The sequence below is a fragment of the Eulemur rufifrons genome, chromosome 4 (assembly GCF_041146395.1).
Source record: "Eulemur rufifrons isolate Redbay chromosome 4, OSU_ERuf_1, whole genome shotgun sequence".
NCBI classification, from domain to species: Eukaryota; Metazoa; Chordata; class Mammalia; order Primates; family Lemuridae; genus Eulemur; species Eulemur rufifrons.
The window spans coordinates 81,130,328-81,251,356 of NC_090986.1; the positions used below are offsets into that span (position 1 = coordinate 81,130,328).

The following is a 121,029-nucleotide window of genomic DNA, read 5'->3' on the forward strand; positions in this document are numbered from 1 at the left end:
GCTGGTGGGGAAGACGGGAATGGGAAGTTATTGCATAATGGGTACAGAGTTTCTTCTGTTTGAGATGATGAAAAATTGTGGATATGGATCCTGGCGATGGTTGCACAACATTGTGAATATAGTTAATGCTACTGAATTGTACACCTAAAAATGGTTAATACTATATCATAAATTTTATATACATTCATCACAATTTTAAAAATTAAAAAAGTGAACATCTGAAGTCTTAAAATGTCATCAAACTTTCTCCACTCTTTCTACTCCCTCTCACTTGTCCCAGCATTTTATTTTTTATTATTTTTTTTTTGAGACGGTCTAGCTCTGTCACCCATTCTATACTGCAGTGGCATCATCATAGCTCACAGCAACCTCAAACTCTTGGGCTCAAGTCATCCTCCTGCCTCAGTCCTCGCAAGTAGCAGGAACTACAGGCGTGCGCTACCATGCCCAGCTATTTTCTATTTTTTGTAGAGACAGGGTCTCGCTCTTGCTCAGGCTGGAGATAGAGTGTTTTTAAAGGCCCAATTCCCTAATCAAAAACCTTAAAAGCATCCCATTGCAATTTAGAATAAAAACCAACTTCTGTACTAAGGTTCTGCTGACCCCTCGGCCCTGCTCTCCTTCTGTCCTCCTAATTCACTGCTCTACAGCCACATGGGCCTTCCCTGCCAGCGCAGGACATTCACACTTGCTGCTTTCTGTACCTGAAACAGTCTTCCCCCATCCTCAGTTCTCATTCACTTTGTGATTACAGTCATCTCAGAAGGTTGTTCTCAGCTTCTCTAGGGTAGAGCTCTTCCTCCCTCCCTCCTCCACTCACCAGTCGCCAGTTTCTCATAGCATGTCTCCATTCTGATTTGTCTGACTTATTGTCAGTCTCCCTTTCTAGAATGTAAGTTCCCCAAGGGCAGAGGTTCTGCCTGCCTTCTGCATCCTCAGCTCCTAGCCCAGTCCACAGAGCCTAGCACATAGTACTCAGTACGTGTCTATTGAATGATACAGAGGAACAGTTGGAGACGTTACTAGGCTGCTCCCACTAAAATAGACCATGAGGTATAGTATTTGGAAACCCACTTTTTAACCAGCTTCTCGGGTTGTTCCGAGAGCCTTCTCATTTACACTATATTGTAAGCTGATGGAACAGAATGAGAGTTCATTTTAAGCATTGGAATGATTAGATTGAAAATGGTTTTTAAACAGGGCATCCATGTCCTCAAGAGACTGCAGAGTGTCAACAACATTTATCAGAAGCAAGTTGTAGAGGGCAATTACAGAAGTTTAATCAATGTTTAAAAGCTTAGACTTTGAAGTCAGACAGAACTTAAGTTTAAATTTCAGCTCAGTTACTTTCTGGCTAATTTTGAGTCACTTAACTACTCAGAGTTATAGATTCTTTATCTGTAAATTAGGAATAGTAATATATTAATAAAGATATTAAAAATAATAGTATAGTCCTAACATTTCTGTTATGAGACATTACTGCATCTAACATAGTCGGTACTGTGTCTGCTGTATACTAAGCAATCAACAAATGTGAGCCATTATAATCACTATCATCATATAGATTCTATCTCGTTTTGAAATACGGTAAGAGGGTCAAATTAAGTGGCTAATTTCCTCTAATGCCCAAGAATAACTGATTCCATGAAATCTTCATGCAAAAAATAGCATTGCTGTCATAATTACTTATAAATCTTTGCCAGTTCCTTATCATGCATGTTGAAATAAAGATTTCCTAACTGTCAATCATTGCAAAATACTTAGAGCATGTTTATTCAGTTGAAGAAAAAAAGTTCATTAAAGGCAGATATAGTATTATACATTAAAATCATGTAGTCAAACACACTAAATTTCTGTGTGATTTCCTTTTCCCAGTTTTCCAGTTTCCCAACAAACCAAGAATTCCAAAATTATAAAATTAAGAATTGTTGGAAGAATTTGAAACTGGAATTCGTTAACATGGATTGTCATTGTTCTATAAAAATACATCTGCTTGAGAGTTGTAGATATTTTTAGGTACTGTATAGACTAATAAAATTATTTTATAACAGGAAAATTCTGCTGATTTAGTACTATTTCCCCCCTCACTTTTAGCATTGAATTACATAGGTTTTGTTTTTTGTTTTTTTTTTTTTTTTGAGACAGAGTCTCACTTTGTTGCCCGGGCTAGAGTGCCATGGAGTCAGCCTAGCTCACAGCAACCTCAAACTCCTGGGCTTAAGCGATCCTCCTGCCTCAGCCTCCCGAGTAGCTGGGACTACAGGCATGTGCCACCATGCCTGGCTAATTTTTTCTATATATATTTTTAGATATCCATATAATTTCTTTCTATTTTTAGTAGAGACAGGGTCTTGCTCTTGCTCAGGCTGGTCTCGAACTCCTGAGCTCAAGCCGCCCGCCTCGGCCTCCCAGAGTGTTAGGATTACAGGCGTGAGCCACCGCACCTGGCCATGAATTACATAGTTTTGATGATTATATTATGTACCCTTAGTAACTCTGTAGGGTAATATGGTTAACAATTTAGTGTCTATTTTCAAAAAGCTAGAAGAGAGGATTTTGAGTGTCCACAACACAAAGAAATGATAAATGTTCAAGGTGATACATATGCTAGCTATCCTAGTTTAATCATTACACATGTGTATATGTATTGAAATATCAGTCTGTAGCCCATAAATACATACAATTATTATATATGACAGTAAAACAGAAAAATTCCCTCTAACAAATGAGAAATTATAAGTTGTAAAAGAATGATTCCTTATAATTCTTTAGGCAATGGGCAAAATACTTTTTTAAGAAATGTCAAATTTTTTATAAAGATTATAAAAAATACTGAAATAGAAATTGCCCTTTTTATACCTTTACCAGCAGTTTCAATTTAATGAGGGGTAAGAAATCATAAAAATAATTCAGATTATTCACCTGTATTCATTTGCTGAATCGAATTTCTTTACTAAATTTTATGTGAAGTACAATGTATATTATGAATTTCATTAAATAATTGTGAAATTAGCTCCAGTACTTAGCATAATTCCATTTTTGGTCTTCAGATAACAGTACAATAGGAAAATAAGTATGTTTACTGTGATTCATATGTAGTTTTACAATTTTATAAATATCTCAAATTTATTTTCTCTCCCATATAATCAAAATGCCAGTATCTGCATTTTTTTAAACAACATAATTTAAAATAAGGTCAATACTAGTACCACTATTAAAAATCTGAGATTATCAGACTAATATTCTCTTGCCATAATATGAAACTTCCATTTATCTGCTTTTGCAGTTGAGCATTCAGTGTGAGATCTCGCCTACATTGCAAATACTAGGAGCAGAAAGGCAGAGCTGAGAGTTTTGATGGTCTCTACAAAGTATTTCTTTCATAAAAAATCAAAAACAAACAAAAACAGGAGTAGGCCAACCAATGATTCATAGCAAAGTCCCAAATTACCGTAAAGGAACAAGCAGACACAGGGAGTAGCCTGGATGCCCCTCTCTCTGTCCCTCTGTATCCAACTTGCAAGCCACCTGATCCTGCCACTCATTTCCAAATCCAGTCACTTCTTTCCATATGCATCTCATCATTTTTATCGTATGAATGGGCAGGTCCCCAAACGTATGCTTCCTACAGTGTGCATTGTTTGTATAGACAATGTGATTAGTGGATTTGGAGCTTAGTTATTTCGCTAAGTTTTCACTTTGAAGGAAAAAGCAAGATCTTTTACTTTTTAAAAAAAATATCTAGAAGATGTGGTTTGTGGTATGACAGAAAGAATATCAGATTTCTTTCCATAAGTATATTAAAAAATGATGAAATAGAAACTAATTTGAGCCTGGCCCTTCTCCCCTTTAGTTGCTGGCTGTAGGCAAGTCTCAAGTCCCCCCTGAAGAATGGAAAGGATAACAAAAGATACACATCTACCTCACAGGGCTATTGTGCAGGTCAAATAAAAGTAGTGACACAGTAAACCAATTCACTCTTCTAAACAAATGTTTTCTGAGCACCTACTACATAACATACCTAGCACTATTGTAGGTACTGTGCTTACAGTGGGTGAAGAAAAGGTCAAATTCCCTGCCCTCATGGACTGGACAGGATATTTGAATAGGAGAGACAAAGAAACAACAAAGACACAAAACACATATACCTGTATATACGTCCGTGTGTAGTATTTATGTGCAATTTCAAATCATGGGACCTGCTATGGGAAAGAAATCGGGCACCGTGCCCTGAGCAGTGCTGACTGAGAAGAGGGCAGCCAGGGGAGATCTGGGCAATGGAGCTGCAGGCGGAAGGCGAGCTCTGGGCAGGGCAGGGATAGCCATGGTGAGTGCAGGGAGGATGGAAAGAAGGAGAGGAGGAGCAGCTAGGACAAGGGAGAGAAAGGAATCAGGTGAGGCCAGACAGGTGGGCAGGGCCAGGTCACCTGTCAGAGACCGTGTCAGGAGTCTGAATTTTATTTTAATTCGAATAGGTGCTATGGTGGTTGGGATTCTTACTGCAAACAAGGGAAGATTCTAGCCATTTTAAGAAGAAGATTTGATGGGAAGGAAGTTGAAAAGCTCACAGAACCGCCAAGAAGCCTGGTGAATCAGGCTTGGAAAATGAGCGATCATCAGGTGAGGCTGGGCATTCGGCAGAACAGGCAGAATCGTCTCCAGAAAGAAGCAGGGCTGAGGGGCGTGGCTGCTGCCACCAGCATGGACTCCAGTGTGTTGCTCCCAGCCCACCTGCAGCCCACACTGGGGCTCAAGGCAGTGCCTCCAACCCTCCCGACAGCCTTCCTTGGGTAAAGGAAGAAGAGTCTGTGACACTGAGCTGCCAAACTTTAGGTGTCTGTGCCCATAAGGTGCCCCTGGGGCATTTTAATCATAACTGAACTACAGCTGCACTCGGCCGGGCCTTCTTCACTGACCACTTGAATCATTTTTCCACTTGCAGACAACGAACTGAAGAAGAAGAAAGAAAATAGCTATGGGTGCCTCGTTCATACCCATAGCACAAATAACACACTGATGGTCTTAACATTTTCTTGTTCTAAGACTAAACGTTATGACAAAGCTGTATTTAAAAATATTGGATATTGTAGAATTAATACATAGCTTATTCAAAACAGAAGCATTTGCTTACCTATTGCAGAGGTACCCTGTTCTGTTAAAGGAAGTCCAAGGACTCGTGGTGAGGAAGCACGTTTGTCACAGCTGGGTGTCTTCCTCCCTGGGGTGTGACTCACTCACATTCTTGGCAACCAGGTTCAAGTTCAGAAGAATATTTATTTTAATCAATTTCTTTCACAACTCTAAGCCCTGATAAAGGAGAAGAGAGAAAAAGCAAACAAGTAGGCATGTGTTGAATGTGGAAGACATTTGAAAATGTCCAGCAATGGGGAAGACGGTTACACCAGCGTACACACAGCTCTGCCCAGGGAGAGCAACAGCCCGCCAGCATCCCAGGCCACAGTTACAGGCCAGGGGAAAAGTAACTGGCATCAATTCAGGACAATTACATTGCGGGAGACCAGATATAGTTACCAAATAACTTCTGGGAGTGGTACAAGTAGTGGAGTAGTAATATAACAATTGAGATGTACGTATTATTTAAACAATGGTGATTGGCATTTTAACCTGGAAACCAGAGGTTTTCAATCCTGGCTGCACATTAGAATCACCTGGGAAATTAAAACAACAGTAACAGCAACAACCACGGAAACAAAAACCTGCAGGGAAGGCCTTGGGCAGCAGCTTCAGGAGCTCTCCAGGCTACATGCAGCCAGGCCTGGGGTCACCCCCCAAGCCTCTTGCTCACTGACAGTCAAGCTCTGAAACTCAGAAGCCGGGCAATTCTGTGTAGAGCTCGTTATTGACACAGTTTTGAGTTCAAAGAATTTTTAAGACACAGTACCAGATCCAAGTTTTGCTTGATCTATTCTGGTGCTTAGCCTCTAATTTTTTTTTTCCCCCCCACAAATTTAACACATTGACTGCCACACTAGAAAAAAAATTTTTTTCCTTGGGGCTACAGTGTTTTTATTATGAAAATAGAATAAAAACTTCGAAAACAAAATGATCTTTTCTAATTTAATGAAAAATTTGTTATTTTTTTCTTGTTTTCTGTGGTTGAGTTATATGCAACTTGAAAAATAGTTCACTCAGCCCCCAAGGTGAAGAGACGTGGGAGTTACATATGCTTCACGAGGCCCCGGGCTCAAAACTAGCGAGAGTTAAATGCAACTCACGTGGCAGTTAATGTGTTAAATTTTAATTGCCTGTCCTTAAAAAAATTAAGCCTTGAGAATTTGTAAAAGATATATTTCTCTTCATATCCATAATCTTTAGGTTTCTAATAACATCTGGCTTGTAACTCTGCTTAATTTTTTTCTCTGCTAAGGTATATAACTGTGAATTTGTAATTTATGCTGAGGGTGTGAATTGGGAGTGATTGGGCAGCAGCTGGACTACAGTGGACTGTTTGTCATTCTTCAGGACAAAGGGAAGGACAGCAGCCAGCGCTTCCTGCTTTGCACTCACACATGTGCTGGGGCTTACGGAGGAAGCTGGTGGGGTCCCAGATGCCTCCAGTGGGTGGACCGTGCCCTGCCTGCTCCCGACTACACAAGCTGCCACTCTGGGCAGAGCCAGAGGGGTGGGCAGACACATGCTCAGCAAGTTCTGTGGGCTCTGCAACAATCACAAACTTCTGAAACCTTAGCTTCACAGCTAGAGGAAAAGGAAAGCCTCCCAGAGGGAGCAGGGACTACAACTAGTTTGGGTAGTAAATGTACTTAAGGGTCCCAATAAGGTCACCTCCAGCGAGTGTATTTTGGTAGGTCTGGGGTGGGACGCAGGCAGTCCGTGGACAGGCGCAGAGAAACTGGCCTGTGGGCAGGGCAGGGGCTTTCCACAGGAAGAGGGAGTATAATTCAGAGAGCTGAATTCCTGATTATAAAGAAGGTTTTTTATAGAGTGTGCTAGACATTTGAGGCTTTGTCTCCTTTTTAAAAAAAAATCTTAAATCACCATTTATCTCCATTACCTTCCTCGGAAGCCTGGGAACCATATTTCACAGACCCTCTTGCCTCCTGGGTTCTAGGATTTTCATTCTGCCAAGGACAGGTACTCGCACATTATTTGAAAGGCAAAGGAACACAGAAGCCACCAGCAGTGGTCAATGCGAGGGCTCAGCACACCTGAGGCTTTGGAGCCGCCTCCAGGCGGGCCGTGTGAGGCTTTCTCTCCCTGCTGCTGCGTGTTTGATCATCGTGGGGGTTTCTGATCAGGGAACAAGTGGCAGCAATTTCCTGAGTCCCTCTCCCACAGCTGCCTTGATGAAGCTGGAACCTAATCCCTGCTTCCCTTCACTTTTGCTCCTGTCGACCTTCCAAGGAGTTTTTTTAAGTATCTGATTCTGTAAATTAAATCCCTTTCTGCTTAAAATATGTAGAATTTTTTTCCAATTCAACACTGACTGATAAAAGTATTTGGTGCCAGAAGTAGCCTCAGGAAACAATACTCAAAGATAGGTGTCTTAGTCTGTGTGGGCTGCTATAACAGAATACCTTAGACTGTATAACTTAGAGACAGCAGAATTTATTGCTCACAGTTCTGGAGGCTGGGAAGTCCAACAGCAAAAGGCCAGATAATTCAGTGTCTAGTGAGCGCCTGTTCCCCACAAATGGCACCTTCTGTGTGTCTTACTTGGCAGAAGAGCAAAAAAGGGCAAACAAGCTCCCATGGGCCTCTTTTATAGGAACACTAATCCCATTCATGAGGGCTTCACCCTCCTGACCTTGTCACCTCCCAAAGGCCCTACCTCTTAATATCAACACATTGGGGATTTGATTTCAACATGAATTTTGGGGGACACTAACCTTCAGACCATAGCAGTGGGGTTCTGGGGGTTTGAAGGCAGTGAAAAGCTCATCTTTGTGGGAGTAGGATCTGGAGGTGCAGAGTGTGCAGTGACCACACAATGACTCCAGTCTGTGTGTCTGCCGGAAATAAAGGCAGCACTTTGTGAATACAGGTGGCCACTGGAAGAGACTCCGTGATGGAAAATGGTGCCCACAAGGATTGGAGAGTGAGCTTCCCTACTCAGGCTGCATGGAAAGCTTATATAAAGCAGACTTCCTCATTAGTATAGTGATAAGTTAAAAAAAAAAAAAAAAAAAAGAAGAAGAAGAAGAAAAAGAAAACTTCATGCTCAGGGCTCATAGTTTTCAATTCAAGGCATAGTCACAACCAGAGATCGTCAATAACTGCCCTGAAAGAACCTCTTGTTTCTTGTGGCTGCAGAGCCAATACCACCCGCCCTCAGAAAGACCCAAAGATTGAACCTATGTATTGCAGAACTACAACATACATTGAATTCACAGCCTTGCCAGGTATCGTGTAAATTTTGGGTGCTTGATGGAGAAAGAGAGGGACTCTGGGAATCGGAATGGAGGTATTTAGGTGCATTTGGATGAGTGTTACTACTCTGAGCCTCTCAGCCCGCTGGTTATTTCTTGCCAGCAAAAGCAGCCTTTCCTGTCTTGTCTGAGGATATGCACTCCCCCTTGCTTGAAGACCCTGAGTAATCTCTTCACAGGCTGATGCATTTGAAGGAAATGTTGGTTTTCTTCGAGATCTAAGCCCATCTCCTCACTTTTTTAGACTGTAGTCACACTCAGCCACCCCCAGGGGCCAGGTTCAAATCTGATCCATGGAGGACAAGAGATCTACACCCTGAGGGGACTGTGAGATGCTGGTGGGAAACTGGAAAAATTCACAATCCCCCAAATCCTTCCTGGGAAGCCCCGATATTCTCATGAACAGGTCTGTTTGGCCAAGCACCAGCAATGCCCCTGGACGCCTGTTGGCCAAGCTGTAGGAAGGTCCAAGGCAAAGGGGCGAGCATGCCTTGGCCATGGCGCTTCGTGCTCTAGCTAGCATAAAGGACTCCAGTATCTCTTGTGCCCTAATTGTTTCCTAGTACTTGGTAGAACAGCTCTTTCATCTGTACTTTTTAGACCCTCCTGCTCTCCGTAGAATCAAAAATGAGTCCAGAGAAACTATCGAGGAGCCTGATGGGAGGGATGGACAGTGTCAATCACTACTCCCTCAGGTGACCAAGACTTCCTTCTGTATTTCCTCAAATCTAAGACCCACCATTGTGAGATACATTGTTATTCCATGTACCACTAAAGAGGGAAAATGTTGCCAACTGTATTGTAAGATGTCATCAATTATAAGACAGTCCTTATCCAGAAGTGTTAAAATGGGAAGGAAGACAAACAAACAAACATGTCTTCGAATCAGCGGAAAATAGTAAATCAAACTCCCGGGGCCTGGCTCCTCCTCCCCTCAGAATTCCTTGGTTCCCAGGCGGTAGCTTCTTTCTCAGACAAATAATCTGGCACATTCCGCCAGCTCACAAGTCATGCCCAGGCAGCAGATTCCTGCCTCTTCAACCAGGGAGCCCTGATTTCAAAAGATTTTTTTCCCAAAGATATAGGGAAAAGTCTATAATATGGTATATAAAATATATTATCAATAATGTAAGAAAATGCATAGAAAAAACTGGAGACATATTCCAAGAAAAATATTTACAACATATTGAGAAAGGGTTAATATCTTTAATATGTAAAGAATTCATAAGAAAAAAGGTAACTCCAATAGAAAAAGAATAGAAAAAAATAGAAAAAATTACTGAATTCATCCATTCAACAAATACGTATTAAACATTTACTGTGTTCCAGGCTCTGTATAGGCTCTCGGGGTGTTCAGCAAACAAATCAGAAAAGAAAATCTCTGTCCCAGTGAACTTTGCAGTGTTATGAAGAAGACAGGCAATGAAAAGATAATCAGTAAGTGAGTAATAGATTGTTAGAAGGTGATCACTGCTGTGGAAAGAGTAAAGCAGGGTAGGGGACTGCAGTGCTTGGGTAGGTGCGGGTGCTGCAGTTTCAAACGGGGACATTTGAGTAAAGATGTGAGCAGGGTGCGGACTGAGCCATGCGCACATCCGGGAGGACCTTTCAGGAGAGGAAAGGCATGTAGGTGGAAGAACAGTCTCCAGAGATGTTTGTGTCCTGATCCCTGGATCCTGTGATGTTATGGTACATGGCAGAAGAGACTCTGCACATGTAATTAAGGTTAGCGGCCTTGAAATAAGGAGACTAGCCTGGGTTACGCAGGCATGCCCAATCGAATCCCAGGCACCCTTAAAGCAGAGAACTTTCTCCAGCTGGAGTGAGGGGGGGTGCGGCAGGAGAAGCCAGAGAAATGCTGAGTACGAGGAGGGCTGGACACACTGTTGCTGGCCTGAGAGGGACGGGGCCACATGCAAGGACCAGAGAGAGGCCTCCAGGAGCCAAGAGCACCCCCATCCGCTCCCAGCTGGCAGCTAGCAAAAAAGCAGGGACATCAGTCCTACCACCACGAGAAGCTGATTTGGCCAATAGCTGAATGAGGTTGGAAGCAGATTCCTTCCAGCGCCTTTGCTGAGTCCAGTTGACCTACACCTTGATTTCAGCGCAGTGAACCCTGGAGCGAGGAGCCATCAGCACGCCTGGGCTTCTGAGTGGGGTAATGTATCTGTGTTGTTCAAACTGTTAAGTTAGTGGCAATTTGTACTGCAGCAATATGCAACTAAGAGAGGAGGAGTGGGGCCGGTGCGAAGACCCCCAGCAGAGTGAGTACGCACCTGGTGGGTCCCAGGACCCCCTGGGAGGCCAGTGGGGCTGGGGGGAAGCGAGCGAGGAATTGGGCTGTTGGGAGACAAGACACGAGGAAGCCAGGGCATGGGCAGGTCACCAGCCTGTGGGTGCCACAAGGACTTTGGCTTTTACTATGAAAGAAACTAGAAGCCATCTCAGTGCTTTGAAAGGAGGAATGACTGATCTGATTTACATTTTAGAAGGCTCACTTGGGCTGTGTGTTTAGATCACAGGGAAGCAAGTGTGGAAACAGGAAACCAGTTAGTGGGGACTATTGCAACAATTCAGAAAAACCCAACACTCTTTATATTTAAAACTCTGTGTGGATGGAATGACGATGTCTGATTTACTCCAAGGGGTTCTATAGGAGAAATAGGCTGGCCTTGTATCGACACGTCGAAGCTGGGTGATGGGAACACTGGCTTTATTGTGCTCTTCTTCCTGCTTTTGGATATGTTTGAAAATTTCCACAATTAAAAATAATGCTGCACCAGACGCTACAACCCACACCCTATAACTTAACAACGTATAGCCGATCATTAATCAACGTTATCCCTGTAAACCAATGAGAGTTCCTGACAAACAACTTCCTACGAGCCCACTGCCTGTCCCCTGGTTTTGCCTTTAAAAACCTGCTTGTAACAAAGGCCAAACACAGTCATATCCAAGTTTACTTTGGTCTGAGTCTTCTAGGCAGGTGTCCTCCCTTTGGCTCCAGTAAACTCTTTAAACTATATTTTGTGCCTCAGCCTCTTCCTTTTAGGTCAGCAAAGCACAGGTGGTTATTTTAAGTATGTCTTGAAATAGACTTCTAAGAGCAAGATAGAAAATTCCCAGAACTCGGTCCACATTACAGAACAGAACCTGTACTTTCTTCCCTGTACTTTTTGCTATGGTCTGAATGTTTGTGTTCTCCACCCTTCTCCTCTAATTCATACATTGAAACTCTTACCCTCAGTGTGATGGTGGTAGGAGGCAGGGCCTTTGGGAGGTGCTTAGATCATTGGGATGGAGCCCTCATGAATGGGATTAGTGCCCTTATAAAAAGGCCGCAGAGCCCCCTCCCCGCTTCTGCCCCGAGAGTTCACAGTGAGAAGGCAGCCATCTGTGAACCAGGAAGTGAGCCCTCACCAGGCGCTGAATCTGTGGTGCCTGGGTCTTAGACTTCCCAGCCTCCAGTACTGTGAGAAATAAATCTCTGTTGTTTATAAGTTACCCAGTCTATGGTATTTTGTTACAGCAGCCGAATGAACAAACGTACACTTTTCTTCATTTTCTGAAATGTTTTTACAATGAACATATATTACCATTATAATAATTTTCTTTCAGAAAGAATCAAGATTGTATTAGTTTGCCAGGGCTTCAGGAAGAAAGTACCACCACAGACTGGGTGCCTTAGACATTTTTTCTCTCGCAGTTCTGGAGGCTGAAAGTCCAAGATCAAAATGTTAGCAGGGTTTGTTCCTTCTGAGGCTGTGAAGAGACTCTGTTCCAGGCCTCTGCCCCGGCTTCTGGCAGTTTGCTGGTAATCTTCAGTGTTCCTTGGCTTGTGCATACATCACCCTGATCTCTGTCTTCGTCTTCACGTGGCACTGCCCGGGTGTGCCCATCTCTGTCCAAATTTCCCCTCCTTATAAGGACACGAGTTATGTTGGATTAGGGCCCACCCTAATGACCTCATTTTACCTTGATTACCTATGTAAAGACCCCATTTCCAAATGAGGTCACATTCTAAGGTTACTTGGATGTTAGGACTCCAACCATTTAGGGGACACAGTTGGACCCATAACAAAGATATTTCCTTAAAACAAGAAAAAATGATAGACTTCTAAAATTTAAATGTCAGAAACTTGTAGAATTTTAACCCTGTGCATGAAGAGAAGGCATTTCCCTGGAAACATAAACTCTTCCATACATTTTCTTAAGGTTAATGCTTTTACTAACGTCTAAAGCTGTTTGAGAAGATTTGGGGCACAAATGCAGGACAGCATGACAGTAGAGCACATCTTGCTGGAAGATGCTTTTTCATTTGCTTTAATTCTCTACCACTTAAGCTTCCTGGGCCTAACGTATTGGCTCCTCCTTCTCTGAGAAGAGCCTGGTTAGGTCACCTCCCAGAAGGGACTCTCTGTCGTGGGAGCACCTAGGTGTCCCAGAAGCTGAAAATCCTCCCCGGCCACCACACATTGTCCCTGCACCACAGGGAAGAAAGACTATCTTTGGAAGAGTTATTTGACCTCATTAATGCTTTGGGGTGTTCTTTTTTGAGGCAGAGTCTCACTCTCTTGCCTGGGCTAGAGTACCGTGGCATCAGCCTGGCTCACAGCAACCTCAAACTCCTGGGCTCAACCAATCCTCCTGCCTCAGCCTCCCAGGTAGCTGGGACTATAGGCACACGGCACCATGCCTGGCTAATTTTTTTTTCTAATTTTTGGTAGAGACTGGGGTCTCGCTCTTGCTTAGGCTGGTCTTGAACTCCTGTCCTTGAGTAATCTCCTGCCTCGGCCTCCCAGAGTGCTAGGATTACAGGCATGAGCCACTGCACCCGGCCAGGGTGTGTGTGTGTTTTTTTTTTAAGCTTATTTTTGTATCCTGTTGTTAAATGAAATGTAACCTCCCTCTGTGCAGAATGGAAGAAGTAATTACTTTGTTTTTTTAATCAGAAAACCTAGAATTTTTCTGGCAATTATGCAGTCATTGACATGGCTTAGTGACTTTTACACAATCCTTTCCTATTCTTTGTATGCTCGCTTTGTCCTAAAGTAATTCCAGTACTTGGGTTTCCGTGGCGCTGGTAGATTGGCATATGTGTGGCCTGTTCGCTCACTGCGGGAGGGTAGTGGGGTTCCTATTCTTCTCCTCCCAGGCTTTGTTGGCCATTCACACACCACCAACTTTTCCACATTGCCCGCCAGGTGGATGCCTGATGCCACCTGGAAGGAAACCTTTTCTAATAATCTCTGATCCTAACCTACAGGCAAAGCCTGCCCAGAAAGTGGGGAATAACACCACATATATAGAAAAGAGAGAAAAGCTAAAATTAGAAGAGATGCTACAAACTGCCAGTAAGCTTTGCAAAATAAACAATTAGGTTTTGTTGGGAGGCAAGTGAGAGCAGACAGAGGCTGGGACATCGCGTGGACATCCAGGGGACACCCTCAGTGGGTGTGGGCTGCAGCCACTCCTGTGCTTCACCTTCCCCTACTCTCTTACGTGGCAGCAGTTAGGCAACTGAAGGTCCCACACATTCTTTCAAACCAACGTGTCCCAATTCATGGTCCGTAGAACTTCCTGTATCAAGACCACTTGTAGCAGGATCAGCCGAGGCTCTAAACCTGAAGACTCTTGGGTTCCCACCTCAGCGTTACTAAATAGAAATGTCAGGGATTGGAGCACCCAAATTTTCATTTTAAACAGATACATCTGGGAAATTCTTATGAGCGTTAAAGTTTGAGAACCACCAGCCTTTTCTCATTTTCATATATGCATTCCTCCTTGGGTTGTCATCATTCAGAACGAGAGAGGTGGTAACCCCACTTGCTTTCCTGTTCCTCAGTGACGCCTAGATTGTAAGGTCTGTCTAGTGGGTGGCCATGTGGGGAGAGAAGCCAGGTGGTATCACTGCTCAGTATCCTTGGGCCAGTGGCCACTTTCACTCCGCAGAGCCTTAATCTTCTCACTGCAAAACCATGATGGTGACAATAATTATCTCACAGCAATGCTACCGACGCTACATAAAATCATGTCTACCAAAGTCTCTGCAAACCAAAACCTGCTCTAATACGTTATCATTGTTATCCACAGCTTAACCCTCTTCCCTCTCCACTGAGGCGGTCCTGGTTCATGGTTACTTCTAGATTGGTGATGTCCAATATGGTAGCCACTAGTCACATGTGGCCTTTGAACACTTCCTATGTGGCTACTCTGAATTTTATTATAGATGTGCTGTAAGTTAAAATAGTCACCATATTTTGAGGACTTAGTCCAAACAACAGAAAGTGAAATATTTCATTAATAAATTTTGTTATTTTTTTGAGAAAAGGTTTTGCTCTGTCACCCTGGTTGGGGTGCAGTGGCCTCATCATAGCTCACTACAGCCTCAAATTCCTGGGCTCAAGCAATCCTCTTGCCTCGGCCTCCGAAAGTGCTGGGATTACGGGTGTGAGCCACCACACCTGGCCTCATTAATAAATTTTTAATATTGATTACATGTTGCTGGATGCGGTGGCTCACACCTGTAATCCTAGCACTCTGGGAGGCCGAGGCAGGAGGATCGCTCGAGGTCAGGAGTTCGAGACCAGCCTGAGCAAGAGCAAGATCCCGTCTCTACTAAAAACAGAAAGAAATTATATGGATAACTAAGAATATATACAGAAAAAATTAGCCGGGCATGGTGGCACATGCCTATAGTACCAGCTACTTGGGAGGCTGAGGCAGAAGGATTGCTTGAGCCCAGGAGTTTAAGGTTGCTGTGAGCTAGGCTGATGCCATGGCACTCTAGCCTGGGCAACAGAGTGAGACTCTGTCTCAAAAAATAAAAAATAAATAAATAAATATTGATTACATTTTGAAATAATAGTTTGGTTTAAGTAAAATATGTGATTAAAATTAATCTCACCCTTTTTTCTCCATTTTAAAAATATGGTTAACTGGAAAAATTTTAATTACATGTGTGATTTATGTTATATTTCTGTTGGATAGTGCTATTTTAGAAATCTTTTTGATAAAATACTTGCATAAAAATTCACAAATTAAAAGGAACAATGTGTCGTCCTGAAGGAGAAATTAGTCCAAGAGAAGGGTAACGTTATAATTATGTGGGGAGCTTATCCAAATTTTAGGTAGCCAGCAGCACGGGCCACCCATGGAATCATGGAACATACTTGTTCCAAGGGTTACTGGGGAGAGGGTCGAGGGAGCAGACAGAGAACCAGGTTCCATTAAGACATTTTCAGGAAATCATGGGCTACAGAGTAGAATTACTAGGCTGCAGGGAAGGTGGGGACAGGCCATTACTAAGGTCGGAGTCCAGCACACAAGCATTCTCACAAAGGTAGAAATCTTAATATCTGTAATTTACTTTAAAATACTTCAGTCAACCTGTGTGATGTCTTGTGTGTGCCAATCAGTTTCAAATTTGATTCTAAGAATGTCTGGCTAACAGTATACTATCTGCATAAAAGGAATGAATTCGGGACACATACCATAACATGGCAATTCTCAAACGCACTATGCCAAGTGAACAAAGACGGACTCAGAAACACATGAGCCGCATGATTTCATTTGTGTGAAGTTCTGGGAAAGGCAAAACGGTAAGGGTGGAAGAGAGATCAGTGGTGGCCAGGGACTGAGAGTTAGGGGGGCTGTTTACTACTAAGGGGTGTGGTGGGTCATTCTATATCAAGGAAAACATTCTGTATCTTGATGGCAGTGCCTAACTATGTGTTTGTCAAAAGTCAAAAAAGAGTGAATTTTACCATATGTAAATTATATTTCAACAAACTTAGAAAAAGACTGCACAGTCCACTATTTAAAGATAACAGTGGCACAATGAAATGTTAGAGTTATTTGAGCACGCAGCAATTGGTGAACTGGGCGGCACCAGATAGTGAGTGAGTGAGCACTCCACCAGGAGGGCTGGGAGAGGACACTTTTATGAGGTGTTTCAGGAAGCAAGACAAAGAAAATGTACCTGATGGGGTAAAGTGGAAAGTCCCTTAGTGAGAGGTTAGTTGGCTGTTTCCGACTGGTTAAGTCTCCAGTTTTATTTTACTATTTATACTGGGTTTCTGTTTGCTTGTGTAGGAACTTGAACTGCTAGAGCTGCCCCAATCTAGAGACCTCCAAATTAGGAAGGTTTGTCATGCCACATTTCATAACTAGGTAAATTTGACCTGGGAAAAAATCCATATGCAAGTATTGGAGTCTAGTTAATGATATGCATGTTCAAGGGTTTAGGGGGAATGTGTACCCATTGCAACTTACTTAGGAATATATCAAAAAAATAAGATGGATGGATGGAGGGAGGGAGAGATAAGTGGGATAGATGTGTGATAAAATAAATACAGTAAACTATTGACAGCAGAAGTAAGATCTGTGGTTCTCAAACTCATGTTCAGGAACCAGCAGCTATTGCATCACCTGGAAACTTGTTAGAAATGCACATTTCGAGGCCAGATCCACCGAATCAGAGACTCTGGGAGTGGCCAAAACTTGAGAACTACTGATGTAGTTGGCGGTATATTGGTGTCATTGTACATACTTTAAAGTTTTCTGTATTTTGACAATTTTTGTAATAAAATGTTGAGGTGGAGAAAAGATTGCACAGTCAAGGAGTGGTCGGCTAGCATTATATTAAGAAGGAATACTTTCCATAGGTGGCTATGGCCAGTCCTTCTGCTCTCTGTGTCTCCATCAGCAACTTAGACTTTTCTAATAACTATTCTGGGTATGAAAATGGGCTTTTATGGATAAAAATAGCGTCTTGTTATTTGATAAGATAAATGGTAGAAATGGGCTCCCATTGGTGAGATTAAAGATATTTAAGTACAGGCTAGTTAAAACAAGTTTGACATTCTCCACCCTTGCAAGAGCAAGGTGTAAGAATTCAGAGGCCTGCAGACTGCACCCGTGGGTCTGGCTTGAGATTTGAGGGCTACTCCGTCCAGGGCCCAGCCTTTGCGCCCTAGGAATGTTGTTGCATCTGCCGTGACAAGCTATGGGTGGCAACGAAAGGAACACAGAGAGCTAGAAGTTCTTTGAGCTTACAAAATAGGTTTTATGAACAGTTTTGTGCACACTTTGCTAATAAATGTCTGTCTAATAAATATCTTTGTGTATGTCCAAATTTAGGTTGAGACTTGCTTTCATTATAACCTGGGAGTAAGATATGGGAAAGTGGTTACTTCTAACCACTACACAATTCTTTGACATGGTGGTGTGCTTCTGTAGTCCCAGGTACCCAGGAGGCCAAGGTGGGAGGATCACTTGAGCCCAAGAAGTAGAGACCAGTCTTGGCAACAAGTGAGACCCTGGCAGTTACCTTTACCTATCAAAGTGAACCTAAGTGTTGTGTATGATCAAGTCAGTTATGACAGCAGGGGACAGATTATTTGATATCCACAGATAGTTTTGAAAAATTTGTGTGGTTGCCCCACCAGAAGTTCATCTGTTTACTACTATTACTTTAAGAAATCCTTCTAACATATTTCTCAAAAAATTTTTTTGGCTTTTGGACTTTCTTTAACTTCTGGTTAGGATTAATTACAGCCTTCTATTGTTAGCTGGACTTCTCCTTTTTCCTAAAATTTTAAAAAATACTTACTAATTATTCCAAAAAGTTCATTCCAGGTGGAAGGAAATCTAAGGACTTGGCATATATTGTAATAACTCCTACTATTTAATTCTACATTAAGGCTTTTACTAAGCTGCCTCTTCATGTAAGGAACACCAGCCTACGAGTTCTTAACCTCAGGTGATAGAATTCAAGGGAGTTTGTGAACTTGGATTGGGAAGATTTACATCTTCATTTTCTCTAATTTGTAACTTAAATTGAGCATTTCCTTTTGTTATAATGTAGGCAGCATATCCCAGTTGCTTTGTCTCCCATAGGGGTCATAGATATTTTCACATGACATTACAATTGTTGGCGTTATTCTTGAATTACCATTTGTGCCCATCCCTACTCCAAAACTATGGAAGTTGTTAGATCTGCCACCTGATCCTAATGCATGAATAAAGGAACACATAACCAGTTTTTAAAATATGTGATCATGGTATTTCAGTAAAATTGGTTTCCTTTATAATCGTAAGTATTTTATGTTATGCATTAGAAACTATTCTGAGAAGGGTTCACTGGCTTCCCCAGACTGTCGGAGGGGTTCACGGCTCAGGGAAGACTTAGAATCCCTGCTTAGCCAGACTTAGAGATGTTTCACTGCAATTTGTTTCAGGATTGAAAATCTGTCAGGATTGAAAATCCCTCTTGTGACTCTGCCAGTGAGACTTTGACAATTGTTCTGAATTCCAAAGGAGGCAAAGTGCAGGCGGGTGGAAAACAACACTTGCTCAAGAAACCAGACCAGAAGAGGAGGCATCTGCTTCAGTCCTTCCTGTCACTTCTTTCAACGTTCCATCAGGCCTCCCATCTGGGCCTGGTGGTTTGCTAGTATTTCATTGTTACAGTGATGTCCTTTGATATTAAAAATAATAATCCTCAAATTCCTCACGTTTGGTATGAACCTCAGTATCTTCAGTGGCACCAAATTTATTGCAAATGTATTGCACAGTTTTCAGCAAAGGCCAAACTTAGCCCATCGTACAGAAATGCATGATAAACTGCTCCTGCTTTGTTGGCGGTAAACCCCAACGGGAAATGGTTCCAAATTCAAGATGAACACAGTGTGTGTAATAAAATTAAAGGAAGAAGAGGAGGGGGGAAGAAAAAGAAAAAGATCCCTTCTAACCACTAAAGGCACTTTAAATTAAAGGTGCTTGCTCATTGACACCCTCTGATTAACCGTTTTTTTTATTGTGGTGAGCAGGTTTAACATGAGCAGTACCCTCAACAAATTTTCGTTGAGTATTGTTAACTATAGGCACAATGTTGTACAGTATTGTTAACTATGGTAACAATATTGTTAACTATAGACACAATGCTGTACAGCAGATCTCTAGAATTTATTCTTCCTGCATAACTGAAACTTCATACGCCTGGAAGAGAAACTCCCTATTTCCTCCTCCCCCAGCTCCTGGCAGCCATCATTCTACTCTCTGCTTCTATGAGTTTGACCATTCTAGATGCCGCATCTGAGTGAAATCATGCAACCTTTCTCCTTCTGTGCCTGGCTTACTTCACTGAGCGTAGTGTCCTGCAGGTGCATCCATGTTGTCGCATATGGCAGGATCTCCTTTTGTAAGGCTGACTAATACTGCATTGTATGTATGCACCACATTTACTTTATCCACTCATTCACTTACTGACATTTGGGGGAGAAGAGCTGCAGTATCGTGGGAGTGCAAGTATTTCTTGAAGATCCTGATTTCAATTATTTAGGATAACTATCCAGAAGTGGTACTGCTGACTCATATGGTAACTCTATTTTTAATTTTTTGAGGAGCCTCCATACTGTTTTCCACAGCAGCTGCACCATTTTACATTTCAACCAACCGTGTAGAAGTGTTTCAATGTCTTCACATCCTTGCCAACACCTATTTTTGTAATCTTTTTTAAAATAGCCATTCTATGTTTATAGCAACACAATGCACAATCACAAAGATGTGGAAACAACCCAAGTGCCCATCAATTCATGAGAGGATTAATAAAATGTAGCATATGTATACTATGGTGTACTACTCAGCCATAAAAAAATGGTGAACTAATACCCTTTGTAACAACCTGGATGGAACTGGAGACCATTCTTCTAAGTGAAGTATTGCAAGAATGGGAAAAGAAACACTATATGTATTAATACTTACTATTAAACTGGAACTAATCAATCAAAAGCAACAACAAAAATAGCCATTCTAACAGTTGTGAGGGGATATCTTATTGTGGTTTTGATGTATATTCCTTTGATGATTAGTGATGTTGAGCATCTTTTCATACACTTGTTGGCCATTTGTGTGTCTTCTTTGGAGAAATGGCTATTCAAGTCCTTTGCCCATTGTTAAATTGGGTTATTTGGGCTTTTGCTGTTGAATTATAGATGTGTCTTATATATTTGGCATATTATTATTATTATTATTTTTGAGACAGAGTCTCATTCTGTTGCCCAGGCTAGAGTACCGTGACGTCAGCCTAGCTCACAGCAACCTCAAACACCTGGGCTCAAGTGATCCTTCTGTATTTTTGGCATATTAATCCCTTGTCAGATGTATGGTTTGCAAATATTTTCTCCTATTCTGCAGCTCGATTTTCACTCTGTTAATTGTTTCCTTTGCTGCATAGATGTTTTTAGTTTGATGTGGTTCAACTTGTCTATTTTTGCTTTTGTTGCCTGAGCTTTTGGTGTCATATCAAAGAAATTATTGCCAAGACCAATGTCATGAAGTGTTTCTCCTGTGTTTTCTTCTAGGAGTTTTACAGTTTCCGAACTTAAATTTAAGTCCTTAATCCATTTGAATGTTGAAGATTTTTGCATCAGGGATATTGGTCTGCAATTTTCTTTTGTTGTAGGGTCATTGTCTGGCTTTAGTATCACGGTAATGGTGGCCTCATAAAATAAGTTTAGAAGTGATCTCTCCTCTTCAGTTTTTTTGAAGAGTTTGAGAAGGATTGGTGTTAATTCTTCTATAAATGTGTGGTAGAATTTACCAGTGAAGCCGTCTGGTTCATCTGGTTCTTGGATTTTCTTTGTTGGGAGTTTGTGATCACTAATTCAACCTCCTTAGTAGATGAAGGTCTGTTCAGATTTTCTAATTCTTCATGGTTCGGTCTTGGTAGGGTGTATGTTTCTAGGAATTTCTCCATTTCTTCTAGGTTATCCAATTTGTTGGGATATCCAATTTGTTTGCTTATGATACTTTTTATTTCTGTTTTGGCATCAGTTGCAATGTCTTTTCTTTCTTTCCTAATTTTATTTATTTGAGTATTCTTTCCTTTTTATTACTTAGTCTAGCTAAAGATTTACCAATTTTGTTTATATTTTCAAAAAACCAAATCCTAGCTCTGTTGATTTTTGTACTGTTTTTCTATTCTTTTTTTTTTTTTTTTTTTTTTTTTGAGACAGAGTCTCACTCTGTTGCCCAGGCTAGAGTGAGTGCCGTGGCGTCAGCCTCGCTCACAGCAACTTCAAACTCCTGAGCTCAAGGGATCCTCCTGTCCCAGCCTCCCGAGTAGCTGGGACTACAGGCATGCACCACCATGCCCAGCTAATTTTTTCTATATATGTATATATTTTTTTAGCTGTCCATATAATTTCTTTCTATTTTTAGTAGAGATGGGGGTCTCGCTCTTGCTCAGGCTGGTCTCGAACTCCTGAGCTCAAACAATCCGCCCACCTCAGCCTCCCAGAGTGCTAGGATTACAGGCATGAGCCACCGCGCCCGGCCTGTTTTTCTATTCTTTTATTTCATTTATTTCTGCCCTAGTCTTTATTATTGCCTTACTTCTAACATTGGATTTAGTTTGTTCTTCTTTTTCTAGTTACTTGAGGTATAAAGTTAGGCTGTTTATTTGAGAAAGTTCTTCTTTTTAAATGTAGGCATTTATCACTATAAAAATCCCTCTTAATACTACCTTTGCTACATCCTGTAAGTTTTGGTATTTTGTGTTTTCATTTTTATTTGTCTCAAGATTCATTTTCTAATTTCCATTTTGATTTCTTTTTGACCTATTGGTTGTTCAGGAGTATGTTGTTTAATTTCCATATATGTGTGGATTTCCTTCTGCTATTGATTTCTTGTTTTATCCTGTTGTGTTCGGAAAAGATACTTGGTATGATTTTTATCTTCTTAAATTTGTCAAGACTTGTTTTGTGACCTAACATGTGACCTATCCTAGAAAATGTTCTATGTGCACTTTAGAAGAATGTATATTCTGCTGCTGTTTGGTGGGATGTTCTCTGTTAGGTCCACTTGGTTTATATGTTGTTCAAGTCTGCTGCTTTCTTATTGATTTCCTGCCTGGATGCTCTATCCATTATTGAAAGTAGGGTATTGAAGTTTCCTACTATTATTGTAGTGCTGTCTATCTCTCCCTTCAGTTCTGTCAATGTTTGCTTCTTATATCTAAGTGCTCTGATGTTGGGTGCATACGTATTTATAATAACTACATATTCTTGATGAATTGACCCTTTATCATTATATAATGTCTTTCTTTGTTTCTTGTGACAGTTTTTGACTTGAAGTCTATTTTGTCTTTTATAAGTATAGCTACCCCTGCTGTATTTTTGTTACTGTATGCATAGAATATCTTTTTCCATCGTTTAACTTTCAACCTATGTATGTCTTTAAATCTAAAGTGAGTCTCAGCCAGGTACGGTGGCTCACGCCTGTAATCCTAGCACTCTGGGAGACCAAGGCAGGAGGATTGGTTGAGCTCAGAAGTTCAAGGCCAGCCTGAGCAAGAGCAAGATGTTGTCTCTACAAAAAATAGAAAAATTAGCCAGGTGTGGTGGCACACACCTGTAGTCCCAGCTACTTGGGAGGCTAAGGCGGAGGATCACTTAAGCCCAGGAGTTTGAGGCTGCAGTGAGCTATGATGATGCCACTGCACCCTACCCAGGGCAACAGAGTGAGACTATCTCTCAGAAAACAAAAAAAGGAAATTGAACCCCTCTCCTCATAACCCTCCCTTTCATATTAAAAAAAATTTAAAAAGAATAAAGTGAGTCTCTTGTAGACAGCATGTTGATGGATCTTGCTTTTTTATCCATTTAGCCGCTCTCTGTCTTTTGTTTGAGAGTTTAATCTGTTTACATTTAAAGTGATTATTGGTTGGGAAGGATTTACTATTGCCATTTTGTTTATTGTTTTCTGTCTGTCTTGTGTTCTTTTGTTCCTCTTTTCCTCTCTTTTTGTCTTCGTTTGTGTTTCATTAATTTTTTTGTATGGATATGCTTTGATGCCCTCTATTTTTCTTTCATATATCTTTTATATGTTATTTTCTTGGGGTTACCCTGGGCTTATATAAAACATCTTGTGGTTATAACAGTCTATTTTAAGCAGATAACAACTTAACTCTAATTGAATATAAAATCTCTGTGTTTCTGTCTAGGGGATGGACACGTTTGAAGCTCTGACTTGGGGCAGGCGGTGGGGGTGGAAAGGGCAATATACGTAACCTAAACTTTTGTATCCCCACAATATGGTGAAATAAGAATTAAAAAAAAAAGTATTAAAAAAAATCTCTGTGCTTGCTTTGGCAGCACATGTACTAAAATTGGAATGAACCAGAGAAGATTAGCATGGCCCCTGAGCAAGGATGAGATGAAAATTTGTGAGGTGTTCCATATTTAAAAAAAAAAAAATTTTAATAAAAATAAAATCTCTATACTTTTACTTCTCCTCCCTCATACTTTTTTATTAATATCACAATTCACATCTTTTTATATTATGTATTCATTAATATTATAGTTTTTAAAATATTTTTGTATTTTTACTTTTATACTAGAATTAGAAGTGATTTATCCACCACCATTACAATATTATAGTATTCCGTATTTGTCTACATATTTATCTTTACCAGTGAGGTTTTTTTTTGTTTGTTTGTTTGTTTGTTTGTTTGTTTTTTGAGACAGGGTCTTGCTCTGTCACCCCAGCTAGAGTGCAGTGGCATCATCATAGACACTGGCACCTCAAACTCCTGGGTTCAAGCCATCCTTCTGCCTCAGCCTCCAGAGTAGCTGGGACTACAGGCATGTGCCACTATGTCCGGCTAATTTTTTCTATTTTTATATAGAGATGGGGACTTACTCTTGCTCAGGCTCATCCAGTGAGTTTTATACTTTCATGTTGCTGTTTAGTATCCTTTCATTTTGACTTGAATGCCTCCTTATAGCATATCTTGTAAGGCAGGTGTAATGGTGATGAACTCCCTCAGCTTTTATTTGTCTGGGAAAGTCTTTAATCTTGCCTTCATTTTAGAAAGACAGTTTTGCCAGATATAATTTTCTTAGTGGCTTTTTTCTTTCAGAACTTTGAATATATCATCCTGCTCCTTTCTAGCCTACAAGTTTTCTGCTTAGAAATCCACTTATAATTTTATGAGGGTTCCCTTGTACATGACAAGTCACTTCTCTTGGTGCTTTAAAAATTCTTTGTCTTTGACCTTTGTCAATTTGGTTATGTGTCTTCACGTGCATTTCTTTAATTAACTTTATTTAGGAACTATTGGAATTCCTAGATTTTCCATTTCTTTCTCCAAATTTGAGCTATTTTGGGCCATTATTTCTTTGAATAAGCTTTTTTCCCCCTTTCTCTCTCTTCTTCTGGGAATCTCGTAATGTGAATATTGGTTGATTGATGGGGTCCCATAAATCCTTTATGCTCTCTTCATGCTTTTTCATTCTTTTTTCTTTTTGTTTCTCTGACCAGATAACTTCCAATGACCTGTTTTTAAATTCACTGATTCTTTCTTCTGCTGGATCTCGTCTGCTGTTGAACCCTCTAGTAAATTTTTCAGTTCAGGTATTGTATTATTGAGCTCCAAAATTTTTGTTTGGTTCTCTTTTATATTTTCTCTGTGTTGAAATTACCACTTTGTTGATGTATTGTTCTCCTGACCTCATTGAGTATCTTTATGGTAGTTATTTTGAATTCTCTGTCAGGTAAATCATATAACTCCTTTTCATTACAGTCAGTTTCTGGAAATTTTTGCTTGGTACATATTTCTTGTTTCTTCATTTTTCCTATCTCTTTGTGTTGCTATCTTTGTATTAGAAAAACAATAACCTTTCCATGTCGTCACAGAGTGGCCTCATACAGGAGAAGACCCTCACCAATCAGCATGGCCAGAGATTCTGGGGGCCTCTGGACCTTTCATGCTAGTCCAAACCACCATCTGTTCTTGTATAGAGTGTTCTGGGTCCCATTGGTGCTCCAAGACAGGTAAGGCAGAAGCCAGTCACTCAGGCAGCCCACAGAAAAGTTAGGATGTTAGATGTGTGATCCTACTCTTTCCGTTCCCAAGGAGAAGCTAGGAGCTAGGAGTTTCCTTCTGAATGTATGGGGCTATGCCAAATGTAGGGATTATAGTGAGAGGATATCTTGAATCTTCCTACCAGCTTTGGTGTGGCTGATTTTGCACTTGTCAGGGATGCAGGAACCTCTCAACTGGGTTCTGGATTTATCATAAAGAGAATTTGTGCATTTATTGCTGTTAAATTAGTGTGTATTAATTAGGGTCCAGGGCTTCCTCTTCTGCCATTTTGCTCTTTGATTAATTTTTTTTGAGACAGGTTCTCACCCTGTCACCCAGGCTGGAGTGCAGTGGCACCATCATAGCTCACTGTAACCTTGAACTCCCAAGGTGATCCTCCCACCTCAGCCTTCTGAGTAGCTGGGACTACACCATGCCCAGCTATTTTTTTAAATTTTTTTATAGAGACAGGGTCTCTCTGTATTGTCCAGGCTGGTTTCAAATTCCTGGCATCAAGTGAACGTCTTGCCTCAGCCTCCCAAAGTACTTGGATTACAGGTATAAACTACAATGCCTGGTCCTCGCTGATTAATTTTAATGGCAAAAGAATTGCAGCTGATGTAGTGACTTGTAAAAGTGGAGTTAGATCTGGATTTGAAACCTGATTTTGCCACTTCCTAGCTGTGAGACGTTAGACAAATTAAAATATCTGGGACTCATTTTCCTCACTGCCAAATGGGATTTAACAGAGTAGCTGCCTCAGTGGGTGGCATTGAGGATGAGATGAGAAAGATCTTCAGAAGAGTTTATCCCAGGACTTGGCATATACTAAGCACAGGTCTCAACCAGGTTCCACCCCCCAGCTGCAAAGAATGATCACCTGGAGAGGTTTTTGTTTTTGTTTTATTGTGGTAAAATATACAGAACATAAAATTTTATGTTCTGTACATTTTACCATCTTTAAGTGTGCAGTTCAGTGGCATTAAGTACACTAACAATGCTGTGCAACCGTCACCACCATATATCAGAACTTTTTCATCATTCCAAACAAAAACTCTATACCCATTAAACAATAACTCTCACCTGGGGAGTTTCCAAATAACGTCTGGACCCTACCCCGGAACCACTGAGCCAGGGCCTCTGGGAGGAGGCCCCAGCGCTGGCATTTTAAAAACTCACAGCCAGGGGAATTAGCCACTGAACATGTTCACTGTTAACCATTAAACATAAAAGGTCCCACTCAGGTGGCTTGCCGGTTCGCCCAACCCTTTCCTGCCCCTCAACTCTCAGAACACACTCAGAAGGCAGAGGATGAAGGTTGAACCTAGAGCTGTCAGGCTCCAGGACATGGAATGGCCGCAGGTGTGCCCAATGCCCACTGCCACCCTGATTCCAATTTTTTAAAATAAGGGTTTATTGTTTGTTTGGGTGTTTTGTTGGTTTTTCTTCTGATCACAAAGACAAACTTCGCTCATGAAAGTCAGAAAATACAGGTAAGCAAAAAACAAAAATGCAGTTACCATTTAAAAAACATTCCTATTGTAATTCCTAATTCCTCAAGCCCTCTGAGATCTTTTTGCTGAGTGGCTGTCATTTGCCCATATGTCTTGAGTCTAGACTGGATGGTTTTAGTTCAGAGTGTCCTGTGTAACCTTTTGCCTTACGTTCACTATTTCTGGGAACAACTTTTGTAGAGGTGGTGGGTTTTACATTCTACCACATTCATTCCAGATACTGCATCTTGCTTTCCTCTTGTCCATGTTTCATTTCAGCAGAAACCAGATTTATTCAGCAACATTAATGACGTGTCCACATACATACAAGGTAGAAGGCAGTGTTGAATTAAATCCAATTTGCTAAGGTGCTTTTTATAATTCACATATTTCCTTATGAAGGGAAAAGTAAAAATCAGTCATCATTATAGATATTGAAGGAGTTTTTAAAATTGTCTAGATACCTCCACTCGGAGTGTTCTGATGGAGTGGGAGGTTCTGACTCCCCTTCTCATGATGAAGGCTGCACCTGGTCTTCAAAATACGTCCTCCACACTTCCCGTCAACAAGAGAGTTATGAGAGCCAGCAAACTTCAGAATTAAAATGTAATGGCCCCATGGGCATCCTTATGTCAAACTCCTTTGATATCCAACAGCTTCTTCCTAATACCTAGGTCAGTCAAACTGGGGGACTTGGGTTTGAGTGGCAAACAGGGCGCTGTGGGGATAGTTTACCTTATAGACCACTTCCCTTCCCCAGCTTCCCCAGCCTTACTCCGCTCGAACCCTGAAGAACTTGAAGGCTGTTTGGAGACACTCGGCCTGCTAAGAAGCTAGAAAAGATCATGTCGGCCTCAGTTGCCTTGTGTGCAAAATGGAGTGTTGTGAGAGGGTCAATGTAAAAATTAAAGGCAAATAACATTTGTAAAGGTGTTAGCATGGCGATGAGCACAGAGGAGGCACAGAATAATAGGTAGGTGTTATCATTGCTTTCCTCCTCCTCCTCACCATCATCATCATCTATGCCGTACCTCCTTTGGCATAGGTGTGGGTTGCTAATGCCAAGTTTAGATTTATTTCTTCCCAGAGAAAGAGAGATAAGCGTGAGAACTTTCATCCTTATAATTCTATGGTGTTCTCTGACACCACTAAGTAACACCCACTGCTAGCATGATCCCCTTTAATTAACCCAGCAAGTATGTCCTTAGACAAAATCTAAATGATCTCAGGAAGGACTAGCAACATGGGCGGGAGCTGGACAGACTACTTAGACCTGTGTATTCCTAAACTGGGGTGCTTTGATTTCCTTTAAGAGTGCCACCAGGGAGCCTTGTTTAAAACAAACTTTCCATAATGTGCAAGATGAACCTGGAGCATCCTGTCATATGCGAAAGGAAAGAGGCTATCCAAGAGGCCGTGGGAGCCAACGTGAAGCAGCACACGCTCATCAAAATGGGGCAGTGTGGGGATAGAAACACGCCAAGATGTGTTTAAATCCATCAGTTCAAGTGAGACTGAAAACAAACAAACAACTCATGGGTCACTTTTACAGAATGCTGGAGAAACAACTTATTATTTTGAAAACTGGTAAAATAAAGGGAAAGAATCAAGCATTTATTCTCCTCCTATTAGAACTGAGCTTCAGGATAACCAAATAGTTGTTGCAGGGAGGTTTCTCTTTGTAAGAAAATTCCAGGTGATAAATGAAGATGGAATGATAGAATACTACCAGTATTCCGCCTTTAATGAAGTAAAGAATTAGGTATTGAGCATCAACATTCTCTAACATAACACAAGGAGAAACAACCAAATGCTAGGTGCCTCCCAATGGAAGTGCGCCACGTCCAGCGTGCCCCAAAATCAAATCTGAACCTGATCAAGCAGCTTAGTGCAAACACCAGTGTATAGGATACAAAGGGGACATGAGACAATGTTAAGCAACACCTCAGGAATGCAAGCAGCCAAATTTAACAGCGAGAAGCTCAAAAGGACATGCAGTCTGATTTCTTTTTTTCTTTTTCTTTTTCTTTTTTACAGGGTCTAGCTCTATCGCCCAGGTTAGGGTGCAGTAGTATCATCATAGCTCACTGCAACCTCAAACTTCTGGGCTCGAGCGATCCTCCTGCCTCAGCCTGCCGAGTACCTGGGACTAGAGGTGTGCACCATGCCTGGCTAATTTTTCTATCTTTTGTAGAGACAGGATCTTGCTCAGGCTGGTCTTGAACTCCTGGCCTCAAGCTGGTTTCTTTAATAAATAAATTGCAAGGAGGGAAATAAAGAAAAATGGAAGGCAAAACTATAGCTTAAAAGGGACTGAGGCAAATAAATCAATTGTAATGTATGAACTTTCTCATGACCCTGGTTCAAACAGACTGCAAATACAATGTTTTCAAAGAGACAATTAGAAATTTGAACAGTGATGACATTGGTAATATTAAGGGATTATTGTTAACTTCTTTAGGCATGATAATCATGTTGTGGTTACCTTTTTAATTGAGATATAATTCACATATAATTTAAAGTGTACAATTCAGTAGTTTTTAGTATATTCACAAGGTTGTGCAACCATCATCACTATCCAATTCCAGAATGTTTTTATCACCCAAAAAAGAAACCTCATGCCCATTACCTGTCACTCTCCATTCCTTCCCTCGCTCCTCTCAGCCCCTGACAACCACTAATCTACTTTCCGTTCATGTGGATTGCCTATTCTGGACATTTCATATCAATGGCATCATATAATATGTGCTCCTTAGCATCTGGCTTCTTTCCCTTCATGTAATGTTTTCAAAGTTCATCCATGTTGTAGCATGGGTCAGTACTTCCTGCATTTCTTTTTATGGCTGAATAATATTCCATTGAATGGTCACACAACATTTGGTTTATCCATTCATCATGTGATGGACATTTGAGTTGTTTCCACTTTTTGTCTATTACAAATAATGTTGCTATGAATATTTGTATACAAGTTTTGGTGTAAACGTATGTTTTCACTTCCCTTGGGTATATACCTAGGAGTGTAATTGCTGGGTCATGGTGACTCTGTGTTTAACTTTTGGAGGAACTGTCAAACTGTTTTCCACAGTGGCTGTTACATTTCCACCAGCAATGTATGAGGGTTGCAACTTCTCCACATCCTAGTCAACACCTGTTCTTATCTGTCTTTTTTATTATAGCCATCCTAGTGAGTGGGAAGTGGTATCTCATTATGGTTTTGATTTTCATCTCCCTAATGACCAGTAATGTTGAGCATCTTTTCAAGTGTTTATTGGTTATATATTCTGGAAACTAGTCTTTATTAGATATATGATTTGCAAATATTTTCTTCCATTCTATCAGTTGCCTTTTCACTTTCTTTATACTGTCCTTTGATGTACAAAAGCTCTTAATTTTGATAAAGACCAAATTATCTGTTTTCTTTTGTCACTTGTGCTTTTGCTGCCATATCTAAGAGACGTTACCTAATGCAAGGTTACAAAGATTTGTGCCTATATTTTCTTCTAAGAGTTTTATAGTTTTAGCTCTTACATTTAGGTCTTTGATCCACTTTGAGTTAATTTTTGTAAATGGTGTGAGGAAGGGTCTAACTCCATTCTTTTGCATGTGGATATCTGTTGTCCTAGCACTATTTGTTGAAAGGACTGTATTTTTCTCCATTGAATTGTCTGGGGACCCTTATCAAAAATCAAGTGGTGATAGATGTATGGGTTTATTTCTGGAGTCTTAATTCAATTCTATTGATTATGGTCATATGCCAGTAACACCCTATCTTGATTACTGTACTTTTGTAGTAGGTTTTGAAATTGAGAATTCAATTTTTTTCCTTCAAGATTGTTTTAGCTATCCTGGCCCCTTGCAATTCCATATGAATTTAGGACCAGCTTGTCCATTTCTGTAATTCAAAATTTGGAATTTTGATTAGGTTGCATTGAATCTGTAGACTAATTTTGGGATTATTTTTACTGGATAATATTAAATTATCTAATCCATGAACACAGATGTATTTCCATTTATTTAGGTCTACGTAGTTTAATTTCTTTCACCAATGTTTTGTAGTTTTCAGTGTACAAGTCTTGTACCTCTTGTTTAAATTTATTCTTATTTTACTCTTTTTTTATGTTATTATGTGAAATTGTTTCTTAATTTCATTTTCAGATTTGCTACACTTTGGATGTGGTTTGTCTCTACCAAAATTCAGGTTGCAATTTGACTACCAAGGTGGCGGTGTTGGCTGTGGGGCAGTGGGAGGTGTCTGGGTCATGGGGCAGATCCCTCACGAACAGGTTGATGCCATTTCCTGGGGATGAGTGAGTTCTAGCTCTCACGAGAATAGGTTAGTTCCCATAAGAGTGGGTGTTATAAAATGACGTTCCTTGTCCTGTTTGGTCCCTTCTTCACGCACACTTGCTCCCTTTGACCTTCTGCCAGGCTATGGCACAGCACGACAGCCCTCACCAGAAGCCAGCACCATGCCCTTAAACTTTCCAGCCTTTCAGAATCATAAGCTAAATAAACCACTTTCCTTTATAAATTATCCAGTCTCAAGTATTCTGTTATAGCAACATAAAATGGGCCAAGACAAGATTGTTCATTGCTAGTATATAGAAATACAATTGGTTTTTGTTTATTGCTTTTTATACCCTGCTACTTGGCTGAACTCATTAAGTCTAACAGGTGTGTATGTGTGTGTGTGTCTATTTTAGGTTTTCTGCATATAAGATCATGTCATCTGCAAATAAATATAATTTTACTTCTTCCTTTTAAATCTGGGTACCGTTTTTAAATGTTCTTATTTTTAGAGATAAATACGGAAATATTTACAGAAAAAAAGATGTCTGGGATTTACTTTAGAATAATGGAGTGGCAGAGGCAGGCAAGAAGCGTAGATGAAACAAGACATGCCGCGAGTTGTTCATTATTGAAGCTAGGGGATGGGAGCATGGGGGTTCATTATACTAATCTCTTTATTTTTTGTGAAGGTTTTAAATTTTTCACTAAAAACAAAATGAACATGCCTGGAGCCATCACAGATTTTGGACTCAGAATCTCTGGGATAAGTGATTAAGGAATCTGCTTTTTTAACAAGCTCCCCAGACTAGCCCCGCAGACAAAAGTGTTTGAAGATTCCTGCCCCAGTCTGTGAATTGAAAAGGAACAGGGCTTCTCCTATCCCGGCCTGGGATCCACTCCAGCTTTTCATCACCCTGGTGCTTTGGCAAACCAGGCCTGTGTTCAAGAAGCCATGAGGAAGGATGCCCCTTCATCTTCATAAAAACCTGTGATTTAGTACAGTGTTATTTATATATTGACTTATTGTGTATTTTGTTTGCTGGAAATGCTAAATTTCATTAATTTACCACTCAATTAGACTACTTCCACCATAAGAAAGGCTGTGAGCCCAAGCAAAAATGATTGAATCCAAGTTTTAAAAGTAATATTCCACTTGTTCATAACTTCTATCTTATCACCATCAAGTACCACAAGTTTAAGGGTAAGTTGCCTTCAAAGCAAGTGTCAGTTAACAGTGCAGAGTCACACAAATTGACTTTTTTCTTTCTTATAAATAGTTCAACAAAAGCAGATTTTTTTTTTTTTTAGAATACAATAAGAAAAAATACTTAGTTCTGCCTTCCAGATTTTGGGGGTAAAATTATAGCTCTCTGAGCCCAATTTTTGGGTGCTATTTTAAAAACATGTTCCCAAGCCCATGGTCCTGTGTTCTCACCACGTGGGCTGCCCCAGGGCCGCTCCCTACCCGTGAAGCCCGTGCTTCTTTGTGTTCTCTCCACAGCTGGCCCCGTTTGACCTTCGGATTCCAGCTGAGTGCTGAATTTCTGTAAGATACCCTCTGAGCACTTAAGGCCTTGCTTTGTTAGTGTATTGCTTGGAGCTGGTTGTTGTTATGCTGCTCTATAAAAAGCTTCCTGTCATTCTTTCTCCTCTGTGTGGGGCTCCCTCCATCAGTCTATTCTACGCATTCTCTTCACAGCTCCTAGGCACAAAGTGCTCAATAGCCGGTACTGGCTGGCATCCAGTCCTGGCCAATCGTACTAAATAGCACACCCACAGAAACAGAGATCTGGGCATTTTAGAAAAGATAGTGACCATGAGCCGAGGAGGGTGGGATAGCTGCCACCCCACGGCTGCCTTACTGGCCACGTGTTGCCCAGATTTATGCTCAGCGCTTAGCATGGAGCCATTAACACAATTTTAAACATGAAATTCATTTTCAGCTGAGCAGACAAGTACTTGTTTTTCACACAAATGAAAGCTCATACATCAGTGTTTTGTCAGTTGTGCTTTTTTGTAAAACTCGAGTGTAATGACTTCACTGCAAATTAACGTCCAGCACTGCCAGGGAATTTTCAGGGCTGAGCCCCTCGGACTGGCATTTGTCCTGGGTCAGCCCATTTGGCATTTGCTATATTGCCCGTTAGATAGGAGAATTGTTCCTGGAAGTGAAAGAGCAAATTCCTCTGAGTATTCCCATGGTGTGAGGAAGGAATCGAAATCATTTGACCATCTCTCTTCGCACATAGTCTCAATTTCCTGCATTCTGAGAGTTTTTCAGTGACACATTCCGTTGGGTGTGTGAACTGAACCAACAGGGTGTTGCCTCAGAGTGTGCTGTGGGGAGCTGCGGGTCTGGGTGCCTCTCACCTCTCTTCCAGCTGACAGTGAGGCTGTCACATTTGTGTGTGTGCACGCACGTGTGCATTTGTGTGTGTGTGTGTGTGTATGTGTGTGTGTGTAGGTTTTCTTTTTGACAAAGGATAGGACATGACTTTGATCAACTCAGCTAATTCTGTGATGAATATAAAAACAAACCTCCAACAAGGGTGAAGTGGTGACATAAACTATGGGATGTCAACAAGTTCAAAGTTATCTTCTGTGTATTTCCAGTCTAACCTGTAAATCCTGTTTCTTCTTTTTGTACAATAGTGTTAAAGAAAAACTAGGATTATTCCTGAACCAGAACGTGGAATTTCAAGAGATCCTCCATAACACGTTGCCCTACTCTCGCCAAACAAAATACTTGTCAGGCCTTAAAATGGCTTAGAATTAATTCCACAGTTGGCAGTTATGATGTGCGACTTGTGGTGTTCCTTCCTAAGGTTAGGGAAATTCCATTCAAAGTCCCCGAATTCTTTTAGATTTTTGGCATGTACAGCATGTAGAATTTAATATAGCTAAATAGTTTTATTTTTTTTTAAAAAAACTTCAATACCAACAGGATGTTTGTCACAATTGTGCCTTACTTATAATCATCATAAATGCCTTTTGTGGATGTTCTGTTCACAATCCCTAAGAATGCACAACTATAGGCTGTAATTGGTAGCATATGGTGCCATTACCTTCTGGAGAAATCCATTTCCCTTCCCAAATCTGATGTTAGTAATTTGATTCATTAGACTGAAAATTCACAGAAAGATGATTGGCTTTATCCACACTTCTAGAATATTCTTTTCACTCTATTGCTATTTGGTAAGCTCCAGCTCTTCCCAATTTTTCCTTGGATAAAAAGTCTATTTATTCAACAAGCACCCACCACACGCCAGGGACTTCACATACCTTATCTCATTTGGTCCTCGTATACTAAGAAACAAATATGAATCCCTGCTTTTCCAATGAGGAAAACCAAGCCTTTGGAAAGTTTTAAGAAACTTGGTTAGGATCTCACAACTGACCAGATATGTTGGCTCCGAAGTGGGGTCTTTCCCAGACACTGGGCTGCTTCCCGGGCCAGAGGTCACATGTTTTGCCACTCCAGATCAGGAAAGGGTTCCTGGGGAGGTGGCAGGTCGGGCAGTGTTTTAACATGAGAGCGATGGGAGCTTTCAAAGAAATGAGTGGGGAAAAGCATTAAGGATCCAAACCACATGGAAAACAAATAGAAGCACACCACGTAGACGGCATTCCTGGGCACCTGACGTAAGCCCAAGTTCATCGTACTTGCCCAGTTGGTCCTTTAGAAAGCAGTTAATGTCAATTTTTCTATCACATTTGTTGATCACTTCCTCCTTGCCAGGCCGTGTTCTAGGTGCTGAGAATGGAATCAAGACTAAAACAATCCCAGTAGTGAGGCAGGGCCTCTCTCTCCTTCTTTCCCACCTTCGCTTATTCATTCATCTGGACCCCTTTTTCCAGGAGCCTCAAAGGAGCGTCCAGGGGAGATGGCCTGAGAAGAGCCTGGGAGAGGTTCCTGCGGGCAGAGGCTCCCTGGGTAGCACCGCATGCGGCATCCACGGCCACCCTGCAGTCTGTGTCCATTGTCTCCAGCACATGTCCAAGGTGGGTGGCCTACGCAGACAGGCAGAGGTCTGAGGAAGTTTTTGGGAAATAACCATTTACATTTGAACGGCTTCATGGTCTCAAGTTCCTCTGATGTCTCATCTGTCCATTCCCTCTGCCCAGAGTCCGGGTGGCCCCAGTCCTGGCTCCTCCTGCACCTGTAGCTGCTGCTCAGCGCACAGACGCGTCTGCTGGTCAGAGAGCTTTTCGGAGGGGTGGCTGGCTTGCCCCTCTCTCCCTGCAGTCCGCTCTGCCCAGGCCGGTGTGCAGGAGGGCTGAGTTGGGTTCAAGGGACGGGAGAGCTGGGCCCAGGGAACCAAGCAACTCCGGGGAGATGGGCAAAGACCCAGGGCTGCATCTCGAGGGCCTTCAGAAGGGAAGCTGGGCACACCTGGTGCGGCCGGCACGGCAGGTGGACAGGTGACGCTGGGGTTTAACAGCGGGGAGGCTCCATCTTTCACTCTTCAGTCTGACTGGCTTCCAGTTATCAGCCTCAGCAGTCACGCGGAGAGGTGAACCGGCAGGTAGGCCTGAATCTGGTTTCCACGAGGGGCTCGTTTCCCCAGCATGGCATTTTCACAAAAATTGAACTTGCAAATATTTTGTACCCACATCTAAACAAGAGTTCATATTACTTGGCCGGCCAGTCCTTGTCGGCATGTACACACCCTGGGCTATATGGCGATATGGGAGAAGCGGGTACCAGAAAGCAGGAGTCGTTGCTATGTCCTTGTACCTCCCCTGCCTCCACCAATGCCAAGTTTTTTGGAACTTGCCTTCCAACAGCTCTCGCATCCATCCTGTTTTTCCGTGCCCACCGCCATGGCTCTAGGGCAGGGTTTGGCAAAATTTTCCTGTAAAGGGCAGGTAGCAAACATTTAGGTTTTGCAGGCCAACTGCCCTACTCTGTCGCAGGGAGAAAGCAGACATAGATGATACGTAAATGAATGAGTGTAGCTTTATTCACAAACACTGAAATACGGATTGCACATAAGTTTCATGAGTCATAAAATATTACTCTTTAGATCTTTTCTCCCAGTAATTTCAAAATGGAAACCCCATTCTTAGCCTACAGGCTGTATACCATCAGGAGATGGGCTAGCTTTGGCCCACGGGCTGTAGTTTGCTGACCCCATGTTATGGGGTGAGTTGTGTTCTTCCAAAATTCATATGCTGGGGTCCCAACCCTCAGTACCTCAGAGTGTGACCTTATTTGGGGACAGGGTCCTTGCAGAGGTAACTGAGGTGAAGTGAGGTCATTAGGGTGGGCCCTATTCCTGTGTCACTGGTGGCCTGATTAAAAGGAGAAATTTGACACAGACACATTCAGAGGGAAAATGAAGTGAAGAAATTCAGGGCGAAGACGGCCACCGACAAGCCAAGGGATGGATGCCTGAGGGAACCAGGAGGCCTGAGCTCGGAGAGAGGCCTGGGACAGACTCTCCCCCTCAGCCTTGGAGGAACCAGCCCTGCTGACACCCTGATTTTGAATGTCTGGCCTCCACAAGTGCCAGAGAATAAATCTCTGTTGTTTAAGCCCCTCAGTTGGTGGTATTTTGTCAGGTAGCCCCAGCTGACCAGCACAGCCTGGCTCTGATGAATCCCATCATCTCTCGCCCCTATCATCTCTCAACTCCATCATCTCATCTCTCACCTCCATCATCTCTCACCTCCATCATCTCATCTCTCACCTCCATCATCTCATCTCTCACCTCCATTATCTCATCTCTCACCTCCATCATCTCTCACCTCTATCTTTTCTCACCTCCATCATCTCATCTCTCACCTCCATCATCTCTCACCTCCATCATCTCATCTCTCACTTCCATCATCTCATCTCTCACCTCCATCATCTCTCACCTCTATCTTCTCTCACCTCCATCTTCTCTCACCTCCATCATCTCTCACCTCTATCTTCTCTCACCTCCATCATCTCTCACCTCCATCATCTCATCTCTCACCTCCATCATCTCTCACCTCCATCATCTCATCTCCAACCTCCATCATCTCATCTCTCATCTCCATCATCTCACCCCATCATCTCTCACCTCCATCATCTCATCTCCAACTTCCATCATCTCACCTCTCACCTCCATCATCTCACCCCCATCATCTCTCACCTCCGTCATCTCATCTCTCACCTCTGCACCTGACAGCACTTCCCTCCTAGCCCTGTCTGCCCCCACCCAGTGGCCAGAGTGCTCTTTATAGCATCATGTCATGCCCAGTATAAAGCCTTCCAGTGACTTCCATTGCTTTTACGTAGATGACATCTCACATCCTTACCCTTCCCACAAGGCCTGGCCCTGCTGCCCTTGGCTCCACCTGCCCCCCCCAGTCTCTGAGCCTTCCAGCCTCCAGCACTGCTCAGCCTGTGTCGCTCCTCCTGCTGCCTGCACTTCCCGGGCCTATGTGGTGAGCGTCGCCTCCATGGTTCCTTCCTCTGTAGAAACGAAAGTGATAACTACAGCTGTGGATAAAGGCAAATGTAATCCAGACTGGATTTATTATTATATAGTCATTGTTATTACCTTCACTTTTTTCTTCTGATTTTGAAGCAAACAAAACTGAAAACATTTCCGTGGGCCCCTGAAAGCATCCTGAGCCTCGGACGCTGGCCTGGTGGGAAAGTGGCGCTGGCCGAGGCCCTGCCCAGGTGGGGCTGATGGGTGACTGAGGGTGGTGTGGGTCACCAACATGGCCTACAGCCTGTCCAGCGAAACATATGACCCAGGTGAAAACTGCACTGCTGGCTCCACAAAAGCAGCTTGGGACAAGTCCCTGCCCCTTGTCCAACCAGACTGTGGCCCTAAATCACTCCCATCAGTGCCACCAAGCAGGATTTTTTGGGGCAAAAAAATGGGGGCTGTCCAGCAAGAGCAGACTGGCTAAAATGTTCACACTGCATCTGCGAGAGCTGATTCGGGCTCCTGCCCAGCCTTCCCCTTCTCTGAAAACCCCCGTCACCCTGCCTGGAATGCCACCTGAGACCCCCACCCTGCCACTCTCAGGTGTCATTCCTGCAGGAAGAGTCCTGACTGTCCCCCATCCTGGCCCACTGGGTCGGTGGGTATCTCTGGTAGGGGAATCAGAGGGTGTGGCACTTCATACTGTTTCTAACCACACATCTGTTTTTGTAATTATTTTATTTATGTCCATCCTCTGCAAACTGTAAGTTCTAGGACAACAGGGTCGCCCCTACATTTACCTACCATTGTGGTCTCAACACCTAGCGCTCTGCCTGGAATTCAGTACATATGTAGTGAATAAATGAATGAAGGAAAGAAAAAGTACTTACCACTCCTGAAATTCCACCTGAAGAGATTCAGTGCTTTGAATCTTGCAGCCTTTACATTTCTTGTGGCTCCCTATAAAATACAAATACCGATGGTTATTAGTTAACAGAGAAAATGTAGTCCAGAATGAGGTGGACAGACAGGAGGAAGGAGGGCTCAGACATCGTTTCGTGAGGTGACCATGCTGATGACCAGCCCTGCACTTGGGGGTGTGGTGATGTGGCATTACCCTGCATGAGAATGATGCCTGAAACCCCAGCACTTTGGGAGGCCAGGGTGGGAGGATCACTTGAGGCCAGGAGTTCAAGACCAGCCTGGGCAACATAGCAAGACCCCGTCTCCACAAAGTAAGAAAAATTAGCTGGGCATGGTGGTGCACCTCAGGAGGCTGAGTCAGGAGGATTGCTTGAGCCCAGGAGTTTGAGGCTGTAGTGAGCTATAATCACACCACTGCATTTCGGCCTGGGCAACAGAGCAAGACCTGTCTCTAAAAAAAAAAAAGGTCCCTGCTCTTATAGCACACAGATAAAAAGGAACTGGGCTTAGGGGCCTATGTGATCCTACACTATTTTTAATTGTACTCAGTTATTTTAAAAATTAAACTGAAGAAGGAAATTGAGGAATCTACTGCCAAGAACAATTCTATAGTGATAGGGTGCTGCAAGCCAACAGTCCCCCCTGTCGAGGGAGCCCCAATTTCCCAGGTTTTTTCCCTGCTGGGCGCTCGGCTCCTCCTCCCTGCCTGTGCTGACTCAGCTTCTCCAGTTGCGCCGCTTGGTTCTCCCTGTTTTCCTGCCACCTCTTTCCTCCCTAGCCAGATTTCTCCAGCAAAACGCATCCAACGTTTGAATAATTACAGTCATTAGAGAGATCTTCAACTCATATATGTTCTGACAAATAAGCAGAACACGGTTTGTCGGATGGAAGGCCAGCAGGGAGGGGCCATGGACGCTCAGAGACCAGCAGCAGCCCGGGAAGAACATCTGTGACGGCTGATCTCTCCACAGAAAATCCATCCCGTAGTTTAACTCTGGGTTGTGATTTTTTAGCGTGATTTCAACTGTTTAAAAAATATTTTCCTTTTGCCTTGACTTCTTAAGTTTCTAGTTCTGGGATCTGTGAAATTCAAGCTTTCATTGTTAAGCGAGCAATCATGCCTAGTGTTTAAATCTTGCTTTATGCTTTCATATTATTTGCACAACGTAGCTTCATATCTGTGGATTTTTAGTAGTGTAGAATTGTACTTTACGTGTTGTTATTGTCGTGGTATTTGTTTAGTATATATGGATATAAACTTGCCCTTGAATCTGGGGGAAATCTTTTCTTTTTTAACCTATTTTTCTCTTTCTAAGTAGAAATACAACTTAAATTCCACCATCCTATTCCTCCTATGACCATAATTCTGCCCTGGAAGAGACAAATTAAAATGCAGACTTTGGCATTCATAAGTAAGCCACATCCTCCTTGGAGTGAATATAACTTTTATTATCAGCAGTATTATTAATAATAAAAACAATACTTCAGTTGTCAGCAGCCATTTGCAGGTAGAAGTGTCTCTTTATCCATTCTTATTTATTATTAATTCCCTAAAGTCCTAAGGTCCTCTTCTTTGGAAGGGTATGAAATGTAACTAATTAATTATGTGACAAGAATATCATTTAGTGTTAACAGGAAGTATCAAATAGTGTTTGGGTCACAGACAATAGACAGTAAAGAAATGGCTTCTAATTTCAGAGTTAAGATAATAATAGCCAGCCTGAGGGAAAAGAGACGAGAACGGGTACACTTATTGTGGTTATTTTGTTTCTGCCATCTTTATGGGGACTTCCATTTGTTCATTTGTTTCTGTAAAAAGAAATTTATTGAGTGGCTTCTATGTACTAGGCAAGGGTTCAGAAATGCTGCGGCAGCTCCCATACCCACATAAATCCTAACCCCTGGCCTCAAGGAGCTAAAACTTTAATAGAACTGGACATGTTGGCCAGGCGCGGTGGCTCATGCCTGTAAAGCTGAGGTGGGAGGATTGCTTGAGGTCAGGAGTTCGAAGCCAGCCTGAGCAAGATCAAGACCTTGTCTCTACTAAAAATAGAAAAAATTAGCTGGGCTTGGTGGCGTGCACCTGTGGTCCAGCTACTGGGGAGGCTGAGGCAGGAGGATTGAGCCCAGGAGTTTGAGGTTGCTGTGACTAGGCTGATGCCATGGCACTCTAGCCTGGGCAACAGAGCAAGACTCTGTCTCAAAAAAAACAAAAACAAAAACAAAAAACACGACATTTCTACAAATAAGCCCACACCAGACCTTTCTCACGGGGACAGAAGTCATGTGTAGCTGCTAGGAGCTCAGATGAAAGCAGAGTGGTCGCCCCTGTGTGAGGTCCTCAACGGCAGCTTCTCAGAGATGCTGGATGGGGACAGGGCCACCAGGCCACGGAGAATGGTGGGCTAGTTTCCTATCACTGCTGTAACAAACACAGTGGTCCCCTCTTATCCTCAGGGGATACCTTCCAAGACCCCCAGTGGATGCCTGAAACTGCAGATAGTACCAAACCCTGTATATCCTGTGTTGTTTTATCCTATTGATACATACCAATGATAACATTTAATTAATAAATGAGGCACAATAAGAGATTAACAACAATAACTAATAACAAAATAGAACAATTATAACAATATACTGTAGTAAATGTTACGTGACTGGGGTCTTTCTTTCGAAATCTATTACTGCTCTGTAACCTATTTTTGGAAGTTGGTAGATGACGGGTAACTGGAACCGTGAAAAGTGAAACCGTGGATGGAGGCGCTACCATACCACAAACTTTGTGGCTTAAAGCAACACAACTTTACCATCTCACAGTCCAGGCCGTCAGGAGTGCAACGTGGATCTCTCTGGGCTAACACCAGGAGTTGGCAGAGCTGCGCTCCTTTCTGGAGGCTCCAGGGGAGGGTCTGTTCCTGCTCACCTGGGTTCTTGGCTTAACTCAGATCTTTGTGGTTGTAGGACCGAGGCCTCTGTTTTTTGCTAGCAGTAAATTGAGGACTGTTCCCAACTTCTGGAAGCCACTGCATTCCTTGGCTTGTGGTCTCCATATTCAAAATCAGCCTCTTCTCATACTGTCACCTCTCTCTGCCTCCCTTCTGCCTTCCACTTTTTTTTTTTTTTTTGGAGACAGGGTCGTCCTCTGTTGCCCAGGCTAGAGTGCAGTGGCATCATCGTAGCTCACAGCAACCTCAAACTCCTGGGCTCAAGTGATCCTCCTTCCTCAGCCTCCCAAGTAGCTGGGACTACAGGTGCGAGCCATCATACCCAGCTATTTTTCTATTTTTTGTGGAGACGTGTTCTCATTGTGTTGCTCAGGCTGGTCTCCACCTCCTGGCCTCACGCAATCCTCCCTCCTCAGCCTTCCAAAGTGTTAGGATTACAGGCGTGAGCCACCGCAACCAGCCTGCCTTCTTCTACTTTTAAGAACCCTTTGACTACACTGGGCCCCACCTGAGTAATTCAGGATCATCTCCCCATCTCAAGGTCTGTGACCGTAATCACATCTGCAGCGCCCCCTTTGCCAAGTCAGGTAATACGTTCACAGCAGGCGTGGACATCTTGGCGGCGGAGTGGTAGGCGGTATTATTCTGCCTACCGCAAATGCAAAGGATTTCAACCGGAGAGAAACTGGGGAGAGGACACCCAGGCCTGGAAAGGCACAAGCAGGGTGTGGGGACAGATCCTCCGCAGGAAACAGCCATCGCATTGGACTGGGTGCCTAGGACACAGCCCTGGGCACAGACACACAGATGCACACACAGGGAGAGACGCAAAAGAATACCGGAAAAACGGGTTTTCACTCTATCACATCAAATATCAAAGAGTCTAGGTCTAGGCTTTAGTCGGTGATGGGAGCTCCAGAAGGTTTGCAGGCAGCTGTGTGTTAGGAAAACTCCTCTGGCTTACACGTGTGTAGAAGGGGCGGGACAAAGGAGGAGCCAGACCAGGGAGCCGACTAGGCGACTGCGTGAGTCTAAAAATGAAAGGGGGTGGGATGCTGTGGTCTCCTACCCAAGGCCGGTTTTTCCGCGTTCTGTCGAGGGTGGCTTCTGAACTATAGTACTGTGAGATAATGAATCGTGCTGCTTAAAGTCACTAATCTTGTGGTAATTTGCCATAGCAGCAATAATATCTATATTAATATATGATTCTCCTGTTCAAAATATGTCTTCCCTGTGAACCCTCATTCTCCTCTAGCTACCACTTTATCACTTTCCTCCCCTTCCCAGCTGATTCCCCCAGAGTTTTCTGTGCTCTTTTCTCCCGGACTCATCCTAGCTCTCTGCCCCGGCTTCTCCTCCCGGCAGGCTGCCCACAGCTCTGGCTAAGGTTCCGATGGCCGCCACGTCTTTAAATCTCATAGACGTTTTTTGGCTGTCATGTTACTTGACCTTTTCGTAGCAGATCTCTTTGTCCATCCCTCCCTTCTTGAAACACTCTTCCCTTTGTCTCTGTGAAACCACACTTTCCTGCTGGCTTATCTGCTTCCTGTGCGGACGCACCCTCCTCCTGCTCATGTTCACTATTAAATGTTACATTTTCTCTAAGTTTAGTCCCCTCCCCTCCCTCTCCACTATCCACCTGCAAACTCATCCACACCTGCAGCCGCAGCGACCACCCACAGCATGTGCAGGCCGCTCACAAACTTGTATCTCCTGATCAGGCTTCTCCTTAGAGCTACAGATCAATGTCCACAACACCCCCAGGCCACAGAGCTCCGCACCCCCCATTCCATGGAAAGATCGTCTTCCATGAAACGTAGGAAACTCAGGGGATGAAGGGAGCCGAGGGCACCCAGCAGGCGGTGAGGGGGTCAGGGGGCGAAGCTTCCTGCGTATTTGCAGCCACTCCCCATCACGCTCATCATCGCCTCTCTCCACCCCCAACCCACACCCCGTGGAACCCGTCCCTGGTGCCAAAAAGGTTGGGGACCGCTGTCATGGCATCTCCATCCACTCTACTTCCCGTCTGTTCCATCTCAAAGATACCTCCCAGGACAAACGCGAGGCCCCCTCGCCCACCAGGCCTGGAAGTGAGAACCCTCGGAGCCGCTCCCTCGTGGGATCTTTTCACCGTCTTTACTTCCCCATTTCCTCTCCGCTTCCCTCCACGTCCACGGCTACTGTCCTAGTCCACCAGGCATCGCCCCTCTCCTCAGCTGCTGCGACACTCTGGCCACCAGCCTTCCCTGCCACCCGTTGTCCATGCAGCCATCAGAGTGATCTTTTGGAAACACAGCGGATCACTTCGCTCCTCTGCTTCAGACCCTTTCATGACTCCCCATTGTTCCTCCTGTAAAGACTAAAGTCCCTAAAATGACGGCAAAGCTCTGCATCGGCGCCTGGCCCCTGCCCGACCCTCCAAGGCACCTCTCAGCCCTGCCTGTGGCCTGCTCTCTCTGGTGTCTCTCTGCGTGTGACTTGCTGCAGGGTGTCCCTCCTGGAGTGCCGCTTCTGTTCATCTTGTTCGCTGCTTCTCCTCTTAAAGTGCTCCCTGATCTCTTAGACTGGGCCCCATCTCTGTTGCAGGCTTTCACTAGGAGATGTGTCTTTCTTTTGTAGTATTAATCACAATCCCAAATTTCCATTATCTGATTATTACGGACCTTTCCCACTGGACTTGTAAGCTCCATGATAATGTCCACTTTCACTGTCTTGCCCTCGGTGCCAGTGACCCTGTGTTGAACAACTGAGGTGGGGAGGCCGACGAGCCTGGTGCATTGTCAGTGCTTGGTAAAGCTTTGTTGAGTGAACACAGGTGTTCCATTTTAGACCATTTTGGCTTTGAAAGGTTGTCAAGACATCCATGTGGAAATGTCTAGCAAGGGGCTGGAAGTGTGGAAATCATATGGGATTTTGGGATGCAAATTATAACTTTATTACCCATGGAGACACCAAAATTCCTGTTGATGCAAAATGCCAGAGAGAAAGGGTAGGTTGATCAGAGCAAGATCTTGTTTTTCTTTGGAGCTGTTTTTCTGGGTAGACAAAATCCCATGCTCCATCCTTTTGTTCTGGGAACTGGGCAATGAGAGGCTGTCCCCTGGTGTAGCCCTCAAGTCTCCTCTCTCTCCTCGAGCTGTTTTGCTCTCTTCCCCTGTGATACCTCCCAGATATTTTTTCCAGCTCCTCTACTCCCCAAGTATGAATTTGACGGCACATAATCGCAGAGCTATGCCGCTCATCTGTCCACTTCTTTGTTTACTTCATGTCCCTATTTCTCCAGCACCCTCCCTGCTCTCTCTCAGGTCCATTCTCTGCATGCCTCAAATACCAGGCTTTCCCTGTGACTTCGTTTCTGCCCTTTTCCCTTCCAAGTATCTTTACCTCAAATGTTAGTTCTTCCTCCCACCTCGGTCTTTCTGAAGGGTGTTAGCTCGGGGACATATTTCGAGTCCAGCCTCAAACCCAGAAACTCTTCTTGGCCTGGGGTTACCAATTATCAAATACCATCTGCAAAGATTGTTTCCTGATTTGTGTAGATTTCCCTCTGAGCTCTAAATTTGGCAGCCTCTTTGTCCCTGGCTGGCTTCCACTTCTGCAGGTGAATCACTTTATCGTAATCTCGCCATGGTTTTTGGTATCAAAGCCCATTTATGCAGTATCCAAAGATACACTCAGTTCTTCTCTTTCAGATCTGGCTGATAAAGCAAAATACCTGGTTTTAACAGCAACTGTGAAATAACCCAAACAAAATTTAGTAATTTTTTTTTTTTTAGTTTTCACACACACAGCATTGAATAATTTTCAATTCAAAGTTAAAAACAGATCATGAAAAGGTTTCCTTTACAATTACACAATTAAATATTTATTGTCGATTTAGATTAGCTCAGATGTTTCAGATGTTTCGATTAGCTCAAATAACTTTGAAAATGTTAATTTTGTTATAGAAATTGATTTTATTGAGACGAGTTTGGGCTTTATACTGTTGTTCCTAAAGCAAGTTTTACCAATGTTTACTACAGAAGATCAGATTAAAAATGTGAATGGAAGATTTTAGAGCATACAGAATTAAAACTTCACCTTTTCAATGGGATTTTTCTTTCAATTATAGACACAACAGCATTCTGCTCATGTCTGCAAATGACATAGAAGTTGTAGCCAACTATAAATGTAATGAGAAATAAGTAAATAGCCAGCGTTGCTATCATAGCTTACTCAGCATAGCGTATGCTTATAGCATGTGGTCAGAAAAGAAATTTGTTTTGGCAATTCTTCTCTCAATGTAAGGTGTCAACATAAGAATTCTTAAAATGCAGAATGTGATTTGTATCTTCACAGTGTTTCTTTGAGCTCTTCTGGGAATGAACCTTCTCAAGTTATTGAGCAATTCTGACTTATGCAACCACATACTTCATTACTCATCTGAGAAGTAGAGTGGCTATTCAGAAAATGAGGCTATGCTTGGTGTCCCTGGAGGTGGCTGGACAGCCAGGTCTGCGGGGACTGGCAGGTGGCCACCCTGGAAGGTTGCTGGGACCCTAGGTCTCCCCCTAACTATGCATTAGAGGCTGTTGCCAAATTTTCCAGGAGATTCTGTTTTCCAAATTGCTAATAGTAAAAAAATCAGAGAAAAGTTTACTCTCTCATGATTTTTTTTTTTTTTGGTGGGGGAGGGTCAGGGGAGGGAGGAGGGAGAGGGAAGCAGGGCTCTCTCATGATTTTTTTATTTATTTTTATTTTATTATTATTTTTTTTTTTTTTGAGACAGAGTCTCACTTTGTTGCCCAGGCTAGAGTGAGTGCCGTGGCGTCAGCCTAGCTCACAGCAACCTCACACTCCTGGGCTCAATCAATCCTCCTGCCTCAGCCTCCCGAGTAGCTGGGACTACAGGCATGCGCCACTATGCCCGGCTAATTTTTCTATATATATTTTTAGTTGTCCATATAGTTTCTTTCTATTTTTAGTAGAGACGGGGTCTCGCTCTTGCTCAGGCTGGTCTCGAACTCCTGACCTTGAGCGATCCACCTGCCTCGGCCTCCCAGAGTGCTAGGATTACAGGCATGAGCCACCGTGCCCGGCCTCTCTCATGATTTTAATATTGGAAAATGCATGTAAGAATTGAAATTTAATACTGGGGATTTCCCCCTTTGGTATCCCAATTGTTTTCATTATTGTAAAAAATAAAAATTCATATGCTTAAAAATGGTTTAGATGGTAAATTTTATGTTACGTGTATTTTACCACAATTTTTAAAATGAAATTAAATTCAAATTTAAAAAGAAAACTAATGGTGGAATCTGTTAAATAGAGGCTTTTAAAAAATATAAGATATAAAACAGTTCTAGTTATTCATCTACTATTTATTTATAACTCTCTTAAAAATAGTAATACTCCACCCTTCCATAAGTCTGACTTCTAACGATATAAACTCTGTGGGAAATGTCCAGGAACTGAGGTCTTCTGATAGTTGAAATAGTGTCACAAAGTCCTGGTTCTCTGCATAGAAAAAGGTTTTAGGGATAAGAAGTGCTATTAGCTCTTACTTTGCATACGATTTTGATAAGCTAAGCAGTTTCTTAGCTAACAGCAGATTAAAAGTTGAAAATTAATAAGGTATAATATATTACTAACGGCTGGAATCTTGATAGCAGAGGAAAAAAATAGCTGATTACCTAACAGAGACAAAACAACTCCAAAGGAAAAAACCAAGTGAGGGGGAAAAAAAGTTTTTCCTTCTACATACACACTCAACACTGAACACACTTCAGGTCACCAAAATGTGGGTTCCCCCCACCATACATCAAGTAGTTCTCTATGTGACACCACTTAGGTGTCCAATAATAATTCAACTCAATTCTGACACTGTCTACCTGAAGTTAGTGCAGACCCCACAGGTTAAGGACTTAGTCCTACAAGACTGCCCCCACTGACCGGGCGCGGTGGCTCACACCTATAATCCCAGCACTCTGGGAGGCCGAGGCAGGAGGATCACTTGAGCTCAGGAGTTCAAGACCAGCCTGTGAAAGACCGAGACCACATCTCTACTAAAAACAGAAAAATAAGCCAGGGGATGTGGCTTGCGCCTGTAGTCCCAGCTACTCGGGATGCTGAGGCAAGAAGATTGCTTGAGCCCAAGAGTCAGAGGTTGCAGTGAGCTACCTCTGCCAGCATTCTACCCGGGGCGACAGAGCAAGACTCTGTCTCAAAAAAAAAAAAAAAAAAAAAGACTGCCCCCACTTGGATCCAATCCCAAGTAGTCAGTTGTCACCTACACTTCTGACCAACTGGCTATAAATCAGGGCTCTCACTACTTCTCCTCGGGTTCCATTAGTTTGCTAGGATGGCTCACAAAACTCAAGGAAGCACTTATATTTATTGGCTTATTATATTAACAACAAATATTATAAGGAATACCGAGGAACAACAGCCAGGTGAAGAGGTACATAGGTGTGGAAGAGTCCTGACTACAGGGGTTTCTGTCCCCATCGAGAGTGCAGCACCCGCCCAGCACGCAGATGCCTTCGTCAACCCGGAAGCTCCCAGAGCACCGTAGATCAGGATGTTTGGCTTCATCACTATCAGTTTTCAGCCCCTCTTCCCCTCCTGGAGGATGGGGCTGAAAGTGCCACGTTTCTAATTCTGGCTGAGAATTTCTGGTGACCAGCCCCAGGAGCCCACCAAGAGTCACCTCATTAGGACAAAGATGCTCCTATCACCCAGGAAATTCCAAGGGATTTAGGAGCTGTGTGTAAGGAACTGGGGTCAAAGACCAGATATTAGAATAAAAGATTTTCCTAGGGCCCCTATCTGCAAAGGTATTAGGAGATCTGTCTCAGGAACTGGGGGCACAGACTAATATATATATTTTTTATTATTTCGTAACAACTAACAACAACAAAAATCACTCAAAAAATAGACAAGAGTGGGCAGGGGGAATAGGAGTTATTGTTTAATGGGCACAGAGTTCCAGATTGGGATGAAGAAGTTGTTCTGGAAATGGATTGTGGCGTTAGTTGCACAACATTCTGAATGTACTTAATGCCACTAAACTGTACAGTTAAAAATGGTTAAAATGGCAAATTTCATATTATGTATACTTTATTATAATACGTAAAAAAAAAGAGTTCAGGGTCATCATTGAAACAGAGTACAACTAGAAGAGATGATATTGTTAATTTTTCTCTGGAAGTTCTACAAGTTTGCAGAACCAGTCTCCAAAGGAAAATGGAGCACCAGATCTCATTAGCTAACCTAGAGAAACAGGTGGTATTCTAAACTTTGACATTTGACATATTAAAGCAGCTTCTAAAAGTACAGTCAGCTGAGCTTGGTGGCTCATGCCTGTAATCCTAGCACTCTGGGAGGCCCAGGTGGGAGGATCACTTGAGCTCAGAAGTTCAAGACCAGCCTGAGCAAGAGTGAGACCCCATCCCTACTAAAAATAGAAAAATTAGCAGAGCGTGGTGGTGTGTGCCTGTAGTCCCAGCTACTCGGGAGGCTGAGACAGGAGGATCGCTTGAGCCCAGGAATTTGATGTTGCTGTGAGCTACGCTGACGCCACGGCACTCTAGCCTGGGAAACAGAACGGGTAAATAAAATAAAAGTGCAGTCAATACATTCAATTTAACAGTTAGGTTCTTTATATACAGTTTTGGGGGGAGAATATGGTCCTTATTCCTGAGGAATTTATGATCCGGTTAAAGAGACAAAATACTGCATTTGGGTATAAAACAGCTCCAAAATAAATGAAACAAATCAGAGTACCATACCTTCTTCCTGATTTTCTAGGCCTTTCATGATCTGACCCTACTCTACTTTTCTGCTACTGCCCATAGAAAACATTCTTCTGCAGTTAGGCAGATTTGCTAAGTCTCCTCCACACTGATTATAAACAAGGAGGCTTTTTCTTTCCAAAAGCCAAGAAGTATGTGGAAAGACCAGAGCCTATGCTCCAGGCACTAAGGTATGAAGAGGCTGAGCCAATAATCGGGTTCTTGCACTCAGAGCCAAAGTGGGGGTGGGGTAGTCTCAGGGGACGTTCTACAGAGGCCTCAGGGAGAACCCCAACCATCTTGCCCCGGGACTGCAGGGCCTCACTGGCAAATGGAGTCCCCGTGTCGGCCAGGCCTGTGATCTGTCTCTGCTCTGGCTGAGGCTGGGGACACTGGTCTTTGAGCTCCCCTCTTCCTTACTTCCCAAAGTCCATTCCTCTTCCCTTAGACAAAGTCTAAGGGGAGTTAATTTGGTTTCAGTTTCCTTATTTATAAGTACACTGTAATCAGGACTTTTTGAGATTACCTGGAGAGGGCCTCATAATTCAGTGCTTCCAAGTTCTAGAGTTAGAGCTACAAAGGTTTGCATCTTAGCTCTTTGATCTTGGGCACATTGCTTGGGCTGTCCGCATTTCAGGATCCTTTTCTATAAAATGGGGTTAAAAACATGGTTGTTTTGAGGATTAAATAACACACAAATTTAGAGCAACACCTGGTATAGGGTAAGGACACGTACACATTTATATACTGCAATTTTGCCACTATTGTAGGCTCTCTGCTCAGCTGGCCTTTTGTGTCTCTTGTTCTCCCTTTTTCAGCTGGATACTTACGTACATGTACTTATGTAGGTGATAAATCAAAAAAATTTTGTTGTCGTTAACTCTTTTACCATAGAAGCATCAGGAATTATAAGACAAAAATCACCTGGAATCACTACCCTACGCCCAGAGACTACCATTTCAACATTTGGCTGTATAATCTTCTGGACTTTGAAAGTTTTTTTTTTAAAAATGTATAGTTTATTTTATATATATATATATATATATATATACACACACACACACAATAAACTTACATTGCTTCATAAAATTACTGATTCTATTTTGTCCTGTTGTTTTTCTTGAACACACTCACCAGGCTGTAAGCTCCGCCGCGGACAAAGCTTGTTTTGCTCACTGTTTTATCCCCCGTGTCTTGTTCAGCACACAGCTCATGGCAGACGCTTACAATTACACACACCACCACCACCACCACCACCCCAGAAGGAACGAATGAGTCCTTGTCAATAAACAGCCACAGGATCATTTTTTATTTTTTATATTTTTAACTTTTTTGTTGTTGTTGTTGAGACAGAGTCTTGCTCTGTTGCCTGGGCTAGAGTGCCGTGGCATCAGCCTAGCTCACAGCACCCTCAGACTCCTGGGCTCAAGCAATCCTCCTGCCTCAGCCTCCCGGAGTGCTAGGATTACAGGTGTGAGCCACCGTGCCCAGCCCACAAAACCATTAATCGTAACATTCCCCCATATGAGTGTATCACAGTTTCCTCAACCAGGCCCCTATCTTGGAAACCTACTTGTTTCCAATTTATGTCTGAGAATAGAAACATATATATATTTGAAAAAATTTAAAAGATGTCTTCAAAAAAATACACAAAGAATAATATAGCACACATTATTGAACCCAACCACCCAGAATCAACAACTTTTAAGATTTTTGACAGTTTTGCTTCAGTTTTTAATTTTTATTTATTTTTTTTTATGAGACAGGGTCTTGCTCTGTTGCCCAGGCTGGAAAGAAGCGGCAGGATCATACCTGCAACCTGGAACTCCTGGGCCCAAGCAATCCTCCTGCCTCAGCCTCTCCAGCAGCTGGGACTATAGGTGTGTGCCACCATGCCTGGCTAATTATTTGAATGTTTTGTAGAGAGGGAGTCTCGCTATGTTGCCCAGGCTGGTCTTGGACCCCTGGCCTCAACTGATACTCCTGCATGGGCCTCACAAAGTGTTGGGATTACCAGTTTTTTAAATAAGAGAAAGCAAGCAAGATATATCTATATATGCTTATATAGATAAAGTTGAAGTCCTCATTTTTTTCTCGTCAATCTTCCTCCTTTCTTCTACATAGGCAACAGCTGTCATGAGTTTGGTGTGTGCTCTTGAAGTCTTTGTCTATACTTATACAAAGCATGTGATTAATACAGATTCTGTGGGATTTTGTTTATAAATATGGTATCATAGCATATATATAGTTCCGTAACTTGCTTTTTTTCACTCCACATTGGTTTTGAATTCTATCTGCAATCATTTATCTTTTCACACGGTACAGAGCTAGTCTATTCACTTAGCTACTGTGTATATTTCATCGTTTGAATATCCACCTTTTACTTTCCTCTCCTCTACTGTTGAGTATTTGGGTTTTTCTTAATTTTTCACTATTGCAAACAATGCTATAATGGTCACTGTAATTGCAAAATTTCTGCTAGGTATTTTACACACAAATTTTAAAGTCCATAAATCCCTTTTAAAATAGTTTTCATTCCACAAAAGTTTTTTTTTTTTTTTTCAATTACATTTACATCTTTGAAGACAGAGCAAGGGCAGGACCTTTAAACATACACAAAGATTGGCAGCCAGTCACGTGGCTTGGAGGTGGGATGGAGAAAGCACAGTTGGTTTAAGAGCGAAAAGGTGCGCAGGTGAATGCAAGTGCAGCTCAATGACAGAATATTAGGAGGAGAATACTGTGCAAAATGTCTGGGTAGCATATAGGATGATACTGAAAAATTAAATTGAATTCTAAGATGTTCGCTGATGGTTTAATTATCAGAGCTCAGACAAATTAGGAAGGAGGTCTAAGCAGATTCCCCGGAAGAGCTAAGGCTTTAAGAGATTGAGAGGGAGGGAGGCGTCAAGGAGAATCAGGGACTGAAGGCTGCTCAGGTTGTTAAAACAGAGCAGAGGTAATGACCTTCCTTACTATTGTTCTCAAGTTTAAAATGTAAAACTTTCACAAGAGTTTATTAATTAGAGGAAATGGGGTTGACTTTTAAAATCAAATTAGCCCTCACCAACACCTGCCACAGACTGCAGGTGGTAGGAAGCACCATGTTAGGGGAGCCAGAAGTAGATTATGGATTTGGCTTTCAGTCTATTATTTCTACTCCAAATCTTTGCATAATCCCTGCTTATGTCCTTGTACCAAATCCATAGCCCTCAAATGGTCCAATAGCAGAGCCACTGAAGTGCGAGAACCACAGTATCACTTGTTGGTATACACTGCTATTGTGTGCATCATAGAACGCTTCTCAAACAATACACGAGGGGGCTGATTAAATTATGTCTGATTAAATTTGGGTATACATTAGTCACCGTTCTTTGATTACTTGATTCCACAGTCCCAACAGCTGTCTGTCCTCTCCTGCCCTTACTTTAGTGGCTGGCACCTAGTTGGTAACTTGGTGGCTCCTTCAGGCCTGTTAACTTTCTTCACCAAGACTGGTATGAGATGCTTAAGAAACAGTGGCTTTAACGACAGTTACCAACTTCTAACGCAAGTACGGTCGCGGTGGCAAATGCTGGAGTTGGGGGCGGGTGGAAAAGGGCAAATAGGTCTGCGAGGCCGCGGCGGGGGTCCCGCGGGCAGGTGGCGGCCGCGGCCGGGAGGCAGGAAGCGGGCCGGGCCGGGCCGGGCCGGGCGGGGCGGCCGACGAGGAGCGAGGGCCGCGGGCGCCCCGCCCGGGCTGGTATGCGGCCGAGAGTGACGCGGGAGGCGGGGTCACGTGACGCCCGTGGAATGCCAACAATGTAGCGAATGTCCCACTTGGGTCTGCGCGTTGGAACCGCGGCGTGAGCGCCCCGGGAAGATGGAGCAGTCGCCGCCCGCGCCGCCGCCGCCGCCCGGGGCTCCCCCGTCCCTGCGGGGCCAGCAGCAGCTCCAGCCACCGGCGCCCGGTCTCCCGGCGCGCGAGGCCCCGGAGCCGAGGTCCAGGACGCCCCCGAGGGAGTAGACCGCGCCCCAGGAGGTGAGGGGGCCGGAGCCGGGGGCGGCGGGCGAGCGAAAGTTTCCGCGGGCCAGCCGAGCCACAGGGCTCCGGGTGCCCACCTTGGGTCGCCGCGGGCCGAGGCTCGGGAAGGGCGCCCGGCGCGGCGGGGCGACCCGGCCGAGGGGCGGGGAGCGGGCGGCCGAGGAAGTTTGTCTGGACGGGAGCCCAGCGCCCTACCCCCACGGCCCCCGCCCGGCCGGGCCGGGAGCCGCCCCCGCCTGGCGGCGCGTCGTGCGGCGCTGAGTGCAGCCGGCTCCGGAGCCGGGGAAGTTGGGAGGGCCGGCGGGGCTGTGCCGCTTTGTTGTGCGGCGGCGGCGGAGATCCCGGCGGGGCTGGGGCGGCGTCCGAGGCGCGCGGGGCGCCCGAGAGACCGTCCGCGCGGGGCGCGCCTGCGCTTGCACTTCCCCGTGGGGGCTCAACTTTTAACCGAATGCCCGGCCGGGCGCCCCTGACAGCCCCGGGACCTGGCGTCGGGCCGTCCCGCTGTCCCTCAGAGCCGGGGCTGCCCTCCCCAGGCCGCGCCATCGTCCCACGGGCCAATCAGTCCTACAGAGCCCGTCCGGTCCGCCCCCACAGGCCGCCCCGTCGTCCCACGAGCCAACCAGTTCCACAGCCATCCCCCACCCCACGGGCCAGTCAGCCCCGGGAGGCCACGCCGCCGTCCCACGGGCCGCGCCGTCCGCCCCGCGGCCGCTCAGTCCCCGGGAGGCCGCCGCCGCTGTCCACGGGCGCGCCGTCCTCCCCCGGCCAGGGCCTACGAGGCGCTCCCGGACGGCGCCCTCGCCATCCCGCGAGTCGTCCGGCGGGCCCGGCGGGACGCAGCCCGAGCTGCTGGGGCGCTCTCGTGGCCGTGAGAACGGCGGCCGTTGCATAACACGCCTTGGCTGCGCCCTAGTTTAGCCGACTTCTGTGGGGCTTGTCCTCCTCTCCTGATGCGGCCTCGCCTGCAGTTAGTTTCCCTGCCGGACTCCGGAGACGGAGATTCTGACACAGTTCACAGCTTGCCATTCACTTTTCCTCCAGCCGAGCTCCGGAACTTCGCTCCCTCGGGCGGGAGTGTCAGCCTGGAGCAAAACTTCCGTGTGTGGCTCCCAGGTCTCCAGTGCCGCGGGGACCGGGGACCGGGGACCGGGGACCGGGGGCGGGGGGCATAGACCCCGAAGGAGGTACAACACGTCTGACCCGGCCGCCGCTCACAGGGCCCGGGGTGGCCAGGGCTGCTGGCTGCGTGTTCTGAAGCCCTTGGATGAGAAAGACTTTTGCAAGCATCACCGTGAAAGAACTTAATTTGTAGATTTTGCTGACAAAAAATTTGAACAAGAGCTTTTATATTTTCACATTTCTCTAGCATATAAGTGAGAGTATTCTTAATGTAATAATAGTGCAGGCTTTAAAAAATTATTTAACCTTAACTATTAGGCCATAGAGAATACATTTGGCAGGAAAAAATTTCAAATTAATAGCCGAACAGCTCTCCTCACAAAGCATTCAGCGAATGTGTACATTTTTAAAGGAAAGTTTGCCCACATTTTAGTAAGAAACTTAAATATACTGGAATTTGAATGGAAAGTCACAAAATGTGACCTTACACAGGTGTTCTGCTTAAAATTTTAACTTAATAGATGAGGGGGCCTTCCTTAGGTCATGGGAAAAGTAACTTGTGGCTGATTATTAGGAAATTTGTGCAAAATAGATCTTGTTCCATATTTTTAGTAAGGTGTTTTGTATGTTTTAAGTTTTTTTAATCAACTGTTATAATAAGGTGTTAACAGAAAAAGTCTTCCAAAATAAGAATCCAGAGACTGTTTAGAATGCCCGTTTTAAAGTCACTGTAATTAACAAAAACATTATGTTATTCAGCTTCTCAAAAAATTTTGTCTCATCCAGGTAGAGAAGGCACTGTGTAATGAATACACCGGCATTCCTTTGAAATTGCGGAACATTTAATAAATTTCAAAATGTCAGGCACTTTACAATGGCATCTGAGCAGAGAGACTGTCTTGCAGAATTATTAAGGTGAATTATTAGAATTATAGAACTGGAAGGGAGTCTTCTAGCATTTCTAGTTTGAAATGGTTTAAGTGTAAATGGGAGCTGTACACATTTCTTCCCGTAGTAAATCCCAGGGTTGGTGGGTGGGGAATGCTTTTACAATAAGATGCTTCGGTATTGTAAATGCTGTGTCGTAAATAGCCCGCCCCAGGCTCCTAAGTCCCACCAGAGAGTAGGGTGGGGTGGGGGTTGAAGCTGATAAACTGGCCATAAACACTTAGGAAGGATTTTGGGAAGCTTGGGTGAGGGGTATTCTGGTTTGTATTGGAAAAACCAGACCAACAGTATTTTTGAAAAGCTGCTTTTATATTGTATTTCATAGTTATAATTGAAACTTCTAGAAAGTATTTCTTACTTTTTAAAAAAAAGTAGGCTTGAAGAAATACAGAAGATAAATTCAGTGCATTTACTCTGTCTTTAGTGTAAATCTGTTCTAAAAGGAAGTGAAATATCCTGATCGATGGGCTAGGGAGGGCTTGATTGAAGTGACTGAGTTCCAGCTCTAAAAATTCTCTGAATCTCCTTTCACAAGCCTATTGCTGAGTAATTCCTCTGGACAGAACGGGGCCTCCAAATTACACAACTCTGGGGGCACCGTTCCCACTGTACACTGGGTCGATGCTACTCTCGGTAATGGGCTTTACTACACAGAGCACCCTGTTAGGGGCCCGGAGTTTGAAGGCAGCCCTGCTGGGGCTGTTGGTTTCGCACAGTACTTTTAAGGCTAATAATGTTATTTGATTTATAGTTTTATTTTGAAAGTATGAATAAAACAAAGTTATGATGGAAATAAAGATACTGGTTGTGATGCTAAAATTAGGATGGCATTTTTGCCATTCACTCTGTGAAGATTTTGTTGGTTACCATCCATACCATGTCAACTTAATTGTAACAAGTAGTTTCTTAAGTTAATTTACAAATACATTGTGTGACAATATTTGGCATACCTAGGAGTTTTCTTCTGGGAGAAAAATGAAAAAAATCCCATATTCTGTAGCAGTGGTTTATATTTACTGTTAACACTAGTTATGACAGTTTGGCATAGCACTGGTCCTGTAGATCCTTAATCAGCTGGGAAGGTCAGGATCTTGTTAAGAATGTACACAGGATCTTGAATGGAGTGGGCCTCTGGGCTGTTGAGCCTCCCTGCCTCCAGGCAGTGATCTTGAGCAGGAATGCTAAGGGCCAGCATATTCCCTTATTGATTAACTCTGTGCTACTGTCATTCTCCTGTTTTCCATTAAGCGTATCTAGACAGCACCTGCCCTCTCCAGCATTGTTTGCCTGTCCATCTTTCTCTTCCAGGTTTGAGCCTTTTTGCAGGAAGTTCCAGACTCCAGTAGCTTCACACTTCCCCCACCAAATCGTAGCCCTTCAGCCTTTCCAGTTTTGGTGAAATGTTCCTTTCTCTAAGAGACTTTCTCCAAATAATCTCAACACCTCTCTGAAGAACTGCACTCCTCCGTGGAAATAGGCAGAGACTCTTGGATAGTCACAGTATTTATTACCTCAGTCCATAGCAGTGATTCTCAAATGGTATGGGTGTTCCAACTCCGTAGCTGGGCTATGTCCAAAACTTGGGGGGGTGGAGTGCAGAGGAGGTAGGGCCTTCTCAAAGATGGAGAACCCCTGCTGGGGTATGGAATTGAGAATAAGACCCATCCTGTTCAGTTGCTTGCTGTTTAGGAATGCTGCAAAGAACTCAATAAATTTATCTACAGCCTGGTCACTCCATTGTGGTATCTTGAGCACAAACTTCTATAGCTCTATTTTTTTATGCCATACTTAGCATAGTATATATCATACAACATCCTGTACAAAGCTAATAGAGAATGTGGTGGTGTGTTTTTTACCTAGATGGTATGCTTATTTAGAAGCGAGACCCTGTTCTACCTGGGAGAAATGGCATAATGTCCAGTGCAGTGCTCGGCGCAGATGGCACTGCTAAGCTCACTGAGGCTTTGTGATGCTGCTGCTGTTGCAGAGTGTGTTTTCCTGGATCCCCGGAGGAATGCAATCGCTGCTTTCCTCAAAGACCCTCATTATGAGGGGTAGCCCTTGGCCTGTGGCTTCCTGCCCTGGACAGTGCTAGAGTGGTACATCCACATGGTGGTTTATGAGTCTGACATTTAGCATCTGGCTGGAGGCCTGGCCCATCTGCCTGATTTAGTTTCAGCTTTGCTGGTTAATTATAGTAGGGGTATGATTTAAATAATAACTGGAATTTTAGGTCCAAGAAATACTGTTTTAAAAAATGCCAACGTGTGTCATTAGTGTGGTCCCACGAGACATTGGTTTGGTTGGTTCCTTGGTTGGTGCTTGATGTGTGTTTGGCAGCCAGTATGGGTTTCTGAAGCACTAGGAGAAATTAGAATAAAAATTCTTAAACATCTGATAGCATTTTCCAAGATTGGATTGAGGACTGGAATTGGCTTTTGGTAGGACCAAATTAAAAGAATGCTTAAAATACTGCTCTCGCGTTAAGTGTTTACACAAACCACCTATATTAAGCATGGGTTTTAGTAGTCGTCTTCAGCTCCAGATTTGAGAATGAGGTGTTTTGTGAGTTGTTACAGTTTTAAAATTCCAGTGTTTTGTAGTTTCTTTTAAAGTATGTTTAAATCAATTGGTGACGCCAAATAAATTTCCAGAATTACATTTTTTTTGCTTGCTACCCTCATTTTTTAAAGTCCACATCCATGAGGGTCATATTTATAAAACTCTTGATGCAAGAAAATTCCCCATATGTCAAGTCATTAAAATGTTATAATAGTGTGTCAGAGTAGCTGCAGCCTTAATTTGACTGATGAGTATTCTCATGAAAAATTCTTTCAAAAGTTCATAATTAGGCCATGAATGAAATCAACTGTCTTCAAAACTAAAGCTTAAAATACAAGGTCTTAAGCTGAGAAAATACTTTCTTTCTTTATAAAACTTAAGGAAACTTTCCTCCTTTCCAAATTATTCAGGCAAGAACACAGTTTATCTATAGGTGCTGTTTTCCATACTCACTTAAGGCAGGTGCAGCCCCTGTGGATTCCTGGGACCGGGCGTCCCGTGAGACTGTGGAGGGAGACGAAAGACTCTCAGGATAGAACACGAAATCCTCCGCCTGCACATGGAACAAACCCAAGTGGGTATGTTCAGCAGTGTCACTGAACAACCCTCTCAAACTTTCTGTGTTTGAAATTTGTCATAAACAAATGTTGGGGAGGGGGAAAAAAGAAACCAGGACTCCTGATCCGGCCTCGGTTTAGGGGTCAAGGGGTATTTCTTACCTCATGCACAAATACAGCCATCAACACAGAAATGTCTGGTCTCTCCTGCCCTGGTTGAATTTTTTTTTTTTTAAGAGACAGGGTCTTGTTCTGTAGCCCAAGCTGGAGTACAGTGGTGTGATCATGGCTCACTGCAGCCTCAAACTCCTGGGCTCAAGCAATCCTCTTGCCTCAGCCTCCCAAAGCGCTGGGATTATCGGTGTGAGCCACTGTGCCTGGCCTGCTCTGGTTGATTTTATGATTTGAATGTTTGTGGGACATGTGGGTGCTTAACCTAAGTCTCTCCCGGAGTGTGGCTCTGTTGTGTGTTTCAGTGTCTGTGTGGTAGAGAGCCACGGTGTTGGGGGGGCGAGTGTAGCTGCCCTGGGGTTTAGGCTTCACTCTGCGTGGGAACTTGCCCTACCGTCAGTACCTAGTCTCTATGTCTAGTCTTTCCATTTGTGTAGCTGTTTTTAGAAAAGGGAACTATGGTTCAAACATGAATTAGCTAGATATGCATAGTTGGGACACTTTTTTCCTGTTTTTAAAAACTGATGTAAAACGTACATACTATTTATCATTTTAACCATTCGTAAGTATGCAGTTCAGTTCAGTGGCATTAATTCCATTCACATAAGTGGAAGTATACAATATTTGTCTTTCTGTGTATGGCTTATTTCATTTAGCATAATGTCCTTCAAGTCCATCTATGTGTAGCATACGACAGGGTTTCCTTCCTCTTCATGGCTGGATAACATGCCATAGTCCTGTGACTTTTTGTCTCCGGCATGTTTCACTTGCACCTGCACGTTAAACCTCAGAGGAAGAGCCTGCTGTGGATGCAGCGCCTTCCCTGGGCAGCGACGTGCTCAGTGCTCTGCTGCGTCACCTCCGTAGGTCCCCAGGGTGGCATTGGCAGGCCTTGTCTCCAGTGCAGAACTGAGGACACAGACTCACAGTGCTCAGTGACTTCATGTGTTATTCAGCAGGTACTGCTGGGCCGTGTGCCTGTGTTCTAGGCAGTAGATAGGGAACCACACAGAATGCTGTTCGAGAGGGAGCACGCCAGGCAGCCATTGCATGCAGCGATGGTGCCCGCCATGGAAGGGCTGGGAGTGACACAGGTCCCTTAGATTGGGGGTTCAGAAAGGTCCTGTGGAAGGTCCTGGTTGTAGGCACTTGTTTTGAACAGTAAGTCTAATGACTTAAACAAGTGTTTTCTTCTCTGCTTTTCTCTCTTTAAAGTTAAAAGAAAGCTACTTAGCTTTCTAAGCATTGTTCTCAATACTCATTGAAAGAGTTATTTGGAGTGAGCATGAAATAAATATTTATATGTTCGGTTTGGTATCTTTTCCACTATGCCCATCTGAATTTTGTGCTGGTCTTATCTCTTGACCTGATTAAAGCTTTTTGTCTAACTTGAGTCCATAGCTTGATTAATGATGACGATGATTGACCGCTGTGTCACACGTTATAGATGGAGAGGGATCTGGCAGGCAGCCCCCCCAGGTACCCAGTAGGAGAAGGGTGCGTGGCGAGCCCAGGCAGGAAGCTCAGGCCGAGTGGAGCTCAGCGCCGGGGCTGGGGGGACCCATGCCTCCCACCTGCAGCCTCGGCTTCCTTGGCGGTGACACCGTCCTCAGTGAGCCTCCCCAGCACTGTGCCTCCTTGCCGGCCACTCCCCTCCTCCGCTGCTGGGGCTGCGCTCCCAGTGGTCCCCACTGTGCGATGGGTGAGGCTGCCCCTCAGAGCGGCACCACCATGGACTCCCTTTTCCAACTGGGAACTTGGGCTCTGCCTTTCACACCAGTCCTCTCGGTGAGCGCCACCCATTCCTGTGGGTTCTACCTCCTAGACTAGCAGCTAGAGGATAGAGACAAGTGGGTACGTGCACCAGCACTGTTTCAGAGCCTCGTAATTCTTTAGGCCAACTTTCATTGTCACACATGCTGTATTTTAATAATTGATTTTCTTGTCTGCCCGCCATCTTTAACTATGAGCTCTGTAAAGTCGGGCCGATCAATCTTTCTGCATCCCCAGGGCCTAGTGACAGGGCCACCTGTGTGGGTGTTCGGCTTGTACGCTGCTCAAGGGCCCTGCACGTCAGAGGGCATGATCAGCCTACTTGGAGACTCTGGGCCACTCATAGAAGACCTGGGTAGCAGTAGAGAGTCACCTCCCCCATAAGGCCACACAGCATACATGTCGTACACATATTCTGGAGGGCACGCGTGATCCCCCTCCTCCATGATCTGCACTAACACCATGCCTTCCTCTCCTGTCCCTCAGAGGTCCAGTTCCCCCGCTCCATTTCAGACCCGGCTGTGTGTGATGGGTTCTGACATGTGGCATCAGGGCATGTCTATGAGTGGGCCACGGCCGCTGCCCACAGGGCTCTAGAGCCCTCCCAGGCCAAGAGTTGTTCATGTGGAACAATAACATAGTAACAAAAAAATTTACTTGAGGAAGGGGTGCCTTTTTATAATCTCACCAGGGGCTCTGCCAGTAACTATCCGGACAGTGTTTGATGAGGTGGTGGAAGTGAGGTCTTGGAGCTGACCACCTCTCCTGATTCCTCAGCCCTGGGCCTGGAGCGCGGCACACACTGGCCTGGAGCAGGATCGGCTGCGTCCGGCAGGGTAGAGAGGATGCATGCGTTATGGTACATCCATACAAGGAACGCTGATCAGCAACAAAGACCAAGCTGCAGCTGTATACCGCATGAACACGAAAACAGTGTTGAACAAAATAAACCAAACACAAAGTACAGACCACGTAATTCCGTGAATATAATGTTCAAAAATTGGTCAAACTAATTCTCGGTGTTAGAAGTCATTTTCCCCTTGAGGCGTTGGGCTGTGGGAGACTGGGGGCTTCTGGGGTTGTGGTAATGAAGCACTTCTTGACGTGCTGTTTACAAGAGTGTGTTCTCTTTGTGAACGTTTGTCAATCTTACCGTTTGTGAAGGTGTTAAACTTAAATGAGAAGATTCCCACTGCCCCCGGGCCTTACTGTTCCTCCCAGCTTTCAGCAGCTTCCCTTTTTTAGAGTAAATTCCAGGGAGAGCTTTCAAGCCTCAGAATCATCCGGGGCCTCCGTCAGCTACCCCTTGATTCCCTTCCCTCTGCTGATGTGACTCGCAGAGAGGATGTCCCCATGTCCTGGCTTTAACACAGAACTTTCTCATGGCTCTTTGCTTCCTCCTGGACCATCTCCTGTGACCCTTGCTATCTTGCAGGGAGTGAAAAGCAGCTTTCCCCCTCTCTGTGGTCTGCCAGTGTCCCTTGATGGTAAGAGGAGACTTGGCACAGACTGCTGCACCTCTAAGGAACGTCACCTGGGATGGGCTTGAGCCACCCACCCACTAGTGGTGCCATTCCACGGATGACCAGAGAGGCCACTGGCTGGGGAGAGGTCCCCTATGCTGAGTGGTTACTCATCTATGCCTTTAAGCCCAGACCTTTGGCCAAGGTGTGACTAGCTCCTGAAACCCTTCCCCACCCTCCCTGGGGTTGCTCCTCACCCAGGCACCTGCCATCTGCCAGGAGTGTTGCAGGTGACCCTTCCAGTCTACCATGCACTTGGCTTTCAGACTCAACTCTCTTAAGGCAGTTTTGGCCATGTCACTCCTCAGCCATGGACAGTGGCTCTCCTTCCTCTGCCTTGAGTCCAGACTCAACATGGCCTTGAAGGTCCCCAAATCCAGCCTCTGTACACCTTGAGGGTTTCATCCCTCCATGTCTCTCCACAGCCCCCACCACCCAGATCTACCTGTGGCAGGTGGAGCCTGCTGGCTTCACGTTCCTCTGCGCCTTTGCTTATGCTGTTCCCTCTGCCTGGAATTCCATTCCTCCCACGCTCAGGTTTAGTTGTCTCTGCTTCAAAGCTGCTTCTGACTTTCTTCTTTGTTCTCCCGTCTTTTAGATGCTTTTCTTCTCTTTTGAGCATCTTTTTCTTTGAAGCTGTTTATTTGCCTGGCTCCCCCTCCTCTTGCTTGGCAGTAAACTTGCTGCAGGCAGGGTTTTGTTTCTACCACCCGGTCAGTGCCCGAGACATAGCAAATGTTTGGTGGGGGGGAGGGAGTGAGTGCTTTTTGCCCATAAGGACACCTGCCTGCGTGTCGTCCGCCCTCCCTTGCGTTGATGATTTGTGTGAAGGTAGTGTGGCTATGTCTTCTCTATTTTAGTTTTCAAAAAAAGGGGAGAAAACTGAAGACTGGAAACAGTGATTTGTTGAATTCCTACTGGAAAAGAAAACTCTTCTGCCAATTCCCAGGCGTCCTGTGTCACCCCTAGGATAGGATCCTCCATACGTGCTTGGCAGCTTCTCGAGAACCTCTTCATTTTTCTTGGAATGTGAACTTATGGTTTTAGAAAGTTAGGTATTTCAAAACAGATGCTTAGACCACGAAGTTACTGAAAATGAGTGTGGTTGCAATATGCCCATTTTATACCAATTAAGCAGAGCGCTAGGATTCTGGTAAGTGGCCAACAGAGGCCCCGGGGATCTTGGCTGTCCCGGGACTAAGTAGCTCACTCTGTGCACAGTCTTAACACAGTCATTTTAGTGACTTTACTGTAGTAGATGTAGGGTATTGAAATTGGAATTTCATGTTGAAAAATTTACCTAGTCTGGTTTTTACCTTCTAGGTGTCATCTTGTAGTTACATGGAGAAAGAGGATAATTAAATCCTTCAGACCCCTTGTTCCCATCTAAGCGAGTGGTCATTTTAATGTCACTTCTCAGTGTTTACTGTTGTGATTATGTAATAGATCTGCACAAGTTAATTCATATAAAGCCCTGCATAGTGCGTGGCACATGGTAGTGAGTACTGGATAAATATTTGCCATCCTTTCTTTTTTTCCCCATATACGTTAATAGACGTCTGCGAAACAGGGTCCATTTTACAGTTATAAAGTTCCTTACTGAGGCTGAATGTGCAGGTCCCTCTGCCCCTCCCTGTTTAAAGGATATTCTTTTTGGATCAGTGTTTCTGTGTTCATTAGAACTCCAAGTGCTTATCTTTGGAAGCGTTCTCGCTGGGCTCTGTGCAGGGTGGGTGAGAGGTGAGGGGGCGGGAGAGGGCAGGCTAGGGCGCCTGTCCCCCAGCGTCTTCTCTCCTGTGCAGACCAGAGTGCAGGGCAGAGGGAGGTCAAGCAACTGGCCCAGGTCACCCAGCCTTGTGACAAGTGACCTGCGCTTGGCTGCTAACGGCAGCGTCAGGGGTTGGGCTGGATTTTGATTTCTGAATGCAAGAACAGCAGAGTGGTTGGTGAATTCAGCCTGGGGTAGGTATGATTCACTATTGAAAGGTACGTTTGTGACATCTAGTTCCATGTAAGAAGGTCTGTACTAGTAACTTTTATTGACAGAGCCATTTGCTGTTAATGTGGTCACCGTGCACTCTGAGGAAGAAATCGCCCTCATGCTTCTGCCAGTCCACTTCCACATCAGTATCAATTTCTATAAGAAAGAAATTTTTATTTTGCTCTTTAGGTCAAAATGCTGGTATGTGGCCACCTTATAAAAAGCTCAAGGAAGTAGTTAACCTTCAAAATCTCATAATGCATCGTGTGGAAGCTGCTTTCTATTGCAGTATAGGGCACTTTAATGTGACAAGTTTTGTAGTGTCTGTCAGAAAAATTGGGAGGGTTTTATAAAGAAAAATTTTGAAAAATTGTCAAAGATACGAAAAGACCACAGCCTCAGGTGGGTAGAGAGGTTAGTAAAGCTGTGAGGAGGAAGAACAACAGTGTGGACCAGGAGTTGATGTGTTATTAGGAACAAGCCAGAAATCCAAGACCTCATGTAGAAAATTGAACCCTAAATACTTGAGCTGTGGATTTCAAAATGCAATATTATTATAATGAAGTATTTAAAATGAGCTGTCAGTTGTTAATACTACTGTTCTTGCCCCGAGGTGAATATTTATAGAGATTTACTTTATTGCAGATTACGTATTACAGGAAACATCTTGGGGACAGCCCTAGATGTCATGTGCTGTAACCAGAGTTGAACAGTATTTTTGTCATTTCTGAGAAGTGATGTGTTCTTTCTTATCTTTCCAAGTGGGATATTTCCAAGATCGCTCTTTCTGAAAAATAGTATTAACATTATGTGAAAACCACAAATGACTATTTCTTCCATGTATTTTCTTTTTCAGAGAATGATGATCTTCAAAATGAAGACTCTGGAAAATTTTAGGTTCTCTAGAGGAATTACAAAAATTGAAGGAAAGAAAACTTTCAAAAGGAAATTGTTTTGAAAGTATGTTTACAATGAACTGATACTGTTGGCAGTTTTTTTTTTTTAAATAATAAAACACTTTAAGAAGATTGTATTTATGGTAAAAGGAAACTGGACTAACAATGAGGCCAAAGACTTTTCCTGCCACGACTTATTCTGGAAATAGCCGGCAGCGATTGCAAGAGATTCGAGAGGGGTTAAAGCAACCATCCAAGTCTTCGGCTCAGGGGTTACCTGTGGGACCAAACAGCGACACTTCCCTGGATGCCAAAGTCCTGGGGAGCAAGGATGCTGCCAGGCAGCAGCAGATGAGAGCCACCCCCAAGTTTGGACCTTATCAGAAAGCGTTGAGGGAAATCAGATATTCCTTGTTGCCTTTTGCTAACGAATCGGGCACTTCTGCAGCTGCAGAAGTCAACCGGCAGATGCTACAGGAGCTGGTGAACGCAGGATGTGACCAGGTGAGTGCAGACCTCCCCAGGGGGCCGGTGGTGGCAGCTACCGCTGGGGCAGCCAGAATCCTTTGGCAGTTGCTTGAAGGCTTTGAATTGGCTGCTACTCATGGAAGTGTTTCTGGTTAAAAACCCAAAGCTCTTTTAGTGCATCATCCAACTGTTTTCTACCTTCTCTCTGAAAGGGTCTTCTGAGCTGCATTTCCTTTTCAGGCAAGATCCAGAAGTTTCTGGGCTTTGCCAAAATTTTACCACACTTATTTTCTGTTCTGTTCTTGTGAAGCTGAGAGGGGCATTCATTCACACTGGCCCTTTCTTTGGGTTATTCTGAGCTGCCAAGGAGAAGAGCCTGGCTTCCCTTATTTTGTTTTGGTTTGTGCATTTTTTTACTTACTTAAGGGGAGGGCTGATTAACATGCATTGGCTAATCTCTGACTCTGTTCTCACCTATTTTAAAAAGTAGTGTCTCTATTGTTATAGGAGATGTAACTCTATTCAGGAAATGACAAAGAATAGAAAAGAAAAAGCTTAGGAAACATCAAAATGGTGACAACACAGTCTCACTTCTTAGTTGCTAAGGAATAAAGGACACATTAATGGAGATGGCACCAGTTACACATAAATATGCAGTGTATAGCATGTAGCGATACATGTATGATCCCTTAGCAATTCACATACCTGCATAAAATCCAAGTTGAGGGACAGGATGATATAAAACGGAACTAGTGTCCAACCACGTAAGACTGTAATTAGTGAAATGCAACCAGTAAAAACATAACTGCATGTGAAATGACTTATGAAAGCCAGTGCTTTATTACCATCTGTCATCTTAAAAATCACAGTTGCATGAAATGGAAATAAGTATTTTTGCTGCCTTGGAAAATTAGTAAGATTTCATGCTCAAAACACATCAGGGTGGCTGTGTACTACTGGCATCACAATCATAGGAAAAGCCTAAAATATCGTCTTTTATTTCCAAAAGCAATCTCAGTCCTCTTCTTGTAGTTTATTACCACAGAACTTAACTAGAGAATTTACACTTCTCAGATGGTATGTTTGTGAAAGGAATCCAGCTATTTTGTAGGGGGCTTCCTTGACACGTTGGGCTATATTGGGATTAACTTGTGTATAGCAAGCATTGTTATGCTGAGTTGCTTTTGTAAAGCCCAGGACCATGAGTAATGTGGTGCAGAATGTTTTAGCAGTGGAAGCTGACAGCAGAGGCACGACCTTTCTCATTGGGAAAGTATGAAGTTAAACATGCTGCCAAGTGCTGTCTATCCCTTGACAAACAGAACCCAGCGGTTTTGCAACCAGGGAAGGAACAGTCCTGGGGAGATAGCGAGTACGACTGCAGAGAGACTTTCAGGCCAACAGCAAAGCTTAAAATCTTCTCCTGTAAATCACTTGCAAATAAAAGAGGCAATCAGAGCCTGGGTGTTCTTCGCAGTTGTGTTTCAGCTGTGACAGAAAGAAGTCAAGCAAATAATCCAAAACACAGGTGGGATCTTACTAGGGTAAAATCCATTAGTGATAATTACAGTGCAAGAAATAATAAAGCTGGTGCTGTTCCCAGCAGAGTAAAACACAAGTACAGTAGTGTTAAAGATCAAGACACCAATGAAGTTCCCATCAACATTTAATTTATGTTAATCGCTAACAGAATGGGCTCCATTTACCATATTTAACCCTCCTGAAATAATTCTGTCAGTTTGGTGTGTAGTGTTACTTTGTAACTTAAAACATCTGTGCCTCCACCCATTCCCTCCAGCTCAGACTTCTCTTGGTCTGGATAAAAGGTGCATTTGCTTTCAGAATATTCTGGTACAAAAGTCATTATGTGAACCCAAATAATGTGAGAGAACAGTTGTGTGCATCTGTTGGATAAACCAGATGATTAGAATTCCAGTACAATAAATAGTAAAGAGAAATCTTATTGTTGTAGCTTTTCCCCCTTTGTCTCCTATTGTCTTGCCTTTTAATTTAGATGTAGTTTTGTTCTCCCGTATTTGGAGTGCTATCTTTAACTGCCGTATTCAGCAGAATGTCAGTAAACGCCATGTCCGTGTTTTCCCAAGTTCTTATAGGTACCAGGTGTTGAGTCACGCTTTCATATGTTATTTATTACACATACGCACATACATTTTTCCATTTTATTTGTACTAAGACTTACTGAAAATATTTACTTGAGTGTTCGTAAATGGGTGCTGTCTTTTAAACTTTTTATTAAAGTAGAATTTACATTAAAAAGTGCACTACTAAGCATACAGGTTAGTGAATTTTCACAAATTAAACACACCCACTTAACTAGCATGTGTGAGTATATTTTTAATTAAAATATTTTAAAATGGAAATTTCTGGGAAAAGACTTTAGGATAAGTATTTTCTGTGTCATGACATAATGTATATGTCAAAAGATATAATGTTTGTAAATCTTTTGCTCATAAATTACTGAAGACTTACGAAAATTCCTGTGGGGAAAAAACTAGACCAATAGACTAATATTTCTTAAGAAGGAGTTCTTTAAATATAGACTGAAGGAATCAGAAAGATAAGTTTTTTGGTTACAAATGTCATGTTTTGTAGCATTGGATACTTGTTATTGGCACATGTGATCATTTAGATTTAGCTTTTACTTTATCTCCCTTATAAAATTTAGTTCCACTTTTCCTTTTAATCTTTATGGTTTCAAGTGACGGGTTTCCCTCTTCTTTTTTCCTGAAAAAGTTTTAAAAACCACTACTTTGATTTTTCAGAGATGTCAATGTGCAGGACATTTCTCTGTTCCACGGAAGCGTGTGACTTGCATTCCCCGGCTGAGTTGCAGTGGGTCACGGTGGCACCTGCGGGGTGGGGGTGTTGTGGGCCCACCCCCCTCAGTGTAACGGCCCCTCCGTAGCTTCCCAGGGCAGGCCCATGGTTCCTCCACCCCTTAGAACAGCAAAGCACTTTTCCACTTTGGGTCCCCCAGAGGAAGACTTAGGTGAGAAATTTCTTTCAGGTGTGAGTACGAGCAAATGTTTCTGCTTCCCTTGAGAAATTAGCATGTGCTTTTTCTCTGTGGACGACCTGTATCCTGGCTTTGGTCAAGCCTCCCTCTGATCTGCTGAGGGGTGTCCACCCGGTGGCTCAGCATAGATACATTTCCCTGGTTCTGAATTTCTGTGTCAGCTGTGATTTTCCAAGTCCTGGTTTAAGTGACTTAAATCTTTAATGGAATGGGGGGAGGGAGAAAGGTAAACAAACAAACTGATTTTATTACACAAATACTGTATTTGGAAACGTATAAGGAAGACAGCCGATGGCAGGGACTTGTGTTCAGAGGCAGGCTTCCTGAGAGCAGTGGTCACAGCACCAGACGAATCAGGGGTGATCTGGTTAATCAGAAAAGGGAGTGACAGTTTCTCCACCCATCACACAAGTGATTCCCAGACCCAGGCCCTTTGCCAACTGAGAAGCACTGCAAAGGGGGCGAGGCCTTGTGGGGCATCTGAGTCTCACGTGGGAATGACAGCTGGTGTTTGCAGAGGGAGGCCCTGTGTGCGAAACACGGTCCTAGGCACTTGCCATGTATAATCTCATTGAAACTATGCAGCAGTCATTTGAGATGGGTTCCAGTTGGTGTCCCAGTGTTTTAGAGGAAACTGTGGCTTTGGGGATGGGGGGCATGTCAAGCAGGTGGCTCAGGCTCTCCCCTGCCCCCCTGAGCACTCACCACCCTGCCTGCAGGATGCTCGTTACACATCCAGAGTGAGCGACAGGTCTGAGAGGAAGGACTTAGTCCTCCCTTAGAGCGGTCGTTTAGAGCTCCGGCTTTGATTTCCAGCGGGTTTGTTGCCGGCCTCATTGCTGGATGGCTGCTGCCTTTTTAAGTTCCTTGTTTCCATCTGGTGTGTGGGGGTGGTTCTCTGTGACTTCTTGCTCTCTTTCCCTCATGTCCACTGGGGCACAGGGTTGTCACCATCTGCTCTCCTCTCAGTTCCCTGGGCCGCAGTGGTCAGTCCCTCCCAGTCCCCATCGCCCGCCTGGCCTCCCTCATGTTCTGGGGCAGCTTCCGGCCCTCGAGGACGCCGGTCCAACACCCCTCTCTGCAGAGGAGCTTCCTCGACAGCCCTCCCTGCCCGCTCGTTTGGGGCCCTTAGGACCTGCCGTTCCGTTAGCTGCTAATGTCGCCTCCCATCTTCCATGTGTGGATTCTAGTGTCTGTTAGGGTTCAGCTCAAATTCTTTTTTTTACTGCAGGATCTTCCTGGTTCTTCCACCTGGACGTGAACTGTTCCTATTCAAACTGTCACAGCAATTTATTTCTACCTCATAGGTTGCGTGATGCATTAGGCCTTGTGTTGGCAGTCTGTTGTGTTCTTTCCTTGCTTTCCTTGTCATATGTGGCTCCTCTTGAGGCCTGGGTACCTGGAGTTTATCCCTTTGTGCCCAGAAGGCCTCCCCTGCTGCTTGTACAGGGCATGTGCTCAGTTAATATTTGCTAAAGTAGAGATGATTCCATGTACTAGTCCCGGCAAAAGCCCTCACCTCAATTGTCAGACACCTGAGTAGATGCTAAACAGAAAGGAAAATCTTCCCCATGGTATTAATTTTGTTTAGTTCCAACGGTATGCTCCGTCGGGAAAGCTGTAGAGTGACAGTCCAAAATAAGTGAGGCAAATATCTCACCATTGGAGGTTTATTAAGCCAAAGTTTGAGGACACACCCAGGAAAAACAAAAACCACAGAACATAAACCACGGTGGATCTGTGGCTGCTTTTCCTAAGGGGAATTTGGGAACTTCAGTATTTAAGGGAAGGTGTACAGGAAAAAAAGGGTGAGGGGTAGAGCAAATGGCTACATTCTTGCGAGGCCCAGGAAACCTATGTTTTACATAAGATAAGGTGGATGTTTGAACAGAAAAAGGGAGTGAAGGAAGAATCAATTATGGGCCGGTGTGGTGGCTCACGCCTGTAATCCTAGCACTCTGGGAGGCCGAGGCGGGTGGATTGTTTGAGCTCAGGAGTTCGAGACCAGCCTGAGCAAGAGCGAGACCCCATCTCTACTAAAAAAATAGAAAGAAATTAGCTGGACAACTAAAAATATATAGAAAAAATTAGCCTGGCATGGTGGCACATGCTTGTAGTCCCAGCTACCCTGGAGGCTGAGGCAGGAGGATCGCTTGAGCCCAGGAGTTTGAGATTGCCATGGCACTCACTCTAGCCCGGGCAACAGAGTGAGACTCTGTCTCAAAAAAACAAAAAACAATCAATTATGTAGATGCCCCTGTGTTAGTGGAAGAGTGACTGATCTTGTCCTGTCTCTGTGCGACACCTTGGAAGATAAACTTGTAACCAACAACACACTGTAGTTTTAGGAGCTAGACTTGGCCTGCAGACCCGGAGTTACAGTTTGCACGCCCTTGTTTATGGAAGCCCCAGAGAGTTTCCTCGGGGATGATCTGTGGGGCCGTCCTGCGCAGATGCCTGCGCCTTTTGCCTTCCCCTGGGGCCTGGCTGATGCGTCATTTTAGTAACAGCCCTTGTTTGGAAGCAGGTGGGTGTCGCCTGACTCCGCCTCCAGGTTTGACCTCTCTTTTGCATAATGAGGCTGGGGGTGGTCCTGAGATTTTTATTTTCCTTTACAAGAGAAACACCTGGAGACACTAAACTGCTAGTCCTTTGTCTTGATCCTGCGTCAGGATTGTTTCGCTGTAATAAAGGTATTTTGCTGGAAAAGATAAGAGGAATTTAGATAACGTACATTTCTTCTTTCTCCCTTCCACTTGAAAGGGAAGGACTTTTTGGCGTTACTGAGCACTCATGCTGCCTTGAAATATTAATAAGAGGAGAAGGAAGAAAGAAACACTTAAGTTTAGGAATGTCAGTTGTGTAACAGGAAATCATATCACAATGGCACTTGGGTGTAGCAGTTCCTTGCCTTCCCCTCCCCTTTTTTTTAATGGCTTCAAATTAAATTTGGCTTTGCCAAAGGTAAACTGTATACCTTTTTAAAGTAAGATTTAAAATTACTCTGACAAGACACAAGCATCTCATACCTTTCTGTGTCCTCCCCCATCCCACCCCAGTCTCCTCCTAGTTATTTTCCTATGTGTGTTCATTGTGCAAGTTTGGAAAATACAAAAAAAAGTGTCAAGAAAATAAAGATTCCCCTGTAATTCCATCAGCCTAGGTATGACTGCTCTTATTTTGGTATCAAACTGGACAACTATGTTCTAATTAAAAATATAATATATATTGCCATATATATTATGTGTTAAACTGTATGGTATATAATACACAAGCACAGTTTTTGTAACAGAATCAGGGTCTTGTGGTGCATGTTCTGGTGCCCCGTGCCCTCCCAGACACCTCCCCTGCCTCCTGGCCTGGCAGCGGAGGCTGCCTCCCCAAGTGCCTCTTGCAGCTGTCCCCTCTTCCTCCCAGGCCAGCCTCCTCCCGTTTCCAGGCCTTCCTGCACAGTACCCTCCTCCCAGCGCTCATTCTGAAAAGGAAGATTCTGTCATTTCCCTTCCCTTTCCCACTGGCCCCAGGGTGGTACAGCCTCGGGTCCCCCCTCCCTGCAGTCCTGCTCTGGCCCTCCTCACTGGGTAATGCCAGCTCCTCCTGGAGGGCTTGTCTTCAAGCCAGTGTTTCAGAAGAGCCTGTTCTGATCCTCTGATCTAAACTAGACTCCTTGGTTCTCTCTCATGACACCGTGATTTCCTCTCCCTGTGTTTATCAGAGTTTGCTGCTAAGCATTTAGTTTTGTATCTGCCCCTGTAGATTTTAAGCCTTACGAGGCAGTGGCTTTGTTCTAGTCACCACTCTCTAGGACTCAGAAGTGTACACGCTCTCAAGAACTTCTGATGAACAGGCCAGAGTATGAAATGTCCAATTTTGAATCAAAGGTGTAGTTTATTATATCTCAAACAAGAAGCAGCACAATCAGAGTATGTGTCTAAACTATCAATACAGTTTTGTCATCTTAACGGTAGCTTATTTATGCCAGCAGCAGAGAAGCCTGGAGAGCGAGTGGCAATGAAATCTCGAAAGGTGTTTCCACAGCTTGTTCAGAATTGATTATTTTTCCTTGCAGGAAGTGGTCCAAAGCCTGGAAGAAGTGGTACTCATTTGGTGCAAGGTCTGGTGAATACAGTGGATGACAGAGTGTTTCCTAGGGCAGCTTCTGTAGTTTGAGTAGCGTTGTTTGTGTGACATGTGGTTGAGCGTTGTCTTGCTAGAGGAGTAGCCTGTCTCTGTCAACCAATCTCGGCTGCTTAATCGCAAGGATCCTCCTCATGTCATCCAATTGGTTGCAGTAGACATCCGCTGTAATCATTGGCCAGGTTTCATGAAGCTGTAGTGGATAATACCAGTGCTGGACCACCAAACAGACACCATTAGGTTTTTTTGATGAATATTCAGTTTTGGACTGTGTTTTGACACTTCATCTTTTTATTTATTTATTTAATTATTATTATTATTATTATTTTTTGAGATGGAGTCTCGTCTTTCACCTGGGCTAGAATGCCGTGGCGTCAGCCTAGCTCACTGCAACCTCAAATTCCTGGGCTCAAGCAATTCTCTTGCCTCAGCCTCCCGAATAGCTGGGACTACAGGTGCATGCTACCATGCCTGGCTAATGTTTCTATTTTTAGTGGAGATGAGGTCTCATCCTTGCTCAGGCTGGTCTCAAACTCCTGACCATAAGCAATCCTCTCGCCTCAGCCTCCCAGATTGCTAGGATTACAGGCGTGAGCCACAGCACCCGGCCTCGACACTTCATCTTTTTCTAGCCATTGTGCCGAATGCTTGTAATTGTCAAAAAGAATCCATTTTTCATCACATGTAACAATACGGTGTAGCAATGGTTCGCCTTTATGTTGTGACAGCAAAGAAAGGCAAGCTTCGAGAGGATTTCTCTTCTGATGCTTGTTTAATTCATGTGGTACCCATCTATCCAGCTTCTTTACCTTGCCCGTGTGTTTCAAATGGAACAATATTGTTGGAATAGTAACATCAAACCTTACTGCTAATTCATGCATAGGTTGAGGTGGATTCACTTCCACTACAGCTTTCAGCTCATCATTATCCACCTTGGTCTCAGGTCGCTCGTGTGGCTCTTTTTCAAGATTAAAATCACCAGAACAGAACTTCTGGAATCATCAACATACTATGAGATCATTAGCCACATCCTTCCCAAACACTTTGCTGGTATCTTGAGCTGTCTGCGCTGCATTGGTTCCACAACAGAACTCATATTCAAAAATAACACAGATTTTTTATTTATCCATGGTTTCACAAAAATTACCCTAAAAAAATTTGAAAGATAATCACGGCCGAGCGCAGTGGCTCACGCCTGTAATCCTAGCACTCTGGGAGGCCGAGGTAGGCGGATCGTTTGAGCTCAGGAGTTCGAGACCAGCCTGAGCAAGAGCGAGACCCCATCTCTACTAAAAATAGAAAGAAATTATATAGACAGCTAAAAATATATATAGAAAAAATTAGCCGGGCATGGTGGTACATGCCTGTAGTCCCAGCTACTCGGGAGGCTGAGACAGGAGGATCCCTTGAGCTCAGGAGTTTGAGGTTGCTGTGAGCTAGGCTGACGCCATGGCACTCACTCTAGCCTGGGCAACAGAGTGAGGCTCTGTCTCAAAAAAAAAAAAAAAAAAAGAGATAATCACAAGCCAAAAACCATGCACTCGAAAGAATGAGGATGTATCATACCTTCACAATAAAAATAAAACAAGTGTCAAAGTGAAAATGTCAGAGATACTGTCAAACTTAGTACTTAAGGAAATCGGACATTTCATACTTAATGACCTAATTGCTTTATTGCCTCATTGTGGCAATGGATGTGTGTGATAATAAAAAGAAAATGGTAATAGTTCTCTAGTTTTAATAGCAGACAACTGTCATATTTTCATGGGGGGCTTTTACTAGGTGTTGGAGACTAGATATGTTTTCCTGTGAAAATGGGTTTTTGAGGAAATAATCTTTTCTTTTTTCCCTGGGTGACTTACCTTTGTGAGGGTGCAAGTCCTAGGTTGACAAGAGAGTCCACAGTCCTGGTCTGTGCACTTGGGGTGGTAACTGCTGCCACCTTGTGAGTTGTCCTGCAGACCAGGAGTGTCTGTAAGTGACTGGCATGCGGTCGGTGCACAGAGCTGGTGGTTAAACCACAGGGCCACGTGTCGTCAGTGCTTGAAAGATTGTGAAGCAGCTGGAGAGCTGGCTTTCAGGGCCCCATGGCATGTTTCTCTTAATAACAAGATTGTCGTCCCCTTACCAGCTGTGCTGCTGCCGGTCCCCTCCCCCACAGAAATCACACGGAGCAAATGGGCTCCAACTTGGGGAACGTGTGTGCCCTTGTGGTTTTGATATATTTGGCTGGTTATGACAGTAGAAGAATTAATCATGTGATAGATGTAAAGGCTGTTTTATACAAAAGTAAGTAAGTAACAGTGATAAATTTCCCCAGCCAAGAAATAAACATTTGATGTAAATTGGAAGCAATGTCATTTGGTTTATAAAAGCTTTTATTTAGCAGAGAGCCATTGTAAAGCTAGTGGCATTTGGCATCTAGGAGGCCCACGAATGTGGCTGGGCATAGGGAACAAATCAGACTCTGTGCCCGCTGTCAGCCTTGGTGTGACTTAGAGCAGGCTTCAGGGTGCTGTGTCTCCGTCACCTTCTTTCTGCCTCCACGCCCAGTGGCTTCATTCAACTCCGCTGTTTTGGTGTTTGCACTGTTTTTCTGGTGTTTTAGGCTGGAAATGTTAGAGCAAGAGGCCCCAGCTTGTTAGTAAATCTTGTGTGTTTGTTTCCAGTCTGCCACATGTGTGTCTCCGCCTTTTGGGCCAAAGTTTCTGAGGTCACTAGTGGAAGGAAGAGTCAACTCAGCAGACTCAGCCGACTCCCTTCTTTCAGGATTTCTTTGGTAGTTTCAGAATTCTTTCCCTACAACAGGAACGTGTGTTCTCTCTGTCTCTCCCTCTCATTCTCCCCCGCCCCTTTCTGTCTCCAGAAGATCAGGAAGTAGTTCCTAACAAACAGGTGGCGACCTCTAGCCTAGACTGGGCTTTGGCTCTAGTCTCTACTTCAGGTGCTATGTTGATGTACTCATCAATATCAACTTTCTTCAATGCCTGCTATTTTTTCCCCTTAAATGGCTTTCTAATCTATGCTAACACCCTGCTCTACACCTGGATTCTTCTAGGTTGTCTCCCTGACCCAGTAATTCTCACAGTGAGCTTTTCCTAACAGGTGACAATCAGCCACTCCCTTGGCAATCACTGCCCTCCCCTTCCTCTGCCCACCTGATCCCTGCTTACTTACCCAACTTCGTTACTTCTCTTACTGCCGGTTCAGCCCTCCTGCTCCCTCTGGGTCTGCCTTTTACATGCCCCCTGCCACCAGACTGTGAGACCTTCTCTGGCACTGGCTTCACTCATGCTGTCATCCGCCTGGAGTGCACCCCCCGCTGGCCACAGTCCAGCACTCAAGTCCCACTTCCGTGGTGCATCCTTGTGGCCTTCTCTGGCCATTCATCCAAGTGCAGGCTGAGCCCTCCCTTTCCTGAGTTCCTGTTTGTGTTCAGCACCATCCGGGGAACCGCGGTGCGTCTCCACAGGGTCTTAGGGAATGTCCAGCGCAGCCAGCTCTTTCCGCAGTTGAGTTGATGGAGACCTGGGCAGGTGAGGTCCGTTCTAGACTGCACAGCAGTGCAGGGCAGAGCTGGAGCTAGAAGCCTCTCAGTTTTGCCCATGGGACTTGAAAGAGAGAGAAAGAAAGGGAAATAACTATCCCTTTCCATTGATAAAAATAAGATATTTTCATATAGTAAAATTCACCCATCAGCCCACTATTCAAAAATAATCAGTGTTATTTGTTTATGTATATGTTTCTTTTTTTGTTTTGGTTAGCTTTTTAGTTTGGTAAATTTTTAAAAGTAAAATAGCATAATGAAAGCCCTTGTATCCATTGCTAGCTTTAATGGTGATTGCTATTCTTCCTTTCTTATTTCATCTATCTCCAGAATATTTTTCAAAATAAACATTTAATTGAGGTACATTATCTAGGTGTTTTAAAAATAAATTGTAGGCATCATATCATCTGAAAATATTTGAACATATCTCTATAAAAGGCAAAACAAAAAAGATAAAAAAGATAAAGTGAAAACATAATCACAATACTGTTATCATATTCAACAAAATTAACTTGCATATGTTACATATAACATAATTTTTAATGACTACTTGGCTAACATTTTATGACTATTTAAAATTAATATTTTTGAGTAATTACTAAGTGAATGTCACTTAATTCTCCCAGCAGTCCTGTGAGGAAGGTTCTATTATTTTCTCCATTTTACAGATGAAAAACCTGGATTATAGGTTAACTTGCACAAGGCAGATAATACAGATATTAAGTGATGGGGCTAAGAATCAAACCTAAGTCTGGCTGTTTCTCATTATATTCAGAATTCTTTTCCCTCAACATTTATATACAGGGAATTTCTTCATATCATTAAAAACATTATTCTAAAATGTTTTTCATGGCATCATGGTAGTCTATCATCTGCCAAAATTTATTTGACAGTTCTTTTTTGGACAATGAGATTGTTTGTAATTTTTTTAATTATTATGAATAATGCTATAATATGAACACTTTTGTTCATATATTTTGGAAGACATCTCTACTTTTTTTAGGTTAGATTTTTATAAGTGAAATTACTCTGGGAATCTTATGCTATAAATGTTTCATGCAAGTTAGTTTTGCCTAGAGGTTAAGTAACATGCCTAAGATAACACAGTAATAAATGACTGGCTGAACCAGAAGTTAAGTCATATTTTCAGTCATTCTTTTTTTTTTTTTTTTTTGAGACAGAGTCTCGCTCTGTTGCCCAGGCTAGAGTGCCATGGCGTCAGCCCAGCTCACAGCAACCTCAAACTCCTGGGCTCAAATGATCCTGCTGCCTCAGCCTTCTGAGTAGCTGGGACTACAGGCATGCACCACCATGCCCGGCTAATTTTTTATATATATTTTTAGTTGTCCAACTAATTTCTTTCTATTTTTTAGTAGAGATGGGGTCTCGCTCTTGCTCAGGCTGGTCTCGAACTCCTTAGCTCAAACAATCCACCTGCCTTGGCCTCCCAGAGTGCTAGGATTACAGGTGTGAGCCACCACGCCCGGCCTTCAGTCATTCTTTTAGCATATGCTTACTGAACACCTAGTAGATGTCATACGCTAGCTAAGCATTGAGGCTTCAGGGATGTCTGAGACCTGATGTCCCTCTTCTCAATGCCTGACTGGTTTTGGACTCTTTCTCATATACCAGTTAAACTATGGGAATTATTTCCACTAATGGTAGAGGATTGAAGTGGTAGATTTAAGGGAGTTGATATATGATATAATGATTTTAAAAACTGATTTAAAAATTAAATATTTAAAGATACTGGAAAGTGTCCAAAAGCAGACAGATACCACTGGAGGGTTTTAATCTCAAAACACTAGTGGGAAAGTGTAAAAATTGGTAGCTTGTGGGTTTTTAGCCCAAGGGTCTTGTCCAAATCCCATAGCTGCAGAAACTGGGAAGTTGGGCCAGGGGGTGGGGGGAGGAGAAAAGCCTCAGCCTTACTGGCTGAAGATGCCAGAAACCAGAGTTCAGGATTATAAAGGCAGCTGAAAATTTAAAGGAAAAATCAAAGTAGTGGGAGAATTGCAAGATTGAGGCCCAAATTCTTGAGTGTAAACTCTCCCAAATCTCTAGTAACAGTTTAAAGTATGCACGTGTTAGAGAGACCTGAGGAGGGCCAGTGAGGAAGCAAAGACTAGAAAGACACCCTTGAAAGATAGAGTTATGTAGGGCCAGACTTGTGATTTTGCTGCTCTTTAAAATCAAGTGCGTCCTTAACCATATGCAGCGTTGGTGGCATAATGCTGAACCCTTAGGAACTTAAAGTTTCAGAGGATAGAGTAGCTGTAAATCAATGGGAAAGGGAGTAGGTATTTCTAGAAGCAAGGAAATCACAGAAAGGGTGGGCCCCAGCTCTCCTGATATTCTTTGCTGATCACCAAATTGTGTAGGCACAGGGGAGATCACCACTAGGGTGCTAGGTTTAAAAAGATGGGAAACCACAAGAACAGAGTAGAGGTATCAGTTTCTACATGCCTCAGTTTGAATCTAGTCAAGTTACTGCCTATAACAACAAATTAACTCACTTCAGAACCCAACAGAATGTAGTGTTGCTACAGTGTATTATAAACAATGTCCAGTTTTCATCCATCATTACTGCACATGCAAAGAAAAAGGAAAGTGAGACTCTTAGGAAATAGGGCAATCAAGAAGAAGTGACTTCAGGTAGAACCAGGTGTTGGCTTTAGCAGACAGAATTTAAAAAGCTATCAAGAAATGGTTAAGATGGCAAATTTTGTTAGGTGTTTTTTACCACAGTTATTTTAAAAAGCTATTAAAAATATGTTCAAAGAATGAAAGGAAAATGTGTCAGAAGAGTTAAAAGAAAATATAGTGTTAGTGAATGCACAGACAGGACATCTTAACAGAGAAATATAAACTACAAAAATGGAAATTCCAAGCTGAAAAGTACAATAAGTGAAATTTAAACATTGGCTAGATGGGCTCCACATGAGATATCAGCTATGGCAACAGAAAGGATCAGTGAACTTAAATGTAGACCATTAGAAATTACCCACTCCAAAAAACATGAAAGACGGCAAAGAAATAAACAGAATCTCAGAGACCTGTGGGACAATATCAAGTGGTCCAGTATATGTGAGATTGGAATCCAAGGAGAACAGGTAAGAAGGAGATACAAAAATATTTGAAGCAATGATGGCTGAAAACTTCTCAACATGGATGAAAAGCATTTATATGTATAGATTCAAGAAACTTAATAAGCCCAGAGGAGGACAAACACAGAGAAAACCACTCTATACATAATTAAACTGATGATAGCAAAGATAAAGACAATATCTTGAAAGCAGCCAGAGGAAAAAATGATGTTTTATGCAGAAGAATAAGCTCAACAGCTAACTTCTCATCAGACAGTTCTAAAAGCTGAGTATATTGGAACGACCCATTCAAAGTGCTGAAGAAAATATCTGCCAAGAATTCTATATCCAGCAAAACTGTCCTTCAGAAATGAAAATGAAGTAAATATATTTCCAGAGGAACAAAAATCTGAGAAAATATGTTACTTGGGGACTTGGGCTTGAAGGAATGCTGAAGGGTATATAGGAAGGAAGGAAGAGCACTAGAAATGGTAGATACCAGTAAGTATTATATAAAGGATTATTCTTTTCCTTCTCTTAATTTCTTTAAAAGACATATCAATACTTAAAGTAAAAATAATGTTTATTGATGGGTTTTACACTCATACAGAAGTAATATATTAATATAACACTATGAATAGGGGTTAAATGGAAATAAATTATTGCAAAGTTCCTATATTGTAACATAAAATTAACATTTGGTGGTAAGTTAAAAATGGATATTGTAATCTTCAGAGCAACCACTAAAATGTAATTCACCAAGATAGAGCTAGGGAGCCAATGAAGGAATTAAAATGGAATACTAAAAAAATTTGGTTAACGTGAACAGAGGAGGGAAGGAGGAACAAAGGCACAAGAAACCTGATGGGACAAACAGGAATGGCTGATCATGTTCACTGTAATGGGATTAAGCACCTTGGTCAAAAGGCGAAGATGGTCAGACTGAATAAAAAAGCGAGTTCCACGCACGTATGTGCTGCCTACGCAACACACACTTTAAATACAGGAACACAAACTGGAAGTAAAGGGCTGGAAAAAAATGTGTCATGTAAACAAAATAGATGCAGTGGCAATAATTAATGTCAGACGTACCCTTCAAGATGAGGAGTACAGTTGGCCTTCCACATGCACAGATTCAACCAACCGAGGATCAAAAATATTCACAAATGAAAAAGAAAAACAACACAGTGATAAAAAAGAATATAAGTTTTGAATATATAGTATAACTATTTACTTAGCATTTATATTGTATAAGGTATTATAAGTAATCTAGAGATGATGTAGAGTATACAGGAGTATATGTGCAGATTATATCCAAATACTATGTCATTTTATATAAGGGACTTGAGTATTCTCAGATTTTGGTATCCATGGGAGGTCCTGGAACCAATCCGCCATGGATAGTGAGGGACAGTTAATAATAGAAGAGTATAGTGAGTATATGCCTGAAAACAAAGCTTCAAACTATATGAAACAAAGTCTATGCTGCAAGAGCTGAAGAAGATATAGGCAAATACACAGTCATACTTGGAGATTTTCACACACCTCTCTCAATAGTTGATGGAACAAGTAGACAAAAATATCAGTGAGGATGTAGGAGACTTGAATGACATTATGAACCACTTTAGCATTATTGACATCCGTAAAACACCACACTCAATATCTGCAGAATTGTTATTTTCAAGTTCACATAGAATGTTCACTGACAGACCATATGTTAAGATACAGAACAAGTTTCAGTAGATTTTCAAAAATTGAAATCTTTCAGAATCTGTTCCCTGATCACAATGAAATTAAATTGGAAAAAAAAAATCTTTAAAAGCCCCAAATATCTGGATATTAACTCACTTCTAAGCAACTCATGAGTCAAAGAAGAAATCACAAAGGAAATTATAAAATATTTTTATCTAAATAATAATTAAAATATAACACTGAAAGTTGTGGGCTACTGCTAAAGCAGTAGTACTTAAAAGGAAATGTATAGTTTTAAGTGTTTATTTTAGAAAAGAAGAAAAGTCTAAAGTCAGTTCTCTAAGCTTCTCTCCGAAAGCTAGAAAAATGAAACCTGTAAATTTTAGTCAAAGAAAGGAAATAATGAAGAGAACAAGCAATAGAGAAAGTCAATAAAGCCAAAAGCTGGTTCTTTGAAAAGATCAATAAAATTAATAAACTTATGGGGTGGGGGGAGGGCAGGAGAAGAAGGAAAGAAAAAAAAAAAACCCACAGAGGAATCACATGACTAATTTCAAGAGTGAATGAAGTGACACTACTGTGGATTCTATAGACATTTAAAAGATTATAAGATAATATGTAAATAATAAATTTATCCAATAAATTTGACTATTTGGAAGAAATAGACACATTTCTTTTTTTTTTTTTTTTTTTTTTTTTTTTTTTTTTTGAGACAGATTCTCACTTTGTTGCCCAGGCTAGAGTGAGTGCCGTGGCGTCAGCCTAGCTCACAGCAACCTCAAACTCCTGGGCTTAAGCAATCCTACTGCCTCAGCCTCCCGAGTAGCTGGGACTACAGGCATGTGCCACCATGCCCGGCTAATTTTTTCCTATATATATTTTAGTTGGCCAGATAATTTCTTTCTATTTTTTTAGTAGAGATGGGGTCTCACTCTTGCTCAGGCTGGTCTCGAACTCCTGACCTTGAGCGATCCACCCGCCTCGGCCTCCCAGAGTGCTAGGATTACAGGCGTGAGCCACCGCGCCTGGCCAGACACATTTCTTGAAAGACAAAAACTACCAAAACTGATGTAAGAAAAAATAGATAAATCTGAATGGCGCAATGTCTATTAAAAAAATGAAACTCATAATTAAAGTCTCCAAAGAAAAATACAGGCTTAGATGGCTTCATTGGTGAATTCTATCAAACAGTTAAGGAAGAAATAATAATAATTCCAGACAGACTTTCATGGGGGAATAGTTCTAGCTAATTTTACGAGACCAGTATTACTCTCATATGAAGACTTGACAAAGCCACTGTAACAAAATGAAACTACAGACCAGTGTGATTCCAATATCTTTTTATAAATAAGTGCAATATCAATGGAACCATCCTTACCAAAATATTAGCAAAAGACTTGTGCACAAACATTCATAGCAGGTTGATTTGTAATAGCTAAAAACTATAGAACAACCCAAATGTCCATCTGCAGTTGAATGGCCAAGTAAGTGGTGGCACATCTGTACTATGGAATGCTAGTGACCAGGAGAGAAACCTGGGGGACCACTTACACACCACAGCATGGGTGGATTCCAAAATCATGTTGCATGAAAGATGCTAAACACAAAGAATATATGCTGTAGCCTTTCATTTATATGATGGTTTAGAAAATGTTAGCTAATTTATAGTGATGGGAAAGGGGTCATTACTCGGCTTAGGGTGGGGATGAAGGTGGGGAGAACCATAAAGGAGCACTAAGAAAATGCTGGGGATGATGGAAATATTCTATATCTTGTGTTGGTGGCTTTTCTGGTGTGTACCTCTTTTACACTTGTTGAACTGGCCAGTCATAACGGATGCACACAGTTTGTTTCCTCTCCCCTCTCCTGCACTCTTGCATGGTGTGGGCATCGGGTGGAAATTCCAGACAGGGGTGACCCTTTTCATGTCCAGCACTTCCAGAGGCGGCTTGAGGGATGATCAGGCCAGTTCTTGGGCAGGGGGAGGAGTGGTAGAGAGTCTCTTCCAAAACATCGGGCAAAATCAAGGCCAAAACCAAGCTGTACTTTAAAAAACCTTACGAGGGGCCCTTAATCCACTCCTAGTCAAAGAGTCAAGGCTGATGAGAAAACCAATCCAGACCTGTAGGGCCACCTGGCCATCAGCAGCGTGTGTCCACGGCTCTGCCTCCCTCCAGCCGGGAGCGTCAGATAAGGGGTTGCAGTAATCATTTCACTGTGTCATCTGCTGGGAGGATGGAAGAGACCCCCACCGTCTAGGACCCAGCTGACCAACATAAACTTAGTACCATCCTAGATGATGTGAGCAATGGCAAACCCTGAACCTGTCTCGGGCAATAATTTCGAGTCCGTACCTAATGAAAACCAGAGTTTCATGGGATGTCACTTCACATGTCATGAATAGAGATAAACACCTAAACGTTTATCTGTACAGAAGCAGACACCAAAAGGTGAAGTTACTGAACAGCTGGCTGCGCTAACCTGGGTGCCGTTCCTTTCAGGAAACCCTCAGGTCTTCCCACAAATGGTCCCATGCCGGACCCCACAGTCGCCAACCAGAAACCTCCCTACCAGTGACCACAGATCATACCTCCTTAAAGGTGTTTTACAAGCTCATTGGGAACAGTAAATAGTAAGTTAGAGATAAAGAAATACTGATTAATGGTTATCTGTCAAACATAAAAATACATGAATCAAAAAGCAAAACCAGACAAAAAGTTACCTGGGAAGCCTGGTCCGCTGGGCTCTGCGTGAACCTGAGTGGCTCGTGGGCCATCTGAGCCTTGGCGTGCGCCGCCAGGGATGGCCCTGAGCCGCGTGTGCTGTACGGCACTCAACATGTGGCTCGTCTCAGTCGAGGTGTGCGGTAAGTGTAGGGTACGTACCCGATTAGGAAGGCACAGTGCGGAAAAAAAAGAATATCAAGTATCTCAATATTTCTAACACTGATTACTTGTTAAAATGATAATATTTGGATGTACTGGGTTAAATTATATATTTTAGCATCGACTTCCTTTGTTTATTTTTTCTTTTTAAACGTGGGTGTACAAGACAATTGAAAATTCCACGTGTGGCTCAAGTTTTACTTCTATAGAACAGCGCTGTGCTGGTCTGTGGTGACAGTCAAGGTGAGAACGTCATTAGCGGCACCTGCTCAGGAATAGCTCTCCGGAGGGCTGTCCTAAACCTGTAGACATGCCCTGCCCAGAGCTGCCTTCACTGAAAGTTCAGCCAACTTAGAAAGGGTAACTGTTGTTATTTATTATATTGTTAGTATTAAAATGGTAATATATGTTCACTGCAGAGAATTTTGGACTCTCTAGATGAAAATAAAAACCGAGACTCTTACCACTGAAAGACAACCACTATTAAGGTAAAATTGCAACATTAATATTTCGATAAATATTTTTTCAGTCTGTGTATACACTTAATTTTTAAAAAACCAACTAGAATCACACTGTTCTTTAATCTCGCCAGCAGTTTGATTTTTCCTAAAGGCATTGGGTTTGTCATTTTATGAGTTGCTGCTTCTTTCCATCTTCTATTAGTATTTTTTTTCTTCTTCTGTTAAAACCCATTCGTGTTCATTTGCAAGCTGCCGTTTTTGTGTTTCGTGTTTTGCAGTGAGATTCTTTAACCTTTTTCTCGAAGGTCTGCAAACTCCCTGTGGGGCCCTGCCGCAGCATGCCAGGATACCTGCTTGCTGTTTCCAGAGTCCGCTGATTTTTTTCTTAGCCAGTAGCACAAAATGTGTCATTAATTGGACCTCCCTCCCATCCTTTTAAAATTCTAAGATCTTGCTTCCTTGTTGATCCTCAATTTCAAAAGACCGAACTGAGTGTTCTCTCTGTGAATGTCAGTTCCCACCTGACAGCAGGCGTGGGCTCTGCTGAGCAGATGCTTCTGGGCGCATGCAGCTCCCATCAGCGCAGGTCACCCCTCAGGCTCCTGCCTGTGTGAAGCAGAGGTCACAGACTGGAAGCCTAAGGGTCTGTCTCTTTTGCAGTTGTGTTTTATTCATCCCAGACAGTGTCTTACAATTTTTTTTTTTTTTTTTTAGGCAGAGTCTTGCTGTGTTACCCAGGCTAGAGTGCCGCGGCATCAGCCTAGCTCACAGCAACCTCAAACTCCTGGCTCAAGCAATCCTCCTGCCTCAGCCTCCCGAATAGCTGGGACTACAGGCACGTGCCACCATGCCCAGCTAATTTTTTCTATTTTTAGTAGAGACAGGGTCTTGCTCTTGCTCAGGCTGGTCTCAAACTCCCAACCTCAAGTGATCCTCCCGCCTCGGCCTCCCAGAGTGCTAGGATTACAGGTATGAGCCACCATGCCTGGCCTAATTTTTTAAAACATTTGTTTCTGACTTTTAAGAAGCAAGAGCTTTCACATTGAAAATTGGGTTTCTTAGCTTTGCTGGAAAAGCAGGAGCCCTGACTTGTTCCTCCTATGAGAGCTGGTCCTGGGGCACTTGGTCTTGGGAGCCCTCTGGAACAGTTCTGGTTCAGTGCCCATGCAGGGAAAATGTGGTCTAGTGGAACCGAGACCCCAGGCCCTGTGAGATTCCGAGAAGGGATCTGCGGGGTGGATGCTGTGCGGGATTGCAGGGCCGGGCTGGAGGAGCACACGTGTCTTCCCTCCCACAGCCAGAGCCCTCGGAGCCCAGGGCCTGGCCCCCACACCTGTTCGCGTGGCTAATGAAAGAGAGACCAGAATGCCACTGGCAAAGCATCAGCTGGAGAGAGAAGAGGGAAATTTTTATTACTTATTTATGTATGCTCGAGATCACAGAAAGAGTGATTATTCCTTTTAAAGCCCAGCATTGTGGAATATCTGGAAAATCCCTTTGTGAGCACAATGAGGATCTTTTATTCTCTATCAGGGTGAATAACTGTCTGTATCACCTCCAGTTTCACAAAAACACGTAAATGAAATCCCCATTTCATATCTAAAGTGACCTTGTGTTTGCTTCTGTCATAACCCTTGTCTCTTTCCCTGCTTTCTTTGGGTCAGGTAGTAAACATAGGATTCCTAAAAGCATCTTTACAATAAATAGAAAGCTTTTCTCTGACTTTGGTGTGGCTCACTTCATCTCTTCAAACATTCCAAGAGAGGGACAAGATGTGTTTTGTGGGGTTAGAATGAGGGCCAGTGGGTGCAAGGTCCACATGGACCCATGTTGGCGTGATAGAGGAAGAACTTTCTAACAGTGCTGTCTGAAGGTGACATGTCAGGGATTTTAGGCTTCGGGCCAGTGAGAGAGACAGGGTAAGGAGTTGTGTCTGGGGAGTTCTGGAACATTTAGGTAGATGCATGGCCTCAAGCAATAGTTCTCAACCCTGACCACATGTCAGACTCACCAGGGAGCTCTGAGAACACACATGCACATACGTGCACCTAATACACAATACGTGTATTACGTGTGTGCACACATTCGTGCATGCACTTACAGGCACATGCGCACATGTGCCCCTAGACACCAGCTATAGAGATTCTGATTTCATTAGTTCTGGGTGGATTGGCATTGGTATTTTTTCAAAGCTTCTCAACAAGTTTGAGAACCCACTGAGCTAGTATTCTCGCCTATTTAATCTTTCTGTCTTTGTTTGTTTGTTTGTTTTTGAGACAGGGTCTCGCTCTGTTGCCTGGGCTAGAGTATAGTGATGTCATCATAGCTCACTGCAACCTCCAACTCCTGGGCTCAAGCAATCCTCCTGCCTCAGCCTCCCATGTAGCTGGGACTACAGGTGTGCACCACTACACCAGGCTAATTTTTCTATTTTCTGTAGAGATTGGGTCTTAGTCTCACTCTTGCTCAAGCTGGTCTTGAATTCCTGGCCTCAAGCTATCCTCCCACCTTGGCCTCCCAGAGTGCTAGGATTACAGACATGAGCCACCATGCCCGGCTGGTCCTACATGTTATTGAAGCTGAGTGAAAAGAGTCCTGAAGAACGAAACTGAATCAGCTGAAAATATTTTACTTGTACATGGTAGCTTTAAATTTAGACAACATAAAAAGAACCATGGCACCTAACTGAAGGGATAGTATTTTCAAAAGTCTCACATTATCAGTATGAAGACATGAGCCATGTTTTGAAGGGAAGGTGTTGGTTGTTGATGACACCTTTAGTGTTTTTCAGACTGCAGAGCGACATCTGGAGCGGATCAGATAACCAGTTTTGTGGCTTATAAGTAGCAATATAAAGAAACACGTCACCTATAAGTAAGGGCAAGTGTTATCTTTGTGAAATTGTGAGTCGTAGTGAAAAAAAAAAAAAAAACACCGAAAACCCTACCAAACATCAGTAAGACACAGCTCTGGGTACAAAGCTAATTTTTCTGCAAGGGAGGTTGCTGGGAGCCAGGCTCAGTGTCCTAGTTCATCTTGCCAGCCGTTCTGGTGCCATACACTGTGCTAAGGGCTTGGCTACGGCTCGGTCACCTCCTGTACCACTGTGGTGCGGCAGAGTCCTTAGAAATCTGGGAGAGAAGCACTCACAATGAGGACGAGTTTGTTTCCAGTTCTGCCACGTTTTCCTCGGTGGGACTTGCTGTGCATGTTTTTCCTCATGGGTAGTCTGGTGCCGCAGTTGCTCTTCTGTCTGAGAACAGCCGTGGAGTGTGCAAGGTGCTCTCCTTTGTCTCGGTTTTCTTTATCTTTAGGAAACTGGACTTAACGGGAAACCAGGTAGGCAGTTGAGGACTCTGCCCGTGGTAAGGAGAGTTAGTTCAAGTGTGCTGTGGAGTTTTATAAATGAGAGGCTTTCTGGCAGATTTTGCACCGTGAGATTAACAAACCAGTTGCTTTCCGTTGGTTTAGATAAGCACTTGGTTTTTACTCTAGGTCACGTAAGAGGCTGCTCTTGGCACCTTGGATTTGCAGCAGAGTGCTGCTGTTTTCTGGGGGTGAAAGCAAAGAAATTTCAAGTACCTCAGAGAACTTTCTGGTCATTTTTAAAGAAATGAACTGGTATGAAGGGGGAAATGGAGCGTTTTGCAAACTCCTGGTTATTAAATCAACTTAGTTTTTGACAACCCTCCAAATCCTATTTACCTTAAATAACACCTACCTAGGAAAATTTTAAAAGTTGGGCATTAGCAAAGCCAAAGGTATTTTACTTGTCTTCTTATGACAGAAGTTTATGAGTTAGTTTTCTTTGTGTTTTTGGTGAATTGCTGTGTATGCTATGGATAACTACACTGTTAGCTGTGTTAGCTGTTCTTATGTGTGGATGCATCCTTTCAGTACACCTTAGAAATCATGCTGCAAGCAAGGAAGATGTCCAGTCCCTGCCAGGGTCCTGGTCCTTCCTGTACCTGAAATGTGAGGCTGCTTCCAGGGGAGGATGCTGACAGCCACAGGAACACAGCCCACACCCACCACCACAGCCTGGCCACCTCCAGCTGGCTGTGCCTCTATCTCTACAACTGACCTGGACTTTTACTGCCAGTGGCTGATGGCAGAACCCTTCAGAACAAGGGATTCAATGATGGAGGAGGAGTAAAGAGATGTATTGCTAACCATTCTTGGCAAAGTGCAGGTTGGATAGCTCAGTTTAGTACTGACCTAAATATTAGCGGACCAAGAGAGTTGTACAGTTTACCTAGAACACCATACATGCAAAACTCAAAAGGAATTCTTAATCGTTGTTCTTAATCATTCTTGGCCATTGCTTCAGCACATATATAGAGTGCCTGCTGTATACTAGGCACTGTTAGGCCCCAGGTATACAGCAGTGGATGCAGGAGGCCTGGTCTGTCCTCTTGGAGTTCCCGGTCAAGACTCGTCAGCCAGCCAACAAATATGTTGTTGTCAGTACCCAACCCTAACTTGTCACAAAGCAGACAAGATCTTAGAATAGTTTAAATTATCCCAGCTAGAAGAAGAATGCTATGTGGTATTTGTGAATTTCCGAGAAAGGAGTTTTCATTTGGTTGAATCTGTAAACTTAAACCACTCAACAAACATTCTTTTTAAAAAAAAAAAAAATCTTATTCCTTCTTTCCTGGGCTCCGTAATGCTTATTTTTGTTGCTGCAATTGGACTTTAAGGCTGATGGCGGCAGTGCTGGCTGCTGAAACAGATGTTTCCAGCTCAGTGAGATCAGAGCTTGTTTTAGTCTGACTCGGTGACCGCGGCCACATCGCTGGTGGGTGCTGCTTCACACGTCCCCTCAGTGTCGCCACACGGCCCCGGGGAGTTGTCATAAAACTTTGCTGGAGTGTGGTTTTCTAATAAATATTATCAAGCATATACTTTTCATTCAAAAATACTTCCTTCATCGCAGTTCCTTAGCAAAGGTTGTGCCTTACTCGTGCTTCAGGATCCAGCTAAGCCAAACCATGACGGCATTGAAGAGTGGCTGCTTTGGTTTGTTTACCCTGACTGCATCACGGCTGTGCTTGGCCAGTGTGCTTCGGGATTGCAGTGTGGTTCAGACAGATTGATTGGCCTGAGGGAATGGCCAGCTGCGGGGCCAGCTGTCTCTGGCTCTCACCTGTGGGGAACCGAGGAAAGTCACTGGGCTGGGGAGAGCCCCCCTTCTGTCCAAGAGGACCTGGGAGCAGCCTGTGCACCTTTCCCCTGCCCACTGCCTCAGGGCCCAGTGCGTGTTCTCTTTTGTCATAATTTTCTTGTATCTGTTTTTCCTGTATTATTTGGCATTTTAATCCCACCTGCTTCCTTATTTTATTTTTAAATGATCTATACAAATTTGATGGGAGGACAAGAAAAAGGACGTTGAGAGAGTAAGGAAAGAGAACGTTCCAGTGTAAACATAAAAGGGACATAATATGGAACTCTGTCAGGGCCTTTAAACAAAGGCCAGGACTTCACACCACATGCAGCCTTCCTGGACGTGGCCTTGCAAATACCCCACCGTTGCCTTTCCTGTCTGTTCTTGATCTTGTCTACAGAAAATTGGACTCTTTCCATGGACTTTGGAATTAGCAAATACTGATTTTTACTTTTTAAGGTGTAATAATTAGTATTCGTTCAAGCACATTAATCACAGTCCCCCGTACCTAGAGTACAGTCTCACACTCTGAATGAATGAAATATTAACACTACGGCTGTGACCGTGAAGTTACTGCCTTGGAAAAGGTCTCTATACGCCTTAACTAGTTGCTTTAGAATAGAACCAAATACTTTGAGCTGCTGCTTTCCCACCCCCCAGCTTCCCACCCCTCTCTATCTTTGTAACTTTGGGCAAATAGCTAATCTGTTTTAGTCTCACTTTGCCTGTGGCTGGTAATGCTAGTTTCCTACGGTGGTGGTGGGTTGACAGGGAGTGGATCAGGTGAAGAGTCTCACCTGGCCGTCCGTCGGCTCTGTTCATTTCACTGTCCCTCATTCCGCCCATTTCCTTTAAAAATCTACTGAGGGCTTATGTATAAAGGCTTATGTATAAGGCTCTGTTGACTATCCAACAGAGCCATAAATAGCATTTTCTAAGAATTTTTAAAATAGGAAAAAGCTTATAGACTAAGGATATAAAGAAAGAAAATATTTTTATAGCTGTACAATGTGTGTTTTAAGTATTATTATAAAAGAGTCTAAAAGTTAAAAATTAAAAGTTTATAAAGTAAAAGAAGTTAAACTAAGCTAAGGTTAATTTATTATTGAACAAAGGAAAATATTTTTTATAAATTTAGTGTAGCCTGAGTCTACAGCGTTTGTTTGTTTATGAGACAGAATCTCACTCTGTTGCCCAGGCTAGAGCACCATGGCGTCAGCCTAGCTCACAGCAACCTCAAACTCCTGGGCTCAAGCGATCCTCCTGCCCCAGCCTCCTGAGTAGCTGGGACTACAGGCATGCGCCACCATGCCCGGCTAATTTTTCTACATATTTTTAGTTGTCCAGCTAATTTCTTTCTATTTTTTTTTTTTTTTTTTTGGTAGAGACGGGGTCTCGCTCTTGCTCAGGCTGGAGTGTCCAGTGTTTACAAAGGCTACAGCAGTGTGTAGTCATGTCCTGGGCCTTCACACGCACTCAACACTCACTCACTGACTCACCCAGAGCAACTTCCAGTCTTGCAAGCTCCATTCATGGTATCTTGTGCAGGTGAACCACTTTTTATCTTTTATACCATATTTTTACTGCTGCCTTTTCTATGTTTTAGTTATGTTTAGATGCACAAATACTTAGCATGGTGTTACCCTTGCCAGCGGTCTTCAGTAGCGTACCCTGCTGTGCACATCTGCAGCCTAGGAGCAGCAGGCTGTGCCACAGAGCCTAGGTGTGTAGTAGGCTGCACCGTCCCGGTCTGTGTAAGTGCACTCCATGATGTTCCCTTTACGACAAATCACCGAAAGACATTTCTCAGAACATATCCCTGTCATTATAGAAGGTGTAGGATAAGTGCAGAGAAAAATGTAAAATTCACACCTGATCCCACCACACAGATGACGGCGGTGTGAACATTTCAGAGTGTTTCCTTTACTGCGTGTTTAATTCCATATCTTTAATACTAATGATCATTTTTCTCTAATTACAAAAAGTTCTGTGAGATGATTATGTTGGAAAGATTAGAGGAACGGAAAGTTTGTTGGTGACAAGTTACTTGCTTGGAGAATACTGGAGTTGGAGCTATGTGTTCCTGATCCTTTTTATAATTTCAGAGGAAGGCACTTTTTAGCCTTTTCCCCAAAATATAGAATTATATGAATTTCAGCCTCCTTATTTCTAAAACCAACCTATTAATCTCTGTCTTTCTGTGTCTGTCCCTCTCTCTCTCTCACACACCCTCATCCAGCTCTCTCCTGCAGCGGGGTCCGCTGTCCAGGCTGACGTGGCCTGGCCTGCGCCTTGCCCCCACACAGGACAGGCTTCTGTTAGACCACGGCACTGCACAGGGCTGTGAGGCTCTTCAGGTGCCCAGGTTCACTCCTTGGTGCTCTAAGAAGTGTCATTGATAATTTTCTTCTTCCTAGGACAAACGGGGCAGAGAGGGGTATGTTTACCATCTGTATTAGTTAAAAACCATTCTTGGTCTATGGGTGAGGCAAAAGTTTAAATACGACATTCTATTTAATAGTAAACATATTAAAATGTAGGGCCAGGTGCCATAGCTGACCCTTGTCATCCCAACACTTTGGGAAGACAAGGCTAGAGGAACACTTGAGCTCGGGAGTTCAAGACTAGCCTGGGCAACATAGTGGGACCACATCTCTACAACAGATTTAAAAATTAGCTGGGTGTGGGGGCGCACATCTGTAATCCTAGCTGCTCAGAGGCTGAGGTAGGTGGATTGCTTGAGCCCAAGAGTTCAAGACTATGGTGAGCTGTGATAGGGGCTGCACTCCAGCCTGGGTGACAGAGCAGGACCCTGTCTCTAAAAAATTAAATAAAATTTAAAAAATAAAAAATGTGCACACACATTTCACATGAGAAAATATATGGTGCTATTTAGCATTGCCTGTCTTGACATTTCACTATCAGCAACAAAGAATAAAAGAAGAAATTCTAATTGGTAGAGTCACAGCCAAGTTCTAAACAAAATGATTGGATTTTAAAGCATTGTTGGAAAGTAGAAATGGTTACAGAGATTCTGGGCCTTTGGAAATATGATTTACACATTAAACCCACAATATCCATTTCAAAGTGATGACTGTAACTTTCTCAGCAAAATACCCAAAAACTTAACTATATAGCCATGGAATTTCAGTTTTTGCTACAATACTTCATAGCTAAAATATTTGCATACCTTACCAAATTACTGACTCTTTCAAGGGCACTTTGTCAGAGTGGCAGATTGCTGTCTTCCCTCTTGGATGAACCTGTAACTTTCTGGATCTTCCAATTTGGTGACATTTTTGAAATAACCACGGGGAAGCGAGCTCTGTGCAATTGGCACCCAAACATCCCCTTCCCCAGACGCTCATATCCAACTGTCCCCAACAGCGTGAGTCTCAGAGGGCTCCAAGCACCAGGGAAACAAGAACAGTGCCTCATTTAAGTCTGTGACAAAGGTGTGTTAGGGTGACATAGGCCTCTGTGCTGTTTTCCAGTAAGTGGATCTTTCAGATAAGAGACAGTGGCACCATTTTACAGGCAGTGTTTGTCTGGAAGTGAAGAGCAGCCCGTCTTCCCACATACTCAGCTGGCTTGATTTCAGGAGCCAGGATTGGCCTGTAGCCCAAACAGGAGAAATCTGTTCTAGAATCACGTTAAAGCTGTTCGTGCTTCGGCTCTGATGACTCTGTGGTTTATTTTTTGGCTATCTTAACGCTCAGTTGTAACATAAGTTAGTCGTTTATAAACTCAGTCTCATCACAACACTTACGGGGCAGACAACCTTCCCTTTTCGAGGAGGAGCACAGGGGACGGTGCAGGGGTGGGGTCCTTTGAGAACTGCTTGCGCGTCTTGGGCGCGGTTTGCGTCTCTGCCGGCCAGCAGCAGATTTCCTGGCCGCTTGCAGACACTGGCGCATCTCCTTTCTTGCCGTGACTTTCCTCCCTCAAGCACCGTGGGCTGAGGCAGAACTGAATCCTTTCCTTTTTGAAGACCTTGTTCCTCTGAAGATAGACTTCTCAGCAAGAGAGTGAAATAAAACCTCAGTGAATTCTGCTCCTTACCACTGACTGAGTAGCACTCCTCAAGCCTCAGCACACAAGCAGCCAGGTGGCTTGTCTTAGCTTATCTTTAGTATCCTTATCTCTATACCGGTCAGGGACAGCACTGCAAGTTCAGAATGAAGTTTGCAGGTGAACTTGGTAAGCCCTTCCTTCTTGACCCTTGGCCTGAACCTACTCTGGAATGGTGGGGGTGAGGGAGGAGCCCCCCTGCTGCCTGGGTTGTGCAGCCCTGGCCGGCCTGAGCCCTGCCCCACAGTGGGAGCTGGAAGGCTGGCTCTGGGTCTCAGCATCTGTCCAGTTTGGACCATGCCCGTCAAGGGCAGGTGGTCTTCTTTTGTGCTTTGCTCTATATGCAGTCTTCCTGTCCACCGGAGTGTTAAGCTGCCTTCCGAGTCCTGCCCTACCCCAGTCCTGCCCTACCCCAGTCCTGCCCTCCCTCCAGCCTCTTTCAGCTTATTCCTATAAAGTGCATGTCTCTAACTTAACATTAGGTTGCCTTTTGTGTTGGGAAAGCATGGGCTCCACCTACTCCACCAAGCCCTCCTCCTGGCTGATGGCTACGAGAATTTTCCTAGAATTGTCTTCTGTGAGACCAACATCACCCTTCCCATGGAAGGCACCATTCCTGTGCTGTCTGCCGCAGGCCACCTTGCTTTCCCCAAGCTGGGGCCGCCTGCTCTACGCCTCGGAGTCATGATTGTAGCCTGGCCTGAGACGGCTTTTCTTGGGAAACAGGGATTGTTTTAGAGACTTGGAGAAAGTGAGGCACACGTGATAACTGCCCCTGTGGATTTTGTGTATTTGCTTATTTTCTTGGTGAATTTTACAAACCAAGTTTTGGAGTACCTGTTGTCCTCCTTAAAAACAGGAATGTCTTGGTGGGGGAATGTTTTGGGACGAGACAGAGAAAATCCTGCCTCATGAAGCTCTTGTGCAATCTCGAGTTGGGTTTGGCTCTCAGACCCTCTGGATCAGGCCAACTGCTGGACACCCCCCTGGTGCTGTTAGAGCAAAGCGCTTCCTGCCAGAGCAGATGAGCGCCTGCCAGGCTGGAGGCGGGGCCGGGAAGCCCACTGCAGTGCTGGTTTCCTAAGCCCGGAACGTCCGGCTGACTGCGCACATGCAAGTTCATGCCTACACGCATGGACGCTGGTGGGCACCCAGTATTGCTGCTTGACGAAACACTGGAACTGAACAGGATGTATACTGTTAAAGGTTGATTCTCCCTTCCTTTCCTGAAGCATTTTAAAGTGTTTTTGTATGTTACATTCTATTGGTTTTCATTATTTTAAAAATAATTGGAGTGTGTTTCTCTGAAAGAGAGATTGAACCTAATAATAGCAATACCTAAAAGCTTACCGTACCTTTAAAAACAAAAGCATTTAAAGGTACAATTGTCAAAGTAATTTTGTAATCAAATATTAACCCAACCAGGTATCTATTTTGGGGCTGAAAAGATGCAAGATTGTAAGATCACTGCTGAATATGCAGCCAAATTATGATAAATAAATGTAAAGCAGGTATTTTATTACTGGGGTCATAATAGGAAAACTAGAATAATCTAATGAAATATACTAGAACAAAAACATGTTTAGGTTCTCAAACTTCACTGATCACACCAGCAATCAATAATGGATTAATAATCTCATTTTTGGTGAAATATTATTTCTTAGCATTTTGTTAAATCTCTTAATCATTTTACATATGTGTAAATTTAACTTTTCGGAAAACTCTCTGATCTTAACAGACATTGAATTTATTTGGACAAAAGCTTAGGAGACCAAACCATTCAAAATTTAAGGTGAAATAAACAGGTGAACATATTTTTCCAGATTAGACACAGCAGAGAAAGAAGTAAAGTCAATTACCAGTTATCTAGTGTTGTGTAACAAACCATCCCAGAATTTTAAGCAACTTTAAAGCGATGATTTATTATTTCTTATGACCCTGTGGTGTGGGTTGGCTGGGCTCCTCAGCTGCGGTGCTGTTCCACGCAGTGTCTGCCAGGGTTCCATGAAGCTCATTGCACTGGGAGCTCAGCTGGGGCTGAACATCCAAGATGGCCTCTCTCGTGGGTGGGAACTGCAGCAGGGCAGCCGAAAGCTGCTGGGGCTGGCTGGGTCTCTCCAGCCTCTCAGGGATCCAAAGAATGAAAATGAAAGCAGCCAGGCTTCTTGAGGACTGGGCTTGCAGCTGGCACAGCATCACCTCGCTTCATTCCATTGGTCAGCAACCAGAGGCCAGCCAAGGTTGAGGGGGAAGGGAAGTAGACTCCCCATTGGGAGCTGCAGCCTCTGGGTGCAGAAATGGGAGGGATTATTAGTGTTCATTTTTGGACGCCAGCACAGTTAGGGCCACATGAATAGAAATATAGGATCCAGGACGCCTGAAACTCTGTGTGTGTGTGTGTGTGTGTGTGTGTGTGTGAGAGAGAGAGAGAGAGAGAGAGAGAGAACCAATAGGGATCTTTAGTATATTAAGCTTCCATGGAATATGCCATACCGCTGTTCACCTATTTCAATGGTGGCAAAAGTTAAATCTTATCTTAGCAAATGTCCCTCAAAATCCTGGAATTTTGGTGTTAAAAGGAAATTTGGAATTAGCTTTTGAAATCTTATCTTGCCTTCATCAGACACAGCTGTGGAGGATCTGCACACAATGATATAGTTAGGTGTTATAGGCAGTTTTGTTATAATGGAATTTAACATGCATATAAGTATTCTTACTGTCATACTCTCTTTAACAAAAAGAAATCATTGCTATTTCAACCTAAAATTAAATCATGCTTTCATTTTTCTCACGTTCTAATTAAGCCCTTGTTGGTAGACATAGCTGAGACGTTGTATGCAATCACCGTTTTCTCATGTTTGCACGTTGAAAGTTGCATGCTGTGTTTCCCGGTGCATCCTCAGGGTCTAGAGCAATGGTGGATGCTCAGCAAGTGTTTGTCACGTGAAGGAACTGTGGGCATAGAAAGTATCTTTTATGGCTGTGTTAAATGTAGCGAAGGAATAGATTAATTATAATTCCTTTATGGTTCTATTACTGGATATGTAGGCTCTTTTTTATTCCCCCTCCACCCTCTCCTATTTGAGGGGCTGATACGTTACACCTAAATATGACAAATGTCATTGTGGAAATTGACTTTTTAAATAGAATTCTTTTAAATTAGCCTGAGAATAAATTTCAAGAAATAAAATTATTAAGTCAGAGTACAAAAAATTTAATAACTTTTGATACTTAACATTCACGCCCGAAACAGGCTTTATAGTTTATACTGCCACCAAAAATATGACTGAATAGTTTCACCAGCCCCATCTATCTTTATAAAGATTTTTAGTGCTAACAATAGTTATAAAATGCTATTTTATTTTATTAATGTTTCTCTGATCGTTGGCACAGTCAACAATTTTTCACGTTCCTTTAATTTTAGCCCAAATTGCTTCCTCATTCCCTGCTACGAGTTGCTTATAAAAGTCTTTCCCCGCAAGCGCTAAGCAGGCGTCCTCCGTGCACTGCGGCTCCCGGCTGCCACTCCGTTTCTTGGCGTGTACTAGCTTTACAATTCAGAGGCTACCTCGATGTCCTCGCTTTACTTTCCCAGAGGCAGTTGGAGCACAGGCAGGCGACTGCACCGCACGCTGTGGCGGCCCAGCCTCCGTGGCAGCGGTGGCCTTGGAGGAAGCCGGGCCTTCCGGGGCACCTTGCCGCCCAGGGGGGTGCTGCTCAGAAGCTCATGGAGAAACTAGAGATCTAGCCTTTTCAGTCTTTGGCCACCCAATTTAAGAGCCCGCGGGCTGTCTTCTTGCTTCCTGGGAAACTGGCCCCAGAATGGCGGTGCTCTGGGGCCCTGGGGGTGCAGCCACTTCTCCTAGTCCACTTTGAACTTAAGTGGGTAGTTGTGCGGGGAGGACTGGGACAGCCGGACAGACAGACGGAGGCTCACGTGCTCCATTTCTCCTCTTCAACCCAGCCTCATAGTTGGAATGTTAAAACTTTGGGATATGGTTTTGCTAATATTTGAAAAATGCTTCTTTACCAGAAAGGGATGGGGGAAGGATTTCCATAGGAAATTCCTTCCTTCATACATAATAATTTGTCACTAAATTTAAATTGCTCTCAGTCACATGGCCATGGCCATAAAATGGTTTCACTGCATAGAAGTGGAGCCCAGCTCCTGCCTTCCTCTGAGCTGAGCAGTATAGATGCAGGAGCAGCTTCTGATTCCCACAGCTGTCCCTGTAGGCCCTGTGCCCCTTGTAGCGGGGCGGTGGTAGGAGAGCAGCGGAGTGTGGCGGGAGCCCACCGGCCTGCCTGGCGGCTTCCTGTCATGTGGCCCAGGGGCTGGAGAGTTGGGCAAGGCCAGCTTTCCAGGGGGACAGCAGAGTGACAGGCTGGCCAGAAGGGGGACTAAATGGTGATGCAGCTGCAGCAGAGGCCTGGGCCATCCCTTCTGGCCAGATGAGGGGATCAGCCCAAGATCTTGGCAGGGCAGTGAGGACAGCAGGGCCACATTCCCCACCCCCAACACCTGGTCAGTTTGTGAAAGTGCCTCTTTGCAGTCCTTTCCACGTCAGACAGCACATGGGCAAATCACACATTTTCCAGGCTTCATTGTGGCTAGATCCAGTTCTAAGTGCGCACCAGTTTGTGATAAAATGTAAGAGAATGAATCCTTTGGGAAGGATACCTGAGGTGCTGATGTGGTTTGGATGTTTGGCCCCTCCAGATGTGGAAATTTGATCCTCAGTGTTGGAGGTGGGGCTCGGTGGGAAGTGTGTGGGTCATGAGGACAGATCCCTCATGAATGGCCTGGTGTCCTCCCTAAGGAAATGAGTGAGTTCTTGCTTTGTTAGTTCATGTGAGAGCTGGTTGTTTAAAGGAGCCTGGCATCACCTCCTTCCTCTGTTGCTCCCGGCTCTCACCGTGGGACACACCTGCTCCCCCTTCACCTTCCACCTTGACTGGAAGCTCCCCGAAGCCCTCACCCAGTGCAGATGCCGGCACCATGCTTCTTGTACAGCCTGCGGAACTGTGAACCGAATAAACCTCTTTTCTTTATAAATTCCCCAGCCTCAGGTATTCCTTTATAGCGGCACAAAACAGACTAACCCAGGTGCGTATGTTCAAAACCACTCTAGGAGTAAATCCTCATATCTAAGGTGGAGTTTTACAAGAGCTGTTGGTATCAGCAGGAAAGCAGTGAAGTTTGAAAGCTTGGTTTATCTTGCCCTTCTCAGCACCCCCGCCCCCATCTCTGTCAGGCATAAAACTGCTTGAGGAGCTCTGCTTTAAAGGAATGGGAATAATTCCCTCTATCTGAGCCAAGGCCATCAACCCAAGCTGAGACTAGCCCACTGCTAGGCGTGAGGCACTCCCCAAAAGAGAGGGCTGCCAGGCCCCTAGACGTATCCTTTGTGCTGCAGCATTTAGCCCTGCCAGCTCCTATTCTGTAGTAAGTCTGATGAATGTTTCAAAGCTGCAAGAACAGCCCACAGGACAGCAGGTAAGGGCTCCAGGTAAGAGCCCATCACTCTTAGTTGGTAACTATTGTGGCTCCCCAAATTGTGCGGCATGGCATTGATGCCATGTTAGGTATTGCTAAATCGGATGTGGAATGTATTTATCCAAGAGAAATGAAAACATATGTCTACAAAAAGACTTGTGGAATGTGAGGAACAGTGTCAGTTCTGTCTTCACAGCATCTAGAATCTTCTACCACTCTAGGGTAGGGAGAGCTAACAAAAAAGTGCTTCTGGATTAGATGTGAGATGTGAAGGAAGTCTCAAAGTCAAGATGCTTCCAAGGTTGGGAAGACTGGGAGAATAGGTGAGGTGAAGTCAAGAATTGGGTTTGCACATGTTGGTGAAGCAAGCTTGAACCCAAGGTTATGATGGCTTCTACTCCAGCACTAATAACTGACTGGAAGAGAAGGCTGACTTTGTGGATGTGGTGACCAGCTTCAACTGACAGCATCACTTTCATATGAGACATTAAACAATCCTAAATTAAACTTTTAGAGTGTTTCAGGAGAAGGATTTAATTGCATTTATGATTTTTATTGGTGCATGTGGCCAGATGACATAAAGCTATCAAAGTCTTGTCAACCCATGGTATTACTCTGTTAATAATTAGTAAGTGGTAAACAGTACATGACGCAAACATTTGGATGGTGGTAAGATTTTGTGAACTTCTGTAGAAGAGGCTCTCCTAAAGAATGGCCCAGGTGTGCCAACTGGGCAATAAAGTAATACTCAGGAGTTGATGTTGCTGCTGTTTTTAATTTTTGTTTGAAATTTCCTGTGGCCTGTGTCTTGGTGCCTGTCTGGAAGATGGAGTGCGATTTATCCCCGTCTTCCAACACACCAGGGGCAGCCCGCCCAGTGGCACCGGCAGCATCTTCTGTCTCACTCCCTGCTTGTAGCTCTTCCTCCTTTTATCTGTCCCCTAATTCAGTCATACACTCACTGCACAGACACCTGATCACTTTCTGCACGTCAGACACTGGAATGCATACCTGCCTGTCCTTCCTGTCAGCCTCTGGCCGGGTTCTTGCTTTGGGACAGGGCTGCCGGCCTGTCCCATGTCTTGGCACAGGCCATGGTTTTTATACGGCAGCCTGAGGTAAACTGGAAGAGACGGGAGGTGTCTGCTGAGGCTTGGTGGAAAGAACTCATTACATTTCTTTACATAATTATGGTAAGACAAGTAAACAATAAAACATTAGCAATATTAAATATTGAACCTGCATAAAATGTATAAAGATAATGTTTGTTTTTTTCTCAGATACTTAAGATACTTATGTGAACTATAACAGTTAATCCTTAAATGATGCAGAAATGTGCCTTTATCTCCTTTAATCCCTAAGCAACCCTATTAGCCTTATTTCACACATGAAGAAACGGACGCTCAAAGCAGGTGACTAATTTGCTGACGGTTACACAGCTGCTAAGGAGCAAAAGGGAAGTATGAACCCCGGCATTTGGCCTCCCTGTCCAGGTGCCGTACCGCTGTGCTGTCCTGCCTACAGCGCTAGAGTAGTGCTCCATGAGGACTCGCAAACCCTGGTCTCAGTACGTTTTTTTCTTTTTTTTTTGAGACAGGGTCTCACTCTGTTGCTCTGGGTAGAGTGCAGTGACATCATCATAGCTCACTGCAACCTCCAACGCCTGGGCTCCAGCGATCCTCCTGCCCCAGCCTCACCAGTAGCTGGGACTACAGGTGTGCACCACTGCGCCTGGCTAATTTTCTCTATTTTTAGTAGAGATGGGATCTCACTCTTGCTCAGGCTGGACTCAAACTCCTGAGCTCAAGCAATCATCCCACCTCGGCCTCCCAGAGTGCAAGGATTACAGGTGTGAGCCACCACACCTGGCCTCAATGCATTCTTGAGAAAGGAAAGTGAGTGCCAAGCTCCTCAGCTTGGCTTTGGCCACATCTCCCTGCCACGTGTCTCTGATGTCCCCTCTTGCTGTTCTGCAGACTTTGCCCTTGTCTCTGTGCCCTGCAGTGCTTCACACTCACCTGGAGACTGTGTATTCTGATGGATCTAGAAATGGATTCCAATTTCCTTTAGCCTTGAAACATAGCTGTATGTATGTGCACGGTAGCCTCTTCTGAGAGTTAATGTGTAAGAACTGTGTATTTGCTAAATATGGGGTGATGGACAGATAACAAGGGCAAGCCTCAACAGACTTGGGTTATTTGAAGATTTTATTTATAAACAAGTTAGCTCATGACTGTGGTTTAGTTTTAATGACTTGAAACATCCCTGTGAACACGAGTCTTCGTTTGTGGTTCCCTCGTGTTGCTTTTTCTTGGTTAAGCTCCTAGATTTGCAGCACAATAAACATATAAATCTTGAAGTAGTGGGTGCTTTGTAAACAGGAAGAGTTTCAGTGCGTCCACATGTGACGTGGCCTGTCCAGGTACTGGAGTGACAGGCACAGGGTGGCCAGTGACGCTGAAGGAGCTGGAGCCGGTGGTCACGTTTCAGACAAAGCAGTGGAACGTTGGTGCCGACTGAAAGGCTTGTGGTTAGGGCAGCTCTGATCGGCCCATTTTTTAATGGGCGCCAGAAGCTCCAGAGTGATCCTGCTAAGATGTGGTCTTGTATCATGTCTTCCTCCAAGCTGGAGAGTCTCCTCAGACATGATCTCATCACGAGCACAGCTGTGAGGCACGAGGTTGGAGTGTTATCTCGGTCCCAGGTGAGGCGGGGAAGTGCTTCCCCTCTAAACCTCTGCTGCCTTCTCCCCATGGCTCTTCCAGATTGTCAACACTGGCCCTTCCTGTCCAAGCACCGCTTCAGAAAACAGCCCTGTTGGTATTACCACTTCCCAATCTGTCACTTCATGTGCCTTCACTCAGGTGCAGCCTGCCCCCCGGCAGCTCCTCCGTGGCCCCTCACACCTGCGTCGCTGAGAACATGGGCACAGTTTACAGCAGAGCACAGCCTGCGTTTCTTTTCCCACCACTCAGTGGGCAGATGGCCAGGCATGGAAAGCTGGACTCACTATTAGACGACCATGCGGATATTAAGTGCTTGGTTTGTTCTAAGCGCCGTGTTAGGTGGGCAGATGTTGCCTTGAGTAATGTGGAGTTTCAGGCTCCGTCTGCATTTTGTTTCCTCCTCCCACCTGCCCTCTCCATTCATTCAGAGTGCTCCGCTTTCCCTTGTTGTCCAGGGCCAGCCTCGGTGGTGGTGTTTTCCCTGTCCTCACCCTCCCTGTTTGCCAGCAGCTATGCAGCGCTGTCCCACAGGGCCAAGGGGGAGCGCCTGGGTCTCAGCCTCACAGCCCTGTGCCCCTGGGCTGCGCCTCGCCGGGCACCTGCCTTGTCTGTTCCAACCCTGGCCTGGCCTGTCTCCCCACCTAAGAGTGCAGTGAGCTCTGCACCTGCCGTTGCCCCCAGGTTGGCCCTCTGACTGCCATGTGTCCCTGTGTGAAAGCTTCTAAGACTTACCTGCAAACAGGGGCAAAACCCAGGCCAGTCCGTGGGTCCCGCCCCCTGCCTGCTCTCGCCCGCATGCCGCTGCCGCTGCTGCTGCCGTCCGGCCTGTTCTCCCCAGGCCTCTGCTCTGACTGTTCGTCTTTTTCCTGCCGGGGCTTTCCTCCTGCCCAAAGTCTGTCTGGCCTTGAGAGCCAGCTGTGCTGCTGCTTCCTCTCTCAGGTGGAAAGAAGCTGTCTCCTCCAACCCTTGTCCACTTTACCTGCCTTCTCCTGTGGTGGCCTCCAGTCTCTGTCCTGTGCCAGCTTGGCTCCGAGGGCTCCTGTTGTGCCTGCCTTTTCCTTGTCTCACTAGTCAAGTCCCTAAGGGCAAGTCCTCTATTGCTGTAGTTGGCATAGGGCATTGTAAACAGTAGGTATGCAATAAATGACTCTTGGGTAGCCACATACTCCTCTCAGGGGCAGGTTGCCTGGTCCCAGAGTTGGCCTGGGGTGAGCCGGAGTGAAAGCCAGGTCCCCGACTCCCAGGGTCTCCTTCTCATTGTGCGTGCTTCTGGTCTTAGGGTCATCCTGGGCGTATCAGTCCAGCCACAAAAGTGTTCTAAGGAGAAGCAGAACTCAAGTTTCTTTCAGGTCTGCCATCAAAATTCTTGTGTGTTCTTGACATACGCTACATAGTCTGTGGTGCGGTATGTGCTAGGCTTTGTCAACAGGCATCTGTGCCCAGCCTGAGTCACCTGCAGCATGTCACAGGGCCTAGCCATCATTGAGAGGCAAGGTGTCACAGTATAGGCACGATAGGAATGGAAGTCACAGTGGCCTTGTTTTACGATGACATGTACTTACCTCTCCCGTGCTTCCCTCCCAGGAGATGGCGGGCAGAGCGCTCAAGCAGACTGGCAGCAGGAGTATCGAGGCCGCCCTGGAGTACATCAGCAAGATGGGCTACCTGGACCCCAGGAATGAGCAGATCGTGCGGGTCATTAAGCAGACCTCCCCAGGTGAGCCCAGCCCAGCCCATGCTGCTGCACGGGGGTTGAAGGTGGTTTGTGATGGAAGAACATACGCAGGAAGAGATGCCCAACGTGGCCCTGTCAGCAGACAGTCTCATGGCACATTGCCTTGTTCAGGTGACGAGCGAGCTAAGCCTGCTCTGCCCAAGCCAGGTTCTGGAGTGGGGTGCAGCCCCAGCTGGGAGACCATGGGACTCACCTGGGGCTTCCCCACCCCATCTGAAAGAGTCTGTGGTTAATTCTTACCTAGGGGAGTTTGTGTGCTTGTTACATTTTATGAAAGATGCAAAAAGTCAGGAAAGTGAGAGTAAAAATGGGCATTTTGTTTTCTCTTGGGCTTGGAGGGGAGAGATCATTGAAAAGGGAGGCTTATTTCTTCAATTTTAAAACATACCTTTTCTTACATCATAGCCGCTCAGAGCAGCTGCCCAGCACCAGGCCTGTGGGTCCTGCGTTGCTGTCAGTGAATGTTGCTTTCGAGAATGGAGCGAATGGGCCCTTTACTTGGTACCTGAGGTCCCTGGGGTGTGATAAATGATTCATGATGATGAGCAAAAAGACTTTTCCCCATTTTGTGGACAACCTTAGATAAAAGCCACTTCATGTGGTGAGTGAGAAAATCTCACAGGCTTAGTAAGCTAAGCTGCGTCTCCGTTGAGAGGACACACATTTCCGGTTTCTTCTTGAGAGAAAGAACTTCCTTAAGGAGTCCTTGCTGGCCGTCCACGTCACAATTCCAGAGTTCTGGAGTCTGCCCTAGAGCGTGGCCCACGTTCTGGTGGGTTTCTTTCCACGGCTGCCTTTGGTGGGGTGCGTTCACTGGCGCGTTTCTTAGCCCCGGGTCTGTGACTGCGGCTCAGTGCGACGCCTGTCAGGGCGTTCTCTCTGCCAGGTGTTCCGGAGGGAGAGGGTCTCCCCACAGGCAAGGCACAGCCCCTCGACTCGGTGGCATCCTCTGCCAAGTCAAGCAGCGCGGAGCGGTTGGTGTAAAGGACACGAAAGGAGCCTTTGTCCGTCCTTCCAGGCGTCTTGTTTCAAATGAGCAGAGATTTTCAAAGTGCAAAGGTCAGGATTAAGGAAAGAGCAGCTGTAATCAATCTGGGTATTGGTAGAGGGGTTTTGTGTTTTTTTATTGTTGTGTATGTATTGTTTTGTTTTAATAAAGACAAAAAACCCAGAAAATAGGTGAAAGAAAAGTGGCCAGCTGCTGCACCACAGTGGTTCTGCCCATTGTGTTAGGGAGCAGCAGACTCTGGGGATCGTGTGATGGTAAACTCAGCCAGCCCACACACCTGGGCATGTCGTGGGGAAAACGAAGCTGGCCATCCAGATGGCTCCCTAGCTTGACAGGAGCGTGAACCCAGGGCTGTGTCCTCAGGGGTGTGAGGGAGCCACCGCCAGAAGGCCTGGGACGTGGCTTCCTTATTGCCCTTGACCCTCCCATGTACCCTTTGCCCTGCATTTCCCCGATGCCACACTGTGCTGCGTGGTCCCTGCTGGCAGGGCAGAGCTCAGCCTGTCGGGCTGTGGTTGTTAAAGACCCTGTGCAGCCACTGAGCCCCAGGGACGCTGTCAGAACCGACTGATCATATCCCCTTTGACGCCATTTTCCCCTTCTTCCCTCTGCAGGAAAGGGCCTCGTGCCAGCCCCTGTGACGCGGAGGCCCAGCTTCGAAGGAACCGGCAACGACTCCTTCACGTCCTACCACCAGCTGAGCGGCGCGGCCTACGAGGGGCCGGGCTTCGGCGCTGACAGCCCTGCGGCCCTGGAGGAGGTGCCACGGCAGTACATGGACTTCCTCTTCCCCGGGGTCGCGCCCCACGGCGTGCCTGGCCACCAGCACCAGCCCAAGGGCTACGGCGCGGGCGTGGAGGCGGCGGCGCACTTCCCGCCGCAGGGCCCGCACTACGGCCGGCCGCACCTGCTGGTGCCGGCGGAGCCCCTGGGCTATGGCGTGCAGCGCAGCCCCTCCTTCCAGAGCAAGACGCCGCCCGAGGCGGGGGGCTACGCCAGCCTGCCTGCCAAGGGCCAGGGCGGCCCCCCGAGTGCCGGCCTCGCCTTCCCGCCCGCTGCCACCGGGCTGTACGTGCCGCACGCGCACCACAAGCAGGCCGGCCCCGCCGCCCACCAGCTGCACGTGATGGGCTCCCGCGGCCTGGTGTTTGCTGGCGACAGCCCTCCGCAGAGCCTGCTGGCCCCCTCCCGCAACAGCCTCAACGTGGACCTGTACGACCTGGGCGGCGCCCCGGTACAGCCGTGGCCGGCCGCCACCCTGGCCCGCCGGGACTCCCTGCAGAAGCCGGGCCTGGAGGCGCCGCTGCGCCAGCACGTGGCCTTCCGGCCCGATGGCTCAGTGCCCAGCAGGACCAACTCCTTCAACAGCCACCAGCCGCGGGCCGGCCCTCCCGGCAAGGCCGAGCCCTCGCTGCCCACCCCCAACACCGTCACGGCGGTCACGGCCGCCCACATCCTGCACCCGGTGAAGAGCGTGCGGGTGCTGCGGCCGGAGCCGCAGACGGCCGTGGGGCCGTCCCACCCCGCCTGGGTGACCGCGCCCGCGCCCGCGCCCGCGCCGGCCGTGGAGGGCCTGGACGCCAAGGACGAGCACGGCCTGGCGCTGGGCTGCGCCGGCGCCTACCCGCTGGACGTGGAGTACGGCGGCCCGGACCGCAGGTGCCCGCCGCCTCCCTACCCGAAGCACCTGCTGCTGCGCAGCAAGTCGGAGCAGTTCGACCTGGACAGCCTGTGCGCGGGCGTGGAGCAGAGCCTCCGCGGGGGCCCGGCCGAGCCCGGCGACAAGAGCCACAAGAGCACCAAGGGGGACAAAGGCGGGAAAGATAAAAAGCAGATCCAGACCTCTCCCGTTCCCGTCCGCAAAAACAGCAGAGACGAAGAGAAGAGAGAGTCGCGCATCAAGAGCTACTCGCCATATGCTTTCAAGTTCTTCATGGAGCAGCATGTGGAAAATGTCATAAAAACCTACCAACAGAAGGTCAACCGGAGGTTGCAGCTGGAGCAGGAAATGGCCAAAGTAATTTCTCATTTCATTCTTGCTATTCCCCCACCCCCACCCTCCGCTCTTCCTGCAGTTGGCGGTTTGAAGCACAGCAGAACCCCTTTTCTGTTTTGACTGTGTGCACCTTTATCATAAACCCATCTCGCAGGCAACAGTCTGGTTCTGGGGTCAACTACCTGGAGAAGTTGCAAATGTAGGGACCTTCCTTTCCCCTTTCCGCTTTCCCCTGGCCCTTCAGAAGAATCAGTGATAGCTATGCCTGATGTAGCTAACAGGTAAATTATTATAGCAAACTGGTTTTTATGGCGTGTCCTTACTCCAACAAAATTCATCAAGGATTACTTACTAATAATACAACATTTGAACAAATAGAAACAAACTTTGAGGTTTTATAAATTGATATTGTGGGATTTTGAAAGAAAAACATATGTGGTAGTGATCAGTCTAGGCTTCCTTGTGTAAATAATGGTTTAAACATACTTAATTTGACACTAAAGTGCTAGAGAAGTTATTTATTAATGAAATTATTTAAGTAAAAGTGTAGCAATAAATTTAAATCACACAAAGCCAATAACTGCAAAACCCTAAAAATCAAATTTGTGTTCTTTCAGCTGTTCCATATTCATTGACCTTTTTAGATATAACTTTTATTTTTTTATTGATGAATAAGGTTACATATTTATGGGGTACATGTAATATTTTGTTACATACAAAGGATGTGTCCAGGAGCATTTCAAGTCCTCTCTTTTAGCCTTTTTTTTGAGTCAGAGTCTTGCTCGGTTGGCCAGGTGACACTGGTTATGTACAGTGGCACAACCACAGCTACTGCAGCCTCAGACTCCTGGGTTCAAGTGATCCTCCTGCCTCAGCCTCCAGAGTAGCTAGGACCACAGGCACCAGCCACCATGCCTGGCTAATTTTTTTATTTTTTATTTTTTTAGAGACAGGGTCTCAATTATATTGCCTAGGCTGGTCTTGAACTCCTGGCTTCAAGCGATCCTCTTGCCTTGGCCTCCCATAGTGCTGAATTACAGGCATGAGCCACCGTGCCCAGCCTTTTCTAACTATTTTGACATATACCATGTATTGTTGTGAGCCATGGTCACTCTACTCTGCATCTTATTCCTTCTAACTGTATGTTTGTGCCCATTAACCAAGCTCTCTCATCCCCTGCCCCTCCCTACCGCACATGTCACCCCTCCCCACACACCCTTCCCCACCTCTGGTGACTATCATTCTATTCCCTGTCTCCATGAGATCAATTCTTTTAGCTCCCACATACGAGTGAGAACGTGTGGTGTTTAACTTTCTATGCCTGGCTTATTTCACTTAACATAATGTCCTCCAGTTCCATCCCTGTTGCTACAAATGATTTTTTTCTTTTTTTTTTTGGCCAAATAGTATGATTTTCTTCTTTTTTCTGGCTGAATAGTGTTCCATTGTGTCTATGTACCACCGTTTCTTCATGCCTTCATCTGTTGATGGACACTTAGGTTGATTCCATATCTTTGCTGTTGTGAATAGTGCTGCAGTAAACATAGGGGTGCAGTATCCCTTTGATACACTGAATTCCTCACTTTTGGATAAATATCCAGTAGTGGGATTGCTGGGTCATATGGTAGTTACTATTTTTAGTTTTCTAAGAAATTTCCATCCTGTTTTCTGTAGTGGCTCTACTAATTTACATTCCCACCAACAGTGTATAAGAGTTCACTTTTCTCTGCATCGTCACTAACTTCTGTTATTTTTTTGTCTTTTTGAGAATAACCGTTCTGAGGTGAGATAATGACTCATTGTGGTTTTGATTTGCATTTCCCTGATGATATGTGATGTTGAGCATTTTCTCAGTACTTATTGGTCATTCATATGTATTTTTTTGAGAAATGTCTATTCAGGTCCTTTGCCCATTTTTTAATGGGAATATTTTTTTGCTGTTGAGTCGTTTTGAGTTCCTCGTATATTCTGGATTAATATCCCTTGTCAGATGAATAGTTTGCGAATATTTTCTCCCATTCAACAGTTAGCCTCTTCACTCTGTTGATTGTGGGTTTTTTGCTGTGCAGAAGCTTTTTAGTTTGATATAGTCTAATTTTAGTTTTAATTTAATATAGTCTATTTTTGTTTTTGATGCCTGTCTTTTTGAGATCTTAGCCAAAGAATCTTTGCTTAGAACAATGTCCTGGAGTATCTCCTTTATGTTTTCTTCTAGTAGTGTCATACTTTTGCCTTTTAGTTTAGGTCTTTAGTCCCTTTTGTGTTGATTTTTGTATATGGTGACAGATAAGAGTCTAGATTCATTCTTATGTCAGTGGATATCCAGTTTTCCTAGCACTACTGCTTGAGGAGGGTGTCCTTTCCCCAGTGTATGCTCTTGGTGCCTTGCTGAAAATCAGGAGGCTATAAATATGTGGATGTATTTCTAGCTTTTCTAGTCTGTTCCATCAGTCTATTTTTATACTATTACCATGCTGCTTTGATTACTTTAGCACTGTAACATATTTTGAAGTCAGGTAGTGTGATGCCTCCAGCTTTGTTCTTTTTGCTCAGGATTGCTTTGGCTATGGGCTCTTTTTTAATTCCATACAAATTTTAGGATTTTTTTTTTTTCTCTGAAAAATGTCATTGGTATTTTGATAGGATTGCATTGAATCTGTATATTGCTTTGCATCATATGGTCATTTTAACAATATTGATTTTCCTGATCCATGAGCATAGGTTGTCATTTTTATGTGTCTACTTTAGTTTCTTTGACCAGTATTTTGTCATTTTGCTTGTTAGGAGTCTTTCACCTCCTCTAATATACTCCTAAGGGGTTTTTTTGGGTGTGTGTGTGTGTAGCTATTGTAAATGGGATTGCTGTCTTGATTTCTTTTTCATCTAGTTCATTATTGGTGTATAGAAATGCTATTGGTTTTTATATGTTGATCATTAACTTTTTTCTTTCCTGTTTTACCATTTTCCCTGAGCTATTGAAATATTAGATTGCTCTTAGAGTTCCAGGAATGTTGTGGTCCCCTTTCCCATAGATTTTTGTTAATGGAGATTTCCCTATGTTTTTAGAGCCTAAAGTCACCTAGAGAAAGAACTCTCTATTTTGTTTTACCTTTGGATTCCAGATTTGGGTCTGTATATGGATATAAAGGACAAAACTAATTATCACCTTACTTGTATATTAAACTCATTCTTCCACATACTCCTTTCTATAAAGTAAGTTAGGGTCCTCTCAGTTCCAGGGCATCCCCCAGCCCAGTAACGTGCTGTCATGGGATCCCTCTAACATGACTCTTTCTTCTTGCTTGCCTTTTGCGCAGGCTGGGCTCTGTGAAGCTGAGCAGGAACAGATGAGGAAGATCCTCTACCAGAAGGAGTCTAATTACAACAGGCTGAAGAGGGCCAAGATGGATAAGTCTATGTTTGTGAAAATCAAAACCCTGGGGATTGGTGCCTTTGGAGAAGTGTGCCTTGCTTGTAAGGTGGACACGCATGCCCTGTATGCCATGAAGACGCTGAGGAAGAAGGATGTCCTGAACCGGAATCAGGTGGCCCACGTCAAGGCTGAGAGGGACATCCTGGCCGAGGCAGACAACGAGTGGGTGGTTAAACTCTACTACTCCTTCCAGGACAAAGACAGCCTGTACTTTGTGATGGACTACATCCCGGGCGGGGACATGATGAGCCTGCTGATCCGGATGGAGGTCTTCCCCGAGCACCTCGCCCGGTTCTACATCGCAGAGCTGACTTTGGCCATCGAGAGTGTCCACAAGATGGGCTTCATCCACCGAGACATCAAGCCTGACAACATTTTGATAGATCTGGATGGCCACATCAAACTCACAGATTTTGGCCTGTGCACTGGCTTCAGGTGGACTCACAATTCCAAATACTACCAGAAAGGTATTGTCTCAGGCGTGCCACGTCCACTGTCCACGTCTAGGTATCACTAAACCATCGCAGGCAACAAGTCCCCATCCTGGTGGCTCTTAATCATTTTAAATTATCTGCCGCTCCATTGGTTTATAATTTGGTGTGACGTCCTTCCCTCTTGAAAGGAATAGTATGATATTTGGGAGATTATTTTTTTTTAAGTTAGTGGATCTAAGTTTTACTATATTTTTAGGACAGTAGGCTGTGGGGCTTAGAAAATAAGGCTCACGACCTCCCAAGCAGTCCTCTCTTACAGCTTACCTGAATCTATCATATTGTTTAACTCCATTTCCTGCAGTTCTGCTATTTGGGAAAGTCAAAAACAGTTGGTCATGGTTGGGCGAGGTGGCTCACGCCTATAATCCTAGCACTCTGGGAGGCTGAGGTGGGCAGATTGTTTGAGGTCAAGAGTTCGAGACCAGCCTGAGCAAGAGTGAGACGCCGTCTCTGTTAAAAACAGAAAGAAATTATATGGATAGCTAAAAAATATATATGTATAGAAAAATTAGCCTGGCATGGTGGCACATGCCTGTAGTCCCAGCTACTCGAGAGGCTGAGGCAGGATGATCGCTTGAGCCCAGGAGTTTGAGGTTGCTGTGAGCTAGGCTGACTCCACGGCACTCTAGCCCGGGCAACAGAGTGAGACTCTGTCTCAAAAAAAAAAACAAACAAACAGCTGGTCATTATCTTATTTAGGGCTTGGATTCTTGACATAGTTATTTTACTATCATAGCTCAGACTTTTATTTTTTAACTCAAAATCTAAATCATTTAATTTTTTCCCATTTTCTGGCATTCAAGTCATTTTGGTTCATATTTTTTAAATCGTCTTAAGTTTTTCCATGCTCATCTCGGCACGTCTCGTTAGAACAGTGCTGGCCTATGGGTGCTGGCCTGAGCGCTGGGAAGGATGTCCCCTCGGTTCCTCCAGCCTTTCTCACGGTGCCCCACTGCCAGCTCAGCACAATGCGCGGTTTCCCATGATTGCCTCAGCTGTCGTTCCTGCTGGTGTTGACCTCACGACGTGTTGCAAAGCCAGGAACAGCAGGTTTCCCTGTGGAGCAGCCGGGGGTGATTCTTCATCTTACTGTGTCAGAGCTGATTTGAATTACTTGTGTGTTTCAAGCTAAGGGTTTGTTGCATTGTAACACAGTGAAAATTCTCTTCATGTTTTGTTCTCTTCTTTACTACCCCGACTGGCGGGTAAAGGGAACCACGTCAGACAGGACAGCATGGAGCCCAGCGACCTCTGGGACGACGTGTCCAACTGTCGGTGTGGAGACAGGCTGAAGACCCTGGAGCAGAGGGCGCGGAAGCAGCACCAGCGGTGCCTGGCGCATTCCCTGGTGGGGACTCCCAACTACATCGCGCCTGAGGTGCTCCTCCGCAAAGGTACGCGCTGGGGGACATTGCCTCAACGTGAGGTCACTGTTACCTTCAGGCGTGTGGCACCAGATAACCTCTGAGAGTCTTCTAGCTCTAGCTTTCCAAGACTCTAAATATTCCAGCCATAATTCTGTCCTCATGGAAGCCTGTGTGCTAAATATTTCTGTTAACAAACAAGCCTCCAGCCTATGTCACTTCTGTTTTGGAAGTGCCCTTGCTCCCAGGGTGCTGGAAGACATGTGCCATCAGGCCACTGTCTGCTTGTCCCTGAGCTCTCTACCTAGGACCTGAGGGAACGACACCACAGCTGGTTTTTACACAGTTCCATGAGGGAAACCACTGAGGGCCGTGGGACCTCTACTCAGTCTGCCTAAACCACACGGCAGTGGCTCTGGCTGTAAGTCCTCTGTGCCCAGGCTCCTAGCCGGGATGTGCCATGCGCGGCTGGGCATCGAGTGACAGCGTACGAATGCTGGTTTCCCCCATTTCTCCCTGCTGGACCACAAGGGCCTGGAAGGAGCATTTTGCAGACAATAGGCGTAAAATTACTCGTGCTCTGCAAAATTTGTCTCCTGGATGCATGCTCCGTTCTGTAAAATACAACATTTGGTTCAGTGCAGGAGGGATCCTTTAGCGGTCCTGCCTGGTCCATGGTGTCAGTACAGCGTTGACCTGACTCTGAAATGAATCCAGAGGTGGCCATCCTCTGCCAGCACCTGTGTTTGAAGTCTTTAGAGCCAGCCGGGCCCAGTTCAAGCCTAGCATTTTTGGTTAGCCGCAGTGATCCAAGGCAACTCACTTAGCCACTTGGCACCATATATAGCGGTAATGACCTTGAAGGGTTGTGAATACAAACCTGGGTGCCCAGTAAAGGTCTCGCTTCCTCCTGCCGTGGGCAGCATTCAAGACAAGCCAGAGGTTGAGGCTGTTCTGCAGCCTCCAGTGCCAAACTGGGACAGGAAGAGGTGGGACAGAGGGCGAGCAGAGGGGCCTGAAGCGGCTAGGCTGGCACACAGTACCAGCAGGGATTAGGTGGCATCAGATGATGAGCTTGGCTTCACCGGGATGTAGGACTCTGAAGGCAAAGTGGGAGGAAATCGGAAGTGCCCACTGCGGAGGCCCCCCTTTCTCCTTCTCATGTCCATGTTCTCCGCTTCCTCCAAGACTGACTTAGGAGCCTCTCCGGGACGCCCTCTGTGACGACCCTCACCTGAGTATTCGTGGGCCTCACGTTTTTCAGTTCCTGTCATTTCGATTTATGTCCTTTGTGTGATCTTTTTAAGAAAATTAAAAGTCTGGCTGGGTGCAGTAGTGGTGGATGCGGTACTGGCTAACTCGCTAGGAGCCTGGGCAAGGAAGACTTAAAGCCAGAGCCTGGAAGTGTGTGGTTTAGGCAGATTGAGTGGAGGTCCTGTGGCCCTCAGAGTGGTTTCTATCATCTCACTCAGTAAAACTGAAAAGTCTGGCCAGGCAGAGTGGCTACTTGGGAGGCTGAGGCGGGAGGATGGCTTAAGCCCAGAAGTTAGAGGCTGCAGTGAGCTGTGATCACACCACTGCGCTCTAGTCTGGGCCATAGAGCGAGACCCTTTATCTTTTTTTAAAAAAAGGAAACAAAAAGCTTAATTTTCTGTTTAGTAAGTAGTAGTACCTATTTGCTAATAGTAATCTTTTTAAATTAAAAGGTCTTTTGTCTTATTACAAAAACATCCTACGTTGATCACAGAGTAGTGGTTGAAAACATGAAAACAAAAGTGGCCATGACCTTGACTGTGAGCACCGTTGCATTGGGCCCTTTCCAGCCTGCTCTGCCGAGCCACCATGCAAGGGGACAGACACCCTGATGGAGATCTGTCCTCGTTCACATGGCATGGTGCTGCTTCCTTGTGCTTTTAGATTTAATAATAAATCCGTGTGTTCAGGATTTTATAAAATCCAAGCCTGACAGATCATGCCTATGTTGGGATTAAGTGAACTTTGTCTTTCAGGGTACACTCAGCTCTGTGACTGGTGGAGCGTTGGAGTGATTCTCTTCGAGATGCTGGTAGGACAGCCACCCTTTTTGGCACCTACTCCCACAGAAACCCAGCTGAAGGTAACTAGGGAGGAAACACATCTACTTGCTGCAGAAACACTTGCTTTTCTCATGCACCCATGAATCCTTGGTCAGAGTTTGGCCTCTTATCCTAAGTAGGGTAGGAATATGCAGTGGGATTTTTTAAAGTAATAGTATCATTTTAAAAAATTACTATGTATTTTTAAAACTTTTATTTTGATAAGGAAAGCCAACAGAGTTGAACCTGAGTTTTGATATGTATATATGTGTATCTGAAGTTTTGTTGAAACCATTGGCCATCTGCCATCTTGTTATGTCCAGGCAAGAACTACAAAGGGTAAGGGGCAGTAGAGGCGTGCTGCAGATCTGCTCCCCAGCCCCTGGGCCCACCCTGCGGAGAGCAGAACTTTATGAACTGCAGTTGACCCTTGAACAACACGGAGGTTAGGGGTGCCGACCCCTGCACACTTGAAGATCTGCATATAGCTTCCCCCCCCCCAAGTCTAACTTTATTATTATTTTTTATTTCAGCATATTATGGGAGTACAAATGTTTAGGTTACATATATTGCCTTTGCCCTGCCTGAGTCATAGCTACAAGCGTGTCCATCCCCCAGACGGTACACACTGCACCCATTTGGGTGCTGCATCCCCTCCTCTCCCCTCCCACCTGCCCACACCCAGTGAATGTTATTACTGCATGTGCACATCAGTGTTGATCAGTTAATACCAATTTGATGGTGAGTACATATGGTGCTTGTTTTTCCATTCTTGATACTTCTCTCAGTAGAATGGGCTCCAGCTATATCCAGGATAATACATAAGGTGCTAGATCACCGCTGTTTTTTGTGGCTGAGTAGTATTCCATGGTGTATATATATCACATTTTATTAATCCACTCATGTATTGATGGGCATTTGAGTTGTTTCCACATCTTTGCAATTGTGAATTGTGCTGCTATAAACATTCTAGTGCAGATGTCTTTTTTATAGAATGTCTTTTGTTCTTTTGGGTAGATGCCCAATAATGGGATTGCTGGATCAAATGGTAGTTCTCCTTGTAGCTCTTTGAGGTATCTCCATCTTGCTTTCCACAAAGGTTGTACTAGTTTTCAGTCCCATGCATATAGTTTTTGACTCCCCCAAAATGCAACTACTAACAGCCTACTGTGGACCAGGAGCCTTCCCTGTAACAGAAACAGTGGATTAGCACATATTTTGTATGTCATATGCATTATATACTGTATTCTTACAATAAAGTAAGCTACAGAAAAGAAATTGTTTTTAAGAAAATCATAAGGAGGGAAAACTATGTTTACTGTTCATGAAGTGGAAGTGGATGATCACAAATGCCTTCATCCTTGTTGTCTTCACTTTGAGGAGGAAGAAGAGAGGTTGGGCTTACTATCTTAGGGGTGGCAGAGGTGGAAGAAAGTGGACCTGCATAGTTCAAACCATGTTGTTCAAGGGTCAACTGTATATCTAAAGAATTCCGTTTGTTTATTTGGTTGTTATATTATTATTGTCTGCAAATTATCAGATGTGTGGTTGGGCTAGTTGTGCATATTCCTAATACTCATTTGAAGTAATTAAGTAATTTCTCAATCATTTAATGCTAAATATTTTTAGAAGGACAGCCACTTGGTTTTGAAATACATTAATTACGTAAGGATTGAATTGAGAATCTGAAATCATCAGTGGACTTTGCAACTTACACAATTCTAGAAAGTCTTCGTATGCCCTGGAGTCCATGACAGAGCCAAAATTAATAACCTGTTAATTAGAAAAACCGTGTAAACAAGAAAGAAGTCCCTCAGGTCTTCTCCTTGCAGTAGACACAGCTCTGTGGCAGGTGTTTTAGCATCCAGATGGCTGGCTTGTACAGTTGAACACATGAGGCCAAGGCCATGTGGGGTCAGTTAGCTTTGTTCTTCCTCTCAGTGAGGTTTATTTTCTTCTTTTACAAAACCCCAGTCGACCATCTCTTGCCCACGCTAAGTACTTAATGGGATCTGTGATGGCTCAACAGAAATTTCCTTGCCACAGCTAAAGAAATGACTCGTAGACTATCAGTCTCTTTAATTTTGTGGGAAGCACAAAATTCTTTTGCTAAACAGTATTTCTGATAAAAGAAAATCAGTATGTTGTCTGAATTTGATTTCATTGTCCTGTGCCTTGGGCTTTGAGCCACCTACTAAAGCCACACTGACTTTATAGCTGCTTGGTCACCAACTGCTGCTTCTATTCTGTGTCTATTCTAACTCTTCTCCCATCATGAAACTGAAAGTATTTAAAAGCCAAGTCATCACATACTGTCCAGAAGTGCCCTAGCTTGGCCTCGACAAACTAGAGCTTTGGTTCCGTTGTCTCTTCAGGTGATAAACTGGGAGAACACACTCCACATTCCAGCCCAGGTCAAGCTGAGCCCTGAGGCCAGGGACCTCATCACCAAGCTGTGCTGCGCCGCGGACCACCGCCTGGGGAGGGACGGGGCCGACGACCTGAAGGCCCACTCGTTCTTCAGCGCCATCGACTTCTCCAGTGACATCCGGAAGCAGCCAGCCCCCTACGTTCCCACAATCAGCCACCCCATGGACACCTCGAACTTTGACCCCGTGGATGAAGAAAGCCCTTGGAATGACGCTAGTGAAGGCAGCGCCAAGGCCTGGGACACGCTCACCTCCCCCAATAACAAGCACCCCGAGCACGCGTTCTACGAGTTCACTTTCCGAAGGTTCTTTGACGACAATGGCTACCCCTTTAGATGCCCGAAGCCTTCGGGAGCAGAAGCTTCACAGTCCGAGGGCTCAGACGTAGAAAACCCCAGTCTGGTGGACCAGACTGAGGGCTGCCAGCCGGTGTACGTGTAGGTGGTGACGGGCGGCCCTGCCACTGGCTTCTCGGTCGGCGCCCTGGCTGGTGCCCGGGCCGTGTGGAAGCCGAGGGCCTTTGTTTTCAGTTAGTCCGTTGATTTCGTCACTTGAAATTCTGGTCTTCACCAAGAAAACCCAAAACAGTCCAGATGCTTTTTACAAAAGGACTCGGCACTGCTTCAAATTGGCTTTTGAGGACCTTCCCGCATTAAAACAATATTTTTAAAAACTTAGTACAGTTTAGAAAGAGCACTTATTTTGTTTATATCCATTTTTTCTTATACTAAATTATAGGGATTAACTTTGACAAATCATGCTGCTGTTATTTTCTACATTTGTATTTTATCCATAGCACTTATTCACATTTAGGAAAAGACATAAAAACTGAAGAACATGTGATAAGAAATCTCTGTGCAATAATGTAAAAAAAAAAAAGGTAACACTCTGCTCAGATGTCACGGAGACCACTTTATCCACACAATGGTTTTTGTCTTGTATTTTTTCCCACATTTCAAAATTGTGATATAATGTTAAAAGCTGCTTTTTTTTTTTTTTTTTTTGGCTTTTTGCATATTATATAGTATAATAGAAAGTGTGAGCAAGGTGATGATGTGGGTGTGATTTCAGATGTCCGGTGTGTGCAGAGTACTGCATGGGCAGGGTTTTTCTATTATAAAATTACCATATCTTGCCGTTCACAGCAGGTCCTGTGAATACGTTTTTACCGAGTGTCTTTAAATGAGGTGTTCTAGACAGTGTGCTGATAACGTATCGTGTGGGTGACTTCCTTGCTATGATTGTATCCCTTATTTTGTTTTGTTAAAGAAACGCAGATGTGTAACTGAGAAGTGATTTTTATGTGTGCGTGTGTGTGTCTTGGGTATGATTGGATTCCTTGGGGGGTAAACCTAAACATTTGTCATATACTAAACTTATATACATCAAAAGGGATTAATTTAGCTATGCCCAAAAAAAGGTAAGTTAATCATGGATGTATGTCTTTTTCTCTAGTCAGTATGCTCTTTCACCCTTGCTATAGCTGGTATGTGGAATTCAGTAGCTCTGACCTTTGCCACTTAGCCTTTTCCCAACAGACTGCCCACACTGAAAGGTTAACGAATGTTTTTCCTCCCGTCATCTTGGACAGCTAATATGTTACCGTGATGAAACTGAATAATCTAATGGTTCTTTACATTTTTTTAGTGTGCTTTGAAGTGTCAAATCTTAACTTGGTTTAAACAATACATTTTCCTAACTTTTGTAAAAAAGCAAAGATTCTTCAAAGAGACATTGGAATAAAAAAATAAGTAAGCCATACATATTTTCTTAGAAGTATAGATGTATATATATACTACATAGATAAACACACAAAATATTCCTTATTTCAAATTAGTATGATTCCTATTTAAAGTGATTTATATTTGAGTAAAATGTTCAATTTCTTTTTTGCTTTTAAAAAAATCTGATGCATATTTTTCATTATATTATTCCACATATTTTTCCTTGAAGTTCTTAGCATAATGTATCCATTATTTAGTATATAGGCAACAACACTTACCAGTTTATCAGTGTCTAAACTGAAAAAAAAAAAAAAAAAGATTCCTGTGTACTGGTTTACATTTGTATGAGTGGCATATTCTGAAGTCTGCTGTGCTTGTAATCGTGACTGTCAGTATTTTCGCTATTTTATAGTAATGCCATGTTGTTATTTACAGCGCTCTGACATACTTTCATGTGGTAGGTTCTTTCTCAGGAACTCAATTTAACTATTATTTATTGATATATCATTGCCTTTGAAAAGCTTCTACTGGCACAATTTATTATTAAAATTTTGAATCCAAATCTCGTAGTCGATGTTGTGTTTTATGGGAATTTGTAGGTTCTTTTATCGGCAGGTAGTAACTCCCTCGCACCCCTCCAGCGCTTCTCACGTCACTGAGGCTGCGAGCTGCCATCGGAGCCACTCTCACGAGAGGGCTGGGAAGGGAGCCTCTCAGGTAGGGCCTGGGGGGTGGAAAAAGAGCTTCCAGTTGGACATGCAAAGTTCAATTCAGGCTGTGGCTCTGTGACCAACTTCTCTCCTATAAAATGGGAATAAAAAATAACTTGTTGGGGTTGTTGAGTGGATTAAGTGGGATATCAAATATATATGGTTGGTGATAAAATAAGTCCTGAATAGCAGCTAATTCCCCTATGTAATACAGTTAAACTGAGAGGACAATTGTAGCACCTGATCTTTCATTTTAAATGGTCAATGGTATTCGGAAATTCAGAAAAACAGCGAGTTTATTTACTTGGGTTAGTCTTTTGAATAGGTAGTCACCTGGTTTAGAAATCAAAATGTATAAAAGTGTATACAAAAGAGTCTCCTTCATTTCCAGTCATTCAGTTCACCTCCCCACAGACAACAAATGATATTAATTTATTGTGCACCGTTAGAGAAATGAAAGTTTATGCACATGGTATGAGAAAATATATAGATGTACTTTTTTTGCCTCTTACCGAAGTGGGAGAGTATCATGCATATTTTTCTGCATCTGTTTTCATCACTTGACAATGTGTCTTGGCAACCTATATCACACATAAAGAAACTCTTCATCCTTTATTCTTACGTGATACTCCATTGCAAAAGTGTTATAATGACACTAGTCCCATACTGACGGGCATTCAGTTGTTTCTGATATTGTGATCTTTTTCTATTATAAACAATATTAGAATAAATACCCTCTTAAATAGCCATCATTTTGTGTAAGTGGAAGTAATTATGTATGACAGATTCCTAGAGGTGGAATTCCCAGGGCAGAAGTTAAGTGAATTTGCAATTTTTATTGCCCAATTGCCCTGCACAGATGCTGTATCCTCCGTGGCTCTCTCCTGCACGTTTTGCTGGGTGAGCCAAGAATGCAAGGCTTGACCGCTCCTGGCCTCAGCCATTTGTCTGTCGGGGTTGTGTTTGCAGTGAGCAGCTGTAAGGGAGTGAGATGACGTCTCTCTCCAGGTCAAAGAGCAAGTTTGCTTACTGCTGCTATAAAAGAGGTAGATTCCCCAGGCTTGGTGTACCTCAGCAGAATCCATCTGGGTCTTCCATGTCACCCCAGTGGGAACTGATGCAAAAAGCACTTCCTGGTCGGGAAAAAGTTCTTTTTCTCTGATGAGAAGTCGTCTCTTGTCTTGGTCCGGCATCCATTAAAGAATAACAGGCTGACTTACTAGCTTGTAAGTAAGGGAAAGTCAGATTTTAGGCCTGATGACAGGTATTGTACCAATGTATACTCCCAGAAATAAATACATAGATGTGTTTGCCTATAGCTTGCCAACCACACTGTATTATCAACCCTTTTGATCTAAGGTATCTTCATACAATTTTACTTGACATTTCTCTTATTTTGAAAGAAACTGACCATCTTTATTTACGCTTAATATCCATTTAAATATCCTTAAAAGCAATGATCCTAATTTTGTGTATCATTTAAGTGTTGGTACTTAACACCTGCCTTACAGGAACCCAAAGGATTTCTGTCTCCTTCATCTCTCCTGCTCAGCTAAAAGGAACCGTCTGAACGGGCTCGTGGCCAGGAAGCCGATTGCTGAGAACAGGCTCCGTCAGTGTCTCTGACGGATTCCACGGAAGACGGAGACTCTGCTCAGAGCAGTGCAGGGGCACAGCCGGGCTTGGCTTCAACATACTTGCGGTCATTTTTTGGGTGTGATTGATGTCTACTGAGGAAAGAAATAGTGTGTTACGTTCATTCCTGGTTTTCTTCACACGCACAGGTTATGTGTCCTCGCAAATCCTGAAGGCAAAAACGTGAGCCAAAATGGTGTCCTTCCCCTGCATTTTTTTGGACTAGGCTATTTTTCAGCTGCAGATTTTTGAAATGGAGTTTATCAAATTCCTCCTACTTCCTCCATATATGATTTATAAACCAAGTTTAAAGCTTCAGTGTCTACTTTAATATTGTAGTTCTACTGACAAAATTTAGCATAATCAAGATCTTTGCTATTAAGTGCAAATTTGTAAGTAGCATGATGCTGGTATTATTATCCCCATTATATCTTTTTCCATCAGAAAAGAAGCTTTTTCTTAGCAAAGAATACCCATTTCCAAAAGAGGCCTAAATTTAGTGGACAGTGTGAGCTTATTCACTTTAGAAAGGAGGAAAATATTGGACACTGGTATGAAATACATATGGCCTATTGTTTAAGGCAGAAAACCACGCTGAGTGGCAGTGTTGTTTTTTGTTTTTGTTTATAATTTTTGTTTCAACCATTGAACATACTTTTGAAAATGCAGGAGAAGAAAGAAAGTCTATATTTACTGGTATTTTTGCTTGCTGTATTTTCTTCCTGATGTGCTAAGGTTTTTTATCTTTTCCATTCTTTTTGGAAAATGTCCTTTAGCCATTCTTTTGAGAGGCTAAAGAATTTGACAGATTCTTAGTTTTTCTTCATTGGAAAATGTTTTCATTTCCCCTCTATTCCTGAAAGGTATGTTAACTGACTATAGGATTCTGGGTTGACAGAATCTTTTCTTTGAGCTCTTACAAAATACTGTGCCACTTCCTGCTGGCCTGCATGGTCTCTGAAAAGAATCTGTTATCATTAATTTG

The 121,029-nt window shown here is 44.2% G+C and overlaps 1 protein-coding gene and 1 non-coding gene across 2 annotated transcripts; both read left to right on the forward strand.

Moving 5' to 3' along the window:
* The first annotated feature begins 23,550 nt into the window (after positions 1-23,550).
* On the forward strand, positions 23,551-23,657 carry LOC138383065 (U6 spliceosomal RNA). The gene has a single exon (XR_011233519.1). It is a non-coding gene; the product is annotated as a U6 spliceosomal RNA (small nuclear RNA).
* Positions 23,658-52,892: 29,235 nt separating this feature from the next.
* LATS2 (large tumor suppressor kinase 2) lies at positions 52,893-118,261 on the forward strand. Its single transcript, XM_069467444.1, has 8 exons — positions 52,893-53,133; positions 64,627-65,170; positions 103,025-103,157; positions 104,799-106,201; positions 109,498-110,080; positions 111,319-111,501; positions 113,481-113,587; positions 115,922-118,261. The coding sequence occupies exons 2-8, from the start codon at positions 64,832-64,834 to the stop codon at positions 116,414-116,416; spliced, it is 3,243 nt and encodes a 1,080-aa protein (XP_069323545.1). The 5' UTR covers positions 52,893-53,133; positions 64,627-64,831; the 3' UTR covers positions 116,417-118,261.
* Positions 118,262-121,029: the final 2,768 nt, after the last annotated feature.

Excerpts from the sequence above, each read along its gene's own strand:
- LATS2 (XM_069467444.1), top strand. The coding sequence starts at position 64,832 with ATGAGGCCAAAGACTTTTCCTGCCACGACTTATTCTGGAAATAGCCGG. Across the intron at positions 106,202-109,497 it reads TGGAGCAGGAAATGGCCAAA|GCTGGGCTCTGTGAAGCTGA; the intron begins GTAATTTCTCAT and ends CCTTTTGCGCAG. Across the intron at positions 111,502-113,480 it reads TGAGGTGCTCCTCCGCAAAG|GGTACACTCAGCTCTGTGAC; the intron begins GTACGCGCTGGG and ends TTTGTCTTTCAG.